Here is a 144,179-nt window from a genome sequence, read left to right as displayed (position 1 = left end):
AACACTGAGTAAGCAACCTTATAATTAGCAAGTTTGTGACAAAATTCCTAAGTGATACATAAGTAAATTGCTGTTTAACAATTGAACGCCATACAAGAGTGGCCTCAATTTACTCATCAGGGAGACCTATGCCTCATATAAAATTTGCATTTTAAGTGATTGTGTATTTTTAGTCAATACTAATTTACATAAATGCTACATTCTTTAGAATGCTTTATTCTTTAGAGACTTTGCACTTTTGCACTCTATAAATGCATACTGTCTGTTTTTCTTGTGTAGTACCTATCACCACACACTACTATACATAGATCTAATAAGAGAAGGGAAAGGTATTTAATGCTACTGTATGGGCTTAAAAAATATGAAAAATGAAAGCACAAGGAAGATGTTCCATTTTGATTTTTTTCAGAACTTACTACACCAATGTTTTCTATTTTAGGCATAAGTGTAGTCCCTTGCAATTAGAGAGTGCTAAATCCAAAAGTCTAAATTTTGGCACCCATAACGTAACACTATGTACAAATTTGGTACAGTATATCATGACAAAAAAACCTCTTTGCTGTGACAATACAGAAAAATACCACAAACAACACGAAGCAGAGGAAGGATAGGTTCTTCGTTAGTGGAGGGTAAGGCCATGCAAACATAGAATGAAAGTAAAAAGCTGAAGGAATTGCCAATAACTTGATTAAATCTTAGTGTTAACAAAACGCGACCATCCATTTCTATTTTGATCATTCCAAAGGGACCAACATCAAGGATTGATTCCATGGACATCCAAAGCAAAAAATGATTGTATCTTGCAATGTACATTTATAGAGGGCAATGAATGATCCACAATGTGCTTGTAAAAAATAAACTACGGTAAAAGTAAGTTTTATTTTAGTTATGTCAGCCAGAAGTTCACTGATTTTTGATGGAACAATTCTCACGGCCTTTAAAATCTCCCCATTCTCCTTCTAATTAATCACAGCGTCAGAGACGCTGCATTTTAATGCCCTCCTCTTGGACATTCAGCTGCAGATCCAATTTAATTTGTTGAGCTGTATCGATTAATTGTCAGTCCTTAATCTTACTGAAGGATCCGTGTTTTGCTTCCAGGAATTCCCAGTTCCTGAATATTCCTGATTTATTAACTCTTGTATTGCCTATCACAGACACTACTTGTGTTTGTGCCAATTCTAGTGAACATATAGCCACTTGTTTCAACAAGAGAAAATATAGGGTGAAATAAACAGCTAGCCTGGTGCATCTTAAGAGTAGGTTGGACAGCTCATTTCAAGGTTGTGAATCCAACTCATCCTTGAAGTTCATGGACAGTTTGTCAATACAGACTTACATATGTTTTAATCTTTATGGTAAAAATGTGTGGCTAAATAAAGCCTTAGGTTACCGATGTCATCTTAAGTGACATATAGGTCTAGTAAATCCTGATTGAAACAGAAACAAACCAAAAAACTGTTTATCCTAGTGGTATTATAAAACTATAAAAAGGCATTTAAATATATCATGATCTGGATTCAGTCTTCTGTTACCTAATACCTAATATTACCTAATAATGGCATATTACTTCCACCAGAATTATAATCTGCATTATATTCCCCCAAGTACTAGACTCAAATAAATCCTGTGTCTCCTTGTGTCTCTGGTTCTTTTTGTAAAGGATACAGCATACTTCTTTTGCAGCAAACTGGTGATAAAGTTTGTGCAGAGGGGAAAAAATCAATGTTTCCGCTTATTTATATGCGTATGAAACTATGCAGTGTCCAAATGTATTAAACCGCCTGTAACCTTGAATCTGACTAAATGTAAAGACAACTTTGAAACCAGTTTGCTTTAGAACAATAGTGAGAATTGGTCCCCTTGCATATATATATATATATATATATATATATATATATATATATATATATATATATATGCCATATGCTTTCTGGCTTCTGTTTTTAGTGATATTCATTGTATCTGTAAGAAACACTGTTACTAGTCATCTACAAATAATGTTAATATTAACGGTTTCTCTGCCAGAAGGGCAATATATTGATGCACACTGGGAAATATTTTTAACCCTGAAGCGGGGTGCTATCACTGGTCAGAGCTGTACATTGACTTAGGCCGACTAGGATTAAGGCTGCTCTACAGGGGGCGGCATAAAAAGTTGTCTGCATCGCCCGCTCAGGCACCCTTACATGGCTCTTTCCAGATAAATTAGTGGAAAAAGAGAAGCATTCTCCACCTCTCTTTCTCCACAAATCTATCTGCATTACTGGCCGCTCGATACACTTCTGAAGAAAAGGCTTAAGCAAAGAAGGCACTGTTAGGCTGTTTGGGCACACAAATGGCAGCATTAAGCTCTTTGGGGACAGAGGTGGCACTGTAAACTTGTTTGGGCACAAAGATGACATTGGTAAACTGTTTGGGTACAAAGATGGCACTGTTAAAATGTTCTGGCACAAATATGTCACTGTATGAATGGTGGAAAGGGTGTGTGAATGTACAAACATCATGCTCACATCATGGACTGACCACATGCTAATTCAACCAATTTGGTTGAGATGAATGACTGATCTTGGTGAAAATGGTTAAAATAAGACTCTTCATTATTTCAATTAAAGCGTATTATCTCTTAAAATAATAGATAAAACATTTGAAATGGTCCACAAACTTCACAAAATTAAACATAGAAGGTGGGCCTCTTAATGCTACCACAAACATGAAGTCAAAAAGTAAGAGACAACATGATAGGCATTAGTATCAAACAATAATTCTGCACAATAACCACATTCAGAGTCTTACATATTTCCACCAAAGCAACATTCCACTCAAACTCAACATAGAATTTGAGAGTAGGAGGTGACTTTTGGCCATCTATCCAGTTTTTCTACCTCGTGTAAGATCCCAAACACAACATGGTCGTTGGCCTTGTCGTTTGTTTATTAGATAGCTTTATGCCTATCCCATGTATGTGTAGATTACCTTCATGTATTAAAAACATATAAAAAACATCTGATATTATTGATGACAGAATATGAAGAACACAAACACAGACGTATACCTTAATTTCATATTTAGGGTATTTTTTCACATATCAACATATCACATAAGTGATGAACACTGGATGTCAAAGGTTTAAAAAGAGATGAAGCAATGTAGGGGGGTAAAACATAGGTCTGGTTTAGAGAAAAAATACACCAAGTATGACTAAGTAAGGTAGGAACAATGGCAATAGAATTCAGAGTGTGGTTTGTGGGTTAAATAATGCCATAATCTTTCTGAGCTTGTGATGAATAAAGAAGGAAGTGCGTAGGAAATCACAAATACTGTATAATGCAAATGTGCTGCTTAGTAAAATATATTTTGCCACATGCATTCTCAAATCTGTCAGTGTCTTTCACCCCCAGAATATAAGGACCATTTAATAGAACACAGGAAGGTTACCTGATTCTATACAAACATCTCCATTAATGACACTTCATTATAAATACAGGTGTCATGGATTTACAACAGCTTGAGAGGCTTCCGATGTAATTTGATGGAACAAACTGAGATCCTCTAGACCGTGAATCACTAACCCATCAAAAATAAACAATATTACAAGGATTCAGAATGGTTTTGAAGCTGCAGAACATTCAAGTATGACAGGAAACAATTCAATAGCATGCGTTGTTACACATGTATCCACACGTGTGTAGACACACACACATACAGACACACAACTGGGACTGGTGCTTCTCCTGCTATTGTAGTATGGTCAATCACATGCCGTTTCTGGGGGGGGTAATGGACATGCTCTGCTTCCTGGTTTGTTATAGCAGAGTGGCCACATGTATGATTAAGAAGCAGACCTTGTTGGATTAGTTAGGATTTAAGTATAAACCCCTGGCATCCATTAAGGCATGTGATTGGCACTGAAGATAGAATGTACTGGAGATGTATCTAACTTACTGCCTAATGATTAAAAAGCAAAATCATTAAAAAAGACCTTTCATACCTAGCTATTTTTTTAAAAACTCATATAACTATCTCTTTCACTGCAGATTCTGCAACATCGTAGACAAAACACAGCTGGATACACCAGGAGTAAATCCAAACGCACGGGTAGAATGATGTGAACCGCCAACTAAGGAACATGGTGCAGTCATAAATAAACATGGTTTACTTAAATACCTGGTCGGTGCTTGCCAAGAACGGTATGATGACTATGAGCAGCTCATCAGCTCCCACCCAGATGTTACTAATTAACTCATAAAACTGGATGTCACCAAACTTGGGACCACTCTAACACCCAGCAGGAGATATATCTTGAAAATACGGAATCTCATATGGCTAGTTTTTGCATTTGTGACGCCTACTGAGCTTCAGATTTGCTTGGCACGCTGTGTTTCAAGAGACATCAGAAAGAGCAAAAGGATATTAATGATCCCTCACAACTGGTGGAAGCTACTAAAGAGAGATGTAACGATAACGCAGTGTAAGATATTCCATGTTGAGCCATGCAGACATCTTTCGCAACATACATTTTAAACAGATGAGCAGGTTGAGCAAGCCTTCACACAGTTACGCGAGAACAGTATAGACGCATGGGTGGACATTATATAAATGATCAATAATAAACACTGAGCAACCACTCCCCAAGCTGCATCTAAATGGGAATTTTAAATCAATTCTGCAGAATATGTTAACATTACCATTAGTTGAAACAATAGAGAATAACATAAAAAGTGTGTTGTGTATCAGGGATCATACATGCATATGAATGCTGCAGTGAGTCGCAATTCGCTTTTTCCAGACCTGTCTGAATCATTAACTTTAAAGTGTTTTTTTTGACCGATTAGCATGGTTTTTTACAAATTGAACCTGAATTACAATGTCATTTTCGCCAAAAAGTGAACATGGAGGAAAGAATGGCAAAATGGGTGGAACGTGGATAAGGATGTGCAAGGCTGATAATAAGTATCATCACATTTCTCTTTAGGGGTCTTACTTTCAAGTATCTCTTTCATGGTAACCAGCTAGTCTGCTTTATGCGGAACCCACCCTTACCTCTGCAACAGCGACTCTGTAGCCACTGGTAACCACACAGGCCTGTTATTTACCTGTGTCTGCCACATTTGGTGCTAAAAATGGACATTTGATTTCGTTATAGTAATGGACTTTTTATGTTTTACGGCAAATAGAGCTGTAAGCTCTTTTACACGTCTATATGTATTACTGTCATAAGGTTGCTAACTCAGAACATTGTATCCCATTCCTATTAAGACTCTCAATGTTTTCTCTTCCAAGTCAGTTTTTTTTCCTTCCACTCCTATTCATGCTGAGATTTATACCCAGTTACAATGGTTGAGGAGGGTATCTATGCAATCCTGCAAAAGAGATGTTTTTATGGACCACACCTGAAAGAGAACAAAAGCTCTACTAGTAGTGAGTAACTTTGCTACACTGAGTATGCATGTGCCTAGGGACACACGCATGTACCTATGCACACCTGGGCTACCAAGTTGCACAAGACCCTGAGCTAAGCTCAGCCTTACAAGAGTAAGGAGAGCTTGGTACGAGCATTTTCGTGCATCTCGTACCATTAAAATTAAAAAAGTAGGGTAAATTTAAATCCAGTGAGGTTAATTTAATTGTGTGTAGTATTTATGATTTAGGGAAAATTCAGTGGTTGCCCAGTATTTGTTTTAATAAGAGTTTTCAGTCGCACAAACCCCTCTTGGGATTTCGAGTGAGTGATGCACATTTATTAAATATTTATCCAGTCTTTTCATTGGAAAAAAATAATTCTCTATCTGCAAAGTGGTTGAAATGCGTTGTGAATCGCTTGTCTGTTATAAAGAACAGATTGTGGAAACACAAATAATACTGGAGCCGATTGTAAATAAATCACAAACAGTCAACCCCTTTGTGTTCCAAAGATTAGGGATAATGGGAGTTGTATTACACAGCAGTCAGGGTGCTGGATTGTGTATAACTGGTATGGACTGGCAGTTCATTTTTCAAAGCGCCAGAAATTATTTAGTTGCTATGACTTGTTCTCTTTTCAAGCACAAATTGTTAGAACTACAGTGAAAAGATGTGCAGAAAGACCCGTCTGTTATAGTAATAACAAAATGCCGAAATGTCCCATTACACTGTCAAGACAAAGTCTGGTATCAAAGTTTTTTCACTAGCCCTAAGCACACAGAGCTTCCAGATCACATAAGAAATTGGGTTGTTAAGCTGTGACATGGCTGAGGACACGCTGGGTGGAAGCACATAGAATAACTCTTCGGCACGTGCTTCAAAGCACTTCCTATATGGCTCCGTTACGTTGGAGTATTATACGACATAAAGCAAAATGAAGTTGGTCACCATGGATCTCAGAACGTCTAAGAATTGTTAAAAAAGTCACGACTCTCGTTTGATCGCAAATGCGTAAATATATTCTCAAAATGAACATCTTATTTTTGTTCTGCCCCTTTATGACTCTGGAGTATATTCTGTTAATTATACTCCACTGACACGGATTTGACAAGGAAATTGCATCTCTTCTTCATCCTCTGCATATATTCATACAATTAGCTAGCACTTTGAACCAGTATTGATGTCTTCTTTAAGGATTAGTCAGTGATCAATGCCCTCCTCCTGTTGGATACTTGCTTCCCAACAACTAGGATGGTCACCGAGACACTTGAATACACGAAATGTAAAGGGATTCTGCAAATACATGGTAGGTTGTTAAATCGCGCTAAGCATTCACAATAAGAGTCATTAGCAGCTATTACACCCATTTTCTATGCCCCGGTGAATTTTACATGTCCTCATTTTTTATTGTACTTGTACTTTACAACATTTTTATTCCAAGCCATTCTGTGTTCGAGAATAAAGTGATGTTCATTAAAATGGAACTATGAAATATGGAGGAAAAGCTAAAAATACCAGATAGAAGAGAATTCTAATATCCTTCGACCCGGGAGTTGAAAAAGTCCCTGATTTTGGTTTGTAAACCCTCCAGAATATAAATACTAATCTAGAACACATACAAACGTGTTCCCAGGCAGCTACTGAACAAGAATCTAATTGTCTTGACGTTAAATGTTACATTTTCTAAAGGATAACCTAGACAGCATTTCAAAAACTGATCTGTTTTAGGATTATACTAAGAAAAAGTCTATTAAATAAATATAAAAAACACATTTCCTTGAAGGACCTACAGTAGTCAATCACTAGGGCAGGAATATGGAGATTTCTTGGTATCGGTGCTCTACTTCTTGTTTATAAAGACGTCTTCATAGGACAGGCTAAGTAAATGAACTTGACGCAACAGCAGAATAGAAATATTTTTTATTCCGATCGCCCAAATATTGAATCTCAGCTATCCAGAGATGAGAAACTGAACGCTATGGATACCAGACGTCCTACAGCACAAAAGCCTATTAAACAGCCTCTGGCTGTTAATGAAACTGGGCCAAATATTTTTTAACAAGGGCCCCAGAGTGACATTTAACAAATAACAGCTATTGCACATCCGTGTGTGTGCGCAGTTTAAAGTGTAGCAAAATGGTCACATGCCAACAAATCTTACCGTCACCTGGGACCTCATTAGGGACTCAAAGTCTCAACATGTCATTCCATATCAACAGACACCAACTCTGAAGGAGCAATAGACTTGAGTGACAATTACTGGGCTTTTGTCGCTTAAACTGGTCGATTCATGTGCACAGATGTCATACATGGCAATGTGTAAGTTAAAAGCACCACAATACATATCAGAAACAGAATTTGAGTACAGTTAATAACTTTACAAGAAGGCAAGCGAAGGGTCATTTTATATAGACAAATTCTCACTTGTACAGAAAGACATACATGTTTAGTTGAAAAGTAATTGTTAATTTAGCTTAAATGTTTGTACTTTTTTAGTTGTGTAACATCAATGCATCTGCACTATATTATTATCAGAAATTGCAAACATTAGAAATTAAATACCAGCTCTCTTATTTTGTTCTGTATTCGGTTTTATGTGATAATTTACCTTTACAACTAAGCTGTTATTGTTATAAATTTCTTTCTGATATTTTTTTCCCTTTAAATACGACCTTGAGACGCATAACGTATTGGTCTTGTTTGTATTAGCATGAGTTTCAAGCAGTTATATGCTTTTGAGTTCTGCTTCATTGAAATCGATTTTTCTTTTGTGATTTTGTTTCATTACTCGTAACACCAGAAGAACTATCTCCATGTAATGATTTTGCATTCTAAAAACAGGACAGTGAAATTCCACTATTGGATATAGGCGAGTAGTTTTTGTGGGATATCACTAAAAAGAATTATCATTAATGGTTAGTGGTAGAAACTTAAGATTTTGTAGCCAAATTTTGGATTCCAGGCTAATAAAACATAAAAGCCAATGCAGCCATGGTTAATATATATATATATATATATATATATATATATATTGTATCTATAGGCTGGATAAAGTAAAATTAGATCAATTGGTACACATTTTGTGCATGTAGACACCCTGGAACTGTCATGCAAGCCAGCACTGGAGCTAAGTGGCAGTGAATGTAATGTGTGCATGCTGGCAAGGAGTATATGTGTTTGGATGAACGCATCTTCGTGAAGCTTAGGAGATGGGAGCAAGGAAAATGCAAGGGGCAGAGGAATCAGCAAAACCCCTCTATTCATTTGGAAGGGAAAAATGAAAGGGGATATGCATTAACGTGCATATGATGGGTGGAGCGTCTCATTTTAGACTGCCTATTAAATACGGGCACCTTAGACCAGCTGCAACTCTTTAACTAGGCAATGAGGGCTCTTCTAGACTTTGGAGCTTAAACATTATGGGAAAACAAGCATCTATGTGTGCCTTTACTGTCTGCTCAGTCTTAAAGTTCTTGATTCTGTTTAGTGGGATCAGGAGATAAATGAACAGCTTCAGGGTGCACAGGCCTCAAATTCATCCCATTAATTTGTGCCAGAATCCTCCCGATCGTTTGACAGATAATACCACCAGACACACTAACCCCAGCTCGAAAGCATAAAAGCAAACATTATAACCTGCCTGCACACTACTCTGTGCTAACTCTTTATATTTTCATACACCACGATTTCAGTGTCAATCCATGTATTTATTTTCATCATTGTTCAATAATCTGAGATGTTGCAGGAGAGCTAGACAACTTAATCGCTGACTTCCCTAAGTGTTAGGAATGACCAGCACCAAAGATCGTCTCCTCCGAGTAGTCCTAAACTACTCCAGTGTAATAGTTAAATCAGCTACAACTAAAGTCTTCTCACATGAATTATGCAGAGCAAACCAAGCTCTTCTTGGAGGAGAACCTCACTGGTGTTTACCCTTCATAATGCATTGAGAAGTCGGAGGGGTGAAATCCAGTACCCAGGCTGCAGAGCTTTTGGGATCTCAGGGGTCTCCTCTGCATTATTTCATCTAAAGAGGAGACCTCAGAGATCAAAGCTTATGTAACTCTTCATATTTTTCTATGTTTGCAAAAGTTGTATCAGCTTCAACTGAAGACTTAATCTAATACAGCAATATAGATTTATGATATTATGTTAATAAATTAAATTCTGTGATATTTATCTCTAGTGTTGGCTCTGCTCTAGTGTACTAGAGCCTTTAACGATTACCCACAGCCATTTAACATAATTATCGGATTAATCATAATAAACTAGGCACGTAAGTGTTGTAGAGTAAGGGGAAAATACACATTTCTAACATCTTTTATTATAAATTTCTTAGGTTTTTTAGTGATACTGTCGAAAAAATGATAAAGTGGTTTGTAACTCCACAAACATCCCAAGGAAATTTTTAAATGAAGTTAAGGTTACCAAATTCAATTTTCATGAGAAACAAAAGCATATGTTCTTCGCGCCGTAGGAAAGTCACTATTTCCATTGCTTTTGGATATTACATTAAAGCTCTGTGTCTCTGCTCCAGACATCTTTACTAAAACATACTATATACATTCACCTGATATATTTCTCTTTTGGGATTTGCACTGAAAACCACCCCCCACATGATGAGTAGACAAAATTAATTACAGGTTTTATAAAAAAAAAGCCTTGGTGAGTAAACCTTTCCATTTTCCTACTTGATAAGCGTATGACTCCCTCGTGAAAAAGCCATGACAGGTGTAGCCTCGACTCTCTGGCTATGCCATGCCCAATTAACCCCCCAAATAAAACACAGACTCCAATGTGGGATGAAAAGACCAGAGCCGATTTATTAAAGTCATTGCCACGCAACCTGTGAACATAAAACTTTACCACCAGTGGCTATAACACCACATAACACCCCCCGGCTACCTGGCAATCTACCGCCCCCCGGCTGTGACAAAATGCCTAGAACAGAAACAGAGAAAATTAGTAAACATGAACACCAACCAGAAACATAGCAACAAGAAAACAGCTCACAATAAATAACGGGAGGGAGGGTGGTACAAACACACGGGGTGAACTGGCACAACAAAACAGCCCAGAACCCACCTTTACCTAACCTTATATACCCCCTTCACTTCCTCCCCCTGCCATCTGAACTTTACATGACCCCCTGCCCTAGCCCTGCTCCGCATCCCTGTCAAGGCCCCTTCTACTATGCAGACCCCATGGGCATCAATACTTTATTGAAATCTAAAAAACCTTACCGACCGTAAAATCGCATCTATCTATTTAGAAGCTTGTTTTGTGTCCAGATACCAAACTGAACAGGACTTCTTAACCTGGGTAACGCAGACTAAAGGGAACTCCTATTTGATAACATTTTCTTGACGTTATACACGCCGAGCTCTTAATACTTCGACACAGGAACCTGGCCAATACTGTTAAGATCCTAGTACTGCCAAAATCCCTATTGCTCATTAGCCCATGCCATATCTTTTTAGAGCAGGAGTTTGTCTGTTAATAAAAAAAACTACTACAAAAATATAAACTATAAGTGTGTAGCAAATAACTGAGGGTGATGAGTAATATGGAGGTGCAATGGTGGTTTGTAGAGCTTGATATGGAAAACAACAATTTGATGTGTGCAAATGGGGCAGTAAGTCAAGCAGAATAACGCAAACAGACCCAAACTGGCCATCTCTCACAGTGGTCATAGGGCTGCATATTTAAAGATACTGCCAATTCAGCGGTAGATTGGGTTCTGTGTTGTAGACCACATGTTGCATAAGTATTAAAAACTTAACCTCCAGCCACGTATATACAGACAGCAACCCCTGAAAGCAAATATTTGGTACTCGATTCTCTGGAAGGTGTTGCAAGCAGTTATGGTAATAAGGCACTTACAGTTTGACAAATATAGACATATTGTGTTATTTTTTTATTATTATTTCTGTGTTGCTATGACTCTGCTTGTCCTTCCAATATTGGAGTGGTTACATTATAAATCTGCTCTCAAACCAAACATGATCTCAAATAATGATAAAACAATCAAGCATTTCTTGTCTGTATCAATCTAGTCAGGTATTGTAACAGAAACAAACAAATGGAACACAATATGACAAATTATGGTGTCATTGAGCTGTAGAGGAGGAGGTGGAGGCAGATAACCTTCATTAAGACATCACAAATTTCAAAGGATATTGGAAGAAGAAATATGCTCAAAACATGAAGATTGAAAAAAAAAAAAAGAAAAGAATATTTTATGCAATTAGGAAATATTAATTCTTGAGTTTTTTCCACTGTCAGGAAGCATAAAATCAGCTAACTGGCCCCAGGTAATACGGCTGTTTAAGGCACGTGAGGGATCCTAAGTGAAATATTTAATTTCAGTCACCTGGGGTCCTAGAAATTTAGAGGACATATCTACCATAATTAAGTATATGAGAAGTAGTATTTCTTTTAGCATTACATTGCGGAAAAGCAAATGTCCAAAGCCATGATGTAGAACATGGATAAAAACTTAATTTGAAAACAATTATGATACAAGCCTACACAGTCTAGTTAATGCCCATTTCTTGATTACAAGCCAATCATTTGTGAATCTAAATTATTAAAACAGTGCTTATTCCACTTCATATATAATGGAGGAGAAAGAAAATCAAATTATTATTCCAGTGATTTCCTTAACCCAGTTTTCTGCCTTTTTCCTGAATTAACCCATCTGCTCCTCACCATACCCCAAGCGGCACATTGGCCACTAGTGTAACTAGCAGAGCAAGAATAATATAGATGTATATGTATATGTATATGTATATGTATAGTATATGTTTGTGTCTTTTTAGTTAAAACAGTGGAACAACTTTAAGTGTTCTAACTCACTGCAAATGTTCCTTGGCTCGACTCCCTCATGCTCTCCCTGCCAAGCCATATGCTTCTATTGGTGAAGTGGGACTAAACTAATAGGGTGAAATAATCATAGACATCAGGGCAAAACGCATACGCCAGGGAAAGAAATTGTTTGGATTCAGCTTGATTTGCACTTAAAGAGAACATTAGATTGTATACTCCTTCTTTATCCTCTGTCTAGAAACGTTTTTGCCTCTCTTCACAGTGTCACTGGTGCACAGGTAACAACCAAAAGCTGGTTAAACATTCAAACCAGACTTTTGTCACTCTGTGAATTATTTTTGCCAAAGAAAGTTGAGTTCCTGTTTCTCAAACTTGAAATGTGTTGTTCCACCTATTCTGCTGATTTTGACACTGGCGTATTGGAACCATCATACTGTTGGTTAGTATTTTGTTGTCAGGGACACTTAATTGTCATTTCACACAAAGCAAGCTCTGAAAGGTTTTTGTCATAGAAACTCAAAAGGCTTCTGTGTTTTTTATGTGATTATACCTTTTTAGATCAAAGACTAGTATACATTTCTTTATACCTGGATTCTAGGTGAAGTATTTTTAAGGTCTGGGGTGTATGTGTAAAGCAACACACCACTGAATCACCCAGTAGAAGCTTCCTATTGAGTTTAATGTAGTTTTTCTCCAGTTGCAGTCTAGAATCCACAACCGCATATTTGGGGTTCAGTTTAGGATGACCACATCAGCCATGTTTTCTGGGACACATAAAATTTTTAACATATTGCTGACAAGCCCAGGCAAAATGCTGCCCTGCAGTATGTGGAAAAAATAGACTCATGGAAAGGAACTAATTAGTCAGTTATACATCCTCCATACATGTATCCCTGTGTCCTGGAAAACATGGCTGACATGGTCACCCTAATTCAGTTGCACACCTTGATTAAATGGGGCATTAAATGAAGCGGCAGACCAAGTTTTCAAGAGGATCTTTCCAGACAAGTACTGCACATATTGGTATTGTTTGACAGTGACAAATACCAGGAGTGGTAAATTCATACTAAATGTACAATGTTTGTGTGGAAAAGAAAACACATAAAAATTACTTTGACTATGGCTGGTAGTAGAATTAGTGCCTGGAAAGGGTTAAAATACCAGTGTCCGAAATACCCTGGGGTGTCAATTTTTCAAACATGTTTTGCATCTTTCCAATGGTATCTGGGATGTACTATCAAAAATATTCACTTTTGGCCTCAGATGTAATTAATTAGAGCATGATTAAATTATGTAACATAATAATGAACGGCACTAAGGGAATATTGGGATCCTAACACCAGGAGAATACCCGAAAAGTGTTTACCCACTAGTAGATCATTTGACCAGTAAATATTCTGAAATATCTTTAGGCAGTGTTCCATTATAAACAATGTAAGAATCCTTTTTTTTTTTAAGCTAAGACCCATATTTTACCTGCTTTTCCCTAGAGAAGCTTCTTATGTAGGACACAAATGTATCACCTGAGTTTTATAAAAGTAACTGCTCCCCGACCTAACCTCACACCGAAGGGCCAGAACGTGCTTATCTGAAATGTAGTCTGTGAAGTAGAAGACATGTTTTGTGCAGAATTCCAGTAACATAATAAATAGTTGATCTGAAAACCTCTCCCGTATCTCAGCTTATAAACAAGCAAACAGAAAAAAATATTTAGCCATGTAAAAATACAGTTCTGGTTCTTGATCATGCTGGTTTGGAAAAAATATGCATTCAGCTCCCCAGCACCTACCTTCAACTCAAAGTCAGTGATTTTTTAAGTTTCTATCAATGTTGTTTTTTTTTTTAGCTAAACACTAATCCTGATCTACAAATGCCTCTGGGAGGATTATGTTAATGTTTCCCACCATGGCATCCAAGTCAAGAGTCTAAAATTGCCAGCATTTTTATTTGATTACTCAGAAGCACAGTTCTACCATTTTAACAGTTTCTGCCGGTGCTTTTAAACGCCCATTGAAAATGTAATTCTCCCTGCTAGTGAGTGTTGGCTGCCGGAGAATTCTGTATGGAATTTCCAAAAAAAATGGTTAATAACGAAGTACAAATTTACCAGCTGTTTAGCTGTGAGGTCCGTTCTGTACCTTGTAGTCATCTTCTGGCTGTCTCCCCTTAAATGCCAAGCAGACTTTTACCCCTGAATGAATATATATACAAGAAACGATTAATTGCACTTCTCTGCTGATAGACTTTTCTTTTTTTCTTTTTCTTATAGCCCCCTCAGGTAAAAGCGAACCGTTTCTAATACCAAAAGCATTTAGTTAAAATAAACCCCCAGATAGCCAGAATTTTTTTTTATCTTTTAAAGTACATCTAAAGTACGCCTGTCAAACATAAAGAACAGACATTGCTAGCAAATGTATAGTCTGAAATACAGGTATGTGTTTCGGCTTAATCCTCTGGAACTACGACTTTTCTGACTAATGGGTGAACTAGTCTGCCCTTGATGCACTATGTATGAAGGGTGAGTGAATGCAGTGCAGCTAATGTCAAATAAAAAAAAATGGGTATACTCTCATGTATAGGTGAAACGTTTAACCCTTCCAGGTGTACTTTAGGTGAATTGAGGACACAACGCATTTGTTTTTCTTGTTGTGTATTGCTGGTTGAAACACCAGAGGGGGGTTTGCAGCTTTTGTGATTAAGGGCACAGTGCACAAATCCACAATTATAGCCATACATGTAATCTACAGCCACACTTTTACTTACACACACTATCAAGCGAATAGTCTTTAAAGAGTCTGTTGTGTCAGGATGAATTGATGCGCTGACGTAATTACAGGGGTCGCAGCTGCGACGGAACCCGTGCCTCCAGAACGGGAGGTATATATATATATATATATATATATATATATATATGTGTGTTTGTATGAATGGATGTGTACATGCAGGTGTACTTGTGTGTGTGAGCATGGGACTGTACTGGTGTGTGTGTAAGCATGCATGTGTACTTGAATGTGTGTGTGAGCATGCATGTGTAATTGTGTGTGTGAGTATGGATGTGTACTTGTGTGTGTGTGTGTGTGTGTGTGAACAGGGATGTATAATTGTATGTGTGTGAACAGGGATGTGTAATTGTGTGTGTGAGCATGTATGTGTAGGTGTTTGTGAGCAAGTATGTGTAAATGGGGTGAGATGGAGTGTATGTTAGTGAGTATGAGTAAGTGTGTGTAATTTGTGTAAGTGTGTTTACATTTGTTGTATGTTGGAAGGGGAAGAAAATGTCAAAGAAGGCACAGACAAGTTGTTTGGAGGCAATGATGACACAGACTAGCTGTTGAAGTTGGAGGCCTCTGGGCACCCGGGCTACATGTTTTCTAGTTACAAGGTCATTAAGTTTTATCAGTGGAAATGGCTTCAATGTTCTATTTCTTCCCAGACACATTTGAGGGTCTGGGAGAAGATCACCATACGCTCAGCGGTATTGTACCCTCTAGCCCCATGACTGTAATGATACTGATGTTAAGCAGGTGTGGAGTCCGGCGGCCGGGTGAGCAAGGTGGCTGGAACAACAGAATAGTAAGTGTAGTCATCGGGTAGGAGAAGGCAGCAAAGTCAGTTTGGAATTGACAAAATTATCACCCTCGCTATATTAAAGAAAATGTTGGGTTTTTAAAAAAAAAAAAAAAAAAAAGCCTATTAACCAATTGCCCCTCTCATCCTCTGCGCCATGCAGAAAAATACTTTACCCTTTATACATGAAATTACATTTAAATAGGGCTAAAGTGACATTTAAATTAGTCTGCACTATAAATATACAAATGGTTCATTTTAAGCAGCTATAAGGCTCCATCTACAGCATCTACAGAAAATATGTATGAAAAAACTCTCACATGTTAGCCACATGGGACTAAACATCTGCCAGCATTAGATGATGTAAATACTACAATAATGGATTAAATAAAATGTATTTATTTTATAACAAATCTCCCTTCGTGTTTTTCAGATTCTGTGGTGCATTGATGCTTACCAGCCCCATAATCTTGCAACAAATGCATTTTGCCAAGTTACCATTCATGTGCACACAATTAATATTTTGTGCTATGGGAAAAAAAGCTTTTCAGTTTAAGAAGCTAAGAGGCTACTATAGGTGGTCCCATCATCCACGATTCATTTAAAAAAAACAGAATTTTATAAACAAAATATTTTGTGTTGAAATGTCTACAAACGCTTTCCATTTCGGATGACAATAAAGGAATATTATTTCTTTAGTTCTTCTCGCACCAAATAGCTGGGGTTAGAAGTGGGTAGTTATTGTCGGCTTTCTGCAGGGAGGGTTTTAATCTTGAATTGGGAAAATAATAATGGTGGTCAGCAAACAGGACACAATAAAGGAAGAATAAAAGTAAATAATAACAGTAATACTGCCCAAGGACTGTAGCCATCTTAAAACACTCGCTCTAATGTCCAGTTACTAATAAAATATCAGAAAGGGGAGCAAAACCTTAAGGGGAAAAAATGCGTGCTGTGGTAAAGTATGTCAAAAAGAAATGACTGTGCCACTTCAAAAATGCATTCACAAGCATAGTGGAGATATAATAAAAAATCTTCACATCCACATCAAGGGGTCTTAGAATTCCGTTCTTAAAAGAAAAGAAGGAATACCATAAAGTGTAATACTATAAACAAAAATACATTTTGTCCCTTAGGATTTTGTGGCCATTTATGATATTTTATTAAATCTTTAATTGTTGCCAAAATGGCATCTGCTTGCACAAGCGAAATGCAACCTAGAGATCTTAGACTACTAATACTGCCATCGCAGCCATTGCCAACCGAAGTCCAGCAACTACTGAACTTCAATATGATTAACCAGTTCTGATCATATAACAAAAAAAGGGGGCAAGCATGGATTGGAAAATGTGTTTTGATCCACAAACTTTATTTTAAGTAAATACATTGGAAAGTGTCCCTGTGAAGATTTACCAGATTAAAAATGTAAAAAGAAAAAAAGAAAAAGTGCAATACAGTTGCTAGTTGTATGGATAACACACTCTATAGACAATTTTATGGCAAGACAGGAGGCTTCATATTTGCATCATCTTCTTTACTAAAACCTCCAGAAGCAAAGAAATAGTTAATGACAGAAAAACAAACAACCAATCAGAAGGCCCACAGACCTTATTTATTCGATTAATCGGATAAAAAAAGAGATGTAAATGTCTCATTTATTTAAAATAATTTAATAAACAAACAGGATGTTAAAAACATGTGTTATGTGTTCAGTTGTGCTTTGAGGCTGTATTTTTCTGCAGTTTACAATGTTTCTCTTTTTTCATAAAGTCTGAGTTTGCCTGGATGCCTGCTGAAATCAGGAGTTTTTTTGTCCTACAGTTCTTGGTTGAAGTTTTGTGCCACCTGTTCGGCACATCAAAGAAGAGGAAGTGGAGTGTGGCCTTATGGGCTTTTCATATTTCTGTTTGTTTTTTTGTTATTAATATAGTCAGGGAATTAAATGCACATGGGATAGACATGTGGCTATCCTCAGTCTAAGACAATAACAAGGACCAAATAAGGTTCTTATCTGCTGCCAAATTCTATGTTTCCAGTTTATCTATGAACTTCAAAAAATACCCGCACATATGATATCATAAACTTAAAAATGGAGTATACATGATATGTTACTGCAATGTGGAATGCATATATATACCAATAATGCACAATTATGCCACCAAGTAGAATTAATTAACAATGTTCAAACTGTCCCTGCTAAGAAATGATCTTTACTGCCAAAGCTGTGTTTCTAGAAATAATTGGGACTCCCACCGGCAAAACACTTTGAATCAAGAACAGGTTACAGTGTGTACATCACCCACCAGCCATTAAAGAATGTAAAAGTGCAATTCTCGTAAAAGTGACATGCTCCTATATCGACAATGCCTCGTCTTGGAAAGCATTCACCATGGTCCAAAAAACACTTGAGAATAACAAAATAAATAAGATAAACCATCACTATTAGCTTTATAAACAGTGACAGAAATTTACAGAAACATAAAATTTGACAGCAGATAAGAACCATTCGGCTCATCTAGTCTGTCCATTTTCCCCATTGTATAGGGTTTAAACCAGTCTTTGGTCATGACCTATAGTGAGGAAAGCTTTATACCTATCCTATGCCTGTTTAAATTCCCTCATTGTATTAGCCTCCACCACTTCTGCTGGGAGACTGTCCATTACTCCATTAATCTACTACCCTCTGAGTAAAGTAGAACATCCTTACGTTACATCCAAGCCTCTGACTCTCTAGTTTTAGACCATGACCATTTGTTCTAACAGTGCTCCTCAAATAAGCTTGCCTCCTATACTTTGTTAAATTCCTTTAAGTATTTAAATGTTTCTATTGCATTCCCCCATCTCTCTTCTTTCCTCCAAGCTGTGCATATTTAATATTTGCTGATAATTTCTGTCCTGCAAACCACTTACCATTTCCAAAGCTCTGCTCTGAGATAGGGTCTCCAGAACTGTACACAATACTCTAGGCGAGTCCTGACCTGTAAAGTGGCATAATCACCTTCCTCTTCCTGCTACTAATGCCTCTCCCTATGCAACCCAGCCTCCTGTTTGCTTTCTGAGATGCTTTATTACATTGTCTGCTTACCTTTAAGTCATCACAAATAATTACTCCTAAATGCTTCTCTTGAGTTGCCACTGACCGAACAGTGACCCCAATGCTATACTTTGTGTTGAGATTCTTATGTCCCAAGTGCACAATTTTACATTTATTAATATTAAACCGCAGCTGCCACACTCTCTGCCATTCTTCTAACTTACTTAGATCATTTGCCGTTGGAGTTATTTTACTTTGGAGTTCAATTAGTACTTCTTCCTCTGTAAATACAGCTGGTTGACATGTCACCATATTTCTCTTGGCTAGCAAGGGTCCCTCACCTTCATCTTCCTCTGTAAAAACAGAAGTATTCATTTAGACAGTCGACTAGATCTTTATCCCCATGTATACAATTCCTTTCATTTGTCTTTAATTAGACGTGACCATGCTTTATTCCTGCCCTCCTGGCCCAAAGAGCAGGCTGTAGGCAATGAAAAGAGAACTCTTGAATAGCATGTGGAAGAAGGTCTCCCACAGGATTCTGATGTGTGATTAAGCCATAGGAACGCAAATACATTTTACAGTATCTGTGAGCATCGTGAGGTGGAAAGAATATCCTCTAACTGCAGGGTGTTAGTGATACAGAAATCCTGCCATTAGCTGTGGAGTGTATTCCAGGTGCCACAGCTCTGAGCTCAGGGCCTGCTGTCCACTGCTAAAGAGAAGAAGAAACCCTGTCGACCATGCTGCCTGGTGGTAAAGGGATATCTTGGACAGCGTGGAAAAGACGGGACTGGTAGGCCAGAAACAGTATACTTGTACTTGTTATTGGTAATTAAAGGGATCGTGCTATCATAGCAAATCCTCGCTGAGCTGCCGCTGGGCGCATGCAGGTGAGAAGGCAGTAGGCAATGTGTTCAGCTGTTCTCATACCTGTAACAATAATTTATAAATACTCTGTAGACATTGGTTGGGGCAGTTATAGTAGGTAATTAAACTAATAAGATAGACAGACTACATGAGCGTATTGCTGCTAACAAAAATTTCATTTTTTATTTGTAGCCTTTTTGTACACCCCCACAGACCTAACAGCCAAATAGTCAATTTTTCCTTCTAAACAGAGCCGTTGCAAGGTCAGTTGGTTGCATAGAGCAAAAATTATTTGGATCCTTTCCTTTAACACTGACTAACACTTGCCGAAGACTCACTTACTAGTGCTGTTGTACAATACAAACCAAGTACATTTAAGAGTAGAGGCTCTTGGCTGTGAAGAGAACCACTTTGAGGCTAAAAATTTCTGCAGTAGAGAACTCATTTTTTTCACATACACAAACTATTTTTAGATGGCTGCTTGAGAGGCAGTCACAAAACCATTGAGGACAGTGATGTATTGTTCGAATAGAGCATAATAACACTCCATTAAAAAGGTTACGTTAGAGCCTGTGGATTTAGGACAGAGGTAATCAGTCAGAGGAAAGCTGTCTGATTGGTTGCCTCTCGCGTATTGGAAAGATAATGGCTCATATTTTGCAGCACTTATAATCTTATTCTCATATATAAGATGTATATCTATTTTTAATGAAGCCATCATTAATTTATGGAGGAAGACAGATTTTATTAAAACCCAAAAGGGATCAGCACTTACAAAAGGACAAGGATGTATCACATGTGGCTCCTTATTTACCCGTGTTGGAAGAAAATCTGACTTTATCTCTTCTGTTCCTGCGTAGACTACAGGCCGCAGACTGAATACATTACTGGTAAAACAAGCACAGATGGGTTTTAAGTAAATACAATATGTGCTTGGATTTTTAACTAGCAACATTAGCTGAACAAGTTTTATTTTCCATATCTTTTTTTTTTTTCTGTAGGCTGGACTCGCAACACATACACAGAAACATAAGCCTGGGAATTACAAGCAAGGCAGCTGTACCACAGGAGGACGAGCAGCTGAATCAAAAGCACCGAATAAAGCAGAAGAACAAATGTCAGTCTCTTTAGAGATGTGACTGTCTCCTACATACCAGAACTATGATGTTAACTAAAACCTGAGGCAGGATAAGGATTTCCCACGTCTATGCACTCAGTCTCAAAAGCTGTATCAACCCACTGTGGACATTCTAATCTATCCTGATGTTTTGATAGAAGCCAAAAATCGCTGCTGGACTTCATTTAAGAGTAAAAAATGTGAAGCAATAGCTGTTGATGTATCTACAGGTTGACCAATAGGCAACTGGCCGATGACTTTAGAGTGCTTATGGAGCTACAAATCGCCAGATTCTGGGCCGGCTTCTGATTGTCCACTGACATGCTGACAATCAATCATGGAGGCTGTAGCTCATCAACATCTGGGTAGCTAAACTTTGGGTACCCTTGGGTTCTTAGGGTATTATGAGAAACAGGTTTACAACTTATATACAAATATAAGATTTCCATTTAAAGTAGAAGCTAATGACCCTTTCATAATCTAGTATGGTCTTCAAAAATGATTTTAATTGCTAAAAATGAAATGGTATTTGACTACACAACCACTCGAAACCTGTGGATTTCCTTGAAGTCTGGAAATGCAAACAAACATTCATGTGTTGAAAGTAATTCTGGTGCAAAGTTTGAAAAATGATTATATCACCATATCAAGAGATGATTCAAACGACCAACGGAACATTTAATTCGCTGCTATGATGCTAAAGGCACTTTTTAAATGATAACTTTATATATGTAACCTTATTTACATGCCTGGTTACCAATTCAAAGGAAACATTTATGCTGTGAAAGTTGAACTTCCTGTATATAACATCTTCCAATCAGATGTGTAATAGCAAAAATGACCAATATACTGACCAATAAAGAATCTTTGGATCAGATTTTTTTTCTGCCGTGATAAATGTTGCACTAATAGAAGCCCCCGGTACCCATGCATTAATAATGTATTGGGAACTGGCACATTACAAATGCTCCAGATTAACGGATAATTGGTTCAGCCTTAGCATAGCATCCTGGGAGTTCCAGCCCATTAAATGCTGTCACACTACTCTGTTCTGGCATGCATCACAGGGGCTGGTTTTGACTCTGTATACAACCATTTCCTAGCTCAGGTGTAGAGCCTTCTAGATGTGCTCTCTGAACATATAACCTACCATCAGTCTAGAATCTTGGCAAAACACATCAAAACTGTGTTTTCTTTGAAAACCACCATTCTCCAATGGTTCATGCTCTTTACCCACCATCGCATAATACGCCTTTCATTATGCAATTGGTACATCAATCACATATCTTAAGTCAGAACTTATAAACACTAATAATCAATAAGTACTTAAAAAATGAATCTTAAAATGGCTAAGTGTGTGTAAGATAGGGTGGTTTGTGAGCATGTCAATCATTCCTGTGATCTAGAGATATGGAAGTAATTTAGGACATAAAGACATAAGATTATTGATTATTCCATGCTTACTTAACCCTATGTGTAACGTAGGGAGAGCAGCACATCAATAACATGTACTTCTTCCAGCAACAAAAAGTAATGGTTGAAAGTAAGCAGAAGATCTTTGTTTAAAACATGTCAGATCAACTACATACACAGCAATTCAATTAGTGGTTTTTGAATTGTATCGCTACATTTATTATTTTTTTTTAGATTTGTTTCTTCAAAGAATTTGTGTAATCTGTTTTGCCATTAGCATGCAGCTAAGACCTGCAATTTAGATACAGCTACAGCAGAGGAAATGGATAATAAATTATTACCCCTATGCAAACACACCCATATTTTTACCATTTCTTTCTCAATTGTGCAGTAGCGAGCGGATATAATCAAATGTTGATCTTTAGAAAATGATTCCATTAAAATTTGAAAGAGAAGATAAGTTACCTCTATCAAATCAATTAAAAAAACAAAGGTCTTTTAATAAGAAGTATTACCGAAATTGCAGAAATTGGAAAATAAAAAGAAAAATAACGTAAAAAAAATGAAAGGCTTAATTTAAGTCCCCAATTTTTTTTAGAATATCTAAATCTGGACACCCACGCCCTGCAATGTTACATCTCTGGTGGAAAGTCCAAATAATTGAAAGAGCTTTTTACCAAAAACATATTTTCAACATTTCTTTCTTAATTGTGCACATGTGGATGTAATCAGATGTTGACCTTTAGATTGCCAAATGATTCCATTAAAATTTGAAAAAGGTAAGATACCTCTATGTAAAATTGTATTACTGTAATTGGAACTTTGGAAATAAAAATGAAAAGGCAATGTAAAAAATGAAAGGTTTAATTCAAGTCCCCAATTCACTTAGAATAGCTAAATCTGGACACCCACTCCCTGCAATGTCACATTTCTGGTGGAGAGTCCATGGAATTAAAACAGCTTTCGCTAATACCAATCCCGCTGTGCATGAATAGCTGGCAGGACAGTCCATTTCATCTGAAGTGTTTATGAACAACTGTGAAATTGCAAAATGTGCAGATCTAATTTGTCAATGACTTGGCTCGCTGTGCACCGGCCAGGGGGAGGCACAGGAATCAGAGACAAGCCCATGAAGAAGAGCTGCTATAAAAATATAAATTAGTTTTGTGCAGAAGATTAACTTAAGGGAAAAAATTAACTAGACCAGCGGGGCAATTAATAGGTCCAATGGTCCAGATCGTATTTTCCATTTGCAGTTTGCTATCTTTCCTACACAGGGGTAATTTTCTGAATAGCAGGAGAGCAGCATGGAATCTTTAAGTTTTCATACATGCCACCTAAAGGGCCTTGTACGTTATCTCTTCTTGAGTGACTGGCACATAGACTTACTAATAAGGAAATTCTGTTTCCTCAAGCAGCACAGTTGGTATCATGTTCAAGAAATACTATTCATGTTGACAAAGAAAACTACAACTTTTATGCTCCTTATTTAACGTTGTGAGGAGGGGAAAATCACTTTGTGCGATTGTGGAACAGTTGGTGGGTTATCTAAAAATCCTTTATGAATTGTTGATGCATCAATAAGTAAATACTCTATAGGGTTAATTTACGAAATAGTGAATCGAAGAGACGTTAAAACATTTAATCTCAATTACTTAACCTTGATTATCAAGAGCCAACCTTAGTGAGAGTCTCCTAAAATGAGTTGGTCCAGATTAATCCATTGTATATAGGTGCAGTAAAATTATAGAATTTAACTTCACATAAGGTACAGACAATCAGCTCTTGTGTTACGTTTGCATAGGCGTGGAAACCAGGATGCAGGATACAAATGGATCAGTCTCTTAATGGTCAGATAATCCGGGTTAGGAGTAAAGCAGTTAACGTGGTCAGGAATCAAGCCGAGGTCGGTACCGGGTAGCAGGCAGAGAAAGGTCAGACAATCCGGGTCAGGAGCAGAGAGGTTAACGTGGTCAGGAATCACGCCGAGGTTGGTACCGGGTACGAGGCAGAGAATGGTCAAACAATCCGGGTCAGGAGTAGAGAGGTTAACGTGAACAGGAATCAGTGCTCAGTTTTTAAACTAGCCGCCCTTCTAGATCCCGCCCCCAACCGTGACGACGTCCAATGGACGTTGCTTCTCCTCCACAGGGGTATGGGATCGGAAGGGGGGCGTGTCCAGTATTGCCGTGGGTGTCCATCACTGGGCGGCGGTTCGTTCTTGTGAACCGCTGTGTATGAGGACACAGTGTTACAGGATCGTCCCAGGAGGGGTAAGTATCGAGTACCCGCCACTCGGGGGTACTCTGGAGATGCACTCCGCACCGGAGCGCGACGCCACGGGCACCCGGACGACGCGTCCCGGACGAGACCGTGACGCAACGGGTACTCGGGCGACGCGCTCCGTACGGGAGCGTGGCGCTGTGAGTCCCTCCGTAACGTACTCCGGCCGGGATCGTGACATCTTGATGCATGTTAAGTTGTAAAGTTAGCCCCTTTTTAATGCATGCTTGAATCAGATGAACCGTTCCATCTATCCTACACCACAGTGTTTAGCGAATAAACCCCCTGAGACGAACAATGAATTTTCTCATAATCTTCTCAGCCACCTGCTATACAAAATGTTTTGATTTTTCGTGCGGAATACAGCTAGCATTATCCATTGTGATTAAAGTAAAAAAAAAATGTTATGTTAACATAAATTAATACTGATACTTTATGTGCTGTCGGCTCGCTGCATACTGGATTTCAATTAATTATTAAAATATAAATATGGAAGTTTATAGAAGAAATTATTCTCCTTTATGATTTACTGTTCAACCTCAGACCATATCAAATATGTCATACCTTTTATATTCCAACGACGGAGCTTCATCAGTCAACATAAAAAATTACTTAAATTCTTTACTTTACCCTGGCTAATCCAAATAACTTGCTTGTGGTCCAAGACTAAATCGAGAATTGTCATCTGGTGTTAAATTATACTACCACGGTTGGGAGAAAAATCCAAGAATAAACAGACCTTTCTTGTAGAATATCAAAAAGAAATCTTTTAGATCAGATCGCAATATTGTTTTCTAATGCTCTGAATTACAATTCCCCTGAAATTTACAGAATCACATCATGTCTGTCTGAGTGATTCAATCACATCTCTGTTGCACTTTCCCAAGTGGGAAATAAAAAAATATAAACAGAACAAAAAGTGGTTTTATGATACCGAACTTAAGGTGGCATTTTGGTTTCCAATGCAAAATAAAAGGGCAAAGGATATAATGGAGCCAGGGTATGATGACTACTAAAATTCTGAAATGGCCACATAACAAGTTTGACAGTTAAATCCCCCATAGATATACCCAATTTTTTTAGTATGTTCTTGATGCTTCTTAGAACAAGGCCCACAAGGTGAACGCCTATAATCAAACATATTGGTTTCACATATCAGTGTCATTATAAAACGTGTGTCATCATTTTCCATATGCAGAGGTAGACTGTATTCGCTTTTCAAAGGACAATTTTGGCATACAATGTAGCAGTGAATGAGTGTGTCTCATCTATTTATGTCAGCCTGCAACCACCATAACGCTTAATCCAACAACAGATGGAATTTGCAGTCTTGCACGCGCACGTAATGTCTCCCCGAGGTTTTCATACCTAGATACACATCACAACATTTGGCTTTTAATGATAACATATATTGACGACATTTATCTCTAAAATAGCGTGCATGTCATAGTTAAACTTTTTAACCCCTTCATAATAACTTTGCAACAATGCAGTATTGGCTTTGTCATGTCAACAAAGTGATCATCGTGATTGGTTGTCACCATGATTATGCCACCCATCAATTTGGTCTCCGAGGTCTCCTATCGAAAAAATGGGACCTGGTGGCAATAAGTGTACATGGAGACACACAACACAAATATCCATGATGTCGCATTATTTACACGCCAGTATAGAACATTGTTTTGCACAAAACGGGTTAATGCACATTGTTACATCTCCTTACATTTTTTGGTTGAAGTGATAAAAAAAGGTGTTTATTTATTTGACCTGATGACAAAATAAACGTTCAAATAAAGATAGAAAATATATAAATCAGCGGGTGTATAGCCACATGTGTCCTAAGGGGTATGTTACTGTAGGTTTACTCTTCTGCTGCATTAACCGTGATGAAATAATTTTGGTTTGATTCTTCAGAAACTGTTAATAGTCTTTTGAAAGTCCACGAGAAGGCCCTAACCTTTAAATGTCAGTTTTGCAAAATGTGTTGCAAGAGCCTCGAAAGGAAAACGCAGAGTGTCACCAATAAGATACAGCCGAGCGTAGAGAATCTCTCTCGCGATTGCCTCGCACGGTCACACTGCAGTGGAGTCTGCAGCAGCCATGGAGCCGTACACCAGCTGCATACCTAAGTAGCAAAGCCAGACTGTCCAATAATCCACAATGCATGCTGTGTATCGCTTGCAATGTGCATGGAATACACCGACTGAAAACACTGCATTGTACTTGATTCTGGCAACTAAACATTCTCATCTGTTTAATACACTATTAAGAATTAATAATTCACAGGGACACAATACCCCTAATGTAAGGTTTCTTAGTATACCATCGTTGTATCTTAATAGACCTTGCCTTCTTTCTCGCTGACTGTCAAGGGAACTTCCTTGTGCCTGGTACATCTGGTCTTGCCTCAGCTGGAGCAGGACAGTATAATGCCGTTAAATGATAGCCCAATACCCCTAAAAAAAAAACATTATCAGCTCCCTGCGCCGATGGCACGACTACAGTGTATGCTGTGGTAAATTAAAGATGCTGTTCCACCAACTCTGCAGAATTAAATACTTGTAGCATTATGATGCAGCGTTAGAAACATGATTTATGGTACTTTTGAATGCCTAACAATTTACAAAGAAATAATTATTTAATCATGTTGCCTCATTGATATTCTTTATTTGCTGGGAACACGTAATTGTCACGTGACACTAATACAGGCACCAGGAGGTTGTTGCCACAGAAACTGAAACCTTTAAGAATAAGATTACAGTTTTAGTTTCCCTAGAGTGCAAACAATAATGTTTTGTCTCAGTGGAACAGCTCCTTTAAACCGAACAATACATTCAACGACAACACAGTTCCATTTGTTGCCAAAACGTGAGAAAATGTATAGCTTAAACAATATTTTGTGCTTAATTTTTCTTACTAATAAAGTCTGTGGTGCCCACAATGCATTAAGATCACAAATTGCCCATTATTAGTGTACACAAGGTACATCAGTACACCTTAAGTCATACAGTAGTTGTGTATACTTTTATATCTACCATCATACATAAAAAAAACTAACATATTGGCCACCAGAATATATAAATGAGGATAATTTATCATCTACCAAATCATTTTTGCAGGACAGGAGACTTTAAAGGAACCCCCCCTATTTTCATGTCAAATTATTTATTAGACTTAATTTGCAAGTATTCTATGGCATTTTAATGCATGTAAATATGTTCTATCATCCTTAGTTATTGGAATGAGACTTCTCCTCCCCCAACTGTCTTTAGTGAAAATAGGGAGCATACTTCAGTATGCTTCTTGCACATGCTCACAACTTTCTTGCTAGAACAAAGGAATTGACCTCCTATTGTAATAAGTGGAGTAAACATAGCCAATCACATGTATGCTATGTGAACACTGGTGGTTTGCTAGGATATATGTGATTGGTTGCTGTTCCAGTGACTTCAATGGGAGTTCTAGTGAGCATGCACAAGAGGTTTACATATTAAAGCTTCAGCAGAGGCAGCCATTGGAGGAGTTAAACAAGACTGACGTCTTCTGTCTTCAAAACTTAACATGTCATGCTCCAGTTTGCATAGAGTTAAATGTATTGGACTCCAATACACATAATGGTTATGCATTTTTTTTTAATGAGGATAGCTGATCGACTCTAACTGGTCAAAAATAACAAGCCATGTTATTAATGGGCACATGCTTTAGCGGTTTACCAAAATCTATTCATAATCGGGAAGAAATATAGTGATATAAGTACGATGGAAAGTTTAAACCTGTTTCAAAACCATCTTCTCAAAATTATTTTTCCAAGATATGATTATACCAACAACCAAATGACTAGCAGGTTTTTTTTTCTGACGAGCAGTGAAGCTATGGAACAATGAACATTTTCCTGTCTCTGTTGGACCAGAAATGAACTTTTAAGCTAAAACTGCACAGCATGCAATCTAATTGTACTGCGAGGGAGATATCATTATCTTTATTTTAACCTTCAAGCTATCAAATCTTGATGCAGCTCCTAGTTACACTCATTCGAAACAGGATGCAGTTACAAGTAATGTGAACAAAGATTGTGGGACGGGTTCCTGTTACTCTGTGGTATTCTGGCTTTCAGAGGCTTTAATTTCACTTACATTGTGTCCTGTGAAGATCCGAGGCTAAGCAACAGCTGAACAAATGCTACATGCCAATTTGTGGTGTCATCACGAAGGAGTATGTCATTCAGATACCCCGCTGTGTCCACCAGTGCCTGGGGACGAAAACATAACTCCACCACCTTTGTGTGCCCACGATATCAAACTTTATGCTGTTTGAGAATACATATGAATCATAGAAGGCTTTTAAATGTATTTCCTTAAACTACCAACTTCCTTAGTAGCACAAAAGAATGGCACTATAACACTTACAGGAAGTGTCTGTATAAACTGCTCATCGTTTGGTTAAAGAACCCCTGTTATCTATGGTTATCAAGTCAAGTGCTTCTTAAAACTGGCAATATATTCCTACTGGGAGTAATTTGATTTTTGGAATCCCTGCACACATTCAATAATATTGCAATATTTTATATCCCTGTGAAACAGGAAGTCATGGCTGAACAACTTCCTGTTCCTAGTCACCCAGGTGTACTAAAAAATGTAAAATATCAATAGGATAAAACAACAAAGACAAGTTTTCACAGCCTAGGACAGTCAATCATCGGCAGAAAAGTCTTGTTTAACTTTTAGGCCCCCAGAAGACGTACAAACTGAAAGTGAAGAGACCTCTAATGTCCCAGAAGCTTGTGTGATTCTAAATATTTTTCTATGCTGGCTCAGTAAACAATGTCACCTTCAACGAAAGACTGCAACCAACATTAACATTTCTATTTACTCAAAGGAATTAATACATCATATGGATTACCCTAATAAAAACACTAAACCTCACCATTGAATCCCTTAAAATCACCACAAAGTCGCTTGATTACTCATTAACAGTGTTATCTACAACAGCTATTCTTGTGCTCAAAACAGATACACAGTAATGAGCAGTAGAGCCAGGGACCCTACACTAGAAAGACCTGCTTTAATGAGAGAAAAAAAGTTACATTGTATTGATTAAAATAAAATTCCCCAAAATATAATTTGTGCTGAGTTCACAAAACCAGATTTTTTAATTAAAGTCAGCGACGTATTTGCATGACAGGCCCAGGGTGTAAGTCTCCCTGTAACAAAAATGGCGGACTGCCTCTCCACCGTACCACTGCTCAATGGGCCAGTTACAGCTGAAATCATTTATGTTCCCAACTGGCCCATTTAAACTATGGAGGCTGTCCTGACCTGGCACTGCCTTCATAGGATGCATTACAAGGCATCATATCCTGGCCCTCCACAGAGAGAATGACAGCTGTGGAGGGAAAATGCCTTAATATTCAATAGTTAACTCCCCTCAAGGCTTATGAAGATACCCATTAAATGTCACACTTGAATATATATACAATTGTTCATACGGCTTTATATTTGCGTGTAAAAAAAGAAACCCAGGAATGAATACATTGGGTTATGAAAAATATAGAGTGACAATTTTCACCTCTTACCTTTGTATTATTGCTTTTTGAGATGTTTTAGAAACCTGCTGCTCCTCAGCTTTTAGGACATTTATAAATTATTAAGAAGACTTTATTACAAGGACTGGGAGATGCTGGCATTGTTTATTATTATTGGAAATCAAATGTGAAGACATTCTGTGATTCTGTTCCCAGGGAACAAATATTATCTTATTGCCTAGTCACAAGCAAAGAACTTCACGCATATAATGAATTGGGTACTAGTAAAAAGAACACACGTTTGTAACACTTCCAGAAGACGTTCTCAGTTAGTTATCATTGAGTTATCATTGACTTCAGAGTGTTCAATGCTGGCATCTATGCCACGGTACCTGTTACCTTAACAGAAACTATAGAAACATGTAACTAAATAAACATATAAAATATTAAATTGTAATAATAAAACTTACATGGCGGATGCTGATTGACAAAATGATATGATACAATTATCATTCATTGTAAATTGTAAAGAATATGTCTTAATCTACACCAGAACCATCCAGAAGCACTTACCTTGACCTAGATAAATAGAGCTCCAGTTCCATGGCTACCCTTCTGTACAGTGTCATTTTAATAATGTAGTAGTAGAAGGAAACTATCGTACTGTCACAACTAGGTTTGAAACACTGTAAGTGGCTGGCAATAGCTGATTATACAAGGCTGAGAAATATAAGGTGTAAAATCACAAAGCTAAGAACGAAGTTTGCAATCTATTGGTCGTCGTTCCCAAACTACCTGAAAATGTCATACATAGAAGCCCACCACCAGGCCTGCTAAAGTTGGATTGCAGGGGTGGTGGATGACTGTCGACCACCGGATCACTAACCATGAGCAGACATGGCCAGAGAAAGCAGCTTTTATCTTCTCAAATGCTAGCTGCGTTATCAAAATTTGGTGGACACTCGAAAAAATCTTTCATAAGAGGCCAAAGATATTTTTTAAAGCTCAGGAACACTTCAGTGATTTGTCCTATTAAATATGTACAATATGCCTAAAACAATTAATAATTAACAACTAAATACGTTTAAAAAAAAATCTGTATTTGGAATCATTTCTTCTACAAAGATGTTGCATGTCTTTCAATACCACTGATTTTGAAGTCCTAGAAATGGAAAATGTTGATAGCTTTAATAATAGATTAACATATAAATATGCCTTGGCCTATAACTATCTTCAGAATCCATTCAAAAAGGTTTAGTTGTAAAATAGCTATGCAAGTGACAAACATCTAAATCTAGATAAATCTAGAATAGGGGAACAAAAGTGCAATTTAAACTGTCTGGCAATCAATCTGGCACACAATATCCTGAAACACAGTCTGCAAAGATGTCTAGGTTATCAACTTTAATTCATCTTTCCCGCACAGTTATTGTCAGTCACACAATAGTTGAAGATAGCTTAATTGCAACAGCTTAAATTTTTAGTATTCTCTAGGAGACGCTTACTGGTTCCAGACCAATTTTCTTACCAATGGAGCATTTACTGGAAAATGCACGATAATCAAGCACGGCTCCCTTTGCCTTCCAAAAGATTAAATTTAACTGAAATCAAACGCCAAAAATGGAAGTAATAGGCATCCAAGAATGGTCATAAAAATGTGGTAACAATTTCTTGCACATAAAGGAATTTTAGCTCTAGCAGCTGGGATTAGCTACATCTTTGAAACTCAACCGTAAAAAAGTTATCACGGTTGAAGAAATTTGTTAAATGTATCCAAATTTAAAAATCTGTACTGATTGGGTGATCTTTCAAAAGTATAGATATTGTTTCAAATTAAAAAGGTAAGATAAATACATTTTGACATATTATGAATACAAATTTTGTTTTACACAATGACATTTTTAATTTTAACCCCTTAATGACAAAGCCCGTACATGTACGGGCTCAAAATGCATTGTTTTCAATGGGTATTGGGACCGCCCATTGTCCTTAAGGGGTTAAAACTTTGACTTGACATATCACAGTGAAGTCATTAAACCAGGGGTGTCCAACCTGCGGCCCTCCAGCTGCTGCAAGACTACATCTCCCATACCCCTCAGCCTGCCACTTAGCTGAAAGAGCATTATGGGAGATGTAGTCCTGCAGCAGCTGGAGGGCCGCAGGTTGGACACCCCTGCATTAAACTCTGGGGTTGTATCTCGAAGTTATTAGAAACCACCAATGCTTTTGCAATTACTTGCAGGGTCTAGCACAATTAAAATAGATACAACATAACATTATTTTACAAATATGTTACAACTCAGAGAGACAATAGTATGGTTTATCAGAAACAAATACGTAACCCGCCTTGAATGACAAATTGTTTGGAAAGTATGCTGCACCTCCTGCTCTGGTATAAAAAAGCATAAAAGGTAAAAAAAACCTTGAAATTCCTCTGAGTCTTGCCGCTGGATATTGTCTCCTAGGAATTACTATACAGCAACAGTACTCTCAAGTAGAGCGGAGAACCATATGTTTTACAGTCAGAGTGAGTGAAGATATTAGCCTCTTCTAATTCTTTCGCCCCAGCTATAAAACAATACAAAGATCCAGCTCTTACAGGGAGGAGGTGTTTTAGTAATATCGTTTTAAAAAGTACTTAGTTTGCGTTGGAAATTCTACATACACATTACTACAAAGAAGACTTTCCTGACATTGCTGAGTAGCCAGAGCATTGCCGAGTAGCCATGCATAGAACAGAAGCCACATGAAAGCCGTTGGACGTTCCACAGTGGCGACCATGCCCAGACTAGCCATCTGACACACCATTTTTAAAACATTTCCACATAAAGCTATAAAAAAGTGATAAAGCTTTGTTTATGTGTTTCAGACCTTTTCTTATATGATTGCTGCTGATATGAACATACTCCTTGTAGGATGCCAAACTATGGTTATCCATTTGTTATGTGCATAAACATTATACACTATTGTTTTATTCTGCTTCATTTACATGAATTGCACCCTCTGAGCAAGTGGATAATCAATGTTTTTGCAGCTGCATATTAACTATATGGATGACGTCTCTATTAAATCAGCACAATCCTTTTCATATTACCTTATGGTACACATTAGACTTCATCAGTCTTAATCACCCAGAGGGACCCTCTGACTAATGTAAATAGAAGGGGACTTTTTTTTAGAAAAGCAGTACTTCCGTTGTCAATTAGCTCAGTGTGGCATTTGAGTAGAAAACATCACCAATTTACAACGGTGACCTCCAGCTCCTTAGATAAAGGACATTTATTAGGACAATATAAAAACTGCTCTGCATCACTGAATACAAGACTGTATTTAATTCTCGAAAAAAACTTTGTTAAGTGCGATTTCCCATTTAATTGATACCCAAAAATGTTACAACTGTACAGTAATTCTGTACATTTTAATTCACAGCCAGGAAGCCATTGTTCCTATAAAATACCACTTCCAACAACTAACTTTATGGATAAATATGAACAGCCTGAAATGGTAATAATGTAGCAGTTGACTAATAATACACCTTATGAAATATATTACATTGTGTCAGCATAATAAAGGTTTAAGACACAACCCCCTGTCCCACGCAGCCCCACCGTCTGAAGTATATATATTAAAGTACCCACTTTATAAATATGGCGAAATGAAATGATGGTTAGAGTGTCCCATCAATAGAAGCATTTCAACACATAAAGTGATACATCAAAGTACATGAGGAAAGTTTATTTCAAAGTAGGATAAATGTTAAAACAAAAGTTCATAATGTGAAAGTAGAGGGTCAGATGCATAAACTCAAAGTAAAGAAGTTTTACTTTACTAAGAGGGAGGTAGATAATTGGAAAAGCCTCCCAGCATAAGTGGTAGATGCCAATACAGTGAGGAGTGTTTAAACATGCATTGGTAGGCAAATTGCTATCTTAAACCTAAGACAAGACCAAGGACTGATTAAGGTTTAAGACCTTTACAGGAGAAATAGTCGATGGTCTGAATGGGTGTTGTGCTGTACAATGGGTAAACAGGACCTAACAAATAGTGCGTAACATAACAAGACTTACAAGAAACAAGAAATAAAGAAGGCCCTGCTTAAACAATCTAAAAGGAGTTAAGGTTTATTACACAAGTGGTAACAGTTTCACTCTTAAAGAAAGTATTGTCCTAGGAAAGTTAAGCTAAGGGAAGATGGGATGAAGGGAGTTAATGTGTAAGTTTGTAGGTGTCCTAAAAGAAGTGAGGCTTGAGGGATTTTCTGGAGGACCGAAGGCAGGAGGAAAGGTGGAAAAGCCAAGGAAGGGCATTCCAGAGAATTTTTGTCTGTTTGCATGAGAACTAAAAATCAGAGCACAGGACAAACAGAGATTATCAGATAAGTGGAGGGACCAGATAAGGGTGCATTTGGAGTGCATTTGGTGAGTGAGGAGATGTAAGTAGGGGAACCACTGAAGTCTTGCAGCAGTGTTCAGGATAGTTTGTTAAGGGGCTAGACCGATATAAGGGAGACCAGGTACGACAGGAGATAATGAGGGCATGAACAGCAGCCTTAGTGGCATCTTATGTTGAGAAGGGACAATGTGGGCAATTAAGATGGAGATGGCAGTTCTTTAAACACAATGGATGTGGGGGTGAATGAAAGGTTGGAGCCAAGCATGACACCAAAGCAGTGAGCATGAAAAGACAGTGAGATGATTGCACCATCGGCATTGAGAGAAACTGTTGAAGTAATGTAAGCATTGGAGGAAGGGAAGATAAGAAGTTTGGTTTTGGAGACATTGAGTTTTAGGAATTGTGCAGCCATCCAGTTAGAAACAGTTAGTTCAACAATCTAAGAGGGAGAGAGATTGGGAGAGGATAGGCTTATCTGGGTGCCATCGGCATGCAGGTGGTATTAAAAGGTTGAGATTAGTTTGCCAAATGAGGTAAAGTGTAAAGTGAGAACATATTTAGACTGATATATATAGATATAGGCTGAGGAGCTGTACGCTGCAATACTGGAGCTGTCAAGTATTTTTGACTGCAAAGTACATTAAAATGTATATTTTGTTGGTGACGCTTCATGCGACACTAAATTGTCCCAGGGTTTTGAAGATTTTTTTCTTATATTTTTTTGTATCTTTTTTTACAGGTTCCTCACTGGGCAAAGATGACACAAATTGAAAAGATAATGAGCATGGGGCTGGTACATCGTTAGATGGGATCTGTTGTTGTTTTCTCCCCCCTCTCCGAGACGGGGGCTAAACCACATCTTTCTCTGTGTTTTCTTGTCTTCTACATCTTAAGTAGTATTTAGTTTGAATGATGTATCTTGACATAAATCAATTTTGTTTTCTATAAAAGAAGTGAAATTTACAAGTCATTTTCTGTGGTTTATGTAAGCACCATTAGTTCCTAATAGAAGCAATTGTTTTGAAATGGTACTCTTTTTAAATGGTGTTAGAATGGGGCACTCCTGGGAATTTATTTTACCTACTGAGAAAAGGCTTTCTTGATTTCATGGGTTTTTATAAAAGCCGCTGTGGATTTTTTCAAGAATAAAAGCACACTACTTATTAAAATACACGCTCATTTTAATATTTTTTTAATGTAGATCGACACTCCCACACAAAAAAGGGGGGAAAAAAATATGTTTAAACACAAAAAATGTGTTTAAACAAGTACCGAAATGACTCGACCTCTTATTCACAGTACTAAGTGGGTCGTTGTTAATACTGTGAGACCTGAATTGAGGAGAAAAGCTACACCACAGTAACAAAAATGTAATATAAAGCAGCCAAGGCAATGAAACCAGCTTTTGGTGGAAGTGTGATAAGTTGCTGTGTAGTAGGATTTTAGTGAACCACATCGGACGCACATTGCAGGTGAGTGTGTGGCACTGTTGGCTAGCGGCCCACAGGGAATTAGCCTGATGAGCCAGATGGCCAGTCTGGGTCTGGTTGTAAACTCCATTCCATAAAAACATCAGTTATGAGTTATCTTACTTGCCTGTAGGGTAATTAATTTGCCCGCATGATGATGACACACAGAAGGCAACGTTTCAGGGTTAAAACCCAGTTTTCTTCTAGTCTATTCGTTTGGTATCAAGATAGTTAGACTTTTTTTCCTTTTGTTGCCTGGGCTCTTAAACAAAACTGTCTCTCACAGGTTCATTTTAATCTTACATGCCTACTGATCCATACAAAATGAAACAAAAAAAGTAATAATTTTCCTTTATTGTTATCAAACTATTGATGCCAGCAACATCTTAGATGAAATTGGTAATGCATTTTGTGTAAGCATAGTGACAATTTAACTATAAAAAAAATATGGAATGATTTAATAAATGCATTCATTGTTATAATTCTTGCTAGTTACAACTGTAATAATTCTATACCCTCAACAGTTCATTCCGATGGTTTGACGTTCACTCATGACTAACACACAATTACACATTCAGCGAATAGCTTACAAACAGTTGGAATTACGTTGTAAAAAGTGGCTCTTTAAATAGTAAAAGGTATTATTCATATGAATAATGTAAGAATACAGTTTTTTTTTCTTTTTGAAATATGTAAAAACAAAAAAAATTCTTATGTCCCCGTAAAAAAAACGACCATAATCTCCTCCCACTAAAAAACCCAGAAACAAAATCTGTGGTGCCAGCTGTAGAATGAAAAGAATTTTCTTCCAACCCTGGCTGCAATCCAGATCTCTTCTTCCAAAGCATCTATGAGGATAACGTTTCTCCCACCATCTATGGCAAAAAGACGCAATTACAAAAAATACTGCTTTAGCTTCCATTAATCTGCATCAAAGAAATATAATGATCCACACTGTGTGCCTTTCAAATTATTCCCTATTACCAACAGAAGTTGAAAAATCTCTTTGATAAACTCGAGTCTTATTAAAAATCAAAAGAAAATGCTTTGGTGCCATCTGGGTAACATTTGCGTCTTTGCAGTGAAATGAATATTTTGCTTTAGAGAAGGAAAAGAAAAAAAAGACAGCCGTTTAAACACTCGTCCTGATCTATTATGCGAAACACAATATATGCAAAACAAGCACTGTGCATTTCGCATTTTGTGTCTAAATACATTGCACTTGCTTTGCCCAGTGGGTGTGAAACCTCTTTTTGCTACAAGGGTTAATAACGTCATTCCCAGATGAAGCAGAACTCCATCTGCTGACGCTCCTGGGTGTATTAAGCTTCACAAGGGTTCATTTTGGAGTGTGTAGTGAGTGTATGTTGGACAGAAAAATCCGACTGGATGCCAACGATGCTTGAATGGATGAATGTTTGATTGAGCAGTAGCACAGTTGTCCACCAACATCAAATACATACTTCTGCTTGCTATTAGTATCCACTTCTGATAGGACACAAGGCAGTCCTGGGTTCCTGTGTAACCCTACGAAAAACCCAGCCAAAGGCTTGAAAACATCTCAGAGAACAAACTTGCCATACCGACTTTCTCGTCTACCACCTCCCGTGTGTGTGTATAAATAATACACACGTATATTTGTGTGTGCACATGATTAATTCATGGATGCATCCACTCCAACAATATAGATACAAACAATATAAAATAGACAACACAACATGCATTCCATATAGTTCGGGGATTTTGCAAATGGAGGATTTTTGAAAAAATGAATCTGTAAGAAAGAGCTGACGTAGTACTATAAACAATCAGCACTACTATATTTTAAGAGATTAGGGTTTTTAAAAAATGTTATTTTTTGCCAATCTAAAAAAGCAGAACAGAACAGAAAATATCTTCTTACATATTGACAAATTTTGATTCAAAATGGATTCAGAATACTTGAGCTAATGGTAAGTATTTTACATATACATGAAAGTGAATGCCATATTTCAGTGTTTTCCTACAATATTGGGGCTAAATTGCTTGTCTGGTATGTAGAAGGGATTTCCGATGGCATGGAATAATGATCATCAGGAGTTGCAGTTCCAGAAAAGAAGATGTAATAGACCAACACCAACATACTTCTGATATCCCTAGAATTTAGCATTCAATCTAGAGATATGTTAATTGCATAAAGTAAAGTCAATCTTATACGCATTCGGAAATAGAACTCATTAACATAAAACTGCATTCTAATTTGTTATTTTTACATCCTGGAATAAGTTACTTTTGCATATTGTGAAATAATTTTTAAAACACTGCCTGTGCTGAACAGTACAATCTTAGAAAATGAAGTATAGCTGTCTAGAAAGCACAAAAGAAACACCATTGTTGTTAACCTTTTATGTGTCGAGACTGTTGGACGTTTCCACGTCACATAAATCGCACTTCACAGTGGAACGGGGTACAACTATTTTACTACTACATATAAGAATTTATGCTTCAAATACTTGAGTTATATCTATCATTTAATTTAAAAAAATTAAGCATGAGTATTTATTTCAAATATCTGGAACATCAATGGGTGCAGCTATGGCCCCAACCTATGCAAATATGTACATGTATGTTTATGAGCAAGAATTTATATTACATGCATATAGCCAAGACATTTTATTTTATTGTAGGTTTACGGATTACATTTTTCTAATTTGAACTGTGAGTAAATATAATTTTGAGCAGTGGCGTAACTACTGGGGTTGCAGCTGCGGTGGGGCCCATGCCTCTATAGGGGCCCGGTGCGACCCTTGCGGCCTCTTGTTCCTGTCTCCTTGTACTGGTTCACAATTGCTTAGAAAGGGCACGAACCAGACCAGTTGTTAAATTGGGCGGCCCCTGGGCAATTTTTGCACCAGAGCCCTGTTTCTAGTTACACTCCCGATTTTGAGAATATGGTATCTTCATTGAATCTTTTAGACACTTCTGTAAGGTTTATATTGAATATGGATCCACACTCCATTCAGTTTTTGGTCGTTGAGTTGTTCAAAACATGTCAAACTTTAGGTTCTACTTTGTATCGTAAACCCAATGACCGCAATTTTATTTACATGCCTCAAGCTTTCACGCCATCTCTATGAAGAACTCATTACTGTATTCTCAATTTGTAAGGGTTACTCATAACAATTCTGACCCAAGATGTAACCAAAAACAACTGCAGGAGACAGCCAATAGATTTAGGCATCGGGAATATATACAAAGGATCATACAGGCTGCTTTAAATTGAGCCCTCCAAAATGAGATGAAGCCTGTAAGTCGGCATTGCAGTATAACCCCCAAAGGTTGGTGTTTTAAATGAAAGTCATTACTGCATCACCACAAATCAACTGGATTGTTCATGATAATTGGCACATAATACAAAATGAGAATACTTTGGTACAGAGGAGTTCATGGTCAACTCAATGACTGCAAGGTTTCCTGGTCCTGAGGCTGCAAAACAAGACCAATTCATCACCCCACCACCACCGAGCTTGACAGTTGGCATGAGGTGTTTGTGCTGACATGCTAACTGAGGCCTGTAGAGCATGCTCTGGCCTTGGGGTGAATTTGCTGGGATGTCCACTCCTGGGGCGATTGGCAACTAAATCATCTTTCTCACTGTAGAATGATGGACTTTACATTGTTTGGTAATGGCTTGTTTCTCCAAGATCATTGCTGATGTATTTCCCCCTTTGCATTGTGTTAACACACATCCAAGACCAGGAAACTGTTAATAGAGGTGGTCACACTTGCTGATGATCAATTAATCAAGGGCATTTGATTAGCAGCACCTGTCTGCTACTTAGCATCTTAATTTTTACACATGGCTTCTCCATTTTGGCTTTATGTTTGTTCAATAAATCATCACACAGTGTAATATGACATGAGTTGTTCCATAGAATGCAATGGGTATTTTCTTTTTCCCACAACTGTATATATATATATATATATATATATATATATATATATATATATATATACACACACACACACACACATGTGTATTGACCTTGGGCACCCCCATGCTGCTCCACTGGACCTATCTATAATAATTGTAAATTATATGGCTCTGTGAAAAAAGTAAACAATAGATTATAGTAGTAACTTGAATTTAAAGATTATGTTATCCATTATGCAGTATAAAAGTACAGCTCTTTGCTCCATTTGCTGTAGGCGCTTTACATGTTAATGTAAGTAACATAATTTTTGATATGGTACAAACTGCATGTTTTAGAATTACAACAACTTCACTGCAAGTGTAATTGAGATAAACCTGATATCCAGGAGAGCAAATGAACTGGAAAGAAAGAAACAATGAAATAAAGTAAATAAGGGAAAAAGACATAGGGAAAGAGAAAAAAAAGTAATCTGAGTTTAAAGATACAAATGAGTGACGTAAATTTGCTCATATAAGAATATATCAAAATCATGTATCCAGTATTATCGTCAGATGAGCTACCCTCAGTGGAAGTGGCAAAGGATAATTGTGTCTGCTGATGTCAGGGGAAGGGCAGGGATATGGATTATCGATATTTAAGCCAGTGGAGATTTGGTGAACCTTCTTTGTTCCTGCACACATGGATTTATGTGGGAAAGGGTGCCCCTTTCTTTGATTATATTATTTATGTTTGGGGGTGTTAGAATGTAGGGGAGCTCAGGCCCTATGAGGTTTAAATTTGCAGTGGTTAGATGTTATAGATGTGTAGAAGGAAGACGTGGTTCTTCTGTGGGCAATGAAAGTTATGAGCTTGCAGATAAGTAGTCACGACTCACTGTCCTTGGTGATCTGCGGCTGGTGGCATTCTATCTGGTACTTTCATTTGACGTTTGCTAGAGTTAGTACTTGCCCTCTCCCCCCTTTAACGTTGTGGCAGCTTGATATTTATATTTATTTTCTGTATATCATGAGGCAGTGTTTAATAAAAGTGCTGCAGACAATGACCAGGCCACACACACTCAACCAATTTAACAACAATTAATTGACACAACACCAAGAGTGGGGTTGAAAAGGCTACAGCCATTTATTTATTTAACCTAGCTGTTGCCACGCAACCTAAACCAAAAGTAGGTGCGATAACAGGGCAATGACTACCAAACACTGGACACCAATAAACATACCTGGGAACTTCTTCACTCCGGCTACCTAGAGCCTTCCCTTGCGGGACGCGGCCAGGGGCGCGTGATGTCCCGTGATGTCAGTGGGAAAATAGGCGTGTCAAGACCCCGTGACCCGGAGAACAAGAGAAGTGGTGCTTTACCCGGAGAGTTCCCAGGTATGCCAATAAATAACATAATAATTGACATGAATAAATAACAAAAAACGAAAACACCCCTAAGCTTACCAGGCTATCCAGGTACCACCAACACAGGGGATGACATACCGGGATGCTCAACTCCAGACCCGAGGTTCCGAAAAAGGCCATCAGGCCTAGCCCAACTCGGCATCCCAGTCAAGGCCCACTCTGACCCATTCTGGACCCTGTGGGCATCATTCTTAATCAAGCCTGGTGTGTGAGTATCCTGTTTCAGGGGTTGTGAGTTGTGAGACAAGCCATATGCAGTTCATAGGTCATGCAAAAAGTACACTAACATTTTTAAATGGAAACTTAACCCTAACCACAAAAAAATACATTAGCAATCTGGCCATATCACAATCTGCCCTTGGACTAACAACTAGCATAAGGAGACTGAAACTGCCCCCTATTTATGCAGCCCCTCAAAAACCCTGATAAACCTCAACACGTTTAGACAAATATTTTATATAGCCTTAATATAAAAGTGACATCTTTTTTCCGCTGTTTGGCATGTTCTATTGTCTGCAGCTCTGATTTTTGTTTAATTACCACCTTAATTACAATAATTATACTTTTCAGAAAAGGTAGCTAATAACGAAAATGTTCAGAAGAGTGTCAAGAGTGACAGAAGGCACGCATGCAAAAGAAAAAAGAAACTAGCAGGAAGAAAGTTGTGTCGTAAAAGAAAAAAATAATAGTCTATTGAAATGATGAGGTGATATTACTGGCACTCTTCTCAATATAGAGTTTTACTCTTTAATTAAAATGTCTATGCTTGAAGACAAAAGTGTGCTTTTTTGGAGATTTGAAATGCAGTTAAGAGTCAACCTGAAAGGTTTCATTTTTTAGATACTTTACCTTTGTGTTTCTGGTTTGAAGTTACTTAGAGCAGTACAAAAAGAGGCGTAGAAGATGAATATGAGTTAATGCAAAGTTGAATATTCCTACAAGCTAAGTTTAAAGAATGTTTAGATACTCAATGGAGTATGCAAGGGAAATCGCTCAAGGTTAAATACTATTGAAGATGGCCTAAAATTATGGATCTAAAGCAGCGCTGGGCAAGCACTGGCAGACAGACACATCCAGCTCCACTGAGTTTCTCCAAAATGTAGACAATTTTCATTAATTGATTCCGTACAGTAAGAAAGGTGATCCTTCCCTCTCTTTCCTCATTTTGTTCTGAACACAAAAAATGATTTTACTATCGGTACCACCCTGGGTGGTAGATAAAGTAAAGGAACTTCAACATGCATGGGATAGGGATAAAGCTATCCCGAATCTAAGACAAATCTAAGACAAGATCAAAGACTGACCTGAGTCTTACATCAGGAAAAATGGCCAGACTAGATGAGACAAATGGTTTTTTTTATATATGCTGTTAAATTCTATGTTTCTTTGTTAAGTAGTTGCAGTAGTCATGACACCAAGGGTGGATGAAGTGGCACCAGTAGTAGTTTTCTTCCCTGCATCACCATTGAATAGTTTACAAGCAATCTTTGCATTTGATTCCACCAGGGCACTAGCACATGACTGCTCCGTGATGCTTTGGCAGTATCTAAGATATTGCCTTACTTATTTATGAAGGAGAAGATTTTACCAGTAAGAGGGTGAGGATGTGTGCTAGTACTTGTTGATGCAGCTGGTAATATTTCTGACTAGAGCAACAATTGTACTCCGTCGAGAATTTTGTCGACGGCGCCTGTGGTGACGGCATCTCCCCCGATTGGAGTATTGGGAGAGGATGTCATCACAAGCACTACCATATTGCCCTGAGGTCAAGTTAGGGCGAAATGATGATTCTTTCAGTAGCATTCTCTCCTCAGATTAGAGGATTGGGGAGAGAACATCACTTTGGTGGAAGTTCCTGTCGGGTTATGTCCGCATGGGTTGGGGACAAAGATAGAAGATAATAAAAGAAAGGGAAGATACACAAAATCAGCGGGGACGGGCGGTAGCAGGATTAAAAAAACAGTCCCGCGCAGGGCTCTAGTGCACACCCAATGTCGGCCTGGTAACACCCCCTGATGAGTGGTGCCCGGTGTGGCGCGCCCCCTCACCCCTCCCAGGTATGCTACTACCAAGAGCTGATTAAGATCTGAATCTTACATGAGGAAAAATGGGCAGACTAGATGAGTCGAATAGTTCTTACCTGCCATCAAATTCTATGTTTCTATGTTACTATACCATATTACTCTGCATTCCTTGGGTCACCTACTGTAAGTCTCTGTAACTGTAAACCCACTAAATGGTTGGCCTATGGCTGGTGGCGGGAGGGGGGGGATTTTTTTTTTAACTTACCAGCCATCAGTAAGGGCCTGTGAATCCTTCCTCTGGTATGTATTGCACCTGTACCTTTTAGTTTTTTGGTTTCAGTGCACGTGTGCCTTTTAGTTTCAAATGAGCTAAGCACCATTGGGTCGCCTAAAGTCACAGCGGAACTCAGTCCCCGAAGACTCTGTCAGGTTTTGGTGGGATAAGTGGATTGTGCCTTCTGACCCCCACTTCCCCTTGAAGACTTCAGTTAATGGGCGTGAAGTCATCAGTAGGTCTCCTCTAGGGGAGATCTTATTAGATTCGGCCCACCAAGGCTTATTATGGGGGGAGTGCAGCCCCAGAAGACGAAGATTTGGGACTCGTCTGCACTGTGGCCCGAACCCTGTTTGGCGTACCAACCTTTAAGGGTCAAATAAAAATTATAATATTTACTAAGCAATGATTAGCCACTGGCAAATCTTCCATAATGCCCTTGAAAATTTTGATTTTTTTTCAGTTATAGTAAATTTTAGCACTTGTGGAAATTAAGGATAATATGCCAGATTCTTAATACATTTAAATTTGAGATAATAGAGCTAGAGAATATTTATTTATAATGTAATTAACCTGCCAAATGACAACTGTAATTATTCTAGTAATGGAGGTAACAGAATTATTTTTTTATATGTATAAGGTTTCGTGAAAAGTGCAGATTAAGATCAATGACAAGATATCTCAAATAATAAAGAATACATTTTGAGATGGTTACACTAGCAACAATGGTTACACCCTTCAAAAACAGATAAAATAAAGGCCTAATCATCGTCATCAAAGCATGTTTATATTTTAAACTTTAATTATCTCCTTGGGAAGAAATGAAGTATAACAAAAAGGTACTGCCAGTGTAGAAACTGCACCATGTTATAGTAATTAACAGCTGGGGAAAAAATCCCGTGCAAATCCAAGAATTCTTTTTTTTAAATATATATTCTCAGTACTCTTCATTTAACCCCTTAAGGGCAATGGGCGGTCCTAAACCCATTGAAAACAATACATGTACGGGCTTTGTCATTAAGGGGTTAAATATGTGAATATTTTAATTTTGAATATAAACAGGCTTAATAGTTACTGATAAATATTTAATTAACATATACTTTTACTTCTTCGAATGACTACCATCTATCTGTATAAAAGATGACCATGCAATGCGATGTTCCAGACAGAATACCGAGCTCATAATCTTCAATTTTCGAGTGCCGGGGTATCAGTGTGTAAGCGTTTGTTCTTGGACACATTTGTCAGGGATGTATTGCTCCCAGCTGTACAATGCTATGTTTTATTTAAGCATTGTGTAAAATAATAATTTCAACAAATCCAACACTTGGATTGTGCAAGTTTAATAAAGATCAACTATGGCTTGGTTCATGGCACTTTACAAATGATACGCCGTGCTACCTGGATTGATTGCAAATGTATAATTCAATACTTTATATTAAGATAGAATTCTCGTCTACACATGTTTTAGCAGAAAATAAATAAACATATCTATTACACAGCCCTATTTCTCTTTTTCTTGTTCCCCTCTTGGACAGAACCAATTACGTTGAGGGAAAATATTCAAATCCTGCAAAACCAGTCATGATGGCCATTCTTATTGGGGCAAACAGTCTATTTTACTTTCATGTAGGTTAATTGAATGTGCAGACAACATGGGTGTTTCATTGATTCTATTCCGTAAGAGGAGCAGTGCCCAAAAAAACCTCTCGAGAAATTTTCATTTTGGGGTGTTTGCTACGTTTGGTGACCATCAAGAAACTACCCAACTCTAATTGCAAAGTGTGATTCTGATTTCTGTTAGTTGACAAAAGTGTAGACATAGTACAAGGTTATGATGTCATTAACCAGCAATCTATATTAACATATAGGCCAGTTGGGAGAGAGGAAAGATGGATCCTTAGAGGCATCTTTATTCCAGCCCCAATTCTAAACTACTAGGTACAAGGGCTGAGCTATAACCAGGCCACCAGACCACAAATCCCAGAGAATAACTGTTTCTCACACGCGTCTTTAGTCAAAGTTCATACCTAATATTGGGACAGAAAATGTATAAAGTTTCAAAGGCTTTCAGGACCTCAGAGGTCTCTACTTCATATGGAGCCAACTTCAATCAAAGACTCCCTTTGGTCTTGGACCAATATGGTTATATCCATTCTTCACAGAAACATCACAATACTCGACAACTTCACCTGACCTAATGTAACAAACCTGCAGTGGCATAAATACAAACTGGCACTAGAGTTCAAGAAAGGCTGATGAGTTCCAGCATAACCGTATTATTATTACTCTTTGATGGTGTTCTATTATAAGTACATTCGTACACATAAATCCAACAGGTTACTGAGTTGACTAGAATTTAGTATAATACTTTAATCGTCTTATTTATTTGCACATTTTGTACTCAGTATAGTGTGTGACAGTATGGCCAATGCTTTTGCCCATACCAGGCCGACAAAGAAGGAAAAAAGTGTACTGTATATAGACATTTCTTAACCCCTTAAGGACAATGGGCGGTCCCTAAACCCATTCAAAACAATGCATTTTGAGCCCATACATGTACAGGCTTTGTCATTAAGGCGTTAATACCGAAGAAACTTTGTGGCTGTGCTTTAACCCACTCCGTAGTTAACTAGTAGTTAACTCTGATGTTCATATCGTCATCATGAAATATAAAAAATAGAACTAATACATTCATCAGAGAGGACCAGCACAAAAGAAAGCTAGAATGTTAACAGCTCCAAAAGAAAAGCACACAAAAGGATGCAAATCATTTAACAAGTGGTCAAAGGAATAGGCAGTCTCGTACATCTCATGATGGAACCCAAGCATCGATAGAAGTAGAGGCAGGGTTTTGACCCACATGCATGGAGAGTATTAATGAGCAATACAAGCTTTCTGGTATCCATACGGGCAAGCTGTACATCCTTATACTCAGCACCATTCATAACTGGACACTACAGGCCGTGATTCCATGCCTATTAAAAATGCATGCATGTCGTGGTTAATAATGCATATGAAATCTGTAAATGAAAGAATTACTTTTTAAAGTAATGTGTTATTGAGTTTTGGCAAATGATTACAATGTCACATTTTGTTTTAAAATCCTTTTTTTTCTCACTATTTTAAGTCATAAAATAAAATATGCTCACCTGCAAACGAAATGTTCACGTCCACCGAAGCAGACAGGCTCCTTCAGTATGGGCGCACCGCAAACGATGGGACAATGCAGCTTCGATGCAAACAATAGTATAACAAACTGACAGAGACGGAACACAATGAAAGTGTATAATTAAATACAACAAAAGATGATTTCTTTAAACTGTCTTTCTTGCATCTCTGGCAATAAAGCTCTTATCCAGTAATCGCTAGAAAAAAACAAGAAAACAACATTTTTATTTGCCAATTTGCCAACCTCCTTGACAACCCACATCTGACACTTTAAGCGTCCCATTATCAATTTTCATTTGTCTTTATTGTGCTCGAAGTGAATTTACAGGAAAACCAGTCTTATAAGATGCAGCCTTGCTTAGTCTCCATGTATATGAAATGTAATATTCCAGAAAATGTTCTCCATCTGATACACAGATCCTTTCACACTTGAACAGGCTAACGTTCTTCTGGGTAATGTTTAGCTTCGTGTATTAGGATCTTACTCTGTATCACATAACGGCGTCAGTGTCCATTATACAAGCACTCTGTATGCATTTGAATATAATTCTGTTTGCAGTTATTTGCATTATCAATTCTTTCTAAAACGTCATCTGAATCTTCCCTTTTTTTTCTAGAATTTTGGTAACGCGCACTTTACTACAGGACGTAAGGTCGATATTAACCCTTACACGCTCCTTGAAACATATAAATACAGTACAGATGGAATCAGATGAGTTAAGTATCATTGTGTTAAATTGCCAGGGTCTCCCCAATCACTGCCACTCACTGCCGTAATCAGTCCTTGGTCTCAGCTTAGGTTTAGGATAGTCATACACTCTATGTATTAGCCTCTGCTACATCTTCTGGGAGGCTGGTCCACTTATCTACCACCATCTCAGTATATTAAAACTTTCTTACATTACATCTAAAAATAAATGCTGGATGTTGTTTTATAAAGTTGAATTGCTAGTCCCTGTTTCAGGATTAAAATCTTTGCGGGTGCCAAATATCCATGTAAAATGTGAAGTTCAGCCTCCCTAAGCTTTAAAGGGTGTTTTGATGAACATCATGCTGCAGAGCTGGAAACCCTCGTCTTTGCATGCGCTCTAGACGGGACTAGCACAACAGGACATAACTGTTACAGCCCTGAATCCAGCTGCTATGGAAGAATGCACTAGGATGTGAAGGACATGGTTCGAGTGCTTGTAGCTCATGCGCAGGTACCCTATGGTGATGCAGACTAATGGTACAAGGAAGCTTCTAGGAAAGTGAGAGCAGCATTTATGAAAGAAAAAAATGTGAATCAGTAAATCAAACATCATTTGCTATGTAGATTCCTGAAGAAATTAGCTATTACTGTCTCTTTTAAGGTGCTGTTCCACTGAGACAATGCATGAATTGCACTCTCTGGTATGGTAGAGTTACTGTTCTATCTATTCTACTGAATTAAACATTCTGCATTTCTAGTACCATGGAATGCCCAAACCACTCTCAGAATGATTTTGTCTCTTTGAAAATTATGGTTGTGAAAAAAAAATTCTAATGTGACACAAATGCATACATTGATAGTTTGATGGCATAGGAACCAGTGCTGTATTTAGATTTGGGGCCATTCCTAGTCCCCTCCAAGTCCATGACTGGAGTCCCTGATACAACAAAAGGTGCAGCATGTCTTTCAGAAACAGAGCGCTAGGATATGACATCATATGATATCATATCCAAGAGTGCTGTATCTTAAAGGTATGCAGCACCTGTTTTTGTATTCAATAAAGCCAGTTGAGGAGATCAAAGATCTTCCTTGTAACTGTCCCATTGTGTGGCGGGACACTGAGGGGGGTTTGATTTCCTGAGAGGGGGGACTGTTGTCTTAGGCCTGGGCTTAGTTCGCCTAGGCCAGGAAACGTGACTGAAGCAAAGTTTTTTTTTAATGTGATTAAACATTTAGAGGAACACATTATCTATTTAGAAGTATGCATGTGCAGCTTGTTGGTGTGAAAGTCCTGCATGGTCTAATTAGACTCCCACGTGCGCATGCACAGACATTGCTTTAATTGATTTATTTGAGATGGCTTACCTGCAGGTGATTGGCTGCTTCTGCATCGGTTTACTGAGCTAAGTTTTTATTTAGTTTAAAGAATACATGTTGAAGTCGAAAATAATTTAATCCGCATTCATCATAGCAGGCCCTTTGAATGCCTTAAGTAAGTTAAGTAAACCATTATTCAACAATTTGGTTGCCCCCAACAGTAAGTCACTACACCAGGTTCTATGTGTGTATAGAGGATTATTTTTTGACCGGCCGGCTCGTTAATTTAGTTCCCAAGTATGGCAGCGCTAAGAGAAATTCTTATCTTTTTTTTCAGTACTCAATGTTTCTCTCACGTTAATTTAAAATTGTAGGCATCCAAAGCCAACATGATTGTGTGTTTAAAAAAAGCCTGCTTAATTTTTCAACAAACTCTCAACCGCAGAACCACCCGAAAATTTTAATTGCTAATTGCCTTGTCACCTCGTTAGAGGTAAGCCTCTAATAGTGGTCTATAATGGAACATTGCTGCGCCTTTGTTCTTAAATAATTCACATTGTTTCTACCAGGTACTGGATTTATACATGAAGGATGAGGACGAGACCAAAATCTCTAAGACACTTTCTTAAAGAGTCTCTTTCTGATCCTGCTATTCATGTTTTCTTCTACATCATCTCCACTGGCTTTTTCCTTGTTGAAAAAAAGATAAAGTGTCCATACTCATTTTTTATCACATACACTTAATGTCATTTATCACACTTGCAATGTCGCTGATACATTCTTGGGGATTTTTTTCAATCTATTATATTTTTTTTAATCTTTTGTCTCCGAAGATACCACTGCAGGAATTCTCTTTGTTTGTGTGTGTGGTGCAATTACTGAAGCGCATAAAATGGTTATAAGAAAAATTTATCTCTTTCAGGTTCAGTAGCAAAACGCCTAACCAAACAGAAGAGTGTCAGTGCTAGACACAATTTATAATAGATCCTTTGACATTTTATGTCTCAGAGCAAATAAGCATCTTACCATAAATCTGGAAGCAAATGTGATTAAGATATCAAGTTATTCTTACAGGAACTTCAGGATAAAAGACTGCTCTGATGCAAAACATTAGAAATTGCTTGACAAAAAAATGTACAGAAAAGAGCTAATATGGATGAACAGTTTCACTTTCTAATCAGATGCCATGGAAAATGTGTATATATAGGCCAATTTATACATAGATACAGTTGTGTGAAAAAGAGAGTACATGCCCAATGCCCAAAAACCTCAATGAACTGGATCAACGTTGTAAAAAAAGAGTGGGCCACAATTCCTCCACAATGATGCAAGAGACTGATAAAGTCCTATAGAAAAATGCTAAAGATGATTCTACAAGCTATTGAAACATAAGGCGTACTTAGTTTTTCAAACATGGCTTCTCCATTTTGGCTTTATTTTTAGACCTGCTAAGGAACAGATGATTTTTATTATGTCCTGATGTAAAACCATATAATTCAAAGAGGGTGTACTTTTTGACATGACTGTATATAAATATAAATTTTAAGGCCTATATTTGTAGGAGAGGCACTGGCTTTTTAACTAGCGCATCTCTCTCCCACATCATTGCAGCATTTTTTTTTGTTGGGACGCTCACCCAAAATGTCAGCAAACCTGGAAGAACAACAGTTCGGGCTGGGGGATTCAGTAGGCCCCGAACTTGGTTATCCAGCTATCCCTGGGGGTGGCGTTCCCTCCTCCATTTATCTTGTTCACAGTGGTGTCTAGTGGCCTTGAGTAGGATGCTAAGCTGCCAATCTCCTAAAATTCCAAACTGTCTGTCTAACCTCATTCTGATGTGGTAATGGCCAGATAACACTTTTGTTGCAAAACTGGATTGTGTGTTTGAACTTGAATTACATGTTTTGTAACATCATTTAATAAGCTAATATGTTACATGATCAAATAGCTTCAGTCCAATGCACATATGTATATTGTTGGGACTTGTCCCACCTTAATTCAATGATGTGATTGATTGATTATTGTGACTCGGTATCATTTACGTCAGTCACAAGGTAAATCATTCATTTTATGTTGCATTACAGTTTATTTTTTCATAAGTTAGATTGCCAAAGCTCTCTCATCTACCTTAGTATGTTGGCTTGAAGCCAGTTAATATCTGGATTTCAGTTTTAGTGGATTTGAGGATATTATGCTTGCCAGTATGTATTCATTTCTTATATCAGCTTCTACGTATTTATGTTTCAGATTTTTGGTAGATTGGGCATTTACTAGGTACCATCAGTTATGAGTTAGGTTGGACAGGTTTTAACTGATAATTATTTTGCTTTAATCCAAGGATGTGCTGTGCTGGTTTCATGTGATATGGTATTGTGTTATATACAGTATCTCACAAAAGTGAGATACAATTTGGAATTTGTTGCCAAGGTTTAGCCATTAATGGCTGTGTGTTACGTTATTTTGAGGGGACAACGCATTTACACTGTTATACAGGCTGTACACTCACTACTTTACATTGTAGCAGAGTATCATTTCTTCAGTGTTGTCACATGAAAAGATATAATAAAATATTTACAAAAATGTGAGGGGTGTACTCACTTTTGTGGGATATTGCACTTAATGCACATGTTTGTCCATGTACACACCCCAACCAACAACTGAAATTCAGCTAGTATTTGTTTCTCTTGCCATTCTCTTGCCATTCTCTTGCCATGTAATCTATTCAAGTTTTACATTTAAAGTGCCTAAGATGCAAACAAAAAAATCAATCCACCACTGCTTAAATTACACTCTATTTACAAGATTTATACTTTAAAATATGTAACAAATTGCCATATGGTGGGTTATAAAACATTTATGCTCCTGTAGCTGATGTTAGGTTTGTTTCTGGGGCATATTCATGTTAAAATGCCTAAGTGTCTTTTTAATTATTGGTTTGTGAGATAATTTTGGATTAGTCAGGGAAATTTTACCCCTTGACGACAATTGTCACAATCGTCTCTTAACAACAATTAAAGTTCCTGGAACGTCATCTGGTAGAATAAACAACTACTTTCTTCATTCAGCTGGTGTTGCTGCAATGACTCTACAGCGAGGCATTCAGCAACACCAAAAAAAAATGGTAGGGACACGGAGCCCTGGCGGGTTGCCACGTCTCCTCAGTATTGCTCCCTGCGTCCTTGCGGGGGGGAGAAAATCATGGTGACAGTAGCTAAACAAGGGGGAGGAGCCAAGTCTTAAAGCTCCAACACAGCAACCTATGTGTCCTCTGTATGGGGAGTGGTTAACATGATACAGTGTGTCTTTACCCTATTTACCTACTGAACCGGTACTTGTCTTGACCCCTGAAGTGTTACTTGTTTTTGCTATTTGACCACTCCCTGCCTTGACACATGGATTGTTACCTGTTTATGCTATTTGTTTGCTGCCTGCCTCGGCCCCTGGATTGTTACCTGTTTGTCTGTGGTTTGCCTATTGACCTATTGGACTATATCTGGACTTTTCTTGTCGCTATTAGAAGGGTCTCACCTTTACCCAAAATTCAACATTTATATACCTCCCAAATAGGACATGGGGGAGAATGACAAGATTTGATAAAATAAAATAGCAACATGTTACTTGTACTTATTGCCAGATAACCTGCAAAAAAAGCATTAAAACATTTGGTATTTTTAAACTCAAGACATATATTAGATTCATCTATTTACCAACTTTTCCAATAGCTTCTGTAGATGAGTAAAAGATTTTTCAAATAAAATTCAGAAGTGCTTTTTTTTAATTTTCACAATATTTTATATATATATAGTTATAGTAAATAAGATGATATGATCAAAATAATGGTATGTAACTATATGTAACTAAAGAAAACCCTTCTCGTCCTAAAAAAATATAGAATTTATGTGGGTTCAGTAAATGAGAGAGAAGAAAATTACAGCTAAACACAAACACTGCAGAAGCATTAAAATCATTGTGACAAAGGGTACAAAAATAAAAAAACAGCTCTGTCCCTTTTGTGGGCCCTGTCTAGTTGCAAGCTTGAGCTCGAACCAAATACATACATAGTAGTATTGGTCAGAAATACACTGGTTTATGAAATATAACACAACATTCACGCATATGTGTTTTTGTAAGTGAAGCTGCAAAAAAGGCTACCCTTTTGGACTAGTCTGATATGCTGATTACTTTAATAGGCATTTTCTGTAATGACGGTGTCAGGGACATTAACCTGTCCCTTTTAGTTGGTACAGTGCTACAGTTTAGCTCAGTGCGACGCTGCATAGATAAGTCAAAATATTTTGCGTCACATTTTATGCACTGATACCTTAGTTCCTAAAAGCGTTATAGAGAATGGCCTGTGGAATATGTGTATGACCACATAATGCCAGGATAACAAATACTAAGCGATATAGATCTATCCACTCTTAAACCAGCACTTCTCATCTGTTTTCCTGTTAAATTAATATTGGTGTCAATTTTGCGTATGATCCTGTGCATTTTAGTGAATGCAAATTGGTGCAGGAATTATTGGCTGCTGGAGTTGGAATATTGGACTCCTCCCTTATTGAAAGCAGATTGCGTATCATAATCAAGTAAATGGCAGCAGTTTTAACAAACATATATTGATCACACACCAGAATCTCTTATTAGTGCAAATATTTTATTAACCTATTACTATATGTTTGTCAAAAACAATTCAAGATGGCACAATCAACTTTTATTCATAAGTTAGCAAATTATTAAACTTTGTTACTGCTCGCTTTACAAACCCATAGATCAGCGCACATACATCAACAGTAAGTAAAAAAAACAACAATATGGTGATATATAAAAATATAAGGCACAGATGAAATCAGTTCCTTCTGGTTTTCTGTATATAACGCACAGATGTGGACATCGTCCTCTGATAACTAAGACATTGTGTATAATATTAAACACATCACACATTTGAAAGTAAAACATTAGGAAAAAGTATTTTACTTGGTTTTATGTTGTATTTTGAACACAACATGTAGGATGTTTTTTTTTCTTCAAAAACATAAATCTTATATTCTAAGACATACAGTAGGCTTTGGTGAGATGAGAATGAAAGTTAGGAAGGTTTTCTCTAGATATCAGTCATCTTGATTAATATGGAAACTAGTCGCTTGGATTCAATGAGAGGCTGATTTATGAAACTGTAGACGTGTTTGAACTTTGTTCAATAATCAATTGCTAATAGTAAAAAATCAACATCTTCAAAATTAGATTAAAATAATTTAAAATGAAACGCTACAACTAACTAAACACCACATGTATTCAAATGAATGTAAACTTTTTCCAGACAAGTTAGTATTTAGTTTTTATGGTTCTAGAGAGACATTTTTATATGTTATGATCATTTAATTTGTTGTGTGATTTCTAGAAATATAAAGATAATATAAAAAAGATAATATACATATAGTGTATATATTGTATATAGTGTATATCTACGTTTCAGTGCATTCATGGTGGCACATACACAAAATAAAGAATATGTCAAAGAAAGGAACTACAGTAACTTTTTTAAAGTTATTTTCGTAGGCAAAAAATTGTAAACATTTTCAGTTTTGCATTTTATGCAAAAAAGTAAGAAATGTGATTATCTAAAAATTAGGCTTCAAAAACAACTGATTAGACAAAAATCTCAGTTCCTTGAGTTCTGGCTGTGACTTTTTCACCATCATTTTGATTAGTTTGGACATAGTATAAATCACTTTAATTATATTGTTGTAAGTAAAGTTCTTAGCTTCATAAGTGCACTTTAATTTCGTTAAATTTAGTTCTATACTAGAATGCCAAGTATATCAGTTTCAAGATGACTCTTCTGAATGTATATTTTTCACTTTATTTTACATCAAGTTTCACATGGTAGTTTATAAAGTAATGTCATAACGTCTAAACAACTATATGTCACACATACATGTGCAAATACATTTATATATTGACTTCTTGTCTGACTCGTGACTCAGAAGGCATTTCATAGTGCAGCAGATATGAAATAGTCTTTCAAGGTGACCTTTAATAAAGTGCGTTGACAATAGGGTGCTTGAGCTGATTTTCCCTGAGACTGTTCTCCCAATATGAAACCTTCTGTCACTTGCCTATGTTACGACAACCTGGTCAAACTCTTGGCTGTCTGCACTAGAATTATCCGGACTTGCTTGTGACTGGGCAAAGTTGATAAAAACCTGCGGTTGAAGAGAACATGGAAATGTCAGTGATATCGTTTTTCAAAATCAGACTTATGCAATAAAGTTAACATTTTCATGTCCTTGGTTAAAGCAACAACCATGCATATTTTTAACATTGTTTATTTTGTATTAAAATATAGAACATACCTTTTATTTACTGATTTTACGTAGAATGCTATGTGGCTAAGACCCTCCCGATCCTATACACTGGTATCTATCCAGGTAGTCTATCTATTGAATGCTTCCTGTATACATACATGGGGTTGGAATTGCTAGACACTAAGTTGCAGGTCCGTACTGGTCACCTGACACACAAGGCATTGGACCATAGCGCCCCACACACTCAGCTGCACCTACGTCATCAGGCAGCTGCTGGACCTAAAGTGCCAGGGCTGCCCCACCATCGCCAGTCTGTAGGTGACTGAAGATAGAATTAACATATGAATCTCAGCCCCTTAACTATACATTATGAAAGACTAATCCCAGTTAGATTAGTTATGAAAGGGCCAGCAAATTTATAAAGTATGGTTATTGTGCTGAAATTAAATTGTTCACGTGAGCTCACACATCACACAAGATTATAATGCAGCATCTGTACCTCATCCAGTGTAGTCTGGCTGACTGAAAAGTGAATGACGTTCAAGTTTGCTTTACTGGGTTCCATAACTTCAAATATACCGGCAACTCCCCCTGCAGACACAGGCACATGGTATTCCACCATGGCAAAGTGTTTATCCTGCAAATAAAAAGATAATTATCACTATAAAGCTTTAACTTAAGTACAATGCAATGTTTTTCAGAATGTTGCAGTACAAGCAAGGTAGGTGACCACATGTCCCGATTGTCCTGGAATAAGACATCTGAGTGAAGGAGAGCCTGAGAGTTCAGAAGCCTCTCCTGATAAACTGAGTCCCTCTTTCACACCAAGCTCAGTGCAAGCTTGCAACCAGCACCAGGTATGTGTGTTTGTTGTGTGTTTTTGTCTGGTTGTCACTGTGTTTGTCTGTTTGTCATTGTGTTTGCCTGTTTGTGTGACTGTGTGTAATGTCTGGTAATAGAGAAGCTAGTTCTCCGAATCTGCTCATGCCTAGTAATAGAGGGGTTAACACTCTGAATCTACTCTGTCTGTAATGATTGTATATATATTATTAAATATGAAATCAACATGGTTTCCAAGGCTTCCTAATAATTAATATATAATAGTAAATGTGAATCAGTGTGTATGCAACATATATAGATATATAAAATGTATTTTATGTGTATGTGATGGTGTGTATATGTGAATCAGTGTGTATGTGTTTATATATATTATAATATGTGCCTCGTCTGCTTCATAGTGTGTCCCTGAATGGCAGGAATAAAATGTGGTCACCCTAAAGCAGGGTCAAGTAAATGTTGGTGCATGTAATTAGTGGGCCCGTTCCTTGGACAGCTACTCTGGAGACTTACGGGAATGGACACAGATGGCAAAAGCAGAAAAACATTAAGGGTGTCTTAAATGTAAATATCATGGGGGTTAAACCGTTATGACGTGCAGGAAATGCAGGGTTTTCATGATCTCAGCTACTCCTGTAATGAAGCACATATGTGCTAGGTGGGGTGCTTAACCCTGAAGTCTGGTGAAAACCTCCAAATATATACCAAATACAAAAAAAGGAAGCCATAAATTCATATTTTGGGGTGCTACTGATATCACCAAGCGATTACCTCGCAAATACTAAACCACCTATTTGATACATGACTATTGGGGGACTCCTTTACACCATATGGCCAGATATTGCATATCCCACCACTCCGTCAAAGTACCATAATATTCGACGGAATGTTCTCGGTGATCATAGCACAGTTACCACTTTGCACCAGACATGCTCTTTACACATAACTCTTACGAGTTAATTTCATACTTATGACAAGCAAATGCATTTTCAGCTGTGAATCATGCATATTTGATTCTCCTTTCATAATCCAGCACTTCATAGACAATTGAACATCATCTGCACAGACATATTATTTACAAAGCAGAAGAGACTCATTTTGCATAAAGAAAACAATAATCTTTTTTCAGAATATGTGCTTTACAGACGGTAATGTAATAGCTGTAATCACCCAGCTGATCTGCCCATCCCAGTCTATCCTTTTACATTCAGTACAACAGAATTTGGACTTTGACTTATTTAATTACGGGATTTCTTTTGTCCATTAGTATGATCCATCAACAGAAAAAGGCATTTGACTAAAACAGTCAAGAAAACAAGATCATAAACAGGGTTTGGGGAAAAATGATGATTACTGCCTTATAACGAATTTAATATTTCACTATATGGGCTGGAAACAAAACTTAAACAAAGCCCATGAGAGGAGTTGCTTTGTGCACATTGACCTCGTACTTTATCTCCCATATATATATTAATTATTATATGGGTAATTTAGTCATGACACTTTAAAATGTAGGACTTATGAGGTAGTCCTCTCACAGAACATGACATGAGGACCTCTGTATTCCCCAAAACATTCAGGCACTGTGCAAGCACATGGATGGAGGAACATCACATCAGAAGTCATGCATTGCCTTGAGTTACTCCTACTGTTATTGAGAAACAAACGTATGATTTCTTTTACCTTCAAGTATGTATTTGGGAAGTGAAAGTGCATAAAGCTAGTAATTGTTTCAACATCGACAGATGAGTCTTTCAAGTGCATCTTCACTGTGAATCCACTTCCAAATCTGAAAACATATCATAAAGGATCATTAGGCTTGATGCATACATGTGTCATTACAGATACTGAACACTTCCTTTTTGTAATTTACATTTTATTAATATAAACACAACAGATATTATAAAGTAACATTATACATAAGACGTTCACTGACGGAAAGCATAACTCGTAAAGGAGAAGGGCTCGAGGACATGTGCATAGACTACGTACTATTTTTTTTCACTGAACTCTGAGTTTGTAGGTCAACTGCACAGTTCATATCACCAACTTATGTGTGGTTTGAAGAATAGCCAACACCAGAGAGAAACCAATGTAAGATATACTGTTAAAGTTGTGAGATCTGTTAAATGTCATCTCATTAATTACACATTGTGTTCTGCAGGGCCTGCTCAGCCAGTCATAAAAAGAGGAGATGCAGTTGATGATTCATAGTTCTTGAACCAGTCCAACACACCAACAAACTAAACTACACTGAGAAGTAGGGGAAAATAAAAAATAAAAATGGAAGAAAGGCGATCATATCAGCATGCAACCCCAAAACAATTTTAACTTGAGGCTGGTACTAATGACTGTGTATCTGGTTAGGACTATGTCTGGTTTGACCCTTTATCAAAAACACAGTTTGTGATGGTTACGTTATAAGGTATCGTATATATAATTGTACGTATGTTGGTCCTCTAACCATTCCACATGTTACCAATCTCAACAACATAGATTCGGAGATACCCATGCTTATTTCACATGCATGAATGTATACCACATGTCCATGTGTCCTGAGTTCCACCATCTGAAAATGCAATTTTTACATTAAGCTAAGCAAGCAGCACTATAGATCAGATTCATCACAGCCCATGGTTTCATATATTATGTCAACCTGTACTTGAGCTCAAGGGAGGATTAATGAACTGGCTGCACCAAGCTCACAGTGAGATTTGAGGCGGTATACAGCAAATTGCTTTTTTGCTATTTATATCCAAAAGTTAGGGTGACCAATGCTTTCCTCTTTAGCTGTCTTTAGAAAGCAACTTTAGTTTATTCTCTTAGGCTGCAAATATATTGAACAATCATTCCTGGTTGTCACTACCTAATTTTTGGTTTATCTCTTATACCAATAAAAAGGGAAAACTGGGCTTTAAAGGCTTCAAGGCTTTAAAATTCTAATACCCTAACAGGAGTTCACAGCAGAGTCTATGACTGGAAGTTCCTTTTTGGGGGTCTTTCTTCCACTTAGATTTCTATGGATATCGGCATGGATTCTTTGCTGTAAGCCCCATCTGTTATTGCCTGTTGAATACACACAGAGCAGTTTCTGTATATACAAAAATTACGAGGAGAAATTCTGAATGTGGAATGATCTTGAAAAGAGAACGAGTTTTACTGCTTTAAATTTAGAACCTTGCTCTAAAACGGCTTTTTAATTCATAACCCATATGTGACATACCTTCCAACAGTTTTCAGTGGACGGCCCCTGCCATGCGTCCTTTAAAGGCAAGCCCTTTCCCTCCTCACTTCTCAACACAGGTGTGCTGATTTGGAACCCTGATTTGTTGGATTTGTATCAAAATCCTTTATTTATAGATGAGGGTTTCCAAGGCTTTTAATTTAATTAACCGACATATACTGTATGTGGTGCATTGCATAACAATTCAGCAATTCTGGCTTTGCTCTCACCAGGTGACGCAAAGTCACGGCAAACAAGTTGTTATAATGTAACAGTATTTCCATCGAGGTATCTCACCTGCTCTTTATATGTTGCAAGGAGCCAATGCACTGAAACTTGCCCCTCACCATGATTGCCAGTCTGGTGCAAAGAGCTTCACATTCCTCCATGCTGGAAACAGAAAGAAGTTTATCAAATCAACCAATTCTCTCAATTGTTTAAAATGACACTTTGATGCCTAGCACATTGGGTTGTCTTCTCTAAATGGTGGATCAATCTCTCACACAAGGTGAGACTAAATGTTGGACATGGCACCAGTAGTTGTCCCCCAATAAATTGTGCATGTATAAGATAGTGACAAAACTACACTACTACTACTACAAATCATCGACAGGAAAACTCAGCATATGATGGCTGGGGTGTTTAATTTGAATAATTTCCATTTTAAAATGCTGGAACTAACTCCTTTTTGTAAGCTTTTTACTGACATTTGCTTAACTAGTCAAGACATAAGAAGCAACGCTTAATTGAATATTTTGATTTATTGGCACAGGACTACAATGCTTCTCTGCCTTTCTTTTCAATTTCTATAGCTTGACACTTGCACCTCAATATGTCATCTTGTAGAAGGGAGCACAGGGATTTTATACTATGCACAAAACACAGAGAAAACTAAGACATGTGCAATCATTATGTGATGGAATCACGGCACTAAATCAAAATAGCTGCTGCTCTGATTTATTGCCAATTGTTTATACTCTACTATTTTCTCGGAGGAGGCATCATCTATGCAACCCTAGATCTTTAATTTCAGATTCTGGAAAGGCTTGTAGGTGATAAAACTGAAATCAGGAGATTAAGTGGCAGGGAGATGAAGCTGGATCTACACAGTATAGGATGGTGAACAAAAGGCAAAGAAAAAATATCAGATTTTAAGGTTTCAACAAATGTACTAACAAGATTATGACTAGATCTCAGGACAAGGTTAAGACCCAACAAACTGCTTTTATATTATAATTAAGTATTTATTCATATCACCCCACGAACATCTCATATTTCTGACATCCAGAATCTTTATGTGAGGGTGACACTTTAAATTGTATTAACCAGAAAATGTTACAGACATAAGCTACAGTCTGGATTTTCAGTAGTGTCACTATATGGCCATGGAAGCACATACGGTATATATATTATTTTCTACTATTTGTACTACTTAAAATAACCTATGATAATTTATTAATTATTATTAGTTTACACTATGTCTCACCTGTGAGATGTCAGCACCACTGCACACCTATCCTTGACCTCTTCTGAGATGATCTTCCAAAGATGTCTCTTTGTTTTGGGGTCCATTCCTGAGCTAGGCTCATCCTACATTAAACAAGAAAACAAACAAGTAAACACCAAGAAATAATTTCTTCGAGGTTAGAATGAAATGTTTTGGGGCCTCAGAACCAATTTTGGTGAGGACTGCTTTTCCAACACAATGCAAATGTATTTTCTCTTGTACCAAAAAAAGGTTAGGTAAACTTGCTGAGATCTGGACATTATGTGATTATGTGAACTACACTGTTCTTTTGGGATGCGGACTTCCTTGCACACTTGTTCCTAGAGGCATAACATCTTTATTCCAGTGATGAGACCTACAAAGGCCAACGCATACATCTGGGGTTGTTGGTTCCCTCATGTACAAAACCAACTAGGTTGATAAGAGTTGTGGACTCTAGATACACAATGTGCGTAATAATATTGTCTGAAACAATCCGACTGCCTTCCAGCACAATGGGTCAGGAGACTTGTGACCTCTTTAGCAGCACATAGATATTAACATGGACAATGATATTAGGAAATGTTCTATTTACCAGAAGAAGAATAGAAGGCCTTCCAATAAGTGCCAGGGCTGTAGAAAGTTTCCTCCTTGTGCCACAGCTATAATTGGCAGTAATTCTGTCTTTGTATTGTAATAGATGCAGTTTGCAAAGAAGTTTGTGGCACGCCTATGAATCAGAACAAATGGTAAACAAGCCCAATTGTGAAAAAGACAAGTATTGATAACAGGATAACAACCCCAAATAAAACATAAATATAGTGTAACTGTCTGTAGACACTTGAAACACACTTGGAACAAGTGTGTACATCATAAATCCCCTAGATAATGTATAAAGCATAAAAACTGCTTTGTATGATGTCATTTGTAATCAAAAAATATTGACTACATTGCTATATAGCATCACTGCATTATTATATAAGGTACTTGGGCAGTCCATGAGCCATTAACAAGGCCTTGTGGACAATACCTGGCACATAGATTTATAGTTCACTAGTACTTGATTTAGACAATACTACTGGCATATGTTTTGCTATATAGTCAACTTGCTGGTATGCTTACAGATTTGATCTTTTCATCTGGGATTCCATGTATTCGCGCATAATAATATAGGTGTTCTTCTCCAGTCATTAGCTCATCCAGTGCATCTTCTTGAGGGCAGTACCCAAATGCAGACCAGTCTGTGTTAAAGCCCAAAACATTCACCAGATTCCTGTGTAGTGCAACAGAGCCAGTGAGAATAGTGTCAGCTTATGGCGTATAAAGAGTTTGCTCTATTATAAGTTAGGACCAGTGTTCCCTCTAAGCTGTGCGCTTGTGCGCGCGCACATAGCTTTTTTAGAGAGCGCACATGTCCAAAAATTGTGCGCACAACAGTTTTTCCCAAAAAAAGAAAAAAATAATAATTTTTTTGAAACTTTATGCGGCGCGGATATTGTGCGCACAAAATTTTTGCTCTGTGAAACTTTTTGCACAAGAGAAATTTTCTGCGCACGCCAACTAAGAAAAATTAGATGGAACATTGGTTAGGACTCCAGAAATTTGCTGTTATCTGGGGTGTTAGATATTATATTACCACTTTGCTATTATGCACTGGGAAGTACAAATTAACCCTTGTTACAACATTAAACAAAGAACCTTTAACCACTGAAAACATCTGACAGGCACTCCTCCCTCCTTGCCATGCATATGATGATGTTGGTTACGGATCAGTAAAACAATTAGTAATTGTTTCTTCGTGCCACTGACAGGTGGATACATATAATGTTTTTAATCCATGCTGTATTTACTGTACTTGGTGCCATCTGCTCAGCAATGAGGACAGCAATGATTATTCTCTTGGATTATCCTTTGGTACCGTGTACTTGTTCCTCTCTATACATGACCTTGGCCAGCTTGAGTCTGATCTTGTTTGACTCCTTGCCATCTGTTTTCCCCAGACTCTAGTGCTGTCTGCCAGTTTTTCCCCAGACTACATTGCTGTCTGCCCATTTTCCCCAGACTACGTTGCCATCTACTAGTTTTACCCAGACTCCATTGCCATCTACTAGTTTTGCCCAGACTCTGTTGCCATCTGCCAGTTTTCCCCAGACTCTGCTGCCAGTTTCACCAGTCTGCTGCAGTCCCGCAGTTTCCCCAGCCTGGTGCCTAGAACACGTTGTTACCAGTCCTGTTCCTATAGATGGCACCTAAGAAGAGGCCTAAGGCTGCTACAGACAGCCATCTGCAACTAGGCTCATCTGATCCACACACCAGATTTTAAGCCTGAATCCGTCCCTACACGGAGAATCCCATTTTACACTTTACTCACAGTTGTGACAGTGAGATGCCTAAGGTGCTGGCCTTGGTCAGGCCTAGAGCAGCATCCAACATAAATACATCTCTGATGACACAGCTCTCAGTTTCAATACCACCATATTTATTGAGAATCCACTACTGTATGTTGGCTAAATGACAGCTTGGGCAAAAATTTGTGGCCCTGAACTGTCAGATTGAATGAAACAGTGCTCTAACGGAGCAACTATACATTCAAAGGGGATTTAAATGCCAAAAAAAACCTGGAGCGTTTCCTGACAGTAACCTAATCATTGCTAGGGAATACCTTTCGTGTGGCAATGACTTGTAGGGCCTCTACTGTCATAATACCTCATTGACTGATCACACATTGGTAAAAGAAAGAACGTTAAGAGAGAAGAAAGAGTAAAATTAAAGAAAGCTGGAATGAAAAGAAAAGGGTTGAAAAAATAGAGAGGAAAGATGTTTAAAAGAGAAGGAAAAAAAAGAAAAATGGAGAAAGAGAAAAAAAGAAAGAACCAATGAAGAGAAAAAGAGGGAGAGAGAAATAGATAATGAGAGGAAAGAGAGTAAGGGCAAAACAAAAAGAGCAACAGAGAGAGAAAACAGAAGGAGGCAGAAGAAAGAAAGACAGAAGAAAAAATGCACAATATGTGTTGTCTGCATCTATCGTTTAGAATGTTCTAAGGCAGCTGCGTCTCTGTTCTGTAGAACGAGGGCATCTGGTAATGCGGAATTTGACTCCAATAAAATAGAACAATAGTATATAAGTTCCTAGTGATTATGTTTAGAAAAGCAAGGACAAAGAAAATACATAAAAGAAGGTAGGTAAGGATATCATAGGTGAGTCGAGGTAGGAAGGGAGAGAAGAAGGAGAGAAGAAAGTGAGAAGGAAGAGTCGGCGAGAGATTGAACAGGGGAAAGAGAGGAGAGGGAAAGAAAAGACGGGCAGAGAGATCTGGAGAGAGGGAAGGTAGAGAAAGGGGAGAAAGGCAGAATAGGGAATGCTAACAGGATACCAGTTTGATAAAGATAGATTTGCAACTTACCCAGTTTGGTCTCTGACTTGTATATTTCCTTTGGAGGGAATGATATCCCCCGTCAACATTTTAAAGGTAGTTGTTTTTCCAGCACCGTTCACCCCAAGAAGACCAAAACACTTGCATGATTCAAAAGAGACAAATTGCCATTAAGTTATGGTACCTGAGATCATGTGGAAACTTGAAATCACATCTGTTTCATAAATTCTAAGTTGATGGCTAATGTTTCAATCTGTGATAAAATTCAAAATGAGAAACTTCTCCAAATAATTCTGTCTTTAGATTTTGTAGAATTGATTACAGATTTAAGTTTACATTTTTTAAAACATTTTCTCCATAATGTGATGGTTAAATATTTGGGGGAAAATCACATATAAGTAGGAAGTCTTTTGAATGAATAAACATCATGCTGTTTATAAATTCATTTGTATTAATTTTTTGTTCAGTTTGAATTTTATTGCAGTTTGGTGTTGAATGCACTAAATATAACATCACTTTGGGATAGTGCCACAAAGATATCTCTGAATTCTGAATTCTAACTAGAACCCTGCTGATTTGGATATGTGGTTTACTCAACCACCCAATACATAAAGTATGGATGAGTACACTATGGCATCCTTACCTCTCCAGGTGGAATTCCCAAGCTCATATTATTGACAGCAATTGTCTTTTTATTCACTTGATAAAAGACCTTGGTGAGACCTTGGAGCTGTAGTAGATCTCCTTCTGCTCTGTGAGATTCCACCCGTTCTCTCTCTGTCTTAACATCCTCATCTTCATCAAGATTTCTCGCTACTATGTCATAACCCTTCAGACATGTTTTTTTAAAGAAGCTCCTGAAACCAAAGAAAATTATATATCATAACGGCCACTGTTATCAAACCACAACCAGCGCTGTCCTTTGCATAGAGCAAAACTGTCCAGCTGCTACACATGTCTTGCTGTAGCAAATGTTATGCAACCCTGTAGTACAATGGCTGACAGACAATGTGAGCTGCATGGAGGAAGGGGTTCATACAATGAGAGCTGGGGTAGAGCTAGAGGTAAAGCTGTATGATTGGGAGAGAGGAAAACCTGGCAGAGGGAAAGGAGAAGAGTCAGTGTGTGAATACAGTATGTATGTGTAAGAGTGTGTGTGTATGTTAGGGTATGCTTGTTAGCAGAGTATTTGTCAGAGTGTGTGCATATGTTAGTGTATGCTATTAAAATGTGTTTGTGAGTTGACCCAGTTAGAATGTGTGTCAGAATATTGATTAGAGTGTATGCTAGTGTATGATCTTTGCATGAGTGTGTGTCAGCATGTGGTGTAAGAAGGTGAGGGGTGAGCCCAGGGTTAGTGGAGCATAAGATGCGGGAGAGAAGACGAGAGTATATGTATATGTGTTAGTTATGGTGTTAAAGTGAATCTGTGTGTTAGTTCATGGTGTTAGATTAAGTGGTGCCTCCCGTACAGCTGCACAGCACACTGTAGAGGAATTGACCTTTGAGTACTCATGCAGGCTCCCTATGGTATGCATGTCACCACTTTGATACAAGGAGGGAAATTTCAAGCATGAAAGCACCGGTAAGTTGAAAAGCTGTTTGGTAATGTTTTGGGCAAATAATTATTATTATTATATATATATATGAATTTGAGAAAAGTCACAGTGATTACTTGATGTTCCCAGTGAGGGGCCTCACAAAAGTCAAGTATCTGTATGAAAAAGTAAATGCTTCAGCTAAATGTTCATCTCTTTTGTTGACTGTATACATTACGTACTTTATACTGAAAATTATCCCTTCGTTGATAAGGAGTCGTAACGCTAGGAAGAACGTTCCTTCAATGGCCATGGCAGCTAACATCCAACCTAAAATATCCATTTTGAAGATATCATTTTTCTCAGTATTCCCATATAAGGACAGTTGATTCTGGATAGCCTGCTCTTGGGACAGCTGTATCAGCCCATACCCGAAGCAGAACTGAGGGAAAATCTTAAAGGCGTTCATGAGAGCGTTATATGTTTGATTCAGACTCTAGAAAAACAAAAGATATAAGTAATTTAAATACCATTTTGATCTCAAAAACAATTTTTTACATGGAAATCAGGTAAATTATTTACTTTGAAACATTATTTGTTATTGTTGTAACATTTTCTGTCAGCAAGGTTTAGGCCCTTCTCTTCAGATGAAGGTTAACAATGCCATTGTAGAGATCATCAAATGGATCTCCAACTGTGCTAATGAACCTTTTCAACTAACAAAAAAAATAGTTGTGTGAAAAGTACACCCTCTTTGAATTCTATGGTTTTACATATAAGAACCATCTGTTCCTTATTAGGTCTAAAAGTTAGGCAAAGACAACCTTGAGATATTACACCATGTCATAATTTATTTAACAAAAATAAAGCCAAAATGGAGAAGCTGTGAAAAACTAAATACACCTTAGTCAGTTTTCCAAGCCCCATTCCACATTGCTATTTTGATCACTAGGACCATTTTTTCCCGGTTAATGTTTCACTGCGTTGAAAATACCTGATAGTTTGCGTTAGAAGTACCCGTCTGCTGTGTGAGAAGGTAAACTATAGATGTTGAAATGATTGAATTGATGCCGATGAACAAGTTGATGCCAACATACACAATGAAAGCCATGCCTGGGTTCTTGAAGGCACCTGCTACTAGGTACATCCATGCAAATGTCGCATAACTAGAGACAAGAGAAAACAAGTCAGTCAACATAGACAACTGGTGTGGAAATATGCAATGTAATAACAGCAATAGCCAACAGAAGCCAATTGTTCAACAGAGATAACCACTTACCCAAACAGGATGAATAATAAAGAGACAGCTCCTAAATTAGGATAGTTATAGAAGGCTGGCAGTTGAAATGCCGCTATCATGGCGATAGAAAGTGCCACGGGAATAAAGTATAGTATCTAAAAAAAAAAAAAACAACAAAGAAATATTTATGTTATAATATATGCAGCACAAAATGTAATATTTGAATATTCACTGTACTGTATGTCAAGGTATGTTTTGCCAAAATAGACAGCATTTACCAGACAGACGTAGGGCCACTATCTCATACCAAAAAAGAAAAAACAATCTAATAATCTTTTATCCAATATCAGTAGAATTAGGATTTTGGATTATTGGTATTAAATATATTTCATAATCCACTTTATCAGCTATATAAAAAAAGCAGATCCTCGCATTGATATGAGCAGTGAAGAAGGAGTTGGGTAGAGTGATAATGTGATGCGATGTATGTATTCCATAACACTGGACAAACATACAGCTTTTGTGTTGCTACACAAGAACTTTGTGTGAATGTAAATATTAATGAGAGCTAAGTCTCTCTTGTGTGGTGGGTTGTGCTATATCCTCTTTGGTAGAGATTACAACTTTCTAAATTAATTCCTTACCTCTAATATTTACTTTCATTCTCAGGGTATTAGCATTATTCATGTTTTCAAAACCCTGTTCTGCAAGTGACTTAATGCTTGTCTGGTGCCGCAGAAATAAAATATAAGGATTTATCACTGGTATATCTAGTTAGATGCAGGTTTCTTTAGGTAAACTGGGGCAATAGCACATCTGTTTTCTAGGCAGTTTGGGTAACAATTTTGATGTTGGGAAAGGCTGCTTTCTTACCATAGACTCAAGGGGTTAAATACACAATAATTCATTGTGGGGTAATATTTGATGCAGTATTTAAGCCCTGCTTTTATACATGAGCCGTTTGCATGCAAATGCTTTTTATTAGAATGAGGACTGCGTCTCTGTTTTTATTATGTTGGGTTTATTTTAATGTTGCAAAGAGGCACGGTTTGCAGTTTTGCTTTTCCACTTAATAAACGAATGATAAATGACAAGGACATGTTCTTCAAAGGTTTTCTTAGTAGTATGCCTTCTCGCTGAAAAATCCAAGGTTAGGCATGGATTTGAGATCTGGCTGGGCGGATTAGGGTTAATGATGTGTAAGCGACAGTCACTGTACCACAGCCAGTTTGAGAGACTGTAGAAAAATGAACAAAGGCTTAGGCTACATTTATTAACCATTCTTTAGGTATTTTTGTTAAGTAGAAACTTCAGTAGGGGGGGGGATTAAAGAGCTCCAACGTACGGAATGATAATTGACGTAAGGCCCTAAAATTTGTACTATGATCAGCGAGCTGTCTCTCTTATGCTATATTTCTTTTGTATTCTAATCATGGAAAGTGCTGCAAAGATTTAAAGGGATATGACACTGTATCAAATATATATGGAGAATGTTCTTATTTTTAGATGTGTATAGTAAGGTGACTGTAGTATAATATAGTGACAGTGGCTTCAAATAAACGTGGAAAGTACGTAAGAACTTACGTCAAGAAATTGATACAGCTCAACATAGAGTTTTACATGTTGTTTATCATCTTCAACGTAATCAGCATAGCTACACTCATTTATTAAAACTACTTATAGCTTGTGCTTTTTGTTTGGCAATCAAGTGTAATTGTTCTGGGGATACTTCGTTTTAAATGTTAACCCAATGGAAGCTGAGATCCATATCTGAGAGATACCTAATCGATTCCTTGTCCTAGGGTCATTCCCATTCACCTCACCCCACACTAGAAATTCTGCCCCAACCAGCTTAACAGCAATTTATAAATAGGGGAATGATTACTTAATGAGGAGGAATAATCATGCAGATCCTGACACTAAAGTTAAAATAACTTTCTGATGGTCTACACAAAATGTGGGTTTTCAAAAAATAAAAAATATAAAATATATATGTAAATTTAATATGTAAATATAGTTACATGTTACAAGGTACATAATTATGCTCTCCAATAAAACACAAAATAAAACACAGCTATTTTTGTTTTACCAGATCTCTCAGTTTAACACTAAAGCCAAGCAACAAGTTAATTAGCAATGTTAAAATTACACACTTTACAGGTAAAGGTGGGTAGGATTTAAGCAAGAACCTAAAAAACATTTCTGCAATTTAGAGCTCCATCTGGTGGAACCTTTACATTTTGCAACTATTTGGTCAACTGTTCTGTGAGGAGTCATAGTTTTGAGCATCGGTACCAGAATGTTTTGTTTTAGGTAGAATTGTTCTGTGACACATTGACAGAACAAAAAAGGTCAATATTAGGAAGCGTCTTTGGTTACCCTACACAAAATTCTGGTACACTGTAAAGTACAAAGAGCAGTAGGAATAGACAAGTGAACTGGGGTGGAGAAGGATGGTACACAAACTGTTGGGAAGGCAGTCAATGTGTTAAGATTGGTGGAGGAGTAGCAGCATGAGGTGTGCAATGACAACTGAGAGGAAAGAGTGGATGATGAAATCTAATGTATACAGGTACCGATGACTTCCACAAACCTTGTAATGGACACAGGTCTGGCTACTAACTGGTCCACTGTTTTGAAATTTGATAAACCATATAACATTATAAAGAAACCTTGAATCCGAAGATTGCACATTAATATGATTATTAACAAGAATTATAAACCACTAGGAAGGAAATTTACCAGGTCATAGAAGAAATTTGTGAGCCAGTAGATGACTTCTCCAACACCAGCAATGTGCTGAAGCCTTTTTGAACCATTGTGATGCTCCTTGACTACGTAGGTGGCAAAGCTTGCAGTGGTGATGGAGTAACCCGCCAGGATGGAGAGAGCTACCAAACTATTCACCAAGGTAATGGACCTAGATTGGAAAAAAATGAGTTTCACATCAGAGGTGGGAGAACGTCCTAGCAGATGGGAGCAGTAGAATTCTAGAGTTCTTGCGTGTCTGAGCTATTACTTATGAATAAAACCACTGTGAAGGCTGCTACACAGTTGTTAAAAAGATAAATAAGACTGCCTGGAAAACCAGACAGGTAAATACATCTTCTGCATTACTGCGGCACGGCTCTTAAATTATGAGTGTGACCATAATACACAGAAACGAATTAGGCTCTAAGAGAAAGAAGAATTTCTAGAGATGTGAATATTGAAGCAGCACAGGAATACATAAAACAGCAATATGTTTAGTGAACTTTGCTGCAAGCTTTGGTTTGAAGTGGAAAACTACCTTAGTCACTGTCACACAGATGTATTGTTATTTCTCTTTGTTTTGTTGATGAATCCTAGATATTTAGTGTTAGCAATTATTTTCAATGCAGAGTAGCATATCTACAAGGGCTAAATTGTAGGGTTGGACTTTAAATCCAAAGGGCTACACTGTATATTCCATTACTCCACACCATCAGTGAAAACCAGAGACGTTTAGGGGGATCAGGTAACAGATCAGAAACACAGGTCTCCTGCTCCCTCTGGTGAGCACCTGTCCTATCTCTTACTTCCCTGTATTTAACTCCTGTACTTATTGCTTATCTTACCACCGGCCCTGTGCTGGAAAATTCCTAATTCTATTTTTTTTTTTATTTCCATTTACCACTTAATTTGATGTAACAAGTCCTTGGCTGTGCACTAATTGGCTAAGCATTGATTTGCAATGCTCTTGAGAGTTTATCTAAACAGTTCTCTAAAATGTGCCTGTTTGGAAGCTGGTGCTAAATACAAGTTGGATACTATTGTGGGAAATAGATATGAAAGCTCATCATCTTATATTAGGTTAGCTTTGGTTCTGGACATGTTCAGAATTATATTGAACAAAGACACATACAGGACTACAAAATTATTGGATTAACTATTATGATGTTTGTTTTTTTTAAAAAAAAACCTTGCTTTTAGAACCCTTACTAGCGTGGGTGCATCAAGAGATTCTATGTAAATATGTTGATAGAAAAACAGGTACTTTGAGTATTATTTATTTATATCTATGCACTTTAAACATGAAGAGCGATACCACAAGAGATGCACCAGAAATAGTCATGCATCGGTAATTCACAAGGTATATGTCCAGGTACTAAAATGTGAAATGTTAGGCGAATTACTAAATATCCAACAATGAAAAAAAACTTGATCTTGCATAGTAAACTATGGAGAGGACTTCAGGTTTGTATGGTACGCTACAGCAAGACTTAAGAACAAGCAGTTTTTTCAGTCAGTCAGACTTTATCAGTATACCAATGATTACCAGATGAGCAATGACATGAAATAACACATAGTAATTACTTCCGAATCGTAAATGTATAATAAAGATCTCTTACGTGGTTGCCAGTGGCACCGAGCCTGGGAGAGGTTTGTTTGAGACAAAAATCCCTGTACAAACAGAACATAGCATTAATGTTTACAAGTCATTAATACATAGCAGTCTGTTTTAACTTGTTAAAGTGGAAGCATTTCTTTTATAAATAAGACGATATATAAATATTTAAATGGTGCACTTGGCCAACCCTTCTTCTAATACAAGTAGGTTGTGAGACAGATATCTTAATTCTGCCCTGTCTTAGTTCCAACTTCACTGTAACATTTTTCCCACTTAATGTACCGTCTAAGAACTTTCTACGTGAGTAAAATACCTTTGATACCCAAACTACACAAATACAACAAGGAGACATTGATAAGAGGAACTCAGCCAAGCCTATAAAATATGGCCTTCTAGTTTCTGTTTATAACTTCTGGTAATACTGGAGAGAAAAAAGGTGGATAAATGTAGCTGATCTTATAAACAACAGTATTACTACATCTCGTTATATTTTCCAATCACTATTGTGCTTCAGATTCATCTCTCTACTATGTTTTTAACATCAGACTGCTTTGTGGCTGCTGCACACCATGACCTATCTCTACACATTTCAGGTGTCCAAATCAGGACAGCGTGACAATGCCCAGAAATCAACACAGTCCTGAGAGAAATAGGATGGTCATTTTAGAAATATTCAATTTGAGAAAGACAAATATAAGATTACAAATGACAAGGAGGTGATGGGGCCAGGACCTCTCTCTCATTCAACTGTGCTTCAAGCCAAGGATGGACCCATGTTGAGTTTTGTTCCTATACCTGTTGTTCCTGTGGTCTGAGTTTGGATAATTACATTGATTACAGAAGTATATCTGTAAAATGACTAGGTAGTCCCATGGCAACACAGAAGCTAAACACGAGTATCTTGAGAAGGTCTATTTTTTATTACAGACATTGTAATGAACATCAAACTCTAAAGCATCATCCATCAGCCAGCATGTTAAAGATGCCTCATAATGGGTAAAAGACCTGCTCTGTGTCCTGGTATAGGCTGAAGAATGCTCAGATGGCAAGCGATCTTCAAGGAAACCTAATTCGTGTGATGTGTTTTCCATTTTTTTTTGCATTCTGGAGCTCCATTTTTAGCACCTTTGTCCAAACATACTTCCCATCTGCAGTTGTAAAGTGATAGGGTGAAAATCCCCTTTATAAGACTTTATTATTAATATTATTTTTATAGTGAGCCCAAAACCAACCTTTGAAATAGGGATTTAATTCCGTTTCAAATCACTAAAGCTGCAGCACTTTTATCTGGAGATTTTAATCCCCCTATTTTCAAGTGTCAAAAGCTCTTCTACTGGGAGGGATTTTTGTTGCATTGTATTCCAGAGTAGTTTATCTTTGTTCCTAGTAGCACAGTCACTGACAGCTTTTCCCCGTGGGTTACTAGTGGAATGGAAACAACCTCTAGGTGTGGGAAGAATGAAATGTACAGTCATTGTGGATGTCGGGGCAAATGGGTTGTTTAGCAGGGGTTTGGTATGATTTTAATAATATGAGGACTATTAGAAGCCATAACAAATACCTGCACATTACATTTAGTTATTGTTTTCTAATACAGGGAAAAACTACCCATCATCATTTTGCTTTATACAGTTATGGGCCTTGTTTAGTGTTATTTTTCATTTTGTGAAGTTGAGTTTTCCCAAAAGTGCTTTTAAAATCCCCACTGTTTAATCATTCTGTCCTTACACTTGAGAAGGATAGATGTTAACCAGTTAGATCTGTATAATGTGCTTCGGTCATGCACAGCCACACCTTTACATATAATGTATTAAATAAAAACCATGCAGCAATATCTCCTTAGACAAAACACTTTTATAAGTTTAAATAATATACTATTAATATTACTGTAGTGTTATCCCGTAAAACATTTTGTCAGGTTTTATAGGTTAGATCTGGGGGACTGTTATCCTGGCATAATTTTAAATCAATTAATTTTGTGTTTGATTTCTATTGTATTTTGAGCGTATGTTATATATAGCTTTGTGGACAACCCATTGAAGATTAAGAAATACGGGAATGCTTTTTACATTTCTAACCCCGGACAGAGCTCAGCTGTGCAAATCGGCTAAAAATACAAGTTTGCAGATGCAAATTCACATAAGTTGGACCCCCATAATTTTGAAAATGTCCAAAGGCTTGAATGGGGTCCATCTTTTGCCGTCCAATTGTAATCAAGTTGCAATTGAATGAATGTTACAGAGCTTTTAACGATGACATAATACATTCAGACCAGTTTGTTATGGCTTGCTAGTTTTGTTGGTGTGGACTAATGTTCTTGTACAGATAAAAGTGCTAGGTTTCTTTGGATGAGAAAGTGGTTCGTTCTTTGGCTGGAAAAAAGCTGTACATCAGGCATCTTGTATAGGAATACTTAGTCGGAGGTTAGAATTATTATTATAAATATTATATTTTATTTATATGGACAAACCATTAGGTGGAAAGGGCTGGGCTGGGCTCGCAAGCTTACAATCTTGAGGGAATGAGGTGAGGACCAACGTAAGGAACAGAATAGGACTGGGAAAGAGGATACACGTCCTGGTACATTTCCTTCCTGGTTTGAAATATTGTGGTCATTAATTACGGAGCATATTGGCTGATTAATTGTACAGGTTGTGCACACTGACTCAGGAAAACAAAGCATTAATCAGTACATTATATCCTAAGGAACGAGTAACTATTTTTAGCATTGGTGGCACAAGTGCAGGAAACGGACTCAGGGGAATCTCCGTGGTGATCTGGAGGAAAAGCTAAAAGCCATAATCGTGATGGATAGTGGTATAATTAAGCTGTAATGTCAGTGGGATTGAATGCAGGACCTGCATAATGGCCTCTCACTAAAAGATAAATGCAGACCTAAATCTAACATGTTTATGGAAAATAAGCGGTGTCTAGAGATCATCAAAATGCTTTATTTTCTCACTCTAGAGAACCTCTAGGTGCCAAAGAACCATTTTCACTTATTCTTTTGTTTGCATTTTTTTCTAAATTACTAAACTTTTATTGAATATTTATTCGCCACTGCCCATAGCTCAGTGGGACGTTACATCACTGTTCATAATTGAATTAATTTTGAAAAGCCATTATACTCGAAACATATAGGACTTCTTAATGGGACAGTAAAATGCTTACATGAATCTTACTTCAGAAATAAAATAGACTCTCGAATGAGAAATAGAGCACAGCTGTGTGAACAGCATGCAACCTATTCCTATGCAACTCATTGAAGTACCTTGATACACGGATGCAACTTCAAAAGCCTTCTTCAAGCATTAATTTTTCATGAAAAAGGTTGGCTGAGTCCCTGTATACACTGTGTCCTTGCCCGTCTGCACCCAGAATTCTGATTATCACTGTGATGTTTGGATAAGACTGGGGATTCAAACTGACAAGTACCCATCCTATACTCATTGATTTGATCATGCCTGGTTGACTCTGTCCTTTCTTACCATATTGATCAGACTCATTGCTTGGCAGGTTCGCTCTCAGAAGGAAGTTGTTGAAGCTGTTGAGGAAAGCTGGTAGACTGTGGGGACCCTCAGGGTTATACCAGACCTATAAAGGCAGAACAATTCGCATGGTTATCTACGGACTTCCAGATTCTACTACTCAAAGCTTTTTAACTGAACTTACAGTAAATATGTTTCAAAAATATGTATTTTTGCCATTATTGCCCAGAACCTCACAACACAATACTTTTTTATAGATTTAAAAATAAGTACTTTATGTACCAGGTATAATAATATTGGTGGTTCTCAAACTTCAGTCTCTTTATTAACATTAATTATTGTCTCCTCTGTTGGTTGTTCTTGGGTTGATTACACCCACCATACTCCAGAAACTTAAAGGGGTCCCTTGTAACCTTCTCTAGGGTTCCTGTAAGTTCCTAAGCTAGGTTTGTGGTGACCTAACACAAACTTTAGCTTATGCTAAAGTCAGGCCTAATGTATTACATGATAAACTCAACAAATCTTTAATGCTAATTTCTCAGACTCCCTGAGTCAACAACATAACAAATTTGTGCGTAAAAATAAACATTTGTTTATTTAGCTAATTATTATACAAGTAGCCTTGATTGAAAAACTGTACATTTTTGTCAGAAATTATCAGCCTTACTTAGAGTCATCACATCAAATCTGTCTTTCTAAGCACACAGGTCAATGATCATCAAAGTTGGTTATGATTTTAATTACCGTAGTTGTTATCTTGTTTGCGGTGGAGTCGAAAATTTCCGCCAAGCTATCTTTTTGGACTGTATCTCCAAAGCTCCAGCCTCCATACCTGCATATCAAGTGACAACATTTTACTTTAGTGGCAGACCAATGTATTTCATTTGTATATGCCAATATATAAACCAATTTAGTTGCCTAATACTAAGCTCACTTACCTCTTTTGGATGTACTGTAAAGTGGTGGTTAACAGATATTTTTCAATCTTGTGGCCAGTGATGTTGTAAAGCATTTGCCTGGAGTAAGTTCTGCGGTGTGGGGGTGTAGCATCCGGCACACCACATACCTGCACGGTCCAAAACATTGCAATAGTATATTTAATATGAAACATAATTTTGTTTTCCTGTCTGATGAGTGTGGAAAGCTAGGAAGTGCTGCTCTTCCAGCAGTAATGGGCCATACCATCATGCAAATCTATCATAAAGCTAATGTGAATTGTTGTTCCTAGGTGTAAGGTGAATAACACAAATTGTGAACTATAATTAGCAATGCAATCAGCAAATGAAATTAAGCATTCAGCTAACCACCAAGAAGTGTGGTTAAAAAGTTCTTATACACAGCTAAAGGTCTTAAAATTATGTAGAAAACTGTGGCTTGGTGGCCAAATGTACATAAGCGAAGTGCATTGCTCCATTGACAGGATGGCCGGTTAGAGAGACTGAGGATGAGGAATTCACAGAGCTCTTACTGTGGAGGATATCAACCCTAATTACTTTGTCTTTGTCACAATGTTTTAATAATGGGCAGCTATCTTACTTGTACTTGTTTCTAGAGGAACTGGATCATTGACCCAGCACTACTATGATGTGAATCAGCAGTGATGATAACATACCCTGCATGGGCAACTGTAGAAAATGTGTCAAGACAGAAGCAAAGCCAAGATCATAAGCATAAGCATGATATAAATCAGTGGTACATAACTGGAGTTCCCACTTGAGCCCAGGTATCTTAATAGAAAACTATATTTTATTGAAGAAAGTGTGGAGGGGGGGGGTCCAAAAGTGTGCTCCAGCATAGCCTAAGTATATTTTTGATCTCAAAATCTTCTGAACTGCTATTCCCTCCCTTCTCCTTCCTGGTACTTTACCATTTCTCACACCAAGAATAGAACCTATGTGGATCTGGCTACACTGTGGTGTTTCTCAGTGAAATATCTTCTTGCTACTTTAATTTAAAAAAGATCAAAAAGGCACACACATATTATAAAAAGTCATAGGCATACATGCAAAAAAGATGTGAGTGGGGGCAATGAGGAAAAAAATAAAAAGTAAAGTGCCATTGGGCGACTCCAACTTAAACTACTTAATTGGTGTTAATTTTTGTGGACGGGTGTTTAGTTTAGATAGGGAAAAAACCTAAAAACAAATTTAGTAAGCTGTTTTGTTCATTTTTGGTAGGAATGGAGAGGTTATATTATATTTTATAAAATGGTTTGGGCATATAATCTATCTGCAAGCTAAAACATTTTTTCATGATTCCCTAATTTTCACTCATATTTAAACCTAAGAGACCTATTCTGAGTCTACTCATGTAAATATGTCATTAGAATGTATAAACGTGATAGTTAAGCACTGAAGAATATTGTAACTGTATAAATAAAATGTCATAATAGCAATGTGTTTTGTATTTCTAGTACCGCAGAGCTAGTTGAACAGTTGCAGGTGCCATACGGTTGTTGCTGGTCACCAGTTGAGTTCCAAAAACCCAAACTATCTTCTTTCAAACATTGCCTGAAAGAAAAAAAAGAATACATGTATTATTTGGCTGTGAACAGAAGTTGTGCTGTCTGCTTTTTAGATAAGATGAATTGGAATCCTAATTTTACCACATCATAAAGTATGCCTACGTGACTTATTTAGGAAATGGAAAAATGGGGCAAAGCCAGCTTCTGGCTGGTGGACCTCCATTTGGATTGTCCTTTTGCAGATAAAATGCTGTCCTCAATTAATGTACCAACTCTTCTACTGAATATATACATATTTATTTAAAATTAAATAGAGCAATGACCAAACTCAGCCAAACAATTGTTTAAACTAATTGGTAGTTTACATTTTATGAAAAAACTGCGTGAGCACTTACACATTGTTGTCCAAGCACATATTGTCTATGCCAGGTGGTGATAACATCGCAGAAATTAGATTGTCAGTCCTTGCATTATTGCTCCTAAAAAAATAAATATGAGTATGCATTACAAAAAAAGTGAAAAACATAAATACAACAAAGAACTGTTGTAAGGAGTTGAGCCTAGCCACATATATCTGTGCGTTCTGATTTTTAAGAAAATTACGGAAAAGGGAGTTATACTTCAGTAATAAATATTGGTGATACCTACTAAAGATTTTTTTTCTATTGTTTAGGAGAACTGTTTCCATTGTAATGGTTAGTTTGGATGGTCGGCACTCATTGTTAGTAGTTCTGACCTAGGTACACAACCAGGCTTCACAACCTGATCTTGGTTAACAGACTGTATTCTGTTTCTCCGGGTAGGCTGCACTACGCAGACATTATAAGTCACTTACCCAAACACCACTGCTTGTTCTGTAGTGCCATAAAGATTTGGCGACAGTAAAAGTTCTGGGTAATTTGCGTCTCCGTTGGAAAGGCTTCCCAGCCCCATTGCCGCAATGACAAATAACACTGGGAGCAGGATCTGAGAGATGGCGCCCTTCCAGTCTCGCTTTGAGTGGTGAAACCTCTTAATAAATATAGCCATTATTTTTTTGAATGTCAGCTTCACACCCTTGATTTTCTCTCTTCCGGTTAACGCTTGGTCTGTTCAGTGAAACAAGAAACGTATCAGTGGTTAATTCTCTTAAGTTCTATATTTCAGCAAGCACTTGGATACATGCAGGAAAACTTTCCTAGTACTAATATTTTGGGCTAACAAAAAAAATCCTTATGTTTCGTACATCCCAATGAACCAGACTAGTGCAGCTGGTAATAAAATGCACCATCACCATCTAGTGGTCTTTTTACACAACATTTTTCCAACATTCAGTAAGCGGTCAACTGATTTAATAATACCGTAAAGATTTATGATGTGCTTCAGCTTACGAATGGGAAAGAAAATATTTTAATTGTAATTGAGAGGAAATCTACGTAATAATGTTTTACATGTTATACCATTTTATATAGTAATTCCGTAGGCTTATAAAATGTAATCAGCAGCCCAAAAGTTAGCGTTTGTTAATAAATTTATATCAATATATCAAAGTCATAAATAGATTTTTTGGTACATATTTAAAATGATTATACAGAAAGAACCAGTATGGAATTAAGGGTAAGAAGCCCCCTTAAAGGGAAATAGTGTCAGTAAGAAGCTACTAGTTCAGATATAAAATGTGTATGTATTTAAGCGTAAACGTCAGTAGTCATTATTTTAATTAGTAATGCATTTCTACCTCATGGAGGAGTTATTTGTTTATATGACTGCAGCCCTTGAAACACAGATTTGTCAGAGGGTTTGTGATGGTCAATTCACCATGATCTGAGTTCTGGGTTAAGTTAGAAAGGTAACCATTCAACAGGACTTAACTATGTCAACATAAAGAGCAAGTCATCCATTCACAATCATCTGCAAAGTCAGTAAAGGTTGGGTTGTATGGGGTGCTGTTCGGTTCGGTATTGCAAGTTAATCAAATGATCTTGGCCCCTACATTGTACTTGACAACTGCCAAGTTTGACTTTGAATACAATCAAGATTTTGGTCAAGCCTGTCAGTAAAGCTGGCTTTGTAAGTTAGAGATTTAGTCTATCCGTTGAGAAAGAGATCAATTAGAACATATTGAATTTGATGGAGTCAAAACGATTTATTCAATTGAAGACCTTTTACATCTACATTTACAACTTACTCAAGTCAAGAGAGAAATTATGGTATCGATCTTAATTGCAGGGTCAGTTTTAATGCCAGGTGACTCGGGTACCTGGTGCAAGGGGGTGCTAGCAGATGTCCCAAGTGTTTAGAAGTAGACTTGGTGCCATGCTAAGGAACAACTGAAGCCTCCACAATAAGAAGGGGAGGCGCTGATGAAGACTCTAAAATGTTAAATGTTAAAAAAAGAGAAATGGACAAAGTGGTTTCTTGTATGGGGCCCTATTTGGTCACCGACTAGTCCAGCTATATATATATATATATATATTTTTTTTTTTTTAATTATTATTATTATTCATTTATTTTTTGAAGAAGGGAAGAAGATTAATAAAATATGAATTCTTTCTGAACAGGTATGTGGAGGTTGGTTGTGGTGAAGGCTGTGGTAAAAGTGGTTTTATGGAAAGCTCTTTAGTTTTTTCAGGCTTATTTAATCCAGGGTCTGGATATTAGATCCTGCATTTTAACTAGCTGTATGTGTGGCTGATAAATCATATTGATAGTAGCCTTTTAATGTATTCAGTATTTCATTAGATACTGGCATAGCTCTCTGTAAACGTTGTTGTTTTGGATGCATTATGCAAAGGAAAGTTCAGCTCTTATCCTTCATACTAGTGTCACTAAGAAAATACATCAGAGCTGTTCTTTCCAAAAATAAATGTTAGAAATATGTATTTAAGGGAGCTTACAAATTTTGCTATTGTGTTTTGGGAACACGCATCCTAGGTCTGGTGAGTCGACTCAAATAGACCTATAAGAGTTATGCTGTAGGAAATGCCAGCTCTGGCACAGGTGTCACAATCATCCAAGGACTACCTACTGGATTGTAACTCCTGTACACATATAGGGCGGTACTCAAAACCCGTAATGTGTTCTTCCGATGAGCTCTGCTATATGCATAGAAAACCATATTGGTTTTGTTGTCTCTAACATATGCACTCATTTTGAAAAGTACATCAGTATTTTATTTTTCCAAAACAAAAAAGCAGCTATTGATTGTACACAATATGGCCTGGGGCTGAAAACATACCATCTCTGTCTTGAAAGCTATAGCTGGTAGAAGACGACTCATCATTAACAAGATTATTGTCTCGTTTGGTTATTGGAATAACCTCAGGTGTACTGGGAAGTGGAGCGTTATCCTGCTCATCATCAGCAACTCCATCCGTTAGATTCAGGAAGACCTACATGGAGACATTTGTCATTCAACAGAAGCTAAAGTGACTTCTCCCAAGCCAGATCTGGCATGAACCTGCTGCCACACAAGAGATTGTCAAACCATAACTTCCATGTTGCTCAGGTTGTCAAGAGGTTACATTTATAATGCTTGGTATCCATTCATGAAGACCACTTAATGTATCAAACGTTCCCTAGCCAGCCACTTAATTACTATATAGCAAAAACAAATTTTCAAGGGTTTCATGCATATGGATTGTCCTTAACCTGCTAGAGCTGTTAACCTTGGTATTGCTGTTATTCCAAGATTGTTGCATCAACAGACTGTAACACGCAATATACATATGTGTTCAGATTTGTAAATAGACATATGCCTCCTTTTTCCACAGTAGTGTGGCAGGTCCACGCAAACAGTAAATGGCACACGACACAATCCAGAAGATTTCATTTGTACCTTGATGATACTGAAAGGGCACTTGGTTTATGGCTCCTTCATCTATATGTGGTGCTATAGCTTCCTTCAGTGTATGCTTTTGCTCTTAATTATTATCTACAGAACTACGCTTCTATATTTTTATTTATTTATTGAAAGATGGAACATGAAAAAATTAAAAAAGTACCTCTTCTATGGTGGTATCTGAGATCCCATAATAACCAATATTTAAATCATTCAAGCTGGTGTCAAGGGCCCGGAGGAGAGATAAATAGGCATTCGATATTTCAGTCTTGAAAGGGGGCAAGATGTATATAAGTTCTCCACCCACGTCCTCCTTCAGTCTAGCTTCTGGGATATGAGACTGGATAAGAGCTGTCACCTCCTCCGAATTGCATTGGCCATCAGTCTCTTGAGTTGGGTACTGGAATCAGAAATCGTATTAGTATGCAAACTGAGAACATCTTTTAGGTACAACTCTTGACATTATAGAATATGGTGCGTAACAACAAACTACCGTAATTCTGCAAAGAAAAGTACTTATTTGGTGTCAAGATGAATATTTTATTTTGCTGGCATTTTTATAGATGAGCCAACAGTTTGATCTCCAATGAGGAAACAATACTTCCCATGCTACTCACAAAATCGCCTCCCTAGAGGGAGATCTATTCACCCGGAATAGTAATACCATCCAAAGGCATTTTTGAATGGTTTACAAGCAGTCAGGAGACACGAGGGTTAACTTGGAAAGAAGAATGGATGATTGAGTTAAATGAAGTTGACTTTGACCACTTCTCCAAGACACCCATGGATGCCCAGTCGGCATCCTAAGTGATAAGAATAGTGGATATGGATGGCTAAGCATCATAGGAGTTGAAGTTCCATACCAGCTGGATTGATTGGAATTCTATTTTTGTCAAATGATTGCATCAATACTGTAATCAAGTATTTGCTAATAATCACACTTGTATCCTTGAGCTTTTTTGTATTTTTTTGCATTGTAATTATTTACTTACATTATTTACCCATTAAATTAAAATAAACAAAAAAAAAATATATATATATATATATATATATAATTATGTGTGTAAAATATCTATGTATACATTTTTATGTGTGCGTGTAAAAGTGCCATAGAGTGCATTGCAAACCTGTTCAGTTATTAAAGGGTTAAAGACTAAATGGCACATGGGTAACCAGTTTGCAGCACTGCTACCCAAAAAACACTATTAAAGTTCATTCACATGTCACATTAAACAACTAAGTTCCAACCTGGAACGCGCCTCAATGCAATATTTGTTCCCACTCACCCATGACAATTTTATTTTCATTTTTATGACATTGGAAATTGCCCTTTTAGATGTTAAATTGGTTTATTACTTAGGCACAGCAAAGTGGAACAGCACTTTGTGCTTAGTTTGTTCCTGCACAGAGGGCTAAAATGTTAAAATGTACCAAGAATGCTATTTTTGGTTCAATATTTCAGAGATATGTAGAAAATAAAAAGTGCACAACCTGCTTATTTTCCATGTGGAGGTAGACTGCCCTTTACAATGTGAAAAACACATTTACTAAGGAAATCATGAATCATTAATATTATTGGGAAGAGTATGGCTTTTTTTATAAAACTGGGAGCTCAGCTGAGGTTAAACACGTACGTTTCTCTATGCCTAATGATGTCATTTAGTTCATTGCTTAGTGAATAAACCTTTAAGTCTGCACATAACGTATTGGCATGAGACTTCTTGTTCTAGAACGGGCAGTTTAGCTTATACTTGTGCCGTGCTCACCAAGACTAAATTGGAGCTTTCTTTGGGACAAACTGTTAAATTTGCAGTAAACAGCACAGAAACCTATGCCATTTTTCTGCCTATTGCTCAAGACAAAGCACTTTGTCCCTGAATTGCTCCATTTTGTGCATGCATCTAATGCCCTATATGTATAATGCCCATTATGTCTACAGTAAAGCACTTTTATCTACAGATTCCGATCAATGGCACACTTGTTCTCAGCGTGGGTAACATTTACAGTTATATGGCAGAAGTACATGATTTAGTTTAGCGGCTCCTGTACAGCAGTTTATAGAACGGAGGCAATTCACATAAAGTAAAGTTACTTTTTAACTGGAAGCCATGGCGTCTGTTGGCTCGTTGCCTGTAACTCGTTGGATCTTCTAAGCACGCGCCTTGTCTAGTGGGAGATCTGGTTCTGAGTTCTCTGCTACATCAGACCAATGAAACAATGATTCCCATAATACCCAACAAGGTTATTTGCGTGTGAATGATTTACTGTATATCAACAAGGTCTTTAAATAACTTGAGATTTTGGGGCTGTGTTTGAACTAGCAATATATAGATCTATTTTCCCTATAATATTTGTTTTAATACTAACTTTACAACTATGCATCATCCTTTAATACATATTTAAACCCTTTGCCTTCCAAGAGGACTTTCTATAATTCTCATGCTGACAACATAGCTGTTTAGGATGGATACAAATCGAAAATTAATTGTTTGGCAAAATCATGTACACCTATCATGCCAACTCTCTATTATGGTGTGTTTTTGGGCAAGGGCTCCCGGATTTGGGGTATCTCCAGTGACATCGTTAATGCATGTTTTTAGCGTTCAATCACAGAATCTTTTATATAGGTTTTACAGGGTTATGGTGCTGCTAGAGTTGGCTGCTACAGTTACTGGAGCCTTCTTATCACAGCGAATGAATGCAAGGAGCATCCTCATTCTAACGCTTGCTTTTATTTCACAGCCTTGTGATTCAGGTATGTCTGGAATATGAAATATAACTCTGGGGGCTCGAAAGACAGCTAGACTTCACAGAAGAGGTCAGTTCAACAATATACAACATGCCTGTTGTCTAAGCACCAGTAGTATATAATCAGGCTGGTATCTTTTGTACTCAATGTGTTCTGCGGCAGAACTAGCTATTATCTCTGGAAATGCACAGTAAAACAGTGAATTATCAAGAGTGATAATATAAGTAACATTATACAATGCACATGGATGAATGAATATCTGTATTTTCACCTGAATACAGGTAAAATGCCAAAAAAAGGGTTGGTTGAAATGTTGTTATAGTGGGTGTAATTTGATAGAAAAAAATCTCAGGACATCAGCAAAGTTTATTATTTCGTTTTATCAGCTCTGAGATGTACATATTTTTAACGCTGCAGGTTCAATATGGACATGTTTATCAAAAAGGGTTTCAAGAGAGACTAAGAAGTCGCTTTTGAATGTCTAGCAATGAAATTAAGTTTTACTAAGTAACTTTTATTGTTTCATTGTTTATAGCAGAGAGTGCTAGAGGAAACCCTGCAGGTATCACCATGTTGTAAGCAATGTCCATAGTTAAAAACACATTTTCCAGTCTCTGCTATTTCATATGGAGCAATCAAGGTGGCAAGCGGAATTTACAAGAAACATTTGAACTGAGAGTGGGAGTAGAGGCCTTCGTTATCTGTTATGCATGAAAACCAACAGCTATCGCTAGGAGTAGTTCCATGAAAGCATGAGATCTGGATTACTCTAGAATATATCCCGTATATATTTAATAATAGCCTGGGATTATAAATCAGTGAGACATGCATCCATACGAATCTATGTACATCCTAAATATTTTTTGCAGTTTGGTTACCTTACACAACTTACTTTTTTGGTGAGAGTAAGATGATACCCACTCCCGAATCTATCTTTAAGAAACATTGGAGATCCACAACACTTCAATCCTCCTTGCTCCAGAAAAGCAATCCGATCACTGAGAACTTCTGCCTCATCCAGGTGATGAGTGGACAAAATGATTGTTTTGTCTGGAATAGTCACACAGTATTGCTCATCAGTCGATACAAAGAATGTCAATTGTTATTACGCAAACCAAAAAGAGAATACTGAACAGGGAAGAAAAGTCAAGACTAACCTATAAGTAAAGGGGTTGACTTAATGAAATTTGCTAGGTTTTGTTCTGTAGAGCCAAAGTCAGACTACAATAGCTTATTTACTTCCATATACATTACATCCCCTATACATTACATTTCCCAAAAGGGATACATTATTATACATGGATATGACTTAATTTTTAGCTGACAAGATCATTAAAATCTTGTTTCTTCTTACCCATCTTGTTTCTGGAGATGACTTCCCAGATACTTCTCCTTGAACATGGGTCCACTCCTGTGGTAGGTTCATCTAAGATAACAACCTTGGAGCCACCAATCATAGCAATACAAATAGAGAGCTTCCTTCTCATACCACCAGACAAGGCTTTCACTGGCTTGTGGCTATGTCTATACAGCCCAGTGTCCTTCAATGTCCTGCAAAAAAGAGATTTTATACCCTATATTCAAAATTAGTCCAGAAGCCTAAGCAATTTGTCTGTGTCCAGTTATCTTAAGTCACTTTTTATGATTTAAGAAGAGCATATTGTAATAATTACACATTATTAGCATTGCTAGGATTGGTCTCTAAATGAATGTAAGAAGACCCTTGTGATATAGATGTTCATATTCTTTGGTTAGATTGCTCTGTTGTTCTTGCTGTAACATGTCATAACTTCATGGTATTGATGGAAGACGCTCATGTATATACATTTATACCTGCTCTAAAAATATTCAGCAACCACATAGATTTGCTGCCTAGAGAGGAAGTCACTTGATGGGAATTTACATATATATTGTGTTTTGTGCTCAATACTAGATCAACGGTAGGAAAATACAGCAAGGCTTATATTTCCTATCTCTTAGAACTTGTCTGGCCACTGATCAAAACATTTGGAAAGGGATGGTTTTATGTTGCATGCATCTCTGCATCTGCTGTGGATATCCCTTCTTTGTCTAAAGGAGGGACCTACAACGTTGGTCTAATAAAACCCTTCACAAATGTCGTTGGACCAATATGCCAATATTCATTTTATATATCCTGTGTAGCACGCATGTCATCAAGAGGGTTAAATAATTCACTTGTTCTTTGGTACCTTTCTACTTCTTCATGCAACTGACTCTTGTTCCATTGAGGTGCTTTGATAGAACCATAAAGCAGCAAGTGCTCTCTTGTTGTCAGGTAGTCAAAAAGTACATCATATTGCATGCAGACACCCATGCTCCTCCTTGCCTTGTCCAGGTGGGTTCTGATATCCTCACCATATACAAAAATTGTACCAGAGGTGGCACTGAACAGCCCAGTCAGCATAGAACTAAAAGAAAAAAAAGGATAGACTAAAGATCAGATTCATGTTCTTCCTTCTATTACAGCCTCCACCCCTCTGCCCTTTATTCTTATGAGGTTCATTATCACATGCATACACCATAAAGCCATTGAACAAACTCTGTGCATGTCTTCCATCCACACTTACAGAGTAGTAGTTTTCCCAGCACCGTTGTGCCCCAAAAGTGCTGTTATATGACCCTCGTAGAACGTTAGATTCAGATTCTGAACGGCCGCTTTTGACTGGTAGATCTTTGTTAAGCCATGGAGTGAGACGCCAACATTGAGCCCAGTTGGCTCTGGCTCATAATTTTGGGAGAGGTTATTTTCAGCATCTGTAAGGCAAGGCAGAGGTCAAGTGAAGTCATGATACTTAAAAAGATAATATGGCTCCCATGATTTAACAGATGATACAGTTAAATTATCGTGCTTTCTTTCAAAGAAAGAAAAAAAATATGCAAGATGATGATATTTGGTCACAAACAGTCAAAACTTTGCAAAATTGGAGATTAAAGAACATTTCTGAAGGGGGTCGGCAGGTACAGACAGATTGAGCCCAGTTATTGAAGAAGATAGCTGATCAAAGACAAATTATCTTCTCGTGTTGTCCAATACATTACACGCAATCTGCCTTAAACCAGAGCCAGAACTGAACAGTAACTTGCTCCCTCCATTGCACATGAGCAATAATTTGGCACAACAGTTCTTCCTAAATGTATTATTCTTTTTATCAGAAGACATTCAATAATGGACTGTATTGACATCTCTCTCAAAGCCTTATCACAACATAACACACTAGGTCAGTCACTCTATTTAGGCAGCCTAGCTGGAGACTTAAGGAACTGAGACGGTAGGAAAGCCACTTCGCTGCTCTGTCTGTGTTAGGGAGTGTGTATTATCCAAAAAGTTAAGAAGTGAGCTCTGCTGGGACCACTTAGCTTAACCTAAAAACAATGGTTTGGCTCTGCATTTGGAAAACAATGCTACCAGTACACAAGTAACAACTGCCAACAGATATTCTGTCAGCTAGGTCTGTCCATATGATTGAGCATGTTGGCAACGTTTGATGCACAATGACCAGATAGGACACTGCACATCTGTAAACAGTTCAGACTGTTCTGTTGACAGCACCACAAGTGGAGACGTATAGCCAGATAATGTGGCAGTAGACTTGTCCTGGTTAATCACACTCTAAATGCACCCACCCTTTTTGTGAGAGTCTTCTTGAGCCATGAGATTTGTGAACATCATTCCACTGGGCTTTTTGGAACAAGCTGATGAAAATCCACAGCATTCTGACCAGTAGGATGGAAGAACAGGGAAGTACCAAGGAGCCCCAATGCCATATTTTCCTTTAAAAATTAAGAAGAAAAAAAGGTGATAACATACTACACATCATACAGATTTATTAAATACAGTTTATAAAAGAAAGAAAAGTAAGGACAAACCATATAGAACAAAATCACACCTTTTATTAATCCATATATAAAGCACTGTGTTTGATTTTATTTATTAGCCATACCATTTACATAGATAAATAATATCCTGTCTTTAAAGTTCTCTGTTTTTGCATCAATAAAAAGATTGGCATTAATTATATATTTCAAAGCCAAGTCATACAACTATAAAAAAAAAAAAAACTATTGCCCACCTCTACTACCCTCTGTAGTAGAGGTGGGCAACAAAATCTGACTTATTGTGATGTTTACATCATGTGACATGACTGGTATGTTATGAAACAATTTCAGGAATTGGGGACATTGTAGCTTCAGCAAGAGGATATTTGCAGTTCTCGGGCTACTGCATTGCCATGAAAATTATTGAAAAATAGGATGAAATTGATACACTCGTGGTCCCACAAGAGCAAAACCTCACTTTTGATCCAGCTTCACTGAATTAAATTCTCTGTTGGTTACTTTTGGTTCTTACCTGGGAAAACTGTGCGAATGTAGGCACCAACAATAAAGTAAATGAGAGAGTCTATTAACATAACCCAACATATCCAGCCACAACTAAAACTGTCGTTGATCACCGGGGAATGATAGAGGTTGTGCCACTGAATCCCTGTCGAGACAGCATGACATAATAATGTTATCCTTGTTATACAGCCAAACAATTTTCATATTGTCATATGACTTCATGTAAAACCCTAAAGTTTGTCAAGAACACATTAACAATGCACACACCCTAATAAAAAGTTAATAATTAGATGTTTTCTCACCTATATTTTGCTGTTCGTAATTAACAATAAACTGGTTCCCGTAACTCAATGCCGTGGGGGAAAAAATACTCTAGAATTAAAGAGGCAAGAAAAACATATAAGATCAGAATGAATTGTAGGTAATTACAAATATTTCCATAATCAAATATTTTCCCAACATGTATTAAGAAACCTCTATTTTGTGCCCCGTGTCTTTGTCTGTTGATTTTCAGCGAGGAAACTTACTAACAGAGTCTTTGCAGCAAAAGATAATTGTTTTTCCTTGGAGGCTATTACAATGAAGGGAAAGAAGGTGATGATGTAGATCAGGCTGCCGCTCAGAGCAGCCACACTGGTGTTATGGAAGAAGACGCTGATGAGGTAGCTCATGGCAATCACAGTCATACTATAATCCAGGAAAAAAAGGAAGAGGATAAACCCGTTGCTGTTTGGAAGGATTTGGCCGAATTTGAGAATAAGTACGAGGATGGCGACAGTAATGATCAGAAAGATTGCGCTTTCGATGAACCAAGCAAAGAAGTGGCTGCAAGAATTGACTCCCATCATCTTCATATACTGTGGAGAAAACAAGGACAGTAAGATTGGCTTTTCAGCAAATATACTAGGGTGAATAATTAGGAAGAATTAAGAATGGCTGGCATTATGATGTCTTGCTACTTTCAAGTATGCTTCCCTGCTGCTAATATGTTTACCTCTTATCCCGATAGAAGATTTCTACGCTGTGGAGTTGAGTATCCACAGACGCCCCGTGTGGGTGCTCCTCTAGCCCTCAATGTGACAAATGTAATTGTTATTGTCTATGAGAATCGGATAACAGCTACATTATTCTGTTAAGGAGAATGTTCCATGAAGGAGGGAGCATGGGATACATCACCTCTATAAAGCCCAATAACTATCCCCTTGTTCTTCTTCAGTTGTGATCTATAAATTATTTTCAGATGTGTGGGTACAACATTTTGGCTGGCGTATGTCTCTTTTTTTTAAATATAGTTAGGGCTGTTCCAGTTACTATATCTTTGTGTCATACCTCGTGTAACCTCATTTCTTTGTCGTGTACAAGCTTCTTCACAAAGAAAGCAATAAAGAGGACCCAAGCGATCATCAGTGCAACTGGAAATGAGAAGAATATGCCAGCGAGGAACCTGCCGGGGAATAATAGCACAATAAGCTTGCAAGGCACTGATTTGTCATCCTGCTGCCACGTATAATGCTCAGAGAAAGTAATAAACCAAATGTCCAAACATCAGAGAACAGGCTTTAAAGTGGAAGTCCTACGAAAAGCATTGCTTTCTTCCCTTGAGCATAAAATACAGTGCTGGGTACAGTTAGGTTAGCATTGCCAAAATCTGTTTTTATCTTATTTTGTTCCAATACACTTTCTTTATCTGGAAATACGGGGGCTCATGTGAAGATTTGAGTGACTTTCCCTGCTTAGACACTACAATGAGCTGCTTCTTTATGGCAATTCTAATGCGTTAGCTGTCCATTATCCCGTATTGTTTACTACAGGCAGTATAATTAAGAATCAGAATGTTTGCCTAGTATATAAGAGAGCTAGGATTAGCATATGGCTGCAGTACTATTTTGGTGCCCCCTCGCAACTAAAACACACACATACTAATATTCAAACTTCTTCTAACACCCACTTCCTCTAACACTTTTACATATTATTAGTGCAATCTTGTTAGTGATTATTGTTACTGCAGAAGTCATGCTGTTATCAGGTAGAAGAACATACTGGTCTTTCTTGTAACAGGGGTACGGCATGGGCTGAAACCGCGCCACTAAATCATCTAAGCTTTTGTTGGTCTGCATTTCAACGATGGCTCTTTCAATGTTTTCCTGTAGGTAGACAAATCCTCGGCTATATTTGTTGCCTAAGTTGTGTGGACCGGGAATCCAGTAGTCGTCTCTGATGAAAGTTGTATCTTCTGAGAGCAGGGAACGCATCGTGATGCTGTACTTTATTTTTTTGGGCAGGGGCTGCTTCCCAGAAACGGATCTTCTCTGACGGGTGCTTCCCACGGGGAGATCGAAGGTGACAGCTTTAAACAGAGGGGGAAAAGAGCTTTTTTTTAAAACAAGCTAATGACATGTCAATCAGATTTATTAATTAAATGCAGCCAGAAATATTTACTTGACACAAGCCAGAATAAAAAAGCAGCAACAATATTTGTATTCAAGTTCATCACCTTATTTTATAATCTTTGCATGAATGTAAAGTTTACAGAGTATCATCATATAATATCCTATTTACGGTAACATTGTATACAGGATGCATTGAAACATATATCATTAACCCCAGTAGAGATTAAAAATGCAATTTGTTAAATCATGATTTGGATCTTTTTACTTCTTTTACTCTGAAAGTCCTTAGGAAACATCTAATGTCTACATTGAATCCGCAATATCTCTACATTGATCCACACAAACATGGGTGTGATGCATTAAGGTGAACAAGTGAATGTTAGAACGTTGCTTTTGAGGCCCAATGATGTGTACAGACCGGCTTTATTGCTTCTTCTATCGGGGATGTGATATTCTGACTTAAATATAATATTATAATTTATACTGGTGGGGGGGAGGAATAAAAAGCTAATTGCGTGATCCTGGAAAATTCCGCATGGGGACTCTGTTACTGTGCAGTCACTGACTATAACTAAAACCAATAGCTATAGGTAAACCAACTCTACTCCCCTAATTCATTCATCTCCAAATTCGGGTCTGTCTCGCATCAATGACTGTTCACATCACTACACTGATACAGATCAACGGGATCCTATCTAATGCAAAAGATTCTAACCATCATGGACTGTGCTCCCTCAAAATGTGTGATTTTTTTAAATACTTTCAGAATAAAAGTTACATTTTATTTTGTTTTTGCATTCTTTAATCTTGGGATTTTATTCTACGTAGTTTAGTTGTATTATGAGATGTGATGTTGCTATTTTTTTTTGTGTCCTTTTTGTTCACAGGTTTACTTTTGATGCAACATCATTTATACATTACTGCAGTTGCATTTTTCTTTCTGTTTTCATGAATGCCTTTGAAAAATGTTTTTTTTTTGTTTCTGTTGAGACAAATTCCACTGGCTGCTTTGGTGTCAAAAATACTTTTTAAACTTTGAACAAAACATCTAGATCTAGAAAACAACTCAGGAAAAATAAAGCTGTAGAAAAGGCTTAACTGTTAACAGGAAGGTTTTGAAATTGGCATTCATTTCCACATTTTTAGTTAATTCTGTAAAACATTCATACAAGGTTCTCTTTAGGATAACATGATTGAAGAACAGCTTATTGCACAGAAATCCTGATTTAGCTGCTCACTGCTTTATCATTTAACCTGTTAAGAGACCCTTTAATTACCTGCAAATAGATCGTTGGTCTCCTGCAGCTGTTTGGCCTTCTGCTCCATTTCTGTGCTGTTGTTCATGGGATGGATACGGTTGTAACCCACGCAGGATAACAAGTTTGACAACACATCTGCAATCTTTGTAAATAACTCGAAGTACTTGACATAAGGCCTCACCGAATCAACCAGGTTTGCTGCAGACATACAAAAGCAACAGGCTGCTTATTAAGTACATACATATAAGGCCCTCTTCACTAGACTCTGACTTTTAACCTCTAAGGTACCTTGCCAGACACAATGTCATAGTTACATAGATATATAGGCTGAAAAAAGACATGCATCCATCAAGTTCAGCCTTTCCCTTATCTGTTAATTTATCGCTGTTGATCCAAAAGAAGATTTATTTATGTTTATAATTGTCTTATATATTTTAATTTACTGATCACAGAGGCACGCTATACATTGTCCTGCATTACTGATCAAAGTACCTGTGATCAACCTGAAGGGGGAGCTCAGAGGTGTCTGGAAAGACCCTCTGAGAACCTTTTTAATTTGTTTCCTGCAAGCAGAGGGATGCCGCCATCTTGTGAGAGATCACACAATTGCTCAATATCGCGGCATTGTAGCAACACTGGTTAAACAAAGAAAGTGATCACTGATCACTCATTTAAGCCCCCAAGATACCAGGCACGGCAATTGTCACCAGTTGTATGCATTTCTGTGTCGTCCCTGGCATGTCAAATGTTGTGAATGGGTTAAACTACATATAGCTTTCATCTTTGTATTGTGGTATTATGCTTAACTATTAACTTTCTGGATCAGTGTCAAAGCCTGATTTATATGAGCAATTCCATGTCTTTGTATTGTTCCTTATCCATACCCAGTATTCCAAAGGTTGCCTGATCCAATCAGGTAACAACAAAGTTGAGCAACTTAACAACAGGGCAGAAAGGGGAATAATCATGCAGAGTGTGAGAAAATTAAGTTAGCATACATTTCTTGTGATGTACAAATTAGGGATGCTTATTTTAATCTGTAAACACACTTATATGGGTTTACATAGTGTATAGAATAGGGGAAAAGTGACAAAACTTCTTACATTTCATATAGAGTAGTGAAAGTTTTATGATAGGACACTGCCCCCTAGTGGACCACTAAGAGTATGCATCTCTCTCACAAACTGAAGACATGTATGTGAATTTAAAGTGTACTTACCAGTTTGGTTTAATTTAACAGCTATATCAGTAATGTTTAAATCCAGAGACTTCTCCAAAAGTGTTCTAACAAATTGATTGTCGAAAATATCCTGTAAAGGGAAAGCAGATTAAATTTACTTCAAAACATAGAAACCCAATAATATTTGTAGTATATACTGTATACTTCAACATAAAATTTGATTTTAGGTGCTAACCATTTACCCCTATCTCTATCCCGTACGCAGAGGTGGTCCCCTATAATTGCCCCCAAAAAGGTGGCTTGTTCATGGCAGTAGTATTTAATAGGGTCACATAATGTTGCTAGCTCCCATGAGGTTAGCCTCAGGCTCTGTGGGGTATGTGAGTGTGTTTATGTTTTATAGTGAGTGTGTGTATGCCTGTGTGTTACAGTCAGGGGCTTCTCTAAGGGTTTGTTAATAGGGATGAAGTGCCGAGTGTTTTGATGGGCAGCCAAAAATGGGGAATATACAGTACTTTAGCCCTGAGTCTTTAGCCCTGTGTCTGCCCGCTGCTTCTTCTGCCAGCCCCATTCCAGGCACCTTTAGAGACTCAGCCGTACTTCAGTCTCGGGAGTTCCAATCACTAATCTTAAGTAGCGCAAAAGCTTGTATGGGATGGGGTTGACATCAACATAACAAATTCACTGATATTAGCTATATATCATGCATGCCACATATGGTCACATTTCACAGGTAAAATAGTTCTTTACAGTTAAACCAAATATCTCCAAAGCAGATACAGAGATTGATAAAAAAGGATGTGCTCTAGACAGTTCTAATACAATAACTGAAATAGAATTATCATGCTAAACGTTATGCCTGTTAAGAGCTGAGTGCAAGGAAAAAAAACAGAAAGCAATCTATAAATAACCTTCAGTATTTTGACATTTTGTAGTAAAGGCCACATAGTCAACATGTTCTTGGTAACAGTAGTCATATAGGCAACATCATTTTTAACTCCCCAGATCTCTTGCAGTGTTCTGTTAGTCTGAAAGGAAACAATATAGACTTTTAGATTACAAACCTACAGCAAACGTGCACACAAACAAGTGGAATCCAGAGGCATAATGCGTGTCAACTGGGCATTTAAACTTCATTTAAAAAAAGTGTAACAAAATAGCAAACCATTTATGAAACAACTTTACTCAAAGAATTCGAAGAAGTTATATAAAGAAAAAAAAATGTCTCTGGTACATGCCTCTCTTGGTATACTATATGGAAAAAAGTAGTGTGCCAAGGATGGCTTTCCACAAGATTTTTGAGTGTTTCTGTGGGAATTTGTGCCCATTCATCCAGCAGAGCGTTTGTAAGGTCAGGCACTTCAGCTACTGATGCTGGACGAGAAGGCCTGGCTCACAATCTCCATTCCACTTTATCTCAAAGGTGTTTGATGGGGTTGAGGTCAGGGCTCTGAGCGGCCAGTTAAGCTCTTCTACACCAAACTCATCCAACCATGTGTTTATGGACCTTGCTTTGCACAGTCATGCTGGAATAGAAAAGGGCCTTTCCTAAACTGTTCCCACAAAGTTAGAAACATGGCATTGTCCAAAATGTCTTAAGTATGCTGAAGGGGGAACATTCCAAAATTTTGTGGAAAGCCTTCCCAGAAGAGTGAAAGCTCTTCTAGCTGCAAAGAGGGGGCCGACTTCATATTAATGTCTCTGTATTATAAAGCATAAAAGTCCCTGTTGGTGTAATGGTCAGGTGTCCCAATACTTTTGTCCATTTAGAGTATTTCTGATGGGGCATGCAGATTTGTCAATAATCATTTAATATAAGGAGGCAACGATAAATTATGGAAAACAAGTTACAACATACATTACTAAAGAAAACCTGATACTGTGTGCACTTAGCTTCAGATGTCTATAACTATGCATTATCAGGGGTCATTTCAGCCTTTCTTGCAAATCTCTGTAAATTCAATTGTTTTATGTTTTTACTATTTTATGATGTTACGTTTTTCTTGAGATCGTTTTCAGAACTGGCAGATCTCAGGAATACAGCTCGGTGGTATGGCTCAATGGCACAAGAGACTTCTTATTAGTAACTCCTATGTTTTTGTAAAGCATTCCATGGGACCGGTATTATATACAGGGTTAATCTTTGTGCTTGTTTTCCCCATGGTTTGATGGGAATGGCTTTCGACCCTCTCTATATCTTGTTTTTGTAACATTGTATTGATTTATATTACTTAGTTATAATTTTGTTTTTATAGTAGTGTATACGGTATAATAATTGGAGACTTTTTGTGCAGTAAGGTTTATTTAGGCAGGTTTGCTTTTGGAGGCCCTGTACCTTTCTGTAAGTGGTATACATTGCTGCTATATCCTTAATGCTATCCTTAAAATCACATTGGCACTCTCTGGTATACTACCTTTTGCATTATTTCCTCTGTTTCCACCGTTTTTGGTGTGTAAAGAATTTGGCCATAAAGCATTGGTTTAAGGACGATCCAATAGTTAGCACCGCTGGTTGTATTAACCAGGGATGAGAGCAGTTCGAGGCAAAATTTATCTGAAAAACAAAGATTTTGCAGTGAGCGCCATTCCAGAAAGTGAAACTTAACCTGAAAACTGCAGTCTGGCCACCCTGTCCTCATACTTACTGTCACCAGGAATGCCAAAGGTGTCTTTAATACTCGGTGCTTTGACTTGACTTGTCATTCTTAAGGTAGGGTATAGTGAGCTGAGAGCTGCGACAAGACTTTGGTAATTTCCATTACACAGAGCCCTTGAAATGTCCATGAACGAGGCAGTAGAGGCTTTGGTGGTTCTTGACATCACTGTATTTTGCTGATAAAATAAAGATTTGATATGCCATACAAATCAAAATTGGAACAGAGATAAGTTGTTTTTGTAATATTTTTATCAAACATGATCATTTATATCGGTATTAATTATTACTGCACCATACAGTATGAACCAAGAATGAAATGGAGGCGCCTATATTGAAGCGTTATTAATTCGATTTTGAGGAGAGGAAGACAGCAAGGATATTGCCAGTGCAGCAAGCATAATCCTGTGGACATCTGCAGGCATGTTTCTAGCTGAGGGCAATGGCAACATGAAAGAGACAAGCCCTGGGATCTATGGAGTCCTCATACATATGAACCCTCACACTGGGGGTGCACTACAAAATGACCCAGCCAAGTCTGTAATGACCATAGGATACGTCGCTAGTGATGTAGGGTGACGTACTGTATATGTTAAGGTATTGAGGTCTGGCAAGTTTCTTATGTTGTCCTACCATAACGATGCCCATAAATATAGCCCATGGAACACAAACATTTAAAAGGCAAAAGATGACAATGTGACGATCTGACTTACTTAAGGAGAAATACATTTCTAAAATTAAATTACTCATATAGAAAGAGTATATAAAAAATATAAAAAAAAAAGAAAAAAAACTTGGGGGGAGGGGGCAAAATGATTATGTATGTATGAATAGGATTTAAGTAGTGGCAAGGGGGTGCAAAGGCTTGACGGGCAGTCTTTACTGTTTGTAACAGAAATAAGGTTCTCCTAGGTTGTAAGTTAGAAGAAAACTGAGAAAGTACAATGTTTGATGACGGATTGCTTTCATGAAAAGCTGAATGATATAAATATTGTGCCGATAAAGACTGGGGCTGTGATACTTACAGGGAAAAGGAAGTTCAGAATCTGAATAATTTGGTTAATTCGCTCTTGAGGAAAGGGTGTAATCATGTCCGTCATATTCTTCAGCAAAGCCACAATAAGATCAATATTCCCTTGCCATGTTGCAGGAACAATTAACTGTGAAAGAGAAAGCAGCAAATAGAAGTGTAAAAACGGCAAACTTCCATGAGTAATTATCTATTGCTTAAACTGGAATATTTAAGTAATAATAATAAGAAGAATTTTACACAATGTTATTTCGATATTTTAACCATGTTAATTTTCTTTTAAAAATTGGGAAAATAATCCTGTAGAATTCTAGGTAACCAAGAAGCTGAACTTTAGTATAATTTAGCATAATTTAGTACTTTATTGCACCCATGTAAGGATTCATTAGAACTTTACAATTTTTTTTTACCATCTATCAGTCACTCTTACTTTGTACAAAGCCTTTAACTTTATAGCGCCATCCATGGCAAGGAACAAACCGGTTATTAGACATAATCTTGGACATACTCATAGTTTACGTGCACCCTGTACTTACTCTGTACAGCAAATTGTAAATATCCACATTCTGCAAAAATATGATGGCCATCTGGTAGCCCTGCGCAGGCAGCAGTTTATCTATAGTGGAAAAGTTAGTAGTAGAATTATCCGCGTCCGTAAACCACGAAATAACCTGCATGGAAAGAAGAACAAAGAAATCATCCAGGGAAAACAAGCAGAAAGAAACAATCTATATTCGTATGTAGCTCCTAATATCAGTTTACACTTTTGTGAGACACAATATTTTATACTTAAAAATTTTACATGCTGAAATAAACAAGCGTTTGGTATAGTAGTGAGATATGCCTTTTATTGCAATAGGGCAATACACTCAAGCTACCATAAAGCCTGCAATGAAAAGCTAGTAGACAACTGTTGCAAGCATTCAGAGCTTCCCATAGGATCATATAGATTCATCATATGCATACCTGCTTTTTAACCTCATCGATTGGCAACATCATCAAAGCTTCAATACTTCCCGGACTGAGTTTCACCACTCGACTCAGCTGGTTCCTCACTCGGCTACTGTTGTGAAACACATCTTGTACAGTAGCTTTACAACAGGCAAAATAAACACAGAACAATTAATGACACAAATATGTTTTATGATCTACGGTCAAACATGAAAGCAGTGAAATGGTAATCAAGGTTGATACTAAAGGATAAGCAGATATAAGGTCTAAGAGGCAACTTAAAGGTTGATTGGAAGTAACAAGTTAAAAGTAATATATTTTGATATGTTAATCTTACAAATACATTTATGGTTGCAAATATTGAGTTCTTTAGTGTATGAATTATTGCATTATTTCATAAATGCATTCATGTTAAAGATGGCGCCCTGATAAATCTTTTGGCTTAGGGTCCCCAAAAACCACCCCTGCTGGTAATTTTTTCATCAGTCCTCTCAGGTGAAAAATAACTATAGATTCCAAATTTATGAAATTATGAATAGATCCCCTGTATCCTATGCAAAATCAAATATTTTGTATACAAAGCAAACTCGAATGAGAAATATAATTCTTGTCATTTTTTTAATACCTTTGATTTATACGACTTGTGTAAACAAAAAAGTTAGAAAGAGGTACCTTGCTTGCTAGTGGATGAGACGTTAATAAATGTAGACAATGTCAAAGTAACATTCTGGAGGTCCTCAAGAGGAATTCTGCAAAATATTAGATAAAATATGTTGGGATATGTTTCATTATGAACATTACAGTTATTGCAACGTATACCCTAATAATTCACAGCACTGATTTTAATAAAAGTAGTTTGTCATTTTGCTTTTTTAAAGAGAGAGAAACTTTGCTTCTCCATCTTGTCACTTCTTGCTTTCCTGATCACACTATATCTGCAGGTTTTCTGTCACTATAATGGATATCTCCTGTTCTGTCAGCTCTGACACTGCAGGAAAGGAGTGTCCAAACTTTAATTTAGACATTCATGTCCCTTTCAATGCAACAATGCTCAGTTTGAACTTCATTACACTGAATCTTTAAGCAAGGAACCAAAATTATTTTTTCTACAATTAACACAAGGTTTATTCTTATATTAGATATTCCCCAGAATAAGAACAAGTTTTCTATTCCAGTGTGTCTAATGGGACCCCCCCCATGAGTAGGTACAGCAAGCTCACCCACTGATCTCAATGGGAAGACTTTCCTGTCCCACTTAGCTGTCCAAGTCCAAAAACAGGATCGCAAATGGGGCAGCGTACTGCAGCTCTGGAGCTGCAGCTTCCCAAAATTGTAAGTACTTTTTTCCTACAGGTTTCAGAATACATATTAATGTACTTACAAAGTACTTTAATATGCATTCTTCATTGATGGGGCTGTATGAGACACTAGAGTGTCCCTTTAATGGATTTAGTTAAATATGGATGGATTTAAGTTAAGAAAGTTCACCTTTAATTTTTAAAGAACAGTTTTTCTGCCTCTCCAGTTTGGAATACCAGAAATCTCAAAATTGAATATAGTCTATTGTTAGAAAATGGAGGCCTAAGTTATATCAACCCTTTAATTTTGCATATATAGCACACATCCACAACCATAACTTACATAGAAGACAAGACTTCTTGGGGAAACTTCGAAATTGTTTCTAGGACTGTTTTCATGGTCAGTGATGAACTGGTGTCAACTATGGTGGCCAAACCTTCTATGCTCGTAACTACAAGGTCTAGTATGCTTTGTAACAACGCGTTGTCCTGGCAAACCATGAAACAGGACTGGGTAGAGTTTGTACCACTTAATCCACACACGAGAGTTTTTAGGGTCTGTAATTGATATATCTACAAACAAGAAAAAAAAATAGTTTTGTATTAATGATTGCGTATAGTTATTTTTTTCCTAATTAGATACATAGCATGATATAAGAACATAAAACTACATTAGACATTACAACTCTAACAATGTTGTGAGCTGGCATGAGCTTGAGCCCCACTCCTGGCTCAGCCGGATACAAATGAAACATCTATTGAGGTTTTGCATAAAGAGTCATACTGGTTTGGAAAGAGGTCTAATCACTATAGAAACCAACAAAACAGTCCAATCAGTAGCCATTTTTCAAACTTTGAACCAGCTTTTGTTTTAATGCATAACCACCAATAAGACAATAAGAACTGGCAAATATCTGCGGTGTTTGTGAATTAACTGAAAAAAAAGGTCAAACAAGAGTGGGAAGTCATTGAAGGCAAACTGCACCTAAATTGAAATAGACTTGATTCTCTGTTTGCAGTCTTGCTACGTGTTCATTGGGTATAATGTCCCTTTAATAAGGTTGAAATTGTAACACCAACAATTGAAACAGCAATACGGATGCTAACTTACCTTTTCTTTGAGCAAATGGGGAATCATTGATGCATTTGCCGATTTATTACTTTGAGTAAAAACATCCTGGATTAGCTGAATTATGCCTTCAAGGTGCCCTACAGAAGATAAAACAATTAGCCAGAGATGTTAAACTATAAAGAATTCTATACTAAATCCATGCTCCAGCTAAGGTACTGAGATCATCAAAAAGAACATCAATTGCATAAAATCCGTAATAACTTGGTTTACTGCTATTTATTACACTTTTGTGTAAAAAATAATACTTTCTAAATCACAATCCTGGAAAAAGAAGGGAACACACACCAGACAGAAGGCCTACCTGATGGGGAAGCGGCAAGAACTTGTGTTGCATTCTTCAAACAATGCAATACTGTACTATAGGGTTCAGGCAAAAGCACATTGTGTAAAGTGAGACTCAGAAGACTGCAAAAAAACAAACAATGAAAGCATCTTAATGTCAAAAATACACATGTACCACCTGTGGCTTTAGCATAACATGTCTATATGCTATAATGCTTCAAAAAAGTCACTAAAAGGTAAAAGTCCACTTACTGTTGAGTTATATTAGTGAGTCCAGAAACACTGCTGGGCACCAAGGTCAAGGTTGATGAGGATGATAAGGCTTGGGGGTATGAAGTGGCATTCAGGGCTTCCAAAAGGACATTCGAGATGTTGCTTTCTGTAATGGTGGTCTGATGCTCTGGTGCTGTGGCTTTAAAGTCACTGCTTATATCCTTTAACAACAAATAGATGCTACGTAGGGGTATCACTTCCAACCAGCTTGCTATAGTGTTGGTCCTATTGAAGATTCTTAATTCTTCTATGAGTAGTTCAAAAACAACCATTACCATATCCTCTGTGGAATTCATAGAACTTGGAAGGCCAAATAATAATGAAAGGATCTTCTCTGCAGCTGTGAAATAGTTGGACACCTCAGATGGTATTACATTTGCCACATATTGTAGAGCGTGAATAATCATTTCCAGGTCTGAATTCCATGTATAATTCAAGGACCGAACGTTCACAAGGTTACAAACTAACGAACTTATATTTGACAGGAACTGTTGATTCAAACTTGAGTGTTGTGGGTCTAATGCTACCCAGAGAGAGTCAGAAAACCTGAAAGCTGCGCTCAGAACAACGCCACACTGTATCACCGAGGACGCATTCATTTCTGAGGGGCTTCCCATGTTAAGTAATGTAGTGTTTTGAGTTTTCAATAGTGAAACGATTGCTTGATAAATCTGGATAGGTTTTGCTTCCATGCCACTGTTGACCAGAATTGTTATCACTTTTCTTAGTTTTTCCAGATTAGAAATTGAGTCATTAATTTCAGATGCTGTCCAATTCATAAATAAGAAACTGTCCAACGCATTCCAAGATTGAAGGAAATAGGGTTGATGCGTTATATTAAGAACTTTTTCAATAAGTTCAAGAACACGATCTTGTCCATTCAATGTAGCCAAGGTCTTCACAATGCTTGACACTTCTGCCAAGTCACTTTGTAAATCTAAAGTCTGTATGTTTAAGTCAGCCATTTCCACAAAAAATAACATGAACAATTGAATTGAGTTAGACCGATTTAAAAGTATTTGATCTAGAAGATGTACCAAGTGTACTTCTTCATGAAATGTGGTATTGTGTTCCGTTACTCCATCACAGATGAAGGCAAGGCTATCATTCAGAGACCGGATTACTGGTATGTTCAACCCAGAAGCATTATTTAAACTTGCAAGTGCAATAACAGAGATCTCCATCAGCTGCAATAAGCAAGCCATCTCTCCTGCTAATGGGTGCAAACTTCCTTCCGTGCTGATGTTATGGAATACTGGAGAACTTTGCAGGGCGAGGTAAATCATTTCATTAAGCGTGTAGTTATTTTGTAAATTGGGGTCTGAACTATTATAAACGAACCTCCATAGGCAATTTCCTTCCCAGATGGATTCATTCCCTGTGGCATCATGAAATATTGTCTCAACCAGTATATTTAGCACATCCTGGGCTGAACAGTTACCTATGTATTCTTGGGACTCAGTTCCTCCTAGGAAAGGACTCATAGCTAAGAACCACACATCTAGAAGCTCAGCTTCCATTGCAGATATGTTCTGAAATGGAGTCCAATTCCACTCGTCCTGGACTAGCAGGTAGGTAAAATTATACATCCTATAAACCATTTCTTTATTGATGCTTCCTTTCTCCTGAATATTGTTGAGAATGCTCATGCCTTCTTTTACTATGTTGTATATCTTTACTAGCGTGGCATTGTTGTTGAACTGATGCAAGGGCCCTAAGTCAATTGTCAGCAATCTTTGTAAAACATGGAGCGCCTTATCAATTGATGATAAAGTCATAGATAAATTAATATGGTTAAACTCTTGCAAAATCTGCAAAGCCAACTCAGTATCATCTTGAATATTTTCATTCAAAATCAAGTTGACAGGGAAAGATACATTTGATGAATTTTTCATTGCCGCTGCAGCCTGATTAATAAGCAACTGGACCTGCTCGATGTGAACTGTTGAATTAATTAAATGTATCAAGCTTGTCAGATTAAAAGAACCATTGAATGAATTTATCACAGATTGTGTATCCTGCATAATTGCATTAATGTACGGGTAGTTCTTTAGTATCCATTGAGTGATTGTATGCATTACATAGGCACCTGGGTTACTTTCCAATAAAGCTGTCTTGTTGGCCACTTGCAGCATAGCCCACTGAACAACATCAAGCTGTAATCGAATGCTCTCCAGAAGATCACTGATATTATAGGTTAACACATCAGAAATGTTGTACTTAGTGGCCTCAAAATCACCTGCCTGTAAAATAACAGCTAGAAGGTTAACTGCAGCGTCTGCTCCATTCACGGTGACATTAAGTAGATTCCCGCTTTCCTGTAACATCTGTATTATGTTCACAGCAGACGTGTTTATTGCATGTAGGATTGGTTGATGCTGATACATGAGAAGTGTTGCGTTGTAAAGATGAATGAGCTGCTGGGAAGCGGAAACATTAACATTTATTGTACTAAGCCATTGCGCTGCCACTGTTGAGATGATAGACAGCCTGTTGTGCATTGGCTGTGTCCAAGGTAGTAGTTTTAGTAGCTGTGTTAGCTGGTATGTTAAGTCCAAGCTGCACAATAAGGGGTCTGTATCTTCTTGGCCAATGCAGAGAGCTGCAAACACCATATTTTCTGTCTGGCGAATGAATTCTGAGATATTGGCAGACGTTAGGACCTCTATAACAGTCTCCAATGATGAAAGAATTGACATATTTTGATTGTCTCTTGAAGTGTTCAATACCCAATGGACTTCAGCAAGGACCTCATCATAAACATCTTCCACAAATACTGAAGAATTGTATGGGTGACCCAGAGAGTAAGAAAACAGAGTATATATGTCATTAATCAGAGTTTTCTGGAAGGAATCATATGATCCGATCTGTAGGAATGAGCTGTTTGCAAAGTGTTCTTCCAAGCTTCCATTCTGTATCATTGCTTGAAGTTGTATAATATCCCAAAGAAAGTTCTGGATTCCTTGGGTAAGGTCTGTGCAGTTATCTAGACTAACACTGCAATTATGTATAGATTCAATGAGCTGTAGGCTGATGTTTGATACTTTCTGAAAGTTGTCCTGTTCTTCTGATGGTATGTAATCAGCAAGAAGACCTAAGAGCCCAGAGGATTGGTTAATGATATCATTGCCTAGATTTTGTAGATCTGGGCTAAGGAAAAATGGTAACACATTTAGAACACCATTAGTTAAGCTAGCAGGGTGTTCTTCTGGGATGTTGTTAAAATACAGCAGTAGGTTCAGGATAACATTTAAGTACCTTTGTGTCTGGTTGACATTCACCAATGAACTTGGCAAGTATGTAGTGAAGATGGAAGAAAGTTCATGGATATTGTTGATGTCCTTCATTTGCGTGATGTTGTTAAACATGTCCAGTGCATTCAAGATAAGCTTACCCTGTTCCATATTATCAGAATTAAATATAATCTGCAATGTGTTGGCTATCTGAGGAATAAGACCAGTCTGGTTCATGACAGAGAAGAGATGGGCAAGCTTAGCAGTATCATTGGATAGATCTACTCCAAATGTTAAGGTGGTTAGGCTGTTAACTAGTTGGTAAAGCTGGCTAATTTCATTCTGCTCTGACATATAGAGTATGATTTTAGTTACATTTAGAACATTTTCCAATGATTCTTCTACAATTCTTTTAATGTTTCCGGTTTGTGGTAGAAATATCCTCATTATATTGTCCATAACTGTCTCCAGTATTTTATTTACTATGCTTGAAGTTATGCTTGGTGAACTAAGTGAAGTTTCAGAAATGATCATATTTGTTAAATTCAATGTTAGTTGTGGGAGCTGCATCAATATATCACCCACTATAGTATGATTTAACAGTGGTTTTCCATAGAAAGTGGAATTTGGCAACTTTAGCAGAGCAGCTTCAATCTGCTGTATAAGAATATGAAATTGCTCCCCCTGGAGTGTTTCACCAAATATATGTATTAAATCCATCAAACTCACAGAACTGTTGAATGAAGCTATCACAGACTGTGCATCTCGTATAACTAGGTTAATCTGCTGGTAGTTTTCCAGTATCCATTGAGTGATTGTATGCATTACATAGGCACCTGGGTTACTTTCTAGAACTGCTGTCTTATTAGTCACTTGCAGCAAAACCAACTGAACAACATCAAGCTGTAATCTAATGCTCTCCAGAAGATCACTGATATTATAGGTTAACACATCAGAAATGTTGTACTTAGTGGCCTCAAAATCACCTGCCTGTAAAATAACAGATAGAAGGTTAACTGCAGCGCCTGCTCCATTCACAGTGACATTCAATAGATTCCCACTTTCCTGTAACATCTGTATTATGTTCACAGCAGACGTGTTTATTGCATGTAGGATTGGTTGATGCTGATACATGAGAAGTGTTGCGTTGTAAAGATGAATGAGCTGCTGGGAAGCGGAAACATTAACATTTATTGTACTAAGCCATTGCGCTGCCACTGTTGAGATGATAGACAGCCTGTTGTGCATTGGCTGTGTCCAAGGTAGTAGTTTTAGTAGCTGTGTTAGCTGGTATGTTAAGTCCAAGCTGCACAATAAGGGGTCTGTATCTTCTTGGTCAATGCAGAGAGCTGCAAACACCATATTTTCTGTCTGGTGAATGAATTCTGAGATATTGGCAGACGTTAGGACCTCTATAACACTCTCCAATGATGAAAGAATTGACATATTTTGATTGTCTCTTGAAGTGTTCAATACCCAATGGACTGCAGCAAGGACCTCATCATAAACATCTTCCACAAATACTGAAGAATTGTGTGGGTGACCCAGAGAGTAAGAAAACAGAGTATATATGTCATTAATGAGAGTTTTCTGGAAGGAATCATATGATCCGATCTGTAGGAATGAGCTGTTTGCAAAGTGTCCTTCCAAGCTTCCATTCTGTATCACTGCTTGAAGTTGTATAATATCCCAAAGAAAGTTCTGGATTCCTTTAGTAAGGTCTGTGCAGTTATTTAGGGTAACACTGCAATTATGTATAGATTCAATGAGCTGGAGGCTGATGTTTGATACTTTCTGGAAGTTCTCCTGTTCTTCTGATGGTATGTAATCAGCAATAAGATGTAAAAGCCTAGCAGCTTGGTTAATTACTTCACTACTTAGGTGTTGTAGTTCAGTGGATACGAACAATGGGAACACATCGATAAGACCATTGTCTAAGTTTGCATTGCCTTCTCCTGAGAGGTGGTTAAGATATAGCAATATGTTTAGGACAGTATTTAAATACTTTTGTGTCTGGTTGCCATTTTGCAATGAACTCAGCATGTATTTACTAAAAATGGAGGAAAGTTCATGGACATTACTGATATCCTTCATTTGAATAAGCTCATTAAACAAGCCCAGTGCATTTAAGAACAACTTGCCCTCCTCCGTGCTACCAGAGTTGAAAATAATGTTCAAAGTGTTATCTATCTGGGGAATGAGACCTGTCTGATTGATGACAGAGAAGAGGTGGAAAAGCTTAGCAGTGTCATTGGATAAATCCGTCATGCTCAATGTCATATTGGTTATACTGTTGATTAGTTCTTTAAGCTGGCTGATTTTATTCTGCTCTGAAATTTCAAGAAATACTCTAGTCACGTTGAGAACAACCTGGAAGGATTGTTCTAGGAGGTCTGTGATACTCTCAGATTGGGGTAAAAAGGTTGTCAGGATATCTTCCAAAACCGTCTGCAGTATTCTGGTCATTTTGTCTATGGTAATGTAGGGTGGCGTTGACGAAGTTTCAGAAATGACTAGGTCTGTGACATTGAACAACAGCTGTAGGAAATGTCCCCAAATAGTTGGATCTTTTGAAAGGTGAGGACTATCTTCGAGAGCCAGCTGATTAACTTTAGAGATGATCAAATCTTCCAAGCTACTGTTTCTAAATAATGCCCACATTTGCTTCATGAATCTATAGGAAACAGTGAAAAAGATATTTAGATCATTGCATACTTAGATCATATCATTTCACATATTGAGATATTTGCTTAAATAGTTCTGATGTGATATATACCGTATATAATATAATTTCTGAATATGTGCGCATTCACAAAATTTCTAGCAGAGATGATTATCGGTATGTATGTGTGTTAGTCTGGCCCTTCCTGATACCATATTTGCTTATTTTACATCTAGATCATCAGCATCTAATGCATAGAGTTTAATGTTTAACTCTTCCAAGGAAAGTAATATTTCCCATGTTTTTCTAGTTAAGTGGGAAACACAATGTATTTAATAACCATGTGTTGTTTTATTTGTTTATTTATTAGTAGTAGCAACAGTAGCACTAGTAGTTGATGTCCTAGTTTGATTTATTGTAAATTATGAGTAGTTGTTATAATAGTAAAAGTACTTGTAAGTTTAGTGGTATTAGTATTAGTGGGAACTTATTAGATCCAGCTACTCGGAGCTCCCCATTGCAGGGTGCGGGTAGGAGGTCCCGCTGATGTTGATGGGCAGCCCCTCTGATGTCACAGGATGTCCCGCCAACATCAGTGGGCGATGCCGTCGACATAGCTGGACACATGCTATTTGTAATAGTGAATTGGGTGGCCACTACTGCGAAATGATAGTGACCCAGAGAGTCTCCGGGTGAAACCTGGGCCGTTCCTAGGTATGTTTATACTCATTTTAAAAGCAGTAGTAGTAGTGGAACCACTAACATTAGTACTTGTAGTAGTACTTTTAAGTAGTACTGGCAGTAATTGTTGTAGTAGAAGTAGTAGCAGTGGCACTAATAGTTGGATAGTAGTAATATATCAAAATACTTTGTCTATCTTCAACACAACCTCATAGTTCTGGCACTATCTATTCTTCCTCCAAGGCATTCTAACCCTTTCTATAGTTCTGCACCTCTTCACTTTTGCCAGTGCATTTACAACAAGCAACCAATACATGTTTCCCTGCCACAGCAAGGCCGGTATGTAGCCAGCAAGCCGCGCGTCGGGCAAAATTCAGATCTCAGACCTCAGATCTCTCAAAAACAAAACTTTTAACAACATCTAAAAATCTCAACAAAAACACCTACTTATAATAGAGAAGAGCACAGACGAGAAAAATGAAAATCTCAGGGGTTCTGTGGACCTCAAGCTGTTTCAGCTGGACGGCTGCCCCACATATCCACCACCAAAAGACTTACTTAAAATAAGAGTCAAGATCTTAAGGGTTTTGAGGACCTAAAGCTACTAGAATGAAATATTAGTTTGTGCTACTGCTGTGGGGGCAGCACAACATTCAACAAAATTAACAAACTGTGTAATGGGTATGAAATGTAAACCATTAACCCCCACGTATTTTTCTGTCATGACTTTGTCACGTACTTAAACCTCTGTGGTTAAGTGGGGATTCCATTATATTTAAGGGCGGCTGAGTAACGCAACACCAAGCCACTGTTATACTTGGGGAATATTCTGCTGTTCCCACAGCAGTAGCACAGACAACATTTCAAAACTAGTAGCTTGAGGTCCACAGAACCCCTGAGATTAATACTACTTCTGACTTCTGAAACTTGCTAGCAAGCATATCAATAATACTAGAAATTGTCATCAGTGGTACATTTCCTGCATAAACATTGCTTCTTCTACATGTGCCAGCAGGGTACTGCCCCCGGGCACCTACTATCACAACAGAATGCATATACTCTAGGCATAAAAAAAAGTTTGAAAAGTCTTATTACCATGGCAGATGACAAGGCCGCTTTTCAAGTGTTTAATACATAACACATAGGCTGAAAGCTTTATACTAAAATTCCAACTACGATAGATACAATTGTCACTATTGGCAACCCTGTTCCATAATAAAGTGAGATGCATCACATAAAAAAAACAATATAGTGTGACTTACGGAATATAAATGTTGTCTTCAAGCGACGTGTCTTTGGACATGTTTATAAATTGCTTAAGAGCTTCCAAGGAAAAGGACAATATTATGTTGTAGGAAGAGTCATTTTCAGCTTTAAGTGCTTCTTGTATTGGCTGTACGGCTTCCAAAATGAAATTTTCCAACTTTAATAGTAAGATTTCCTTGGGTGAAGATGTACTAGTAGCCAAATCCAGGAAAGTATAAAACAAATGCTGAAATGTTATCTTCTCTACAATGCCGAACAACTCGTTAATAGCCGGGACAATGTTCATGATGGAGACAATTGTTGCTTGAGAAAAAGTAGGTTCAAAAACAAGTTCTGCTGCTGATGTAATAATTATTTCGGCTGCATCAAAGTATTTCTTTGTGGAGTTGTCTGGCATAAAGGACTCAACAGAAGCCGCGATGTTTCTGGTAAACTGAAGGAGCTTGGCCCAGTCATCCTGTGAATTATTCCAGTGTAACAGATCACATATATCAATGGTCACATTTAGGATGAGGGCATCCTCTGGCCATATAGCGGGTGAAAAACCTTTCCGTATAGCTTGAAAAATTACTGTCATCAGTTTTCCAGCCACACGACAGTCCATTGTAGAGAAACTATTCACAGAGAAATCTAAAAGCTGTGTGAAGTTCATATTTCCACCAGAATGTGTTAGATTGAGAATATTGATTACTACATCATATGCTTGTAGGAAGCCTTGTGCTATGGAAACATTCTGATTAGTTAAGATCATTTGCACGTCCTTGAAAACATCATTGGTAGTTGTTATATTCCAGTCGCTGACCAAAATCTTATCAACAATCTGCCAGATGGTTGTGAACTCGGGTGAAACAGATGTGCTGAGACTTGTCATCGGTTTCAAGGTGGTGACAAAATGTAAGATTTCAGCCCAGATTTTCTGGTCTAGTAAATTGGATTGGTTGCCAGAAAAGAGCTGACTTAACTGTTTAAAGAAAGTATCTGCTTCTTCAGGAGACAACTTGATTTTATCAAGGATATAACCTATAACACTGGAATTGTTTAAGTCCACCCAGTTCAAGATCGTGTTACTAAGTATGGCTTGAGTCAGTCTGTACATTGGATAAATTTCACCAGAAACATTATGGTTTCCTGTCTGGTTCTTTATATACATTAAGTACCATTGCAGAACCTCAAGCTGAGCTTGTACTTTTTCCAAATAGTCACTGGTCATGTTGAAAGTAATATTGAATAAGTCCAAGGTAAGATCTGGTTGTAGAAGCTCAGATAGTGTATCTAGGGTTTGTTTAACGTTGCTGGTCATATTGTCCATCTTAAACTCTTCCAGTGTGAGGGAAATATTTGACAATGTTATCAGTAGATTGTGCAGTGTAGGTTCATTTTGCAAAGTCACTTTTGTGTTTTCATAAAAGATAATAATCTGTTGGTATACATTTGTGGCTGTGCTCACCTCACTCATCCAGTAATCAACTAGGGAATGCATTATTTCAATCCTCTCTTTCAATGGAGCAGAAAGACCTAGGTTTTGGAGGAGACTCAAGAAATGAGAGGTGAGATTGAAGGTGCACAGCAAACAGTCAACATCTGTCTGGTTTAGGCAACAAGGACCTTGCTGAATATTTATTATCTGGAGAAGTGATTCTATCATGTTGCTCTTGGCTAGTACTTGCATAATAAAGTTCATTTGGTTCAGATCATTCCTGACAATTTCTAAATCTGATTCAAAGGTTTTCACATTGAGATCTCTAGTGATGTTCACGATGAGTTGACTTGCTGAGAGGAACTCTTGGTACACATCTAAAATATCTCCCGAAAAGTTTGAAAAGTTTTCCTGTGCATACCAAAGTGCCAAAAACACGTTATTTATAAGCGAGATCTCCGATTTGTCAAGCATTTCCAGCTGCACCAGTGAAATATTTAAAGACGTCTCACCATTATACATCGCGAAAGAGTTGAGCGCATCAGCCATTTCTGCAACTGAGTTCTGGAATAGCGGAATTGCACTGATACATATTTCTGCGTCTTTGTCGCACTGCTGAAGTATTTCCATGACTGTTACCAAGGCAATGCTGATATTTCTAAAGTTTCCTTGAGTTTGCGGTGTGTAATTTGACAAAAGGTTAAACAGAACAGAGGTCAAGTTCTTCTGGTCGTTGCCAATGTTATAAAGATTTAAAGGATGTAGAAATTCTAAGAGTTCAATGGAGAAGTCCCTTAAATCTTTGTTTGGTAGGAATGGAACACTGTGGCTCAAATTAAGCAGGGGGCTTAACTCCATGAGGGTTATGTGCAGTTTACTATCAGATAAAAAGTTCAGCAACTGTTTCAAGTACAGCTCCTGTACCATGTTCTGATTATTTGTGTAATTTAAATGAATAAGGTCATGCAAATTTCCAAGTGCATTAACCAAAATTGAATCTATGTTGGGGTTACTGTTGTTTAATATATAGTTTAACATTTGGATTAACTGCTCCTTGTGGTCTTGTTCATACAAGTGATAAAGTATCTTAACAAAGGATGCACTTGAGTTCAAATAAAAACTTGGATCAAATCCACTTTTTGATATCAAGTTATTGATGAGTACCTCAAGGTTGTGGATAGTTTGACTAGTTTGATTTGGGGGAAGCACCCAACTAAATGAAACATTGCTCTCTTGAAGGTTATTTTGTAAAACAGCATTCGCCAGAATTGCAATCATGTCTGTTATGTTCTTGCTGTTTCCAAAAATTGTTTCCTGCAATCTAGTGTCATTGAGATCTCCCACAATGGTGTTAATCATGTTTAAAATTATATTTGTGGTTAAGTAGGGTGGTTGCAATTCATTTTCAGAAGCTGCTCCCTTAATTGTATTGAACACAACGGCCATTACATCCTGGAAGATCTTTAGAACCTGTAGATTCTCTGCGTTGTAGCTGGATACCTGGCTCTGTAATGTTTGCATGATAAACTTCTCAAATCCGTTATTTTGGAGAAATGTCACAATTGGTGTCAGTGTCCTGCAAGTAAAAGAAATAAGCTTATTTTCATGTACAGCATAGATACATTTGTTAAGAATTGCTGCTAATCTTCTACGCATGTACATGTATAGTGTAAAACAGATATGGACCGTGCTAGCAAAACAGATTAAATGTATAAATTCAATTTCCTTTTCACAAAAGCTAGATTAATGTTTGTATATGTGATGCACCCACAAAGCACTTGCCACCATCACGGAATTCCAAGGTTTCCATGAACTTTCTTCTACTTTATATCTCTACCTTTTAGAACATTTTATCTATAAATCATAATGATAAAATGTTAAAGGGACAATCCTGCCAACATATGCTCTTTAATGCAATATATATGATTTTTTAGTGTTTCTTTAGCAATTGCATGGGGGGATTCTACACAATCTACAGAGGGTAAAGGCAGCTGCAGCAACGGAACTGCAGCTTCTCACAGAGTACTTTAGTATGCATTCTCCTTTAATGGAACATTAAATTGTCCCTTTAACATAAACCAGACTAACATTTTTGTTACTATATAAGCTACTTATTCCTCAAGTCTCAAAATGTCCTTTTTTAAATCAGAAAGTGGAACCTAACTATATTTATTCATTCTGGATATACATCCATAATGTTATGACGTTTTATTTCATCATACACCAATCTCAAATATATCAAACACTCTTAAACGATAACTTACTTTTGGAAAATGTCATCCATGGACAATGAGCTGTTTCTGCTGCTGAAATAAACTTGGACAATTTCAGAAGTGAATGACAAGACAGTTTCATAACCTGTGACATTGAGGCTTTTGAGTAGGACACTGACAGCTTCTATTGTTCCTACAGTGACCTTCTCTGCTGTTAGGATATGATTATTGCTTCCATTGATCAAGGCCTCATTTACCAATGACGTTAAAGAATTAACAAAGTCACGAATGGCTTGGTACACAATCCATTTCTTTGAGGAAACTAGTTCTTTAAATGCTTCAGACAGGGACGCAATTAGGCTATCAAACATATCCTTACTGGTCCCATTTATAAAGTCTTTAAATGATGTTATAATCTCCAGCGCCACTTCAGCAAACCTGGTGAGATTTGCTTGTTCTACGTTCACTATAATGGCAATGATTGATTTCAGTTCCTGTGTCCAATCAATAATGGAATCATTGTTAAATATTAGACTGCATGTCCACATACTAATGTTTCCAAACAACCCATCATTTCCCTCCAAACCTGTGAGGTTTGCGTTTTGTCCAGAAGCAAGGAAGGATTGGAGAAAATGATCACAGCTCTTGGCAGAAGTTACATTCTGTGCTGACATCCACTGTTTAAATACATTTAACAATGCTACAGATGAGTTTGCATTAAAAATATATGAGGAGTAGACATTTGGCAGCATAACGGCTGCTTGCAGTGCCCTGTCAGCAAGACTTGCAACCTTGTTTACAGTATTCAGTATTTGGGGGAAAATGCTTAATTGCTCACTTGTGTCAAGAGTAGTTGACAGATTAGCCAAGGTTTCCAAAACTGTTAACACTTTGAGCCATGGGTCGGTGCCATCTGATGTAATTGTTAATAGGTGAGATAGTATATCATTTAAGATGGTAAATGTCTTATCATTTGAAAGGTCGTGTCCTTGCATGGAGATGTAAAACTTCACTATGTTAACAGTCTCATTCCACAATTCAGAATATTGCATTCCATTCTGCGTCTGATTGGAAACAAGGAGCACCATGATGTCTAAAGTATCGAACACTTTCTTTAAGTTGTCTATAATATGTTCATCAACTGCAGTACATGTCATGTTGTTTTCTACAAGCTTCTCAGAAATAATAGTAATTGATGCATCCATTTGTTGAACCAAAGTAATGTTGAGGCCAAAGGGGATATTTGTTCTAGAAAGGTATGTGATGATGGGCCCCAATAATTCAATGAAACAGACGAGCCCTTCTTTCATGCTGGTAGTTTCTTCTGAGCTGCATCCAGTCATATTTTGATTAAAAAAAGAAATGAGGCCACCTTCTAAGACGGTATTCAAATCCATATCACCTTTAGCATCAGGAACCAACAGAGGAACTTGGCAACCAGAATCATTTAACATCAATTGTATGGAAAGTAAGAGTTCTTTGAAGGAGCAGTTTTGGCTTGTGCTTGAAAGTATGTTCTCTGATATGCATTGCATACTTAAATATAAAATGTTCTTGAATTTCTCCTCCAAGGAAATAACATTCTGGCTTGTGTTCCAAATCTGCAGAAACAGCTGGTATACTGCGTCCACATTCCCCACACTGACATTTCCTACGTGTTTTACGTTATACAGGATAGCCATGAACTCTTGGGAGAAGTTATAGATACTTTGGAAAGTGTTACTGTTCGAAGTTTGAATTACAGCTGTGTCATTTAAAAAACTTTGCATCACTAAAAGGATTTTCTCCACAAAGATTAAAGTGGAAGACTGGTTGGCGAGACTTCCAGGGTCATACCATTGTAATAAACTCAACAAAAATGCAGTATCATTTCTTATAGGTTCATTAAGTGAGGTGGGCAAATAGGTTCCATTTAGAAATTCGTCCTGAAATATAATTTGAAGTGCAGAAACAGTATGGTTGAAAATGTTTTCCAGATTCTGGACATCATTTTTTAATATAAGATTAAATAAGTTTTGGAGAGACGGTACTATAGGAAATGTTTCCAAAACATTCAGTGCATAAAGAATTTCATTTGAAGTTGTTGGAAGGAAAGAATTGGTGTTCATGCTGGATAGGATATTATTTAAAATGAGTTGTGTCATTGCCACAAAAGCATACATATTACCAGAGCTAGAGAAGTTCTCTGTTTCATTTTTCAAATAGAGAACATACCACTGGATGACCAAAAGTTGTTTTTTTATATCTTCTAGTTTTTGGTATGTTTGCGTGATACTAGTAGCAGGGGATGTATAATTAATATTACTAAACTGCAGCATTTCCAGCAGATTGTCAATAAATTTTCCAGATCCTTGGGTAGAATTCAAACTTAACTGGACTTCTTCTAAGGTTTGAACGATGTTCATAAGACTTGCATGTATTTCATGTAGGACAGAGCCATTCTGCAATGCCAGCTGTGTTAGATTATACATGTAAGTCAAGCGTTGATAAATATCTGATACCCCCTCAAGCTCTCCTGACCAGGCTTCATTGATGGAAAACAGAAGTGTGAGGGTATCATTCAGAGGTTGTGGAAATGGTAACTCATTGAAGAGCTTAATGAGACCAAAAAACATCTTCAAGTTACATTGCAATGACTGGACTCCTCCACTGTAACATTCTGAAGCATTCACTACATTCTGCACATGATCTAGAAGCTTGGTAAGGTTTACAGATCCAAGAACCTGTTGGATGTTGTTAAAGTTTTGTAGTACCAGAGGGTCAGTCAAAGGGTTTTGATCGCTCGTCAGCGTGAGATTTACAATGACATCTAATATCTCCTTGTAGATGTTTATTGGTGTGTTACATGAAAAAATGGGACTCTGTTGAAAGCATACGAGCAAGGAGACTATATCATTGAGAACAGAAATTTGAGCGCTGCTGGGAGCCTGAAACTGAAGGAGAGCATTGTCAAAGTTTACTGTTTGCTGTGTGCTACTGTTGTGATGGATTGCTAACATTATGAATTGTATCAGCTCTAGCTGCAGTTCCAGTAGGGTTCTTGTGCAGTTGTTGAGTTCCTTCTCACATATGCTTACTGAGTTCAGGAGGGAAACAGTGGCACTTTCTATCTTGTGAAGGATTTCTTGCTCTTGAGGAGAAATTAATGTTGAAAGAATCTTGAATACAGCTGATGTCATATTGGTTTTGTTAGGACCTATATTTTGCAAATTGGATGGAGTGAGGAAGTCCAAAATAAATGTTTGAAGTGAATCAGACTGTAGAAAAGCAAGTTGGCTGCCATTAATATACAAATTCAGGTTTAAAAGATTGCTCATTAAGTTAATATTAGAGTGGATGAAGTTTGTTATCTGTTCTAAGTAGACTTCAGTAATGAGAGAGCTGTGAGAAGTGTTCCACGTTTTTAATACCTGGTTTAAGAGGCTGAGAGATTCAATAAGTGATGTTGTAACATTTGTACTACTGGAATCCAAGTTCAAAAGTGTTTGGAACACTTGTAAAATGTGGCGCAATTCTGGTTGATTAATGAGAGAGACAATCTTGAGAAATGTGGTGTCATTATAGATGGCAGCCCAATCTGAATGTATGGATAGCGAGGTTTGGATTAGGAATTGAAGTTCTGTCATGGTCAGGCTAGAAACATTGTAGGAGGAAACAAAGCCAGCTAGGTTGTCCATGTAGTATATGTTTTGGACAATAGTTTTCAGAATGTTATTTAAGGCCTGTGAAATGTTCATTAATTCTCCTTCCATGACTTTCCCAGGTACATTAAACTGCCCCAGTAGTTTCTGCACTGTCCCCAAAGAAATATTAAGGTATTGGGGGTTCATTGAGAACTCCATGACAAGAGACTCTGTAATGTTCAGAAGCAGGTCCACAAGCTCTGTAAGAGTGTTTTGCAATATAGTGTCTCCTGGATATTCTTTAGCAATCTTCTGCTGTAAATTCTGAAGGACAAGTTCATCAATTCTGTTTTGTTTCAGGATCACCCATACACGCTGAGTTATTCTAAAGGAACGAAAAAATAAATAACATATAGTTCAAACCAATTATGTAACTCGGGTTAACTTAGCTACGTAATTTGGAAGAAGCAAAAATCTATGTATTTTAGCATGTCTATGAGAAGTTCAAGGTTAGTCCAGTCCTTTCTGAGAGAGGAATTTTTTTCAAGTATTTCTTTTCCTTAAATACATCATGAATCATGTTACACAAAAGAAAACTGGAGTAGCCTGCTTGTCCTCATACTTCAACCCTAACTTTGCGACAAGAAACTGTCTGTTGCCATAGAAAAACAGCAGCAATATAAAATTATTTATTAATGCATTATATATATATATATATTAAAAAAATGTGTAATGTATGAATATTTTAGTCTGCACTTTACTTGTAAGCTAGAGGGGTTGCTTGAGAACCTAAATAATTTAATGATTAGTATTAAGGATCCACAACTCTTGAGAAAAAAACAGTAAATATAATATTTTATGGTGCCGATTAGCAACATATCTATAGCATCAGTTAACACAGAATTATGTTATAAGAAGCTTGAATTAAATTAGAATAGGCTTAAACAGCTGCCTGTGGCTCTATATATGGCCCTATCAGAAAATGTAAACATGCTTAATGTGCTCCTTAGTCTGCTAGTAATGGCTTAATGTAGAGATGTGTCCTTAAAATGTTTTTGCTTTGATACCCCAAATGACTAAAGCTGTTGCCGTTTCATCTAAAAACTGTCACATGTTTAATCCATGTTGGGGCACTTAGTTCAATATATAGGCTTTTGTTAGCACATTGTCACCACATCTCTAATCCTTACTTAAGAATGTTTACAACAATAATAATAAACGTAATTAATAAATGCTTAAGGTATATTGTATTCTCACCTAAGCAGGTTAGCCGTATCTTCACTCACATTTCTAATAAGAGTCATTGCGCTCTGGAACAAATACTCCAAGCTAACGGTATTGTTGCAGATCACATTTGTGCCATTGAATGTACCTAGATGGAGAATGATTTTAAAACTATGAGATCATACAGAAAAATATGAGAGATCATACAGAATGTAAACTGCCTGTCCCAAATGGAAGAAAAATAGCAACAAGCAGTGCCGTGTGTCTCTATAGGGTCTTTACATTAAGGGTTGGCAGAAGGTGAGGGCCCTCCTCACCTGTTGTCTCTGTTAGTCAATTTGTTATGTTACATACTACTTGTTATGTCCTGTCTACCCATTGTACAGCACTACGGAATTTGATGGCGCTATATAAAACAATAAATAATAATAATAATAGGAGTTTTACATTTCAACCCCAGTTGGATTGTCCTGCAAGAAGGACATCTTCAATCATAGGACAAGAAAGCATGCAGGTAATCAAAATTCAGAACATGAAACAAGCTAAATCTTGTTGAAATTTACATTCAAGGCGTTTTTTACATGCTTTTCTTAAGAAAGTTCGCCTGTACAATGTGCTATTAATAGATATAATGGTAAGTCTCAACAAACTCACAAGCATTGTTGCCAGTTCCATTAATCACTGATGTCATCAACCAGTAGGATATTTCAAATACTTCCTTCACCTCTGGCCAGCACTGACTGGTTCCAACTTCACATGGAAGCCACTGTGAAACAAGTATGGTTGGTAACATAAAACAGTAACAATATTACTTTACCCTTTTCACGTAAGTGTTAGGCCATGTTTCTATCAAAATAGCTTTCATGTAATTTTCATGATAGCATAGCCAGAAGAGGAGATAGTAGAACATTGAATGTCTATCCTACCAATTTTACAAGTCTCTTAAACTATTACTTAAGATAATTACATCTTCCGCTAATAAAACATACCATTTAAGAGTTTGGCTACTAATAGCTAATAGTTAAGCTATGTTCTCTTTTACAAGAGCTCATGACATCATACCACCCAAATATCTCATTTTTGCAAGGACAGCCCCTCTCTGGGCCCAAAATCTCTCTGTTCTATCTTCCCTGGATGTACCTATGTTTATAGGTGCTCAGAAAGTTGGTGTTCTACAGCTCTAAAAGTTACAGTGATGTGTATAGAAATGGCATAAATTGTGTTCATATGTTACATTGTTTAAATTAACATTTTTGCAGGAAAGTTGAATGTTACAACACCCTAATAATATATGCATTACAAAGAATCAAATAGAGATTCTCCTGCAAGAAGAGCTTAGTTGGCTCCTAAAAAATTGGGTGAATCAGCCAATAGTATCGCACAAACTAGGTCAAGCCTCGGCCCCAGTTTGTCAAGTTGCATGTCAGCTAAGTAGGACATCATAAAAGAAAAGCATCATGTGCCTCTGTAAGAACCAAAAGACTTAAATGTAGGTTTTTCTTCTATGCAGAGCAAGGCTAAGCCATTTGTTGCCCTTGGCCACCTACTTGAGCACAAACTGGTAAAGTATACTACAAGACTCACTGATCTGATATCTGTACATAAAAGCTAGAAAACTTTTAGTTTTGTTTGCAATTGCATTAATATGCAGCCCAAGACACAGCTATCTCATTTTTATTCTACCTTTGTTCTAATATTCCAACACATCCATTAATTAGTACCGTCTAAGCAAGGGTCCAATTAAAAGCTAAACTGGAGGAATGTGTGCATTAAATTAAATCTCCTTGGGAAAGGGTTTATTCGTAATTAAGGCTGTAAACACATGGTATTAAGACTAGAAGAAAGACCGCCGTGTGTGTTATTAAGTGTTGGGTAAGGTCTGTTGGCGCAATAACTTTGTTTTTTATTATTAATCAAAGTAAGGATGGGTAAGCCACTTTGTCTAATGAAAATTCATGTTATGGGTTTGAGCAAAAACTACATTGAAATGTAATATCAATGAAAGATTTGTAATAAAGTTACCTGTTTGTTGTAGAGAATATAATCATGTCTGACATTTGAATCACCTCCTAATATATTTATTTTGAATATCTTTAAATATATCTTAATTATTTTATAATTGGTTCAGAAAACCATGACGAGTGAGGTGGATATGTATCTTTTTGTGCTTTATTTTAAAACAGTAATTATGTTGAATTCAGGTTATTCTTGTGGTGGAATAAAATCATTTATGTTCGATAATAACCCTACATGATCATTATTTAAGAAAAAAAAAGTGTCAAATTTGTCGGAAATTCTTAATGTATTATTTACATTTTTAAAGACGGAAACAACCGTAGTGATGTAAGGCCCGCTAATATCTCCTTTTGTTTTTCTAGCACCATAAGCAAACTAGTCTTCCAGTTACCCCTCCTGCGTCGCTCACCTGATACAAAGAAATACAGGCTTTCAGCTCATTGTCTGGGTCTTGGCTTATCAGTGTCTTCAAGAGTCCAGATAAAACCGTACTGTATGTGCCATTCTGCACTGCAAAGCAAAAGCAATTGTAGATTTGACACAAGTATGATATAAGCATGATCAATGACATAAAACAGGGCTAGATTAATATCACTAAGAAAAATGCAAACATGTGTTAGGTTGGGTACAAAACACTTTGTTTACTTGTCTGTATTAAAATATGTGATAAAATGTCTTTCTCTGATAGTATTGCGTCTCTGGACATTTTTTTAATGTTAATTTTCTGTGTTGCAAGAATACCTTTCCAAAAGGCTCAGTGCTTTTATATAGGACAGGCTTGGCTATATACCTAAGCCAAGATCTTACTTTAATTTATTGTAAAAACTGGTTACTAATCACTGTTTAGTGGAGGATGGAAAGCCGTGAAGAAGACAGTGTCTCTATGACCTACTGGTGTTCACCTTCTCTCCCTTAAAAGAACCAAGTACTGTCCCTTTTTGGAGCTCCCAGAAATACCTATCGGTTGTGATGTGTGGACTGACACTCTTATGGCGTTAAATGTTTTAACTAAGGATATATGCACTGGTTCCCAACTTACAACATTACAGCATATTTCCATAATTACAGCATCATAATTAGTGAAATAGGGATGTGCAAATACATTGGAAAGCAGCACGGATATTTCTGCCATTCAAGAGGCTAAACATAATTGACGGTTCCATATACGAAAATAAAATAAGGAACAGATCATTGTAATTATGTCCTGATATGTAAAACCATAGCATTCAAAGAGAGTGTCCTTTCTATTTTACATGACTGAAGGTAATCAGAGCGATACATGTATTGTCCTGGACAATGCCAGGGAAGGAATATTGCTTTGAGAATGGGAAATACTATATTGTATAACATGACGGATATATTCTGTATTATAAAAGAAATTCTATCTATTTCTACCTTGTCTTTCAATTGTCAAGATGAAATTGATGCAGGGATGTACATCAGGCAATCCTGCGGTCCCTGTGGAAATGTTCATAGCAAGTTCTGCATTGAAATAATCACTGGAAAAAAAATAATAATAAAAAGAAATCAATTCAAACCTGGAATTCAATCTGGAAACATCATCATTAGTTGGGACACAAGTACTTTGTCTTTTTAGATATGTTTAAAGCTTTGTGAAACAATTCGAATAATACGTTTAGACATACTATAGCTTTTTTTTGTCTAGGGAAAGCTCTAAGAATAATGGTTACACTGCGATTCTCAAAAACTCAAGTTTCTACCGATAAATAATGAGCAATCTTTTTGCTGTCGTCACATTATATCGTCACGATATTCCTGGATTGAGCTAGTCTTTTTTTACAATGGGCAATAACCTGGCATCAATAAGGAAAGAGAAATATACATCTTTCTTTGTACTTACCATTTGCACTTTGCTTAGTAGCAGTACGTTAAATGTTTTATTTCACTTTTTTATGTTAATTTTATTGAAATCTTACCTGTTCCATTCTGGGAGCATCAAGAGGAAGTCCCACAGGGCGGTATTACTTTGAATTGTTTCTATCTTTGTTGTTGCATTACTGATTGCGGAAATAGCCTTTAAGGAAAATACAATAAAAAATGTTTCTGAAATTCTATGTATCTAGCAGTTCCAGGAAACAAGGGGGCTGATTTAAGCAAAAAAACATTTACCAAACGCTATAAGTCTTTGGAAAGTTGTATCCATATTTTACTTCGCCATTGTTATCCAATGACTTTTTATTTTTTATTGTAGGTTAAATGTGACAAAAGCTCTCCACTGTACAGAGCACAGCAAGCAAAATGAAATGTGATTATGCCAATATGGACAAGGCTAAGCTTGAGACACAATAAAGTCACCAGGTACAGCATGTTGCTTTTGGTTCCTTACCACACTTATGAATTAATCAGGAGTCTCTGGGTGAAGGCCTGCTTCCCTGTGTCTCTGGGTCAGTTTCTTCTTTCTTTTGGAAGGTGAGCAATATTTGGCCTCCACTGACTTATCTACCCTTCCCCACTCACTAAAGGCTGTCTGGCATTAGCCTCCATGTGAGGCTAGTCCTTCCTCCTTACATAGCCAATCCCCTAGAAAAGGGAGAGCTCAGGGTAGCCTACCCTGGAAATTTCCCATGTATGGTCCTTACACGTGATAACACTTCATTACCTGTGGCAGTAGCGCCTGCGCTACAAAATCCACCATTGTCATATTAGATTTGCAGAAGTTATCAAAGTTGCTTTTCAGAAGCTGGAGGTCGGTGCCGGAGGGCATGGATTGCTGCGTTATTGTTGAACTGTTAGATAAAAGGCATAGGGCACCTTTTACATCTCCAGATGTGAAAAGCTTGATCGCTGTCTGGAAATAAAAATGAGAATACATTTCCACAGCACAAAGTTTGTTCATTTATTTTCAGAGTTATCACATTAAACGTAGACAAGCAGCATAATATATAAATATTATTTCCTGGATTAATGAATTTAAAAAATATCTCCTACGATACCCTCAAAGTAAATGAGTATATCATATTTCAATGGGCTTATGCTCTTAAGAAGCGTCAATTATCTGATAGATCACTGGATATGGTTTCGACCTCAAACAAAGCTGCTGAAACTGATACAGAGTTCTGACAATACATGACAGGTACATCCGCAAACACGCAATATAATAGTTACTGTATTTGTTCCATCATTTAGTATCAAAAGAATGATTAGGTAAGCTGAGTTAAGTATCTGCCACAATGGTGCAACTTTCACAACAGAATGGTATCAACAGGGTGACATTCAGCTTCAGCTTGATCTATACATCATTGGCAATCGGACTGCCATCATTTCTCCGCTGAGAATGGCACACCTGCTTATCCTGTAGCTCTTAAGTCTTTCACTTACAGAAGGTTTTACAACAAAAAAAAACCCCATCTTTTAAAACCATAATGTGTGGTATATTTACCTTCCATACAGTGATATCTTTTGCAAGTGATTCAGTTGTATATGACGTGTTCACAACCACTGACTCGATCCCTGAGTGAAAGAAACAGAATATTTTCTCCCAATACATCTTTTTTTTGCATATTATGCATATAAAAGGTTTCAAATAGAAAATACGAATTAAATATTTCAGTAACTGTGGTCACAAGTGGAAACGTGTTTCCTGGAGTGCACATTTCACCCGAACAAACTTTTACTGTACAATTTGCTGATTCGAGACCAATAATTTAGTTGATGATCTCACGTCTGTGTTAAATGCAGAGGAACATTTGGCTATATCGACATACAAGACATTTGAGAGACATTTGGCAAAAGTTAGAACCAAGTCAAGTAACATACACATAGATGCGGAATCACCAGTAACATTTTCTCCCAGAAAGTTGCTCCTCCCTCCTCCAGTATCAACCGAATATCTTTTTTTCCTAAAAATAAATAAGATTTATTTGAAAGATGTGTGATATGTAATAATGTCATTCCAGGTATTACAAAATTGAATTAGTAGTCTCTACTGTAAAGGACCATTTTTTTTAATAGTGTCCTTTACGAAAAATTACTGCCATTTTTTCTGAAGTAATACTGCAGTTTTTTGGACATGAAAAAACTGCAATACTGCACTTTTACTGCAGTATTACTTCACATTTACTGCACTTTTTTTTATATTGCAAACCTACAGTTGTACTTCAATGTACTGCAGCTTTATTGCATTTGTACTTCCGTACAAAAATAACTGCAGTAATACTGCAGTACAGTGAAGTACAAATGCAGTTAAACTGTAGTAAATGTGCAGTAATACTGCAGTAAAAGTGCAGTATTGCAGTTTTTTCATGTCCAAAAAACTGCAGTATTACTTCAGAAAAACTGCAGTATTTTTTTTGTAAGGGGTTGTTTGTTCTTTTTTTGCCTTTTTGTGCTTCCCTTGGCCAATATGTTATTTTTGTAGGTTCCGGTTCTCTAAATACATGTAACTGTGATAAATAATTTGTATTAAACATAAAAATCCCTATAAAGTGGAAACTACTTTGAGATCTCTGTGTAGGTATTAAAATGGAGGTTTCCGTTAAGGCAATTTTGATTTTCAATGAACATGGACACCTAAAATAGTTTTTTATGTATATTCTCACCTGGGTTTTTAAACATGTTATTAAATCGTAAAGCCACTTTTACTCTGAAGGGCCTTATAATGATTATTTGCTTACTCAATTGTATTACAGAAGTTATAAGTATATGTTCCATAAGGGAATTAAGATTTCCATCACAAAAAACATGAAACTGAACAACTGTATAATCTAGTTTAATACTTGAAAACAAAAGAGATCCTATGAGACTATGCAGCTGTTCATATATACACGGGCATTTCAAATGAAAGGATTTTACAGCCTTATAATCCATCCCTATAGATGTGTACACTGGAACAAGATTTAGCAGCTAGAGCGTGAGAATGCACTCCCACCTCCCGGTACCCCTCGCCATACCACTGCTTCTTTTTCATTCCCTCTGTATTAGCATGGCTAAAGACTGAGACTCTTCAAATATTAACTTTTTCTGAGAGAGCTACTTTGCGGTGTTCACCTTAAGAGCTACAGTGAGGGGCACTTGTTAATACATATTCCTACTTTTTACTCAAAGCACTGGTGCTAGTAGGTCCTTTGTTACACTCCCCGGAGTGATTTCCAGTGCATGCATTTTGATCTTATTTTACCATGCCCTCCCTCCCCTTTATAAGGTTGATCTACTTTACACCACTGTGGAATGCTTTGGGGATGACCCTCTTGTCCTTATGTACTGCTCTGTACACACCATTTAAAGTACTTCTAGCCAACCTGCCTGCTATGAAGCTAAATATGCGCAATAGGATTTATCCCTCCTACTTTTACCTGATGTCTATGCTTGTTTTAAAACATGTTCCACATATTTAAAAACAGTACAAATTGAACAACCGGAAAGAGAAGACCCAAAGGGCAGGTATAAGTGTGTTATCAAAAATGAGAATTGGGGGTGTATTGACTGATCAATTAAAAAACAAAATACTGAATATCCAACAAAGTTTATTTCAGACAGCACCTGTTTGGTGATCTTGGAGTGAATGGGAATTCAGTGTAGCTACTGTTTGAACATGTTGTGTCTGAATTGCAAAGAACAGTTTGCAGGAACGGTATTAGTCCAGCGCTCTGTAGGCTTCGGGGAGCCAGATAACCTGTAATTGAGAAATGCACATTCATTAAGCTGCCTGTTGACATGAATACCAGCTGATACTCCACAACAAGAGACCTGAACAGATCTACCTTATAGCAAAAAGTAATGTTCATCTTACAAATTCATAATATGCATGCCAATCAGAGAAGGGTACAATGATAATGAGTGTCACCACCTACAAAGTTGTATTTTATCTCTGACCATTGTTAGAGAAGCTAACTTGTTACTCCTGGGAATGTCAATGGGTATCGTTTTAGCTGGGAGTAGCATTAATGTGTACGTGGCAGAAAGCCATACATCTAGCCGGCCGGCTGGCCCCCGAGAATGCCTGAGTATCATTGTATTTGTGCAAGATAGCACTGGCTCAAATTAAGCTTGAGACCAACATCTGGTTTGTACATGTTCTTCAAGAGTTGAATACTGTGAGCAGGGGCTGAGTTGGCTCAATTATTTCCATCTCTTATCTTTTCGCTGTTAATTTTGTCTGTTTACATGAGAATTGGTACAAAAGCCATATACCTATTGCAGAAAATTTCACGGACAGCATTAAATAAAAAAAGGATCCCTAAAACTATATGAATTTATATTATATGTCAAATAGATTGTGGTGGGTGGATTTAGACTTAAAAAAAAAATACTTTAAAAACTGTGCCACACTAGTGAAACATAAACTATATGGACAAATGTATTGGGACACCTGGCCATTACACCAACAGGGACCTTTATAAATACATAGACATTAATATGAAGTTGGTCCCCCCTTTGCAGCTTTAACAGGTTCCACTCTTCTGGGAAGGCTTTCTACAAGATTTTGTAGTGTTTCTGTTTGAATTTTTGCCCATTCATCCAGTAGAGCATTTGCAAGGTCAGACCCTGATGTTAGACGAGAAGGCCTGGCTCGCAATCAGGGATCTGTGCAGGCCAGTCAAGCTTTTCCACACCAAATGTCTTTATGGACCTTGCTTTGTGCATTGGGGCCTTCCTGAAACTGAGCTTCCCAGAAAGCATAGCATTGTCCAAAATGTCTTGGTATGCTGAAGCATTACGATTTTCCTTCACTGGAAGTAAGGGGCCTAGCCCAATCCCTGAAAAACAGCCGCACACCATTATCCCTCCTCCACCAAACTTTACAGTTGGCACAATGCAGCCAGGCAGGTAGTGCAGCGTGACTAAAGGTCTGTCCTTTGATATGTTTTTATCTCTATATAAAGTTAGCTTCGGCTTTTATGTTTTACAGCAGCAGGACTTGGCAAAATACTTGATTATCTTTTCCTGTTTCCTGATCACATTGGCAGATAGAAGGCACACACTTTCACCTCTATACTTCAGTTTTGGACAATAACATATTCAGTAGCCAATATACTGAGTGGGTGTTTATGTACTTTACTAGTCCTACTAAATCAAACCTGTGAGAAGAGATGTTGGTGCTACATATGTATGTGTACCTGTAAATGCCCAAACCGCTCAAGTTCCATCCGTCTCCCTTTCTTCCCTTGACAGGTCTAGGGCCGCACTTTACAGGGGGCGCCACACAGGGACGTGCTGGTCCTAGGCCAGTCCAAAATTGTTTTCAGAGGGGTGGTCTATGTTGCATCAGCCCTTTTGAACAATTTTGGATCAGCCTGGGGCCAGCCTTCCCCTGTATGCGGCACCCCCATGATGAGTGGCACTTGGAGCCGCCCCAAATGTAGTAGGGTCACGTAACGCGAGGTTACATGACCCTGTGGGTAAACACAAGGCTGCTCACCGAGTTTTGTCTAAAGGCTGTCTTGTACAGCGGACAATTACTTTCAAGGGTTCCGTCTATAAAGTGGATCTAGAGGCAAAAGGTTGATCATTGTTGACCTTATTTGCATGTGCCTACCCAGAATCCCTTGTGTTGTGGCAGCACCATGAGATTTCTGAGGGAAAAAACAAGCCTTCTGGCTTGTCTGGTGTCTGTAGATGAGTGTTTAATAATTCTTCTACTACCTCCTTAATTTTAAGTGAAAGGGTTTTCCATCACCTTTACCTGCCATAACGTATGTAATGGTATTTATTATATATTTTTTAAATTCTAACTCTGATTGCTGAGAAAATATCCTGCTCTTAATCCAAAACTCTCTATAGTCAAAGAATCAGCTGTCTTTAGGCCAGGCTTAATTAATGACTGTCCCTTAGGTCCCCTTAACAGCTGCCATAGTCCTTCTTTCTTCCTTGTGCATGTCCTGCTATTGGGAAGTACTGGGCTATGGAATCATATATAATAGGGATGTTTGTGCCAGTAGCTCCTCTCAGGTACAATTAGTATTGGTAGTGGGGACATCAGGGGGAACTTTTTTCATGCACCGCTATGTTCAATACATTGCCCTGTACTGACTGATAATTGGTGCTACATATACATCTATAACTGCAGATTCCTCAAGAGTCTTTCTTTATGACGGGCATTTCCTCTTTGAGACCCAAATCCATCTATCTCAATTTATTTGTCTCCCTTTTCTGGAAGCTTGAAATGTCTGCAGAAATGTCTGCAGGGCCCTGTTGGATTCCTGGGGAGACTCCTTGGGGGGCACAAGGGGAATGGGAAACTCTGTCTGGTCTGCCGTAAGCAGACTCCCATGAACTAGCCGGTAATGGGGGCTCTACAAGCCAGGAAACGCTCGATGCGCCTGAACGGGACCTAGCCACAAATTCATGGAACTGTGTGGCAGCTAGGAACCATGGCGATGTCCGCGGACAATTGGAACAGGTACGGACACCCTTTGTCCCACCACGTCGCTCTTTTGAGGTTACATTAAGCTTGTGGTGGGCAACACTCGGTGGTGGTTACGGAGAGGGAGCTCATTTGGGAACCCTGATTTTATTACCCATCTTTAGGGCCGGGGTTTACGCAGCCGCAGCTATGGAACTCTTTTCCTGAGGAAGTTTCTGACTCTGTCACTCAGGGTCCTGACGGCGGATCACCAAGCTCTCCATTGGTGCCCCGGGATTGATGCTGCTCCCTCAGGAACACTCGGAAATAGGGACTCTTTGTCGGGTGGGCATTGCTAGCCATAGAACTGTATTGATAGGATTATACTCCTATCATGTGTTGTGTATGAATATCTGTGCTGTCTTCAATAAACTGAGTTCTGTTTTAGCCAAATACTAAGTCTTGGCTAGTGCTTGTTAATATGAAGGGTTAATCCCTTGAGCAATTGAGCTTTCAGCGGCAAGGAAGATCTCTATGGCAGAGCTACTCAGTCCCAGTACGGGTCTCCATCACAGTGTTCTTTCACAATTGTATATGACAAACTACAGTAGAATATTTGTGATAGGCTTAACTGGTTAATATTTGAAAGAACCGGCTCATTTGGAATGTTCCCAGGTATGCCCTCTATAACCTCAATGAACTTAACAATCGTGAAACACATAAGCATAGGCCTTGTGAATGAATATCTATCTAATGTTAAATATCAGGTGATGGTCACCGGCCTCTCCCTTAATAATTAGGACACACTTTAAACGCGTGTCCTAATTATATGTTGTATGTCTGTTGCTTGCATAAGATAACTTGTCAAACAAATTAATGGGCAAAAATCTTGGTGCAATTCCCAGGCTATTCTAACTCCAGCTGCTGTAACTCTACTCCTTGTTGACTTTGTTAGTTGGGTGCCCTGGGAGTGCTCAGTCAAATCAGACCTTCAATTCATTAATTTTACTACTGTGTATTCAAGCTCTTTTAATGGTTACGGGTGAATGGAGATGGCTGGTAAATGCAGAACAAAATACAACATTGCCAAATTAAAAAATTAAAAGTATAAAGCCAAAAAGGATTGTTGTATAAGGTGTAAATGTTCTGCTCATTTTATTACTACTTGTGTTTTGACTTTCCATCTATGATCTTTCATTACCCTGAATCCCAATGTGGATTTCTGACTGAAAGACTTATGGATTATTTCGAATAGATTTTCACTATAGGTGCTGGTAAACGTGTGTGCATTAAAAAAAATCACAGAAGGCTCTTGTTGAAGACCTCTTGAAATGTGACACTAGCCTTAGGAGACGTGATTTGGTGAACTGTATAACTCTGGGTTAACTAGAAACTCGAATATTTAGCTAGATATGCAATTTCAACAGAAGGCCTACAGAGAGATTCAGCTGTTGAAGTTGCCATTCTGCTTAAGAAAGGAGGCTACTTTTTGTGAGTCGGTGCTTTATCAAAATAAAGTCCCTTGGGGAACATTAACATTATTGTTTTGATGTTTGCAAAATAACTTTTTGCCTTTACATCCTGTGGCTCACGGTGTTCACCTTGTTGGTTGCTGGTATACCAAAAAAGAGAGCATTAAGGTGCAAAAAAAAAAGTCTAGGCTACAAAGATAACAGTGAAAATAACAATCAATAGCTGAGCAAAACCAGACGCATGTACTTTGTCAGGAAACTGTAAGTGGTGGGGAAGGACAGGATAAAAAGTGATATGGCATTTGTTGCTCTCTCCCTCTCTTTGCACTTGCTTTCTTCTTTCTCTTCCATTATATCTCTTTCCATCCTTCTTTTCTCCTGTTTCTTCTCTCTCTCTCTCTCCCTCCTCTCTCTATCTTTGTTTTTATTTGTACCTCTCGCATCTCCTTCTACTGCTTATCTTTGTGTATCTCTCTATCTCTTATTCTTTTTGTTTCCTCTGTGCCTCCTACCTTTCTTTCTTCTTTTATTCCAGTTTGTTTCCATCTACATTTCATGTTTTTCTCTTTCTTCTCTCGCATTTTCACCTCTCCCTCTTTCTCAACTCTTTCCTTTTGAGTGTTTTCCATGCAACACTATCCTGCATCCCCCCGTCACCCCTACATACATAAATTATCCAGCAGCCCCTTTCCAACATACAACATAATAATAATTACTGTTTCTAAAGAAGTTCTGCAAAAGCTGCCCACTAATGTGGGACTGTGTTCTCAGAGTCAATCCTGAGACTTGATGTCATAGAAATTCTCTTCTTGTCTGTAGTATTCCCACCACCACAACCACAACCACTGACATCTCCAGCATACCCCTTACCAGCCATCCCATTTTAAGTATACTATGGTTTTAAAATGGTGGTTTTGTTTTATAACAGGAATCGGTGAGGTCACAGAGAAAAATCTATTCATATTTATCAATGGACAGTCAGTAAAACCTTACATAACTTATTTGGAAGATAGCATGCACAACACTTATCAATCCCTGTCCAATATACATTAACCAATAGGATCTGCATGGAACATCTAATAACGGTCTACAGATAGAATCCAATGAAAGTGTTAATTCTGCCTAAAGACCCTGTAACCCTAGGTATCAATGTGGAAATAAAATTAATATCAAGAAGAAAATCAGATCAGCACAGCCTTGGGGTATTTCCATTCCCTGCCCCCTTTGATAGACTTCCTCTGCTCCCTAATTGTTTGGATGCTAGGTGGATTATATTTCAGTTAAATTCTAATATTTTTTGTGGTAATACTTACAGTTTGACATCATTTGTGGAGGGAATCTTGTGCGAGTGATAGCCAGTATTATGAATATGAAAACAGGCCACAGAATTAAAACCACCGACCAAATCTGGAATTAAGAAATACTTGATTAGCCACGCAAATACACGGAAAATGTCAAACATTATATTACACATAGTCATTTAATTAGTGTCTCTCTTCTCAGTGCTGACAGATCAGGCTGTTTATATCAGTTACTTTAGCAACTCTCTACATGAGTGGCACAATAGGCATTCACGAGTGTTGAGGACCTAGGGAGGCAGGCTTGGGAAGGCAACCTTTTCTGTTGTGGGCCAGACTGCCCTACTGGGAGATCAGGCTCCTCAGTTCACTACTGCTCAATGGACCCGTTGCACAGAGATTCTCCTCAACACCAATTTTACTCTATGGTGGCTTGGCTTAGCCAACATAAGCTTCATAGGGGTTATACCAAGCAGTGCATATCTTCCTGAGTCAGAGCACAAATATATGACATTATATCTCACTAGAGAGAATGGTGGCTGTAGCGGTAGGTCCTATGAGGGCAGTGGAGCACCGTCTTGTATAATTTCATATATACACCAATGTATATATATATGCCAAAACAATATTCGCTGTAGTGCTTGTTATATACAGTATATCAAATACTTGATTTGGAGGATAGAAAGATTAAGAACTCTGCAATACAATCAGTGGTGTTGCATGTAATCATTTAAGGGATACCCTACTGTTAGAAAGGTTACAAAGGTTAGTGGTCGAGGCAAAGTAACAAATGGATCTGCAGAATTCTTCACATAGAAACACGCCAAGGCTCGGAGGACATGCAATCATGCAAAAAGAGTCAGCCCAGTCTTTAAAAGTGTAGTTGTTTGGTGAGCCAGAGTATTATTAGATTTTACTGTGTCATGACGGATGTCACCTGGTTTTATCAGGCTCTAGCTGGATTTATCAGTGAAATATTTTACTCTTACAATGTCAACCATATATATTGTACAAAAATATATATGGTGCCAACCACAAAAATACTTCCCCTGTCGCGGGAATTGGAATCGGCAGCTATGCATAGAGCCAGCAGACTATGTATTAAAAAACATAAAATTATATAAAATAATATGCATATATATAACTATATAAATAATTTTTAATAAAGGTTGATTGCATTACATGTATAGAGTGCAATAATGGTATCAGAATAAAGGACAATACAAAATGAACAGTAACGTTAAAAGTGATAGCATACAAGGTTAACCAAAGTCGAGTGAGACGGAAGGTAAGGGACAGCCTGGGTGAGGATAAGTTGATTGTAGATAATATCATGTGGATAAGTCAATGTAAGGACAGAGTAAATAGAAAAGAGAAGGGATTTGTTTACATTTTTAAACCCTAAATAAAAACCCAGTATTACAGAAGATGATGCTGGTACTAACGTGGAGCCACTATAGGTGGGATTAGCATAGACATTCAAAGGGTCCCACATTACTTGTAGGTGTATCTACAAGCCACCAGACATTAGCATTGATGAGGAAGATCAGATTTTATTGCAAACTGATAATCTGGCTGACATTTTAATCATGGGAGATCTGAATTGTGGAACAACTAGTTCCAGTAAGGGCAGCAAGTTTCTGAACTTACTGAAATAACACATTTATGTCTCAATTAGTAGAGACCAGAATGGATGTATTTCTGGATCTGGTAACAACTAGGTAACAATCAGGAGCTTATCTCAACAATGAGGAACTTGTAGCTGGTATTTTAAAATTGAAAGGTTGAAATGACAAAGTTTCCGTATTTGCGTCATTACCCGAAACAAGACTCAGTGACAGCCCAATACATATTACTATAAAGGGCTACTTAAGAATAAGTGGACTGCTTTGTTTTTTTGTTGGCCCAGTACTTTATATTTAATATGTTTATAATCCATATTAGAGGTACGAGGAGTTTCAAAGTTTTTCAGCGATCTTGATTTGTGCAAAGTCTAAAGGGATTTTTGTAGATGGTATCTCACACTGAAATGTTGAAATCACAATTACAGTATTTGCATTATTAATAAAATACATAAAGATACTTTAGATACTTTCATTTAAACAGGCACATAAAGAAACATGACATAGGACTTTAACTTTAACCATTGCAAGTATGCAGATATTTTACAAAAAGGTGATAACAGAACGAAGTGGGAAAAATCATTAAATACAATTAAATAAAATATTTCCTATATAAAAAAAATAATGATCTCGTATCAACGGGTCTCTTCTTGCTCATAACTAAACCATAATTAATATAATATAAAACAGTGTTAAGTGGATTTATTCCAATTAAATAATGCTTTTGTGTAATTATTTTAAATTACAAATATAGCTTCTAATTACACCTAAGGACTAATCCTCCATCAAAAAGATAACCCAGGCGTATTTTATTTACAACATATAGACACAATGAATCATTATTTTTCATAATAACATTGCAAAGCCATTTCCTCCTGTGTTATTGACAGCTGCTTAATAATAGAAACGTCAAATTTGACGGCAGATAAAAACCATTGTTGTTGATCTAGTCTGTCCATTTTTTTCTGGTATAGAGACTCAGTCCTTGGTCTTGTCTTAGATTCAGGATAACTCTATGCCTATCCAATGCATGTTTAGATTCCCTCACTGTATTAGCCTCTACCATTTCTGATGGAAGGATGTCCCATTTATCTACCACCCTCTCTCTAAAGCAAAACAATAAGGAAGGAACGTCACTGGCAACCTGAATCTATTGTCAAAATCCCTGAAGGCAAAAGTGTTTTATGCTGTGTGTGTGTAACATAGGCGTTAACTTAATGGTAGTGGAAAAAAAACCCAGCAAACATGAACAAGTAGGTTATTTAAACATTGTTAACGACCAATGACGTGGCAGGCACGTCACAGAAAAACAGATCAAAGATCGTTTTTTTCACAAGATTGGTGTTGCTGTAATATCTCGATGTTGAGGCATTCAGCAACACTAAAAGCTACTACAGGGGGGTCCCTGCAGTACCTTTTGGCATTTGCCCCCTCCCTGGAGCATCCATGTGCTTCATATGCAATCTGCTTTAAAAGACCTTAGGAGGGGTTTAACAATGCCACTACTGAGGTATCTGCAATAGCAAAAACCCACCCCAGGATGCAGTTTGACTGCGCCATTGGAAAAAATTTGGCCTCCCGCAAGATGGCGATGCCCATTAAAAAGTAAACACATTTCCAAGGGGGTCTCTCTAGACCCTTCGGAGAACTCTGCTGCGGGAACGGCCCCCAACGTCAGTGGGAACACCCCCGACATTAGCGGGAACTCCCACTGATGTCAGCAGGAACTCCCCTGGCGTCAGCGGGACCTCCCACCGATGTCACGGGACCGCTCCGCTGACGTCAATGGACAGTCCTGGCCACGGCCCGCAAGGGAAGTCTCCGGGTAGTCGGAGAACAGAAGTTCCCAGGTATGGCTATGACGTAGGGTGTGAAGGGCTAATTTTCTGTTTCTGTGAGCATCCATTGTATGCAAGCAGGTATATTTAAAATAAATTCTATGTACATCTGTCTGTTTTGAGCCCAGCTAAGGAATTGCCTCTATTATGCTTTTATGGGGTACATGAGATGGCTCTTGCTGCATTAGGGGGTAAGTAGTAGTACTTAAATAATTTTTTTTTTAAAAAAGGCTCCTTAAGAATAAGTGGACTGCTCTGGTTTTTTGTTTGCCAGGGACTTTATATTTCTGCAAAGGTTTCCAAGTTTAAAGGGATTGTTGTAGATGGTATTTCACATATGTGAAATGTTGAAATGACAAAGTGACAGTATTTGCATAATTACCCAAAACAACAATATATAAACAACATAACCTTTCCTTAAACAGACACAGAAAGAACTTTCCAGATATTTTCCAAATAGGTGCTAACAGAACCAAGTGGGGGAACTCATCTAACAATTAAATGAAATATTTCATATATAAAAAAAGAATGATTTTTCATATCAACTGGTCTCTTGATGACCATAACTAAACCATTATTCACATTACCGGTATATAAAACAGTGTTAAGTGGATTTGCTATAATAAGACAACCCTTTTGTACTAACTGTAATTATTCTAAATTATAAATTCAGCTTCTAATTACGCCCTAAGACTAATCTTCCATCAAAAAGATAACCCAGGCATATTAACCGTAAGAAAAAAAAAAGTATAACGGATAGCTACGTTAGATAACTTTCTTCCTAATAACACTGAAACACCTTTTGCTTCTGTGTTATTAACACATAATAATGGAAACATAGAATTCGATGGCAGATAACAACAATTCGGCCCATCTAGTCATCTTAATCAGTCCTTGCTCTTGTCTTCAGGGTAGCTTTTTTCCTATCCCATGCATGTTTGAATTTCCATACTATATTATCCTATACCATTTCTGCTGGGAGGCTGTTCTATTTAGCTACCAACCATTGGCAAACTGAACCTATTGTCAAAATCTTTGACGGCAAAAGTGTTTTATGCTGTGTGTGTAGCGTAAGTGTGTAAACTCAATGGCATTAAAAAATATATTATTATGTATCAGCATCGCATTAACACAAGTTCACTTTGTCTATCAAGCAGTTCATTTTTTTATATCATAATAATATAATATTTGTATATACAGAATAACCTTGTGTTATAGGACCATATCCCAGATTAAACCTTTGCGTTCTCCACCACAGTTTTCACATGTAAAAATTCATCCTTTTTATAGGAAACTTTTACACATGAATTACCCCTATAGTTTCTGTTTTTCCATAAAGACTAATAAAGAATGGTCTATTTTTTGATTAGGCTTAAATGGGGACTAGACAACACTGTAAAGTATTATTTTCAGGTACTTTTTTTTTAGTACTAAGACCGAACTAGCCATAGTAAATGATGATAATATTTACTTTAGCATCTAAACATGTAAGCATAATAGTATGTTCCCTCTATCGTGCATGGCCGGACAGGCAGTGACGAAGAAGCCTTGACACTTTAAAGCCAGCAGCCGCTGGCAAGTGAAACTGATGGTGGCATATGTGCAGCCTCATGCTACATTTTTGTGCTCACATAGCGTGAGTGAGTGTGTGGGGCTGTTGGCCAGCGCCCGCCAGACCCTTTTTCCGGTGTGTCAGATCCAATCTATCCGCTTACATTGTGGGACACATTGCTGTTTAAGGGGGAAATGGGCAGGGAGTGGTCGTTTCAGAATGCTGCTCCCCCGGCCCAGAATTTACTGGTAGCCACTCACAGAACTGGAAAAGCAGCCTTTCTCACAAAGTCTCCATGCCAAACCTGGAGAGTTCCCAGGTATGCCGGCAGATACACATACAGCATTTGAATTTCCTTCCTGGTGCTGTCACCACACGTCAGATGAGCCCTGTGTGGTTAGCTACATTGACATCACAGATTCGCAAGAACCAGTTTTGCCTTTTTCAAAAAAAAAATATTTAATAAAGAAACTGGATAAAATAAAAAAAAAAAATTATAGTTACAAGAAAAATGCATGAGGTCTATAACGATACTAAGGATATCTAGTCATGATGTACTGAGAGCAAAAATAAAATGTAACAACAAAAAAAAAGTTTATAAAGAATGGTACATAAGGCCTCAAAATATAACCCTTACAACTAAATAAAGAATAAAAAAAAACTTGTCTCTTGTGATTTGCCAAAAACTATGCATGCGTAGATTTTACTGAACATAAATTGTCTTTTTTCAGCAGTGCCATATATCTAAAGTAAAATTACATAAATCTGTGTTTTTAATTGTTGTTATATATATATATATATATAAATGTGTGTGTGTGTGTGTGTGTGTGTGTGTGTGTATTTGCATTGTGTGATATGTATGTATATTGTTCTAGTCCTGCTTGTCCTGGAAAAAAACAATATATAATCTGCTTGTTACACTAAACACGAAAAAGGAAAATCATAGTTGAACAAACATATGGTAAGAATGACAAAAAGCCTTAGAATATGGAAAACACTTGGCCACAAAGACATTAAATTATGAGGAGAGCCCGCAAAACATTTTTATCCTAAACCAATTTTCCTATTCGGAAAGATGTTGAAACATGATTCACAAGGACTACTTAGTATAAAATATTTTCATGGTCTGGTGAAATGATAAAGACAAGACCTTCTATGTATCTGTCTGACGGTCTATCTATCTATCTATCTATCTATCTATCACTCTGCCTGTCTATCTATCTATCATCTGTCAGTCTGTCTGTCTATCGATCTATCCATCAATCACTCTGTCTGTCTATCTATCACTCAGTTTGTCTATCTATCTATCTATCTATCTATCTATCTATCTATCATCTATCTATCTATCTATCAATCACTCTGTCTGTCTGTCTATCTATCTATCAGTCTATCTATCTATCATCTATCTATCTATCTATCTATCTACCTCACTATCTATCTATCTATCTATCTATCTATCTATCTATCTATCTACCTCACTATCTATCTATCTATCTATCTACCTCACTATCTATCTATCTATCTATCTATCTATCTATCTATCTATCTATCTATCTATCTATCTATCTATCTATCTATCTATCTATCATTCAGTTTCCTTTAAGACACAAAAACACGCAAAAAACATATATCTTACATGCTCATAACTATTCCACTTGCTTGCACCTGTATTTAACATTTATAATTTCAACTTACCGGTTGCCTGTAAGCGTTTAAGCAGTTCTTCCAGAGAAGGACCTTCAGCTGGTGTGTAAATGAAGGCATTCTACCTTAATTTCAAAATATTTCGGAAAATCATAAATAAATCCAAAAATAATAATAAAAAAAAAAGACTTCCTTCCTACACTCAGGGAAAATCACATGTCAGGAGTATCAGATTTCCACAGTCTCAGGTGTAGGAAGCGGCTGGCCCCCTGCGAGGGTACCTGGAGAAGGCAGTGAGGTTTTCCTTGCAAATGAGCCCTGCTCGCGATTGTTGTTGTGTACAGGGAAACCGAGAGATGTTACTGATTCACTGTATGGTCTTAAAAAGGCACCTTGTTATCTCCCCTCCCCTGCACCTACAATGACACACCTAAGTCCTTTGACATGTGTCACGCTTGAATGAGCAGCGACACTGCATGTATAAGCGCCGGGTGAAAATAAGACGTTTCCTAATGCACTGAGGTTCAGGCTGCTGAGATTTGAAATGTAACCAAGGATAAGATATGATTTAATGAAATGTTGAAACATTTACTTTGCTTCACGCAAAGGCCTCTGTATCTGTACACAACGTTTGAAATTGTCATCCCACCCTGGAATTATATTATTAAAAAAAACACAATGAACTTACACTTCGAATGCCATTAAAAATGTAAACTTTCATTGCACAAGGAATAAAAATATCCCCTCTTTTCTTTGGCAAAAGTTCGGCTAACACATTTGCTTGCCATGTTTCACTAAACTAGAAAAGTAGATTTATTAAAAAATCATTATCATTAGTAAATCCTAATAGATGTGATCAAATAATAATTTCCTTTACAGTGGCAATAATTACAGTGGCAATAATTTCCTTTACATATAGCAATACTGTTTCATCCAAACAATTACTGGGTTCATGTCAATTCTGGTTTCTATACAATATTAGTAAAGGTAAAGCTGTGTACAGTATTTGGATTTCATTATATTAGAATAAACATTCATTTTGGACCTTAAATAATTCAATCCATTCTTATGGGGAAGCTTCAATTTAATTTTTACATGCATTCATATACATTTTACACTTATATTTTATGTGTTTTCTGTAACGTTTTGATTTTTAAATGTATTAAAAAGAATAAAATAGAAGTTTAAAAATGTGACGATCACGCTGGTTCTTTATTTTTTGCTTATAAAAGGATCTTAGGGTTTGCATGCAAATAGTTTATTCACTGAAGCTCTGTGCTGAATTTCTTTATAAGCTTCGTTATGCTGTATTTTGACAATTATTTTATTTTCACATTATTTTTTTTTTTATGTACGCATTGTCCTATTATATTATATAAACATTCAGCAGCCTGCCGGCATTGTTTATTAACTATTGTAGCTTTAGATGTCACACTACAGAATTTCAGAACTGCTCAGCGTATATATATATATATATATATATATATATATATATATATATATATATATACATATACACACACATATATATATATATACACACACACACACACACACACACACACACACACACATATATATATATATATATATACACACACACACACACACACACACACACATATATATATATATATATATATACACACACACACACACACACACACACACACACATATATATATATATATATATATATATATATATATATATTAGTAAAAGTTGTTGGACTGCTTGTATGACTTGTTATGTATGTTATTTTTATGATAAGTACCTTGTAATGTTTTCAGTATGTTACAGTATGTTCAGTATGGAGATCAAAGTTGTATTGTTGTTCTTTTTGGAGGGTAAGTCGTTTTTGTTTCTTATTGTTCCCTGTAGTGGCAGAGGTTGCTTTATTCAAATATTTGTTTAATACAGCACTGTACATGTGTGTTCTGGGCAGGACATGAATGAGCAGGTGCTTTTTATCTACAAACTAAAAAAAACAAACAGCTAAAGTTGAATTAGTAACGTAGGAGGGTTGCTACAACTAAAAAAATATATCAATCATACATTAGATTGTTAAAGAACTAGAGTTGCTGTATAAAGGGCAGTTTTAGCACAAAGTGATAGCGGTCGTCATCAGTATTTTTGCTGAGGAATACCTGTGAGAGGGAAAGCTCGTTCCTTTGGCTTTGAGCCAAGTATGTGGACCAACACACCTATATGAGCTTGTTTGACATCCCATCCCAAAATGGGTATTGATGTGAAGTTGCCTCCCCTCTCTCTTTTATGGCTATAACAGCCTCCACTATTCTGGGAAGGCTTTACACAAGATTTTGGATATTGTCTATGGGAATTTGTGCCCATTCAACCAGAAGAACATGTGTGAGGTCTTCAATGGGTTTAAAGTCAGGGATCTGTGCAGGTCCTCCAAACCAAAATCATCAAACCATGTGTTTATGGACTTTGTGCACAGTGGTACAGTCATTCTGGAACAGGAAAAGGCCTTCCACAAGATGGTGCCAGGAAGTCAGAGACATACAATTGTCTGAAATGTCTTTGTATGCTGTATTAACATTATACTTTACCAGAACTAAGGGGCCTAACCCAAAGCCTGAAGAAAAACCAACCCTAGATGATTATTCCTCATCCATCAAACTTTACAAAAGGCACTGTGCATTCTGATAGTGTTCTCCTGCCATGCTTACTTTCACTCCATCCGACACTCCGCATAGTGATCTCTGGCTTAAATGCAGCTCCTCGGTCATAAAAACCCATTTCACAAACCTTCTAAAGCACAGTTCTTGTACTGATGTTGAGTTTAGGGGCAGTTTGGAACTCTGTAGTGTGTGATGCTACAGAGATTTCTATGAGCTACGCACTTCAGCACAAGGTTTTTTTAAATGATAAAACTGGACAAAACAATATTATGTAAATATATAGGCCTTTATAGGGTGTACGTATATACATAATAGAAAACAAATAAGAAAATATAGACAGAAATAAGTAAATAAGTATACAGCAAATTTGGTTGTCATAGTAAGCATCAATTAAATAAGATGTAGACACAAAACAACATATTGTCTTTTTCAACTAGTGGGGGCTAATTTAAAATGAACCAGGACTTGCTTTGCGTTTGGTACTGTATGTCCTAGAGAATTTCAATTGTAATCAATTGATATATAAGTAAATACAAAGGTATTAATGATTACGTCAAGCTTGCATTCCCAAACTAAAGTATAAATAAATCAATAATAAATCAGATTTATTAATTTTTTTTTGGAGGCTGTAAGATTCTGGAAATTCAAGAAAACATTTGTAAACTATCCAGACCAGCGAATGAATGGTAAATGACCTGGGAACTTCAATAGTCTACTTATTCATCTGAGCTACAGGTACAAGTAAATTATTACAAAAGATGATGAGTAATTAGAGATCACAAGACTTTCCGCTAACCATGACACAGTTGGCTTCCCAGATGTTCCCGACTCTATTATGTAATGACCAGAAGTGAATATGTGAGTAAGGTGTGTGTGACATCATCTCTATTATGAAATGTAAAATACAAGTGCAGAGCACACAATAGTGATTAATTGTACTTTCCCTTTAAAAAGATCTCTTTTAAGGTATTTTAGAAAGACCGGGTCCCCATGCCTGTGCCCGTCTTTTGTATTAAAAAAAAGGCATTATGGTACCAGAAATAGCTGTGAGATAATTATAGTTTTTAAGCTATGAATCGTGTATGCTGGGACAGAGAAATATTTCTAATAATTAAAAAGTAGCTGCTCTCCAGCTACCCTGGCATATGTATAAATCATCTGTACTAATTTCTAATCTTGATTTGCAACATATGGCGCCTTCCTCAATATAGGGGATAATATGTACAATGCACAATTTTTTATTTGTTTTTATTTGGTTGTTTGAGAATTTGGTGTCTTGTTGTATAACACAAAGTCTAATCACTGCATCTGCCATGACAATTAGCATAACGCAGCTGTGACAGCGGTGACAGGGAGGAGGTGGTTAGCGTTGCTCATAGCTCCTTGAAGAAGCTCTTGTAGCGAAACGCATAGTGCCTATGCACATTTAATAATCAAGTGTATACCACAGTGGATCTCTGAAAAACGCTGAGAACGTTGAACACAGAGCACATTTTACAGATGTTTCTCTTTTATAATGTAAGCAGATATTACGTGTTTTATGTGTTGATGAAATATGACTTTTTCCAGCTTTTTGTTTATGTTTATGGCGATATCCATAGGGCTGTGGCACTAGGGCTTCCTCTACCTAGGGAGACAAGCTGAGTGCTAGACAGCTGAGCGCTTACACATAGGAGCAGTGATTTGCTCCTGATTTCCGGCTGTACATTTATTTAAGATTTTATCTAAAAAGCTGTATTAATGCAATAAAAATATGTAGCCTCAGTAGAAAAAATATATGTATTCGTATCTAGTTGATCATTTTATACTTTTCCTAAAATATTTCAACGCCAAAGTTTTAAATAACACATCAAAACATTTCGGACCTTGGAACCAACCCCTTAATATATCAACATTTATTCAACAATAGGATGCATTTTTACCTTTTTCAGTACACTTATAGATGGGTGCATATTACACACAAGTTCAAAATATCACATGATACAAAACATATGTGTTTGGCACTACTGTATATTTAACTTTGGAATAAAAAGATACATATAATCATCAGCCAAGATAAACATATTTTATATGCATCTATAATGCCTTATAATAGCTTCATTCCACTATCACAATCCAACAGTTTACATAAAATAGGAAGTGTTACAGTATTGAAAACTACCGTATTTGCTTGATTATAAGACAAGGTTTTTTTCAGAGCAAATGCTCTGAAAAATACCCCTCGTCTTATAATCGGGGTCGTCTTATAATCAGACCTCAAAGTCTGACTACGAGACGACTAAGATCCAGATCGCCAGCAGCTGCAGGGGATCTGGATCCTCCTGTCTCAACCCCTCCGCCCCACTTACCGGTACTTCAGAGTCCCCGGTGTGCAGCTGGGGCAGCGTGTAGATGTCTACGCGATTCGCGTAGACAACTTCCGCTGCAGCCGGAAGGAGGCGTGGCTAGCAGCGGGGGTTGTCTGCGTGCATCGCGCAGACCTTCCCCGGCTGTCAAAGATCAGAGTTCCCCGCACCGGTGCGGCACCGGCGCCGGCGCGAGGAACGCTGATCTCTGACAGCCGGGGAATGTCTGCGCGATGCACGCAGACAACCCCTGCTGCTAGCCACGCCGCCTTCCGGCTGCAGCGTGAGTCTACACGCTGCCCCAGCTACATGACAGGAGACTCAGAAGTACCGGTAAGTGGGGCGGGGCTGGGGGGGTGTTAAATGGGGGGCATAAGGCATTTCTGGAGGCAGGGTGCTCTGTGAAATGCCTTTTAACCCCCTTAATGCCACTCTGCCTCCAGAAATGCCTTTTTAACCTTCTATACGCCACTCGGCCTCCTGAAATGCCTTAAACCTCCCTCTATGCCACTCTTCCCCATAATATGCCTTTTAACCCTCTAAGTGCCAGAGTGGCATATAGGGTTAAAAGGCATATCATGGGGCACAGTGGCATATAGGGTTAAAAGGCATATCATGGGGCACAGTGGCATTTAGAGGGTTAAAAGGCATATCATGGGGCACAGAGGCATATAGGGGGTATAAGGCATTTATGGGGCAGAGTAACAAGCCTGGGGGCAGATGTGCATAACTGGGGGGCAGGTTGGAAAATAGAAGGAAATAAAACCAAAATATTTTTCTCAATCATAGCTTTTATTAAAAAAATAGTTTAAATGAATTAACATTTACTGGTAAAACTTTTTTCCTATAGGGTCGTCTTATATTCATGCTTTTTCTTTTTTTCCTAAATTAATATTAAGATTTGGGGGGTCGTCTTATAATCGAGCAAATATGGTAATAAGTGACTAAAGGGAAATATATCATAAAGTGAAAAGATAATCAAATATTTTAATACAGACCCAAAAAAATGAGAGCTTCACATCCAACTTTAGTTATATAGTTTGGCCAGGGTGTTACTTCCCATTTAAGACAATTGTTAAAATTCTAGCCAAAGTTTTTATGGATGCTTAAGGATAACCTATCTTTAAAAAAGTTAATTACATGGTTTAATTTTAATTATGCCACATCAGACATTCTTAAATTCGCCCTCTTCCAAATTCAATTATAGTCCTTTTAAGATAGATCACAGGTTACGTTGCGACACAGTAAATGCTCCTAGATAAGAGGAATGTGCCAGTTTTGTTTATTCATTACTTCTAAATATCACAATAAAAAAAACAACTCTCCTTAGCAGTAAATGTGAGTAACCAAACAGGAGAAACAAGGCGAGGTGTCCTTTGAGCAACTTTCAACGTGTTTTCAATAATCGAGCTGTTCCAAGGGCAAATAGCAGCTAAAAAGGTTCTTTTTTCAAATTCATGTAGAAAAAAAAGAAACAAAACATGTAAGTACACACATAAATAAAAAAGACATTTGTAGACAACATAATGTTAGGTATAAGCTTGTCCCTGTCTGCTTATTTACCATTTACCAGATTGTCTCACAGGTAGTATTTAGTTTTTACTACAGAATATTGCATCACACAACAGAACATACTTTTGTCAGTATCTGCCTTGACCCATGCTCTGCATATAGACAAGCCTACAAACAATAAATCAACGATCAAATGATCAAATGATGGAATCTGGACTTTATACATCCGGATTTTATTCAACTTTCCTCCCGGTGGGCCAGCCAGAAGAATGGAGAACCCCCGCCCAAGCTGTATCAAATATACCCACCAACATAAATTTCTCTCTATTGCCTTGAATTTGGCAAGACAGGATTCCCAGATCAGGGTTCTTTTGACAGATGTCGATAGTAGGTGGGCAACCCCCTTTTTCCATTTTTAATTGAAAACCTATTTGATTTACAAATTGGATTCAATCATAGTCTTTACTTCTAATTTTAATTCCATCTAACGTCCTTTAGTCTAATAAACACAATACATGTCACATGGGCTTTGTACACTAAAGCTTTTTTTTGTTGTTGTTATATTTTCAGTATAGTGAAATTGACCTGATCTTGACAAGTTCAAGTGGTTTGGCTGAAACAGGGTTAAGAAGGATGATAACAAATGGCGAGCTGTGTAACTATATGAGCGGCAGAAGATTTCCATGGCCCTTGCCCAAGGCAAAAGTGTCCCAAAACAAAAAAAAAGCCCATGCCTCTTTTCCATTTATATCATATCCAAGCTTTCAGCAGTACTGAAACAAGGCACATGGATACCAGGTGTTATTTATACAGAGCAATTCTGGTGCATGTTGGTTTTATCACATATAAGAAAAATATTGGGAACAAATAATTCATTCAGCACAAAGTGAAAACAAAACCACCTTGCACCAGCATTTTTCTTTATAATTATATCCTGGAAAATTATTACAAGTAATGCATTGTATATGATCTGAAGGTCTTGCTTTTGCAAATAAAGACACATGGTTTGATTGTACCAAACACTGACCTGTAGTGTTTCATAGGTGTCTGTTTAAATAATTGATCTGTCAATGATATCCATCTGGCCAGGATATTTTGCATTGCAAACTATATTTGTTAACGGTAATAATCATAGACCTGTATAGAGCTGCCTGGTCAGCCACTAATCCTCTGTGAATACAAACCACAGCTTTGATAAGTTCTGCCTGGAAGCACTGGT

The 144,179-nt window shown here is 37.4% G+C and overlaps 3 protein-coding genes across 3 annotated transcripts in view; 1 reads left to right on the top strand and 2 right to left on the bottom strand.

The window, feature by feature from the left end:
- The window catches only part of VWC2L (von Willebrand factor C domain containing 2 like), a 50,040-nt gene extending 45,189 nt beyond the window's left edge, over window positions 1-4,851 (top strand). Inside the window, exon 4 of the mRNA XM_053471062.1 lies at window positions 4,038-4,851. Coding sequence (XP_053327037.1) covers window positions 4,038-4,054 — 17 coding nt within the window. The 3' untranslated portion in view covers window positions 4,055-4,851. The remainder of the gene's footprint in view (window positions 1-4,037) is intronic.
- Window positions 4,852-54,259: 49,408 nt separating this feature from the next.
- On the bottom strand, window positions 54,260-102,988 carry ABCA12 (ATP binding cassette subfamily A member 12). Its single transcript, XM_053470927.1, has 45 exons — window positions 100,375-102,988; window positions 100,142-100,245; window positions 99,820-99,917; window positions 99,052-99,281; window positions 98,083-98,159; window positions 97,426-97,550; window positions 96,996-97,130; window positions 96,455-96,589; window positions 95,422-95,608; window positions 95,191-95,330; window positions 93,688-93,804; window positions 92,816-92,906; window positions 91,615-91,794; window positions 89,988-90,294; window positions 89,277-89,391; window positions 88,475-88,804; window positions 88,250-88,319; window positions 87,958-88,092; window positions 87,234-87,380; window positions 86,177-86,363; window positions 85,799-86,017; window positions 84,943-85,139; window positions 84,481-84,638; window positions 81,003-81,239; window positions 80,237-80,390; window positions 77,855-78,107; window positions 77,415-77,498; window positions 76,972-77,065; window positions 75,494-75,621; window positions 75,300-75,387; window positions 74,556-74,661; window positions 71,069-71,120; window positions 69,441-69,618; window positions 66,738-66,853; window positions 66,453-66,624; window positions 65,701-65,954; window positions 64,564-64,777; window positions 63,951-64,060; window positions 61,669-61,819; window positions 61,142-61,276; window positions 60,547-60,650; window positions 59,358-59,450; window positions 57,521-57,626; window positions 55,500-55,637; window positions 54,260-54,898 (listed from the first exon to the last, which is right to left on the bottom strand). The coding sequence occupies exons 1-45, from the start codon at window positions 102,894-102,896 to the stop codon at window positions 54,812-54,814; spliced, it is 9,060 nt and encodes a 3,019-aa protein (XP_053326902.1). The 5' UTR covers window positions 102,897-102,988; the 3' UTR covers window positions 54,260-54,811.
- Window positions 102,944-136,734, bottom strand: LOC128502227 (uncharacterized). Its single transcript, XM_053471984.1, has 15 exons — window positions 136,510-136,734; window positions 129,818-129,911; window positions 124,230-124,362; window positions 122,508-122,590; window positions 122,131-122,201; window positions 121,351-121,539; window positions 120,668-120,765; window positions 120,126-120,229; window positions 119,140-119,240; window positions 117,369-117,480; window positions 116,748-116,862; window positions 111,919-115,875; window positions 108,234-111,230; window positions 103,125-106,302; window positions 102,944-102,997 (listed from the first exon to the last, which is right to left on the bottom strand). Exons 1-15 carry the CDS (start codon window positions 136,576-136,578, stop codon window positions 102,944-102,946), a joined length of 11,355 nt encoding a protein of 3,784 aa, XP_053327959.1. The 5' UTR covers window positions 136,579-136,734.
- Between the last annotated feature and the right edge of the window lie 7,445 nt (window positions 136,735-144,179).

Source organism: Spea bombifrons, chromosome 7 (assembly GCF_027358695.1).
Source record: "Spea bombifrons isolate aSpeBom1 chromosome 7, aSpeBom1.2.pri, whole genome shotgun sequence".
Lineage (NCBI taxonomy): Eukaryota > Metazoa > Chordata > Amphibia > Anura > Pelobatidae > Spea > Spea bombifrons.
This window is presented reverse-complemented; position numbering and strand designations above follow the sequence as displayed.

Bases quoted from the DNA above. Each gene is read 5' to 3' on its own strand.
- LOC128502227 (XM_053471984.1), bottom strand. From the start codon at position 136,578: ATGCCTTCATTTACACACCAGCTGAAGGTCCTTCTCTGGAAGAACTGC. The intron at 122,591-124,229 runs GTGCTGTCTGAA...ATTTATTTTTAG, and splicing joins ACTCCAAGATCACCAAACAG to GAAAAAAAGATATTCGGTTG. The intron at 119,241-120,125 runs GTAGAAATAGAT...TTTGCTTTGCAG, and splicing joins CTTGACAATTGAAAGACAAG to TGCAGAATGGCACATACAGT.
- ABCA12 (XM_053470927.1), bottom strand. From the start codon at position 102,896: ATGCACAACAGGCTGTCTATCATCTCAACAGTGGCAGCGCAATGGCTT. The intron at 88,805-89,276 runs GTATGACACAAA...TTTTCTCCACAG, and splicing joins AAGAAATGAGGTTACACGAG to TATATGAAGATGATGGGAGT. The intron at 66,854-69,440 runs GTAAATTTCCTT...TTTTTTTTTTAG, and splicing joins CAAATTTCTTCTATGACCTG to ATACTATACTTTATTCCCGT.